At 34.1% G+C, this 144179-nt stretch overlaps 6 protein-coding genes, 1 long non-coding RNA gene and 1 pseudogene across 8 annotated transcripts in view; 3 read left to right on the top strand and 5 right to left on the bottom strand.

The window, feature by feature from the left end:
- Nucleotides 1–4748, bottom strand: part of LOC134260222 (uncharacterized) — an 11701-nt gene extending 6953 nt beyond the window's left edge. The window contains exon 1 of the long non-coding RNA XR_009990492.1: nt 4684–4748. This is a non-coding gene — a long non-coding RNA (uncharacterized LOC134260222). The remainder of the gene's footprint in view (nt 1–4683) is intronic.
- On the bottom strand, nt 2255–3723 carry LOC134260212 (uncharacterized protein KIAA1958 homolog). The gene is made up of 2 exons (XM_062742797.1): nt 3039–3723; nt 2255–2910 (listed from the first exon to the last, which is right to left on the bottom strand). The coding sequence occupies exons 1-2, from the start codon at nt 3721–3723 to the stop codon at nt 2627–2629; spliced, it is 969 nt and encodes a 322-aa protein (XP_062598781.1). The 3' UTR covers nt 2255–2626.
- Nucleotides 4749–14791: 10043 nt separating the features above from the next.
- Nucleotides 14792–20919, bottom strand: LOC134260216 (uncharacterized). Its single transcript, XM_062742799.1, has 9 exons — nt 20816–20919; nt 19087–19196; nt 16830–16887; nt 16537–16569; nt 16149–16255; nt 15983–16040; nt 15596–15871; nt 15147–15312; nt 14792–15063 (listed from the first exon to the last, which is right to left on the bottom strand). Exons 1-9 carry the CDS (start codon nt 20868–20870, stop codon nt 14883–14885), a joined length of 1044 nt encoding a protein of 347 aa, XP_062598783.1. The 5' UTR covers nt 20871–20919; the 3' UTR covers nt 14792–14882.
- Nucleotides 20920–40120: 19201 nt separating this feature from the next.
- On the top strand, nt 40121–53194 carry LOC134260219 (vacuolar protein sorting-associated protein 52 homolog). 2 transcript variants are annotated; one of them, XM_062742803.1, is made up of 20 exons: nt 40121–40289; nt 40447–40516; nt 42004–42056; nt 42776–42851; nt 43466–43533; nt 43712–43825; nt 44895–44956; nt 45168–45318; nt 45402–45502; nt 45615–45747; nt 46284–46341; nt 48251–48384; nt 48698–48853; nt 48951–49069; nt 49310–49433; nt 49595–49798; nt 49941–49967; nt 51236–51413; nt 52553–52671; nt 52802–53194. In XM_062742803.1, exons 1-20 carry the CDS (start codon nt 40266–40268, stop codon nt 52946–52948), a joined length of 2118 nt encoding a protein of 705 aa, XP_062598787.1. In that variant the 5' UTR covers nt 40121–40265; the 3' UTR covers nt 52949–53194. The 2 variants fall into 2 exon arrangements, with proteins under 2 accessions (XP_062598787.1, XP_062598788.1); XM_062742804.1 differs by lacking the exon at nt 49941–49967.
- Nucleotides 53195–71575: 18381 nt separating this feature from the next.
- On the bottom strand, nt 71576–128564 carry LOC134260218 (uncharacterized). Its single transcript, XM_062742802.1, has 40 exons — nt 128518–128564; nt 126601–126731; nt 123904–123961; nt 123215–123283; nt 122830–122969; nt 120999–121206; nt 114946–115035; nt 112804–112848; nt 112423–112534; nt 112156–112336; nt 111756–111816; nt 111531–111573; nt 110852–110980; nt 110431–110486; nt 110177–110326; nt 109278–109463; nt 109043–109162; nt 108372–108441; nt 101427–101495; nt 100365–100561; nt 98197–98413; nt 97784–97945; nt 96439–96574; nt 96103–96221; nt 94912–95003; nt 94424–94583; nt 94123–94253; nt 90164–90262; nt 89810–90076; nt 79956–80168; nt 78803–78977; nt 78376–78534; nt 78116–78253; nt 76429–76637; nt 76064–76225; nt 75665–75854; nt 74977–75414; nt 74573–74716; nt 72592–72812; nt 71576–72414 (listed from the first exon to the last, which is right to left on the bottom strand). Exons 1-40 carry the CDS (start codon nt 128524–128526, stop codon nt 72259–72261), a joined length of 5712 nt encoding a protein of 1903 aa, XP_062598786.1. The 5' UTR covers nt 128527–128564; the 3' UTR covers nt 71576–72258.
- LOC134260215 (uncharacterized) lies at nt 116711–120888 on the top strand (annotated as a pseudogene).
- Nucleotides 128565–128692: 128 nt separating the features above from the next.
- Nucleotides 128693–136043, top strand: LOC134260213 (RNA-binding region-containing protein 3-like). Its single transcript, XM_062742798.1, has 14 exons — nt 128693–128842; nt 129725–129772; nt 129906–130012; nt 130155–130250; nt 131759–131870; nt 132113–132181; nt 132999–133111; nt 133226–133455; nt 133542–133645; nt 134135–134240; nt 134540–134634; nt 135163–135221; nt 135345–135477; nt 135811–136043. The coding sequence occupies exons 1-14, from the start codon at nt 128705–128707 to the stop codon at nt 135865–135867; spliced, it is 1467 nt and encodes a 488-aa protein (XP_062598782.1). The 5' UTR covers nt 128693–128704; the 3' UTR covers nt 135868–136043.
- Nucleotides 136044–139919: 3876 nt separating this feature from the next.
- On the bottom strand, nt 139920–144032 carry LOC134260217 (cell division cycle protein 27 homolog; the record flags this gene model as incomplete). Its single annotated transcript, XM_062742800.1, has 7 exons — nt 139920–140352; nt 140942–141098; nt 142926–143000; nt 143129–143257; nt 143370–143487; nt 143576–143703; nt 143952–144032. Coding segments are annotated over 7 exons (774 nt in total), but the record flags the coding sequence as incomplete, so codon positions are not given.
- Between the last annotated feature and the right edge of the window lie 147 nt (nt 144033–144179).

Here is a 144179-nt window from a genome sequence, read left to right as displayed (position 1 = left end):
ACTTCCGTTTGCGACCGGAAGTGCTGACGAAGAAAAATAAAGATCGTTGTTCAGATTGGAGTTCGATGTTCTATTACCTCAGTGAGTTTCACTTTCATATCTTCAGCCGTTCTCGAGAAAACTGCTGGACAAATTGCCTTTAAAAAAAAACAAAAATCCCCAAAAATCGCGAACGAAAGTAAATTTAGAAAAAATGAAAAACACGTCTGGAGATATTCTCGTGATGCATCATCCCTGTAAAAATCTTTTAAATCCGTCCACGCACAGCTGAGATATCGCTCTAACTATGAAAAAAAGAAAAATAATAATAACTAGATGCGTTCTTGTTGCTAGGGCAACAAGCAGGTCTTCCGCCCGACTTTTCGTTAGAAATCTCTGCTCCGTCAGGCCATGAAATAGATTTCAGAATGTATTTTTATCGTTTACTTTCATTGACCGCAGTCTCTCAACATAGATCGTGATTATTACAGTTATTCCACAAAATATCTCAAAATATAGCTTTTAAAAATCGACAAAATCTTCCATACATTATAAAAAAGAAAGAAAAGTCATATGCAACTGAAAAAAGACAGAAACAAAGAAAAAATTTTTGCAACGCCCCCAGCGGGATTCGAACCCCCGACAGTGAGACAAAGTTTGGATCGATCATATCTTTGCAATAAATGCACGCATGAAAATGTTGAAAACATATTTAGAGTTCTTAAAAAATACTCTATCAACCCTGTGATTTCCAAAGAAAAATAGTGAAAAACAAAAAAGTTGAAAATTTGGACTTTTTGAATTCGCTTCCGTTTGCGACCGGAAGTCAAAACGACGAAAAATGAAGGTCGATCAACACATCTACAATCGATGTTCTATCACCTCAGCAAGTTTCAGTTTCATATCTTTTGCCGTTCTCGAGAATTTTTTGCGACAAAATTCCATTTAAAAAATACAAATTTCCCCAAAAATCGCGAACGGAGAAAAATTTCAAAAAAGTGAGGGACACCCCTGGAGATATTGACAAGATGCATCATCCCTGAAAAAAAAAGTTGAAATTTGTCCACGCACAGCTGAGATATGACCTGTACTATGAAAAGTGGAATAATAATAATAAAAAACAGAAGGAAAACAATAAGGTCTTCCGAAGGAAGTCGGAAGACCTTAATAATAATAATAATAAAAAACAGACGAATAACAATAAGGTCTTCCGAAGGAAGTCGGAAGACCTTAATAATAAGAAACAGTAGAATCACTAGAAGGTCTTCCGTGAAGACGGAAGACCTTAATAATCTTTACCATCAGAATCAGTAGAAGGTCTTCCGTTGGAAACGGAAGACCTTAAATATTTAACACAAACTTTTCACCTGCAGACTTAGAAAAAAGTCATTAACATCATTACAGTCTTTTCAATATAATCTAACTCATAGATTTTTATTACATAATAAACTCCCTTTTCAAATAAAAATTCAAACTTCACCACAATGTTTATTTTGTAAAAAAAAAGAAGATACTTTAGAACACAAATTTTATTACTGTACTTGTGTTGCAACTTTTTGGAACCATTTTATAACATGGTGGGATGATCTACATATATTCAATGTAGAAAATCCTTCTTGTCAAAATGTTATTTTAGGTCTATATGAGAGAAAATGTGAATGTTTGAATTACTGCATTTTGCTTGCAAAGTCATATTTTTACATTTGCCAGTGTCTTTTTTATATGACAATACTAAAAAAAATGAAATTCAATTTTCGATGACATGCAGTCGGTCACATGATCAGAATTTCTTGCGTATGGAAAACAAACTGCACGAGATATTTGGAAAGTCTTGACTGTGACGTCATATGACGTCGTATTTATCCGTTATGTTGCATTCAATAATATACAATTAATCACTCTTTATGAGGTCAACATGGTGAAATGATGACCCGAGACCTGACCCACGAGGTGAACTGACCTGACCGAGGCCAACGGCCGAGGTCAGGTCAGGTCATCGAGTGGGTCAGGTCAAGGGGCATCATTTCACCATGCTGACCTCATAAAGGGTGATCAATTGTTTTATTATACCGACAATAATGATAATGAAAAATTTGAACACATGAAACATTTTATTTCAACAGTTTCAACAGAATAATGCATATTCTGAAATATCAATTTTAGCAACAATAACTTCAAATTTGATTGTTCAATTGAAATGCGAAAAACACATCTTACAACTGTTAACGATTACAAAAGTCCAATAAAGAACTTTACATTATCTTTACGACTTTACTTTTGTTGTTCCTTTCCTACATAATAGTGAATATGCACTTGTCCGACATTTCTAAATACTGGACCACAAGAGTTTTGAGGCATTTTGTCAACTTTAACATTCTCTTTTTCTTCTGGAACAAACAAATCTGAACTATTTTCATCAACCAGGACTTCAGAAAGCAATTTTTCGGTACTGACAGTCTCAAATTCACAGTTATTTAAATCCAAGAGCTGAGTTTCTGAAGTATCGGTACTAGAATGTGTTGGAACAACTGGGTTTTCTAGCCCTAGCTTTGGTGATGGATAAACCACAGATGATAAAACATCAAACATTTCTTGCTTTTTGGATTCACTTACACATCTTGAATAGCTTTTTATCGAGGTTTCCGACTTATGTCCACTTACAGACATGTCTAGCTTCTATCCCACGCTGATCCAAACTAGTAATACACGTGGCACGTATGCAGTGGTTTGTATACAGAGTTGAGAGTTCAGCTTTCATAGAAATTGTTTTCATAAAATTTCCCAAAGTGTTATGACCTACTGGAGAATTATCATACCAAACAGCATCCGAATCTTTGATATGGCGCTTCGGTCTCTGCCAAAAACTTTCACAATTTGGATTCAGCTTTGCAAGGTATTTCTCCAGGCTAGACACAGGGCACTTCTCATCACCTACATGAACATATTAACATGAAAAAATTGTAAAGCAGTTGAATTCAGGAAGATTATGATCTAAAATTAGTTAATACTGAAGTTTACATGAATTTTATTTTAAATGATTGTAATTGAAGTATTATTACCTGGTATTTCATATATTCTTGCTGAAGATGCATCATAGTCATTAACATCACTTCCTCTGTGATTTTTGGTTTCATACTGAGCGACATTTAGATAATATCTCCTTCCTTGGCCATCTGTCCTCAAAACAAAATCAGTTTTCTTCATACTTCTCAAATTTTCCCTTCCTCTTCTACATGTGTAGAACATCACATCAAGAAAAACTTTATACTGCAACCCCTGCGGACTCTTTCCGGTTAGGACGCCGCTGCTATACAATGTTGCCATGTCAGCATCGCTGATAACTTCCTTGTGCTGAGTGGTTCCCTTTCCAGTTCGTTTGATGTTTGTCAAAACTGCCTTGAACATTTCGTTTGATAGACGAAAATCTGGGTCATTAATAATGTCATAGTTAATTTTTTGGAAAAATCTCTGCAAACCAAACCTGATGCTGATCATGGAAGATCTACTATACAATTCACCATCTTTTCTTCTGAGTTCAGCGTAAAAGTTGATCAGAATTTCAGCAATTTCACCTTTTGTTTTTTGCAGTACGTTGTCCACTATCAGTCCCTTTTCAGTGCAGTATGTAATGAAAATTCGTTTCGCTGAATCTATACATTGTTTTGTGTTAGAACTATCGCGGTTCTCTAGGATCGCTTGTAGTTCCTCACTACTCAAAGTTGCAAATCTTGATTCACCAGCCATCGTCTTCGTAAACAGACGACAAATCACACATGGGAAATGACGTAGTACACAATGTTATAGTCTATATCTTATTTCTAACGAATAACGTAAAGTTAATGAGTTATAGTCTTTATCTAAAAACAGTAAAGTAAACATGGTAAACGTGAAGAAATAACGAAGCGGTAATATGTTCCGCCATTTTTTTTTTAATGCACAGGTCAGGTTCTGCGGTCAATAATATTAATGACCGGACAATACCTCATACTCCTGCAACAATCAAGTCATAAATGGTCATGTGACACAAGAATGGGTCATAAGCTAATTTTATTGTTTCCTCATCAACCAATCAGATTCTTTCATTCTAATTGGAGGTATAATAACAAAGTCTAAATGGACATTTTATCTTTGTAATGTGAATAGAAATAAAAATATAAATATAAGAAATAAGATATCATTTTTAGAGTGTCAGTGGGATATGACATGAAGTCGGTACGTGATCAAATCTACTATAACGCCCTTCGGTGTCAGTATCTAATTTGGATGTCATTAGAAAAGTACCAGAGTTTCACAACTTTTTAAATATGTTGAAAAAGAAATTACTGCTTTAAAAAGAAGTGTATTGCTCAAATAGTAATTCAGATAATTTTAATGAAATCTGGCAACCAATATCAGATATATTATAATCATTATATTGGAATTTATTATATTTTTTTATATACTATGCTATTCAATGAAGTGTTAAAATCAAAATGTAATTTCACCTGTAATAGATTTCTTTGTAAAAACTATGACAGTAAATTTGTATAAAATTATGTAGATAGTAAGCTCCACAAAAATTTTTAATAATTTATAGAACAGACATTGTCCTAAAAGATGTCCTAAAAGATGTAGATAGCTGTTATTGTCTAAAGTTGAATTTGTTGCATGCTTTTCTATTTTATAATTTTGTATATGAAAAAAGAGCCTAAAAAAGGTATTTACCAACACAAGCTTCATTATCACAGCAATGATAATCTCTGTACGGGTGACAATGTCCAGCCTGTAAATGGTATTTAATAAAATAGATAATCAACACAACCTCGTGTTTTGATGAATTCCAAAGCTTACATTAGTGTTGTAGTAAGTTGGAACTGTTTTAGAGAAATCAGACATCACAAAACAAAGAAATAAAATATTGGTGTCTAAACAATTATGATATTGGTCTTTACCTTTGCAATCAAAATAATGTAATAGCAAATTACCGAAAAATTAAAAATATCAAAAAACAATGTAATAAAAACCTGCGTATTTTGGGACAAAATCTTGAATAAACTGAATTTGCTGTTTAAATAAAAAAAAAATTAAATATTTGATTCAATATATGATCAACTGAATAAAAAACATATGGAGACAAACCAAAAATTCATAAACAATACAAAACAGGAAAATAGCAAACACGGACCTCCAAAACATCAGAAGTGGGATCGGGTGACATGGAGGAGTGAGCATCCCCTGCCGACCGGTCATATCCAACGTGTGGTCCTTGTCATAACCGGGAAATCACGGGAAAATCCGTAGTCAATTTATTGTGTAAAAAATGACGTAACAATTTGGTACGAAAAACGTCAGTCAGCATTTGACTCAATGATAAAATGTATTAGCTGACAAGGTCATTGTATCGACTATAGAACTTATGCATTGATTACTTTAAAAACGAGACTGCCGATATTCTTGTCTCATCAACTTGTTTGTCAATACTTAACCTCGATTTAGAAATTGTTCATACGTAAAGCATGCTCTTGCATATCGAATTAATTGAGATATATACAATCAGTATGCAGGTGAAGAAGGTATATTGCTGCATAAGGGAAAGGTGATGTTTGAAAAGATAGTCATCACGTTTATCAAAGAGCTTGGTGAATAATTTCTCAAATGAGGCAAACTATAGACAAACGATGTGATGAAACAGGAATATTAAAAGTATTATTTAAACTCGTCATTTTGCAAGTTTTTTGTCGATGTAATGAATTCTGTCTCAAGATCTATACCTGTACAAATTTATATTACAACTATATGCGTTTTGCTATTGACAAATGTACATGTACAAAATCATACTGGTGATACTATAAAAGTCCGAATATTATGCGTTCATAATAGAGCTACTCTTTCTTGTATTTTGACAGCGGCTCATATCGGTCTGATGTTCTTAAGGGTCCACGTTTTCTCTGACCCCAATTTATATCCTTTAATTGAAGTTTAAATACTCTTCGCTTTCACCATATTTCATAAATTTTGGTTTTAGTCCATTATATTAGTGAGGGATTAATTAAATTAGATTTTCATAATGAATTTTATATCAAATGATTTATGTAGATTTAACACATTTCGGATTAATTTCATTTTTTTCCCACTACTTTTATATTAGAGGATGTTTCTAAAATTGTCCAAAAGCTAACTAGTGACCAATCCAATTACATCAAATTATCCGGAATACACCTTTAAATGATTATTACGTCTTGTGGAGGTAGCCCCTGGTGTGGAACTAAATTTGACAAACTTCACACTGGATGGTGTTCTTGAAATCACAGACGTGGTGTTGACAAGACGGGCAGTTAATTAGAGGAACATGATGATGGTCACTGTGAGAGGCGCTTGCTAAAATCAAATTAAAAGTTGATCGTTATACATCATTTCAAATAGACAAAATAATTTTAGTTAATGTTGATGGGGTTGATCATCAACCGGTTGTCATCTTTCTTTTAACCATATACTAGTAGTTGATTATATAAGTATGCCTGTGGAATTGGATACAAGTAGTACAAACCATCCATATGGTGGCAATGACAACGCCAACAGCGTAATTTCCAGTCCACAGTGTAGCAGTTTGGAGGTGGTATGACTATTGTCAATATATATAGACTTATATGCTGATATGAGCATCGGTGAAATGTAAGATAACAAACAATATTCAAGCTCAAAAGTCCAATACAAATATGAAATAGGAGCAGAGCAAACACGGACCTCCAAAACATAAGAAGTGGTGGAATCAGGTGTTGTGGATGAGTAAGCATTCCCTGCTTACAGGACACACCGCCGTGTGCTCCCTGTCATGTTCGGAAAGCAACAATAGTATGAAATACGTCAGTCAGCATTTGACTCAATGATAAATTCTATTTTCTGACAAGGTCATTGTATCGACCAAAGAACTTACGAAATAATGACTTTAGCAGGATGGCTGATATTCTTATTTTATCAACTTGTTTCTCAATGATTTACCTCGTTTTAAAAATTGCATATACGTACATGTACATGTACATTGCGTATCAAAACATCTTAGAAATATAAACTCTGTATGCATGCAGGTGATGAAGATGTATTGCTACATGAGTAAGGGAAGTTGATAATTGAAAAGTTAAAGTCATCACGTTTATCATAGAGCTTGGGATAGATAAGCATTAACGTCTTTTTCAAGTAATATATCCAAATATGACCTTTTATCTCCATTAAAAGAATATATTTCTTATAAAGATATAAATAAAATGATCAAATTTTAAAGCTAATATATCTAATTTTCGAGTTGAAAACCACACCAATTGTTTTCTTCTTTTCACGCATAAATTCTGCTTAAAATAAATACAAATCTAAATCTACTAAAAATGGGGCGCAATTTGTGCCGGTTGGAATTCAAATGGATTGTTGGAAGAACTGGTCTCCAAAGACGACATGTATATTGTCAGTCAGAAACTTAAGCATCTTTTTAAAAATGTTTTTTCAATGCTAATTTAAACAAAATTAATAATTGTTTTTTTTTAAGAAATATTCTTGACAAGCCGGTTATAAGATCAAGTGAAGAGAGAGAAAAACATAATAACAGAAATCATTATGTTTGAAAGATAACCACAAACAAGTTACACTAATATATATTTGTATAAATATACTGAGACTACCAATAAAGATACAAACTTAACTTTTTTTTCTTTTCAAAGACTTCATTTTGGTGAAATGGACTTTGTAAGCAAGATACAAGATCAGTATGATCTACATGAAGACACAAAGGGAAACTTAAGACCAAATGGTAATACTCATGTTATCAATCATTCATTTTGGTAGTTCATGAGTCCCTCTAACTTCAAAGCCTACATCTTGGTACCGGTAATTATCAGCTTTAATTTTGTTAAATCTATATCTTGGTTGATGCCTGCCCAGAAAATGACAAGTGCTAGTTCATTGAATTGATAATACATTTATGTTTTACATTTAGGGAATTATCAGTTAATTAAATATCACTTTACGTTAAACATTTAGTATGAAATGTTTATTATTTGAAGAAAAAAACAGGAAGATAGAACACGAAGATATATACAACATTGAATGTAATCCACTTTCTTTATCAACTGTAGACTGGTGAACATAATGAATTATCCAAAATACCACTCTGATTTATTGACCCGAGGGAAAGCACATTGATTGAGCACAAAGTATGAGAAAGATCATTTTAGATAATAAATCGGATGGTCTTTTATTTTATTCTGTTTTTCTCCAATGAATTGTAATGTGTAAAAGAATTCATTACTTTAATAAAGAAATTGTTATTTAGTTAATTCCTTTTCTAAATGAGAATAATGGTAATTGTAATGGTATAAATTCTAATAGTTTGTATTAAAATCACAATATTTGGGAAATCATATGGCTGCATGAAATTTAAAAGATAAAAAAGTCATGTGCATTTGTATTACACTTGGCCTCGCTAAAACGTCAAATTTTAAAGTAATTGAAAGTCCATATTTGGATCTCTCCAAAATTTAAGGGCTGTTCAATAAATAATGTCGGGTGCTCAGAAAGAAGCACATTTAATTTTCAATGATATATTGCAATTTTACTTATATATCTTTTAATTCAAACACATGTCCGTAAAATTTTTTATCAATTTCTGATTGTTTTTATGAATAATATCATTTTTGTTTTACCCTTATTTAAAATGGCAGAATGATTTCCTTTATTGTTTTTTCCTTCTGAAAGGTTTTTTTTTCAAGTTTGGAAATAAAACAAATCAAAAGGTCAAAGATCTGGCAAATATTGTTGAGACTGAAAAAACAAAAACTTTCTGTTTATCCCGAAAACCCTTTTTCACTTTCTTTGTCAACTGTAGAAATTCAATGTAGTGGATTCCTGATTCTGATTCCTCTAATAAACCGTTTGATTTTTTGCAAAAAAATTGCTTTCTAGGCAAATATTAAACTGTCTCAATACGAATTTGAACACAATACCACCAATATTTAAGAAAATTGCATATTAATCTATCTTTGTGCTCTTATACCTTTGCTCTTTTCAATCAGTTTTTATCAAGTACATCATAAAATTTTGTTTTGATGGTTTTAAGCAATAGATTCATGTTCCAAATGTTTGAATATATAAAACATGGATAATTAATTACTTTATTTTAAAATAATTGTTAATTTAATTACACACTGTAATTTTATGATTTTTCAAAATATATGGTAATTGTAAAGCTTTTTTACTGTCAAACGTTTCTTAAAAACAGTGTAATATAGCTTATGTCAAAATTTGCTTGTGTGTATACATCAAATTGTTTGTTGAAATTTGGCAAAAAATAAAAACATAATTTTTGTTACCAAATATTGTTTTACAAAAGTGTTGTTATTTCCATTATATAATTTTTATCATTAAAATCCAATATTTCATTTGTCTATAAAAATTTGAATTAAGTCAGTTTGTTTCATGATCGGTTGCTGTAAATGTCACATATTTCAGTAATATTTCTTTGCTTTTTAACAAGTTTTACAGCAAATTTAATGTAGCTTTATTTTCAACGAGTTTACTGATTCTTTACCATTTATTTATAATGCATCAACTTGTTTGTATTAAAATTGATGAAAAGTGGTCACATAAGAGACTGTATAAACCGGGAAAATAGGTTGGCGCGATTCTCTCACATTAATGGCCCTAACTGTCATGAAATTGAAAAAAATGAACAGCACAAAGTCATGTGCACTTTTTAAATTACATAATGCATTCTGTTGAAGCAAGGCCGAACATGAATAAAAAAAAGTGGTAAAAATTAAATAGATTTCACGAAAGATATATTCTGGGCCGTGTTGAAAAAGCAGGTATTTACATTGGTTTGTATTGTGAGACTCATTTTGAAATTATAAATTGTGATTTGATTCTATAAGTTAAAATCTACATGGTATTTGAGATATCGGAATCTGTAATTTATACCTATAATTCCCTTTATAACGAGTAAATTCTTCAAGGTTATGTGTCAAATTTAAATATTTTGAACTTTTCAACAATGAAACTGAATTTTCAATCCAATACTGGATCATTAATTTCATAAAAATTCTTACATACAAAGATGTATTCTGGGTTCCAGTTGATGTTCTAACCAGCCTTTATTTTTATTCGTCGCTTAAATATTAACAGTCGTGAAGGAGAAACTTCAGAAGTACTGAAGAACAACATATTCAGAAAGTGGTGTCAATCAGATTGGATACTTTAAAACTCCAAGAATTAAACAAATACGCATTTCAACATTTTGTATTTTTCAAATATTTCTTTGAAACTTTAGAAAACCTAAAATTACTAAATTCTACTAAAATTTATAACATCAAAAATACATCATTAAATAAACATTCATCCTCTACGACAATTCAAAGTGAAAGGCTTTTGATTTCATAGACAGCTGCATTACATTTGAAAATAGAACTCATAAATTCATTAACATTGTCTTTGGTCATTTGTAAAATTACTTCAAAACAATTGGATTGTAAACATCTACACAAGTACTCTGACTTTAGCATGAAAAAGAAGCTTCAGTTTCCGATTGACAATTTCTATGTAATTTTTGTAGAATAGGTCTTCCATTGATTATTTCCTTGGATACCTTTTGCGGCCAAAATTTTATCATACTTATTCTGTATTTATTAGCCGAGCTTATTGCTCAAAGAGCAATTGCCGGCTTATGTGATCCTGTTCAAGGCAGGATGTTAACCCAATAGTCGCCATTTTAAAAACTTGCAAAAATATAGTTCTTACTCTCAACCGCTTTTGAGATAATACAAACGCTAAATAAAGCAACAAAAATAAAACGAAGTTTTATCTATATAAAATAAATATATAAATGACTTTGAAAACTTCATAAGTCAAAGATCATAGTTCAATCGAGTAAGGATTTTTGATAATCAGTGTTACCGTAGTTCTCTACACATACGAGGTAAAGCAGGAGAGGGAACCAGACTGGCCTGTTTGTAATGGGTAAATTCTTGAAAAACTCACTGTCAGTGTCAAATCATTTATATTGATTTTAAAATATTTTTTTCATTTAAACGTGATTCATGTAAAAATTCAATTCTTCAAACCCAAACTTTGATTTTTAAAAAAGGTTACATAAGAAGAGAACATATGCCGTGGCCTTTATCTCGACATTACCATATAAAGACGACGCATTAATATTAAGCACTTTTATTTATATGCTGGCTCGCTATCTCCCAGTGAACTTGAAATAAAAGATTCGATGTATCGTGACGTTGTTGATTGACGATTTCATACCACATGTAATTGTTAAATCATCTTTAAAATAGCGTTTGTTTGCCCTCTTCCGACTCAGTGTAAAATTACTGGGTTTGTAGGTCGGTGAAAAATATTTTTATTCCAGAAACTTTCATTCCATCAACAAAATTGAAAGTTTCTGAAAAAATTAAAAAGAAAAAAAATCATGTCCTGGAATATAAATGTAAGTTTTGAGGAGGGTCAATAGTTAGTCAGTTGGGAGAGAGCAGCCATACATATTTAAACAATGTTAAAGATGGCATAGGGCTTTTATCCATGCTTGTTTACTGGGTTTTTTTTCAGTTAAACTTGTCCAATATAGGGGATGTGTTCTCCTCCATGGCTCCCAATCCCACATCTGAATTTTTTTATCCGTGTTTGCTCTTCTCTTGTATGTATTGGTTAATTGTATTTTGAACGGAATTCTGCTCGTAATCTTCAAATTTTATTTGATTGGCCTTTCTATAATGACAGTCCTTTCTTGTTCATCTTGCATCGCAAGTGATGTTTACTTCTTATAAATCACAAATCATAATGTATATCACTATAAAATTATGGACTTCAGTGTAGGTCGATATGTGGTTATAAGGACTCATGGCAAGTGATATTGACCGAAGACACAGAAAGTGATAGCGACAGAGCCTGTGAGGTAGCTGTCAATTGCCATGAGTCCTTATAACCACATATTGACCGTTCACTGAAGTCCATAATAGTTATATTATATAATCACTCAAATTGAATGCAGTGACACAGTCCTAACTTAACGGACTTGGTTGTCATTACGTCACACTGGTTAAATTCACGCTTCTTATATTATGACGTCACGTACTACGTAACTTTAGTGCAAACGAACGGCGTGTCGTGCGATATCATTTTCCGCGGACACGCTTTCGCGTCGATATCACAAAAGGAGGAATATCACATGAAGTACTTTCAGCCGATGAAAACTACGAAAATAATCTTCTTATATAATATATGCTTATATTAATTTAAATTGATGGTAAACTTTAATATTTGACATCACAGTAATTTTGAGTCATATGGGTAATATCGCCTTATACATAAATCGGCTACTTAAAACTCAGCGCAGATTATAACTCCAGTTTTAACATGCATTTTTTAGATGTACGGAATATATCACAGAATGCATTACATCACTACAATAGAGAATAAAGATTTACGAATCAGAATTTATCAAAAAATTTATTAGGAATTGATAGTGTCGTTTAAGGTTATAGAAAACATTTGTTTGTAGCATCATAATTCTATGCATATTAATAAACAACTTACTTAATGAGATTCCAGCCGAGGAAAACAATGTTAATATTACTAGGATCATTCTGCAGAAAACAGTATCACTTGTATAGCTCATGTTATATAATGGTCATGGTCGTAACTTATAGAGATAAAAGGATTACGTCAGACAGTGCACGAATTACTATATGCAAATACTTCTGTACTGAAGGTCATTGAGCGGTAAGGAATATTTTCTTGCCAACAGTTACTGTGACACTGGACCTCTGCTAAATATGGTATCAACCGAAAGACTGATTTTCACTAACCATGGCCATCAAAAACTCTTGATCAGCTTCATCAAATATGGGGATTTATTTTGCTAAAATTGTGATTGGAGTTGATCAACATCATTCGATCAATCAGCAATTGCTTTTCTGCGTTCGGGATAAACTCTTGATGCTTTAATTTTGGAAATGAAAAATGCAAGTGACCAACGATTTATTAGAAGGATATGGAGACAACGAACAGTATGCAACCTCAAAGTCCATAAAACAATACAAAACAGGAGAAAAGCAAACACAGATCTCCGAAACATCAGGGGTGGGATCAGGTGCCATGGAGGAGTGAGCATCCCCTGCTGATCGGTCACACCCGCCGTGCGCTCCTTGTGATGATCAGGAAATAACGGGAAAATCCGTCGTCAATTCAATGTATAAATAATAGACTAACAATAAGTATGAAAAACGTCAGTCAACATTTGACTCAATGATAAATTATATTTGCTGACAAAATCATTGTATCGACCATAGAACTAACGAAATGATGACTTTAAACGAGTTTGCTGATATTCTTGCTTTATCAACTTGCTTGTCAATAATTTACCTCGTTTTAGAAATTGTTCATACATAGAGCATGCTCTTACATAGCGAATCAACTGAGAGATATAAACTCCATGTGCAGATGTTGAAGGTATATTGCTGCATAAGTAAAGCAAAGTTTAAGTCATCACTCTTATCATAAAGGTTGGTAAATAGATTACAATTAACGTCTTTTTTTGGTAAAATATCCAAATATAACACGAATGTGTCTGATTGTGTGGTATCATTTATCTCAAGCTTAACGGAATCAACTGAGATATATGTACATTTATGAGAAGAAGGTATATTGCTGCAGAAGTAAGGAAAGTTGCCGATTGACGTTAAAATAAAATAAAGTTCATATTTGATTTTTTTTTTATTTGAGTTAAAGAAAGTATTATCATGATTTTCCTACAACGGAAAAATGTGTTTCACTGAGGATTTGTTCAAAAGAAGCCAAAATCATTGAATTGGAAACTATTTCTTCTAGACTTTATTTTCATGTGTTTCTGATGATTTTATATAAAACATTAGCAGCTAATAAATGATAAAATATAAAACTTATGTAATAAAACAGAAGTTTTGTTTCTGAAAGAAAATGCTTTATCTCTAAATTGTCGACTATCTCTAGGAACGAAGAATCGCTTTTGATTGTGAGGGCCAGCCGCAGAAAAAACATTCCACTTATATGGGTAAACCTTAACAAACCTGCATGAAAATAGAGACTTATCCAAACTCCGATGTCCTATTTGATAAAGTATGGAATGGATGGGGAGTAAACCCTTTCAGCTTTTTTACGACTAAATTTTATTTTCCATTATTTTCCCTATCATGACAAGAACGACCGTTTTGAATGCATTGTAGCTACAAATTACTACCTTATTTTTGCCATGTCCAATACTCAGTACTTTCCAGTGATCTAGATCCAACAAATTCATCAAGGAAAACTTTAACTGTTTAAGACCAAAAAATTTATGAAAACCTCATGCTCTCACCAGGACCACGGTTAAGATTCTTTTTGGGCGAAATACCTCAAGTTTACCTTAACACCCTTGTTAATTCCTCGGCATGTAAATTACAAATACACGACTACATGCACAAACGCATCATGTTTTCGAAACCAAATTCTTCGCTTTAAATTGTTGTAACCTTGTTAGCAAATAAGACATCACTCTGCGTTGGCTGATTTCTTACACAACAATCGTTAAGCCTTTGTTTTTATTCTTTTTTTGACTACGCAATCTCTACCTGATCAATACATAAGGCTCACGAAGAGTGTGACCAGTCAACAGGCTTATTTCTCCTTGGTTCCTGATCTTACCCTTGGAATTTCCACGTTTATAGAATATCCACTTAGTGGTAGTTGTGTAATATTAAACCTCGTGTAAACAAATAATAGTACGGATACCTTTTTCAGCAGTTCTTTTTATTGTTTACGGTAAGCCTGGTTAATGTAGATAACATTGTTAATTCAGTTGATTATTTTTTTATGTGGAGAACCAGACAGACCATCTTACATCCCGGTCAATGATAATAATTTTATCTCCTGGTATATAAGGTGGTAGAGCCTGGCAGTAGTCCCTGATTACATTCATCGGATGTACAGCAGAAGTGACAGGAGTAGGCACCATTAACCAGGACTTTACCGAACTGTGTACAGTGGTCCTGGTCCGAGGTCTGAGATAACCACTGAGTTCTGCAGACAGTCTCATTCACGCACCTGTTTAAAACGGTACAATGCGACACCCTTAATAGAGTACAGCATTATTTTGACATATTTACAAGAACACGGAATGTACTGACCTTTTAAAAACTTTTTCATTTCCGGATCCGTCGTGTATCATGTCCGTCATGCAGAAATCATTTCCTACCTCACACTGTGCCGTAGGTCCGATGTATATACTACGAATGTCACATGGTATCCCATTGCCATAATCGCCACAAACTTTACATGTTCTTTGACGAACACCTGGTTAACATTGATAAGATACATATTTCTGTGAATTTTATAACTATATGACGTCTGTAAGAGTAAATAATGGCACAGTCCGCGTAATTTTTGAACGGCCCTCGTACTTGAATCATGTTCTGCTTTATTATATATGCTAAAAGGATAATTAATTAAGTTTCATCATTATTTTCATTAGCTTGCCTCGTTTTAAAAATTGTTTGAACGCAAAGTATGCTCCTTCACCGAAATAACTGGAGGACATGCAAATCATATATAACTTCTGTATTCAAAAAAAAATTACTTTGAGAAGAGCTAGAAGTTGAGGATATTGTGGTACTGGGGGAGACATGAGTTGAAATGACTCCATTGGTCGACATCATAGGTTTTTCACTTGTTGGTGAGCTCACATGAAGTGTATTCGATGAGGTAGAATCTATTTCCTTCAGTGTGCTGGAGACTGTAGATATCGATCTTGGTGTTGTCGTACGTGATACGGATGAGGAAGATGAGGTTTGCTTCGTTGAAGGTGCCTTTGTTGAATTATGTGTTGTTGTATGGCATTTCGAAAACGCGTGTTCTGTAATGATGGTAACTTTTTTTGTTTTTGAGAGAGTATAAAGTGGTGATGTTTATGACTGGCATTTAGAACATAATCTTATATTACCTAATATCTCAAATTATCTCTCACCGATACAAGTATCATCTCTGCAGCATTTCTCGTGTGCACCAACATGACACTTGCCAGACTGTAAGATGATTTGATGACCCCTTTAATTGTACCCCATATTATCGTGTTTTTTTTTTTTGCACTGTGACACATTATTTAAATCAGACGTATAAAAAAGTAAACATACCTGTATATAGCAGGTGCCTTCTTGCACACAGTTATGTAAATGAACCTTACATTCAATACATTTTACTTTATGACATTTACCTCCATGGCAAACAGGGCAATTCACGACTGAGAAAAAAAGATGAAATAGATTACAACTGAAATCATTAAATAGTAATGGCAAGAAAAAAGTTTTAATTTTTACTACACAATTTTTTTTTTAAAGTGTGTGAGGAAATCATTTTTGATCTACCCGAACAGGAAAATAGAAAAAAAAAAGAGGAGAGAGGCGGGAGAAAGAGAAGAAAAGAGAAATAATACTTTTTGGATGGAACATAAAATAACCATTCATTCTATGATCAGTGTTTCTTAACTCTACATTTTAAAAAGTGATCAAATTTAATGCTCACACGTTTTTGAATACAGATCTCCAAATGCTTCAGCTGAAAAAATAGCATGTCATTTTGCACAATTTAAGAATTATTATTCTATATTTAAATATTCAAATTATGGTGATTATTTCACATTTATAAAATAATAAATTGAGAAGTATTTGTATATTTAACTTCACGATGTGTTGTTTTCTAGTAACCATGTACGAGTATATGTAACCTTCATAAGAAAGGCATGTTTGAAACACTAACTCTTTCAATCCATATTTTTATATTAACAGATAAATTAAGGATATAAATATGCATAGGACCTATGCAGTTTTCGTGCTCGCAGCATTTTGAATCGCCGTGGTGGTGGTGACATGAAGTCTGTGAAAAGAAATAGTAAAATCATGAAGTCTAAAAAAAATTATACACAAACCTAATAATAAGTTGTTTATTATTAAGTGTAAATTTTTTTTAGTAAAATGAATGCCAGTTAAATATGGGTATTTTAGTTATAGTATATAAAATTTATGTTATATAATCAATATATTTAAATAATGGCTGGTAAACCATTGCAAATAATTATATAATTTGCTTGTAGATAAAACGTTTCAAAACTTGACAACTAGATTTCTTAACTGGTACTGTTTAGTAATTAAAGTTTAAGAAGAAAAACGTGATACCTGAACATAAAACTTCTTAGACGCCTTAACAGCATTGAAGAAATAAAGATTATTTAACGAGGCCGAGTCTGATTCGAGTGAAAATGTGATTTAACGACATTAATTAGGAAAAAATGCTGAAATGGCTATAACGACGTCACCATGTGTCGGATTTGGTAAGCAATGCATGACGTTGAAGAGTGACGAGTGACTCGCTTGTATATTCAAGACGTCCATGAATAATATACTAAAAACTGATGCAGAACATCCAAAGAAACAGACTAGAAATCTAAACATTGTTTTTTTTACCGAAAAAAAAATTTTGTGGCGATAATTCATCTGCACTAATATTTATTCATACCGTAATATGGCAATTTTAGAGGTTATTTGGCTTTGAAAAAATAAACTTAGAAATTAATTCATAGATCAACTTAGATGGTGAACCTTTCTGAATTTTGACAATTTGGTGACTTTTACAATAACTTTCATTCACTTGAAAAAGAAATCTCTAGGACAGAAATACATAAAATATGGGGGGAAATGTGATAATTTGGCTTTTCCAACAAATTCCCATAGGTCCAATTGTAAAATTTGACAACTTTTGCGATGACCCGCGAAGAAATCGGGATGGTAAACATTCGATTTTTTAATCTTAAAACAATAAATATAACAGTAAAAATTAATCATCAAAAAATTATCAAAATCTCTAGGGCAGAAATAATTAGACTCGACCTCGTTAAGTTTTTTTTAAAAATCTGAAACTTGATATTAAAGAGTATTTTTAAAATCATTTCTTAATTGCGTTATATACTGAGTTTCAGCTTCAAAAGTTCTCATGACATTGTAGAAATCCTTTGAAGAATACTAGACAGTATGTAAATCTGAACACAGATATACTTCCCAACTGACATGAGCTTTGTAGAATAGGTAAAGGCAACTACTGTGAATTTACTGATCAACGAATGATGTCGTTTTGTTTGCATTAGTTTTCTTCATCCCGTTTTGAGAAGAGTCCATATCATAATGTGCAATTGTACCAGATATTTTAAAATATTTTTTTTTACAAAACTGAGAAAGAATTCTGGAGTAACAGTTATCATACAAATGAGGGCCAATAAAATGATCCTCTTACCTACTGTGAATACTTTCCAAGCCTAATGTTGATGCATAAGAGAACAATCACAAAGGATATTGTCTTACATGTTTATATTAAAGAAAAATCCATGATACTGAGCTAGCCTAACTTACATTGTAGAATACAAAATTGATTTCTCAATTTAAAAAAAAAACTAGTTGGCCTTTAAAAAAGGAGGGATATTGTTAGGGATTCAGAAATTTGGGGAAATGATATGGAGTCAGAAATCTTGGGATATTAATTCGGATTCATAAATCTTGGGACATTGATTAGGACACAGGAATCTTGCGTCATGATTAGGACTAAGAAATCTTGGGACATTGATTAGGAATCAGAAATCTAGGGAAATTGAAGAGGACTCAGAAATCTTGCAACAATGATTAGGACTCAGAAATCTTAGGAAATTGATTAGGATTCAGAAATCTTGGGACATTGGTTAGGACTCAGAAATCTTAAGACATCGATTGTGATCAGTTAGGACTCAGAAATCTTAAGACATCGATTAGGACTCAGAAATCGTAGGAAATTGAGCGGGACTCAGAAATCTTGCGAGATAATTAGGACTCAGAAATCTTGGGAAATTGATCGGGACTCAGAAACCTTGCGACATGATTAGGACTCAGAAATCTTAGGAAATTGAGCGGGACTCAGAAATCTTTGGAAATTGGTTAGGACTCAAAAATCTAAGGAAATTGATCAGGACTCAGAAATGTTGGGAAATGGATTGGAACTTCGGAATAAAAATGGTGAAAAACTCGTGGGTATTCACAAATGCTGGAGACTTACCTCACATTTTACTAGAGTAGGAAATTGATTTGGGTGAAGATGATACAAACATGCTCCATCACATACTGTAGTGTGGCAGGTATCACCTGCACAATGAGGGCATCTTATACCTAAACATTCCCAATTAAGAAGGTCAACCACAAATATCAATCTAATATTAAAGTTTAAATTATGTATTAATAAAATGACTACGAAGATTGGAATTGAATATAGGTACTAGTATACATTTATACAAAAGTTCTTTCGATGAACTCAATGGTAACTAAAATATAAACATATTCATTTCATTTTCAACAGCTAATGTTGTTCTTAATTTATTGAATTGAAGTCAAAATTCTATCACTTTTTGAAACTTGCTTTCACACAGAATCTTCACGTACATGTAATTTCTCGAACACTCAAAGGAAAATGAGAACAAAACATTATACAATGTGTTAATGAAACGGAAAATTCGATAACGGAAATCAACAAATTCCTCCAAAATCATTCAACCATTTTTTCCAGTTTAACTTATTTTTTTAATCACGGTATATTACAGCCACACGTCTCTTTCACTTCATTTTTAATGGCAATTCAATTTGAAAAAAAAATCCGTACATTTTAGTTTTAAAATTTGATAATTTTTGTTTATTATACTTTCATGTTAAATACTAAAATCTGATTGGTTTAGATCACAGCAGTTAACAATTTATCCATTACCGACTATCACTCGATTACGCAACACACGTTAAATTAACACAACGGTAATGCCAATTTTACGTTTTCGTGGAAAAATATATATACTGCGGATGGTTCACCGTAGGGGCTTCATCAAAACGTCAAGTTTGCGCGTTTGAAAGAACCGGAATTAACTTGACGTCAATAAAATCTTGCGTCCGATAAAGCTTACTTGAAAACAACAAACGACAGACGATACATGCTTGCCTCCACCCCCAAATTTGAGTGTAGGAAACATGCTTGCGAGCCAGAAATAACTTAAATTTTATATGATAAAATGACTCTAAGATTGGAATTATCATAACAAACATTTATACAAAAAATTTTTCGATGAACTCGATGGTAACTAAAATATAAATATATTCATTTTATTTTTAACAGCTAATGTTGTATTGAAGCGCGGTTTTAACACAGTGTGAAACTTGCTTTCCCTTCTCTTCACGAAGAATGTTCTCAAACACTCAACTATGAGAACAAAACATTATACACTATGTTAAGGAGGCTGAGGGGTCAACAAATTAACCACCAGATTTAACTTATTTTTTTAATCACGGTATATTAAGCCGTCAACTATCATTTGGCAAAGAAAAAAATCATACATTTTAGTTTTAAAATTTGATCATTTTTGTATATCATATATGGAGCTCCTCTCCTACAGGAGATCGAAATATCTTAAAAGGCTGCAACCCCCAGCCCCTTTAAAGAAGGACGGGCGCAAAAAGACAGAGGCAGATGGAAGAAAATGTAATGAACTTTTACAGAAAATTCAATATTTTAAAAGATGGATAGGAATTTATTTTGCACGTAAGACAGATTTTCATTTATACATTCACTCATGCTTTGCACTCTAGAAAATGTCAAGCAATCCTTTCTAGTTATTGATTTAATAACAAAACAATAAATTTCCTCTGTTTATCATACCTATATAAAATTCTTCAAATTTAAATTGACACTAATATAGACGTAAAGTGTGAAAATTACATGACACATAAATTAAAAAAAAATTACTTACAATTTGATAAAGTTGAATGTGTTATAAAAATTAATATGATATGCAGCCTGTACATGGTTGTATTTTCTCTTATCAAGGAACGAGGCGATAGCACTTCTCTACCGCCTATGTAAGGTCAAAGTTAGGAGAATAAGAATAACGATCTGTGTCACTAATCTTTACTTAGTAAAGGGTCATTCTTCCCCAATTTTTTCCCATTGCATCGGTAATAATCCTTACAGGATTATTTTGAAAATGATCTTTTCTTTCAAAAACGATAATATGTTTGAAATGAGGAACATAATATATTATGATTAGAAATCACAGTAAAAATACGTTGATTCTCTTAAGTAAAACTGTTATATACTATAGGAAAATATTTGTTGCTTATTATAGGGGTAAAGTGTAGAATTAATTCATGTGTTATTCACATGGTTTACATTTTGAGGTAAACTAATAGATGAGGTCATGTGATCCAGTCTAAAAGCAAAGCCCACACAATAAATGTGAAACACGTTAGCCATTACATGACCTAATTATAGGCTATATTTGTAAAGGATGTGATTTTTATTAACCATAGAATTCAAGATAGTTGATAAAATATCTGTAGCATCAACTTTTATGTCAATAACTTGCCTAGGTTTGAAATGTGGTCATTTGCTCTTGAGCATTGAATTAACTGGGATTTATTGCATTACAACATAAATATGATAAAATAACAAATAACCATGTCTTTGGATGGATTTTTCTGAAATTAAGATATCTAGTAGAGGTTGAGTAGACCGAACTCTCCTTGGTAGATTGGCATGTGTTGGAAATATTAAAGACTAATATTGATTATGAAGACTTTCATTCTAAGAAAATGAATTCTGAACATAATTTGCAGATGTAAAAAAAAAATTCCCTTAAATAAAGTTATTCTTGTCTTCTTAAATATAGTGACTTGTCTTCTGGAACTATAAAATTTTGTTCATGTAGTCTTTTTAATCATTTAGTGACATCTTAGGATAAGGAATACTATAGAAGTGTGCTATTTTTTATACATATAAAGTCACTTAGTACTTCCATTTACTTCAATTGTTATATAAATCAAGTGTAAAATTTTTTTCTCTCATTTACGATATGGTGGATAACTTCCAATGTCATATACATTTGTAGTATTTTTATCTAAGCCAAGGTAAAGGGATATAATAGATTTAAAAATTGTATGAATTGATAACTAATTTATTGTGATTTATAATTGGTTGAGAATACCGGTATCAATTTTTTTTTTTACAAAACATCTTTTTAAGCTTCAGTGAACTTTGAACAAATAGTACATTGAGATACACAAAATATGTTGCACGAAAACGTCTCAGTCTTCAGCTTCGTTTTGAGACATTCAGGTAAATTTTTTTTTGAATAACAGTTCCTCGTTTAAGAGAGAATATCCACACTATCTATGAGAGCTTCAGTCTTTTCCCTTCCTAACTCTTATATAAAATTCTCTTTTTTCTCATTTTTTTAAAATTAATTTATAATTTTTTCTCCGTTTTTTTTATTCAAAGAACATTCAACATTGTTTTAGTTTCTGATTAACATTACCTATGTAGTTTTTGAAGATCAATTTATTTAACGTAAAAATTGCATTCCGTCATTAGCTGACCCATTTTCATTCACATGAAGCAGAATATATAAGAAATTTTCAACATGAGAAGAAAGTCTCTCTTTGACATTCAAGTCGAAATGTAAATGCTTTGTTGCTTATGATACATTAATAATAGTTATTTTCATTGATAGTCGACGAACTTGGAATAATAGACACCACAGAGTCTGACATATCTGTTTCATGTTTGGATATTTTAATTGAAAACGATTTAGTGGTAATGCAACAACTAAGCTTTATGATAAACGCGGTGACTTCAACTTCCCTTATTTATGCAGCAATATACCTATATCATCTGCATACAGGGTTTATATCCCTCAGTTTATTAGGTACGTAAGAGCATGCTCTACTTATGAATAATTTGAATTTCTAAAACTAATTTATAATTTATTGACAAATAAGTTGAAGTAATAAAAGTATCAAAAGTATTGTTTACAATCATCATCAATCCTATGGTCGATACAAAGACCGTGTTAGCAAATTTAATTAAACATTTAGTCAAATGCTGACTGACATTTTGCATACTGTTATACCTTTATTTGCACACTGGATCGTGGACGGATATTTCCATTTTCCTGATCATGACAAGGAGAACACGGAGGATTTTACCGATAGGCAGGGGTTGCACACAATGATGTAATCTTCTGACAAATATGTTGATTAAACGAGAATATCAACAATTCTCATTTTCAGTCAATGATACTATTGATGCAGTGACAAAGTAATCAAACACAATAGTATCATTTGAAACATATGTTGTCTGACGTTTCTCATACTAATTGTCGGCGTTTTTTCTTTAGTTCAGTCATCATGATTGCAAACGGCGTGTGTAACCAGTCGAAAGGGGATGCTTACTTCTTCATGGAACCTGATCTAACTTCTGATGTTAAGGTGTTTGCTCTACTTCCGATTTGTATTGCTTTAATAGACTTTTGCACTTTAATAGACTTTTGCACTTTAATAGACTTTTCCTTACCTCTCCCACGTTCTGTTGGTTCTGTGAGATCGAGGGCTGACCGATTCGAAAAAGTAAGAGAAAGGTCTATAACCCCCTTCGCACCTTCACACCCTATACCCTAAAAATACCGGCAATAGTGGTCTAATTTTATGCTTGTAAGAATGAACTGAGAGATTGCTTTCACTTTTCCTTGTCAGATTTATTTTCTATATATTTTCTGTAAAGAACGAACAGTATTCAATCTCAAACGTCCATTTAGCTATACAAATCAGGAACAGAGCAAAACATACCTCCCAAACATCAGGTGGGGTCACGTGTCATGGAGGAGTGAGCATCTCCTACCAAAAAAAGGCTTTCTGAAAATTTAGTAACACATATTTTCAGATCTTACAAATAAAAACATACTTTATTAAAATAACTTTAAAGAAAAGCTATATATAACAATGATAGTTAAACTAACACGAAGTAAAGAATAAAATCATACAGTCATTGAATGATAACAAAAAATGCAATTTCTCTTTATTGAGAAAGTCTATTTTTTCTTTCTTGTCAGCAATTCACCAAAAAATCGTCCATTCTGATTCTGACCTCCCTGCCCCTGACCCTCTGCCATCATAAATGGCATTAACAAGTTATTGAAACCAACGTCCATAGTTTCCGGATTAGCACAACAACCCGTGCCTCGGCCGTCATGGCAACACTTCTGACGGCCATAACAATGGCTGTCATGGCTACAAGCGCCATGACAATCAAACATTAAAGCAAATGCTGTCGGGCAGGTGCCCGGTTTATTTCCTGGGAACGGTGTTGTTGGTGTAAAATTAAACAGATTGTCCCAGAAAGATTTCGTTGGTGGGTAAGTAGGAATAGTAGTGAGGTCATTTGGGAAAATAGTTGTTCCAATACTCTTCAATTGCCGTGGATCTATAGGTGATGGGGTTACGCGTTGTTGTTTGCCTTTGTAGTCTGGCCACTTGCCGAAGCGGTGAGAATCTTTGGGGACTGGCTTTTGCTGGATATGGACATTTCTTGGCGGCTCGATGTTGACCGTTGTTCTGTTAGTTTTTCCTTTAAAAATTGATAAATTTCATTAATCAGCAATCTAATCAGCAATCATAAAAATGGTTCACAAATATGAATACATATGACAATCATGGAAAGAACAAAATATGTTATAGAATATAATACCAAGTGAATTGTAAATTCATTTACTCTTTTCACATAAAAATATAAAAATTGAAATGATACTTATATATTTTGCTGTAAAAGGTTATTGAAAAAAATAAAGTTATTCTTATATGTGAAGGTTATTTTAACACTTCATGCAAAACTTGACTAATTCTGTGTTAGTACCATCACCTGTGATATACAACAAGACAAATAATTTACATTTGTTACTTCATTGCTGTTTTTGAGACTTTCTGTTAGTTGTTCTATTTTTTAGCTATTTTCTCTCATTATATTTCAATTCATTTTATGAAGTTAAAACTGTATTTTTACTTTTATAATTTGCATTCCAAGCAGGGACTTTGAGGATAATGAAGCTCTACTAATTATCTAAAAGCTGTACTACATTTTTATAATTGGGGAACAAGACAAGAGGGTTGTAGTGTAAAACAAAGAACGGTTACATTGGGAAAACCACACTGATTTTCTAGAAGACTCTGCTACCTCCCTAGGGACAACGATTGGAGCGTCAGGGTCTACTACTATACAGATTACCTACAAGGTAGGAATTATCAGGCGGCGTGCCTCCCAGGTAGGCAGCCAGGATGTCGAAAATGATGATTTGTTGTTCCTTGGAAGTCGTGGAAAGAATTTCTTGTTTGATATTGTCTAAGGAGATTGGGCTTGTTGAGTTGCTATAGAGGTACTGTAATATCTTGACAAGTATGTGTCTGTTAGATGGCTCCACTGAATGGATAAGAGAATTGTTCTGAGTTAGAAGTAGTTGATTCTCTTCAGTTGTCAATTCGCGGGAGGGATTCACACTTCTGCTTTTTGTTGCCGTCTTTTCTCTGACTAATTTTGGGAATTTCATTATCTTTTGGGGGCCTGGGGTTCTTCTGGAGCTACTTTTTTTAGTGTTCTTGAAAATGAATTTAATCTTTTTAATTTTCTTTCTTTTAGGTTGCGGAGAGGGGGAACCTAATTTATTCTTGATTTCATTTATTTTCTTGTTCTTTATTGATACCTTGTCATTTTTTATTTTAGTACTTTGCGTTTTAATGATGGGCAACTTTCTTATTTTGTTTTTATTCCTTCTAGGGGAGATTACTTTTAACCTTGAATTGAATGATACTGTATTATTTCTAGCTTTCATTTTGTTTACTGACTTTACACTAAATTTGTTATTTGAAAGCGAGGGTGATATTGCCGGGTGTTTAATTATTCGAGATTTTTTTCGGTCAATCACTGTTCTACTTTGATCATCTGTTGTATTCTTTAATGAATATGCTTTTGTCTCTCTGGTAACAGGTAATACTTTGTCACTTGGTTTGGATTTTTCAACTTTATTTTTGTTAGAGAATCTGTTCCTTTTATTATTCAAGATTTTCTTTGAAGTTTGTTTATCTGACATACGCTTTAGGGAATCTCTTTGCATTTTCTTGGTGTCAGGGAATACTTTGTCATTAGAATTTGATTTTGTGACTAGATTATTTTTTATTGAGAACGTGTTTGCTTCATTAGATACCAGTGATTTTGAAGTATGTTTTTCATTTGTTGTTCTTATGTTTGAAAAAGATAATTTTGTCTTCTTTAGGCTTTGTTTTTTCGCTTCTTTGCTAGAAAACATCACTCCAGTTTTACTTTTCAATCCAGTGTTCTGTTTATTTTCAATACGGGGTATAAAGGTACTCGGATTTCCCTGGTCTTTTTTCTTCGCTTTGCTAGAAAACATCACTCCGATTTTACTTTTAAACTTGGCGCTTTGTTTATTTTCAATACGAGGTTTAAATGTACTCAGCCTTCTCTGGTCTTTGTTCTCTTTGCTAGAAAATATCACTCCAATTTTACTTTTTAACTTGGTGTTTTGTTTCTTTTCAGTACGGGGTTTAACTGTCGTCCACTTTTCCTGACCTTTTGTCTTCGCTCTCCCAGAAATCATCACTCCAATTTTTCCTTTTAACATGGTGTTTCCTTTATTTTCAATACGAGGTGTAAATGTACTCAGCTTTCCCTGGCCTTTGTTCTTCGCTTTACTGGAAAGCATCACTCCACTTTTACTTTTCATTCTAGTGTTCTGTTTACTTTCAATACGGGGTTTAACTGTAGTAATTTTTCCCTGATCTTTTTTCTCCGCTTTGCTAGAAATCATCACTCCGATTTTACTTTTTAATTTGGTGTTTTGTTTATTTTCAGTAACAGGTTTAACTGTAGTCTGCTTCCCCTTGTCTCGTATTTTCAACGGTTGGTTTTTCATAGTTATGGATGGTTCTCTAACTGCAATTTTTGTTTTTCTTTGTTCCGAAGGATTTTTCTTCGTTGAAAATTGAGGTGTGCGTACGTTTCCTTTTTCCTTTGCACTAAACGTTGATTTGCTGAGTCTTGTTTTCATCCCCGAAAACGTTGTAGATTGTTTCAAAATCTTTGGTAATTTTAATTGTCTAATTTGTGAATTTCTCTCAAGACTAATTTTCCTTGAAAGGGTGACATTTTGGTTTCCATTTGTTATCGTCTTTTTATCCATTTTATTGGAAGAGCCCCTCTGCAAATTTTTGTTTCCATTTTGAACGTTAACTTTCTCAATTTCTCGACTAGTAAGTAGTGACTTTTTCTTCATAGTTGATACTTTAGTTTGCTTTTTAATTATGTGATCTGATAATATTTTATTTCTTGTCGATGTAGAAATGTTCTTGTATTTTTTAACATTTTCTTTCTTTGCTTTACGTATGGCCGGAGATTGCTTCTGCTTTCCAACATGTTTAGACACCTCGATATCCCCTCTAATTGTCTTGACTTTAGTTTGTACATTCTCTACAGTTGTTGGGGGTGATTTTTTAAACTGGTTTGTCATTTTCTTTGTTGTTGTATCATTAGAATTCTGTTTCTTGGTACTTTCTGTGGAAGTTTTCTTTGGAAGATGAAATGTTGGCATTGATTTCTGATTTGATAAATAATTGCTTATCTCACGCCTTTTCCCAAAGGTTGGAATAGACATTTTGTATTTACGCAACATTTTTGTTTTGCTTTGTTTTTTCGTACTCTGAATTTCATGTTCTTTACTCGTCGTTGTCGTCTGGCTTTTTGCACTGACACCGATATTTGATGAAGAGGTTTTGAAGAGTTCCTTCTGCGTGTCATTATTTATTAGTTCTTGTTTTTTGTCCAGTTTGGTTTTCTGTTTTCCTTGTTCTTTTTTGTCTACACTCTTTATAGCTAGGACACTCACCTTCTCCATAGGTTGAAGCTGCTTTAAATCTTTGAGTTTGTTTATTTGTTCTCCACTTGTCGCATTTTGTCTCGTTTCTTTTGGAAATGTCTCAGTCTCTTTGTGCTCTCGTTTTTCTTTTTCGGCTACCTCAATCAAATTTATGAGGTATTTCATTTGCTCAAATTTCTGCAGCAATGACGTGGATGGCTTCTTTGCCTCTTCGATGATTTCTAATGGTGATTTTGAAGACTGAATTTCCACAGCCTTTTCTGAATTTAAAACTGTTTCATTGAAATTGACTTGAGTCGTAATGGTCTTTACATCTTGAGTTGCCTCAATTGCCTTATTTTTCTGCATCTGAAATTGTGTTGGCATTTTTCCTTCTTTAATTTTTAGGTTCGATTTTAAAACCAGATTTTCGGTGCCCTTTGCTACTTTTGATTTTGACACTTTTCTCTCTGTATTTAAATGGCTCGTGTTGGTTATGGGTTTTTGCTGGGGCGGTACGTTGTCCTTTCTTTTGACATATTTGATTTTTTTAACCAAAGTCTTCTTTATTATCACTGGGCCTCTCTCATGTTTGATAATGACCTTCTTCTGGTTTTCTTTCTCCGGTCTTTCTACATTCACCTGATTATTGGGTTGATTTTTGATCGAGATCTTAGATTGGTCTATATATTCGAATTTCTTCACCTGTCCTTCATGATTTCTTAAACCATTTTTGTACAAAAATACTTTATTTTTGTGTCTATTTGGAGTGTTCTTATTCCCTGGTACCACCAGAAACTGGCTTTCATTTTTCTTACCAATCTTTTTCATCCTATTTATGCGTCTGTCTACTTGTCTACTAGGAGTAATTTTATCTGACATTTTATCACTTTTTCCAACAGAAGATTTGCCCCTGCTCGAAATTTTTATTATTGCCGGTGATTTATTTACATTTCGTGTTGTTAATTTAGGTAAGAATGTCTTGTCAATTGTGTCTTGTACACGACTTGCGTTATTTTGGAGTGGTTCTGTATAGTATGCATAATCAAAGTTAGTGTCATAATTTCCAATAAAATTTTCATTCATCGTGTCCATGTTATTCCCATTATATAACACAGTTTTTTCAGTATTTTGCTGACTACTCATAATGTTCATAAGATTTTCGATTGTCTTTTGATTTGGTATCGTCTCCTGTGCCGTAATTAAGGCATCGTTTAATCCTGATTGAACTCCGGACACAGCATTAACCAGGTTAAAATTACTTGATGGCAGTTCATATGAATTTGTCCTACCAAACATATTCATGTCTGTCATTGAATTTACATTTTGCAATAGATCTGGGGGTTTTAGGGTAGTTTGTTCTTTTTGAAGGATTCCTGGCTCGGATCCTGTATTAAACATGTTCTGAAAATCAGATTGGAATATTTTTTTGTTTACGAGGGACTGTACATTATTACCTTTGTGAAACTGTGCTTTAATCAATTCTGACTTATCCATTTGAGTTTTTGATGACTCGGCTATCTGTGGAGTTAGGACTTGTCGGGGAAACTGTCCAGGTAGGTTGGTTTTAACACTGTTTCTTCTGTTTACTACCTCTTGATTAAATGAAGGATGAACATTCGACATTTCCCCAGTTATGCCATATTGAACTGAATTGCTTGAAGCATGCTGTTGGACCGGTTTGACTTTTGGATACTTGTTAGGAGGAGGTAATGGAATATGTAGTTTAGATGCATCTATTTTTTCAACGTCCATTGTATGAATATTAATTGATGCTTGATGATTAAAGGGGTTCATTGGAATACTAGATTGTTTCAAATTGGGTTTCCGGTGAGGAGTTGTTGCTACTCCAATGGCTTGATAATTTGGTAACATTGCTTCCTGTCTATCATTTTTGCGGATTATACTGGATCTTGGCCCTTTCTTTGTCATCACATTTACTTTAGGATTTCTTCGAGGAACATCGTAAATACTTTTATTTTCTTCAGCATAAATTTGTTTGTGCTTAGTATTCACATATTTCTCTTTCCTACCTTTCTGTTTAAAGTTGCTCGTGTTTTCAAATGTTGGTGGCAAAGTGGGTAAAACATTTTTATCTATTGTAACCATTCCAGCCTTCATATTTTTAAGTTCACCAAAAACATTCACAGGATTAATAGGTACTTTTTCAGAACTGAAGTTGGGTAATCCAGAAAATCGCTTCGAAGCTTCATTTACCATTTTATCATGTAGGATTTTGTTTCTCTTTCTGGCTTCAATCGGGTTTGTTTGAAAAGAGTGTTTCTTTTTAGATCTTGTTCTGATCGGTTTTCCATCTAAGGTGTAAATAGTTTCTGTTTGAATGGTGTCAATATGTTGAAATGCTGGAGACGGACCAGAGCTGAAATTAATCTGACGGTTACTCTTTTTATTCAGCAAATTTTCCTCCACAGATTTTGCACGTTGTGTTTGAAAGTTAAAAAGATCATTGGATTGAAAATGACCGGTGTCCCCTAAGGCCAAAAAAATATCCGGCGTTGTTGTAGGCAGCGCGGGCATAACTCGTGCTTCAATGGGCGTCCTTGTTTCCGTTGGATACAAATAATTTTCATTGTTCTTTGCGTCATTTGGGAAAACAAATTGGGCACTTAAAAGATCTAAGTCTAATGGAATAGGAGGAGCTGTAATAACCTCTGGCAAAGGAAGCACGTTGTCCAAACTCTCCGGTACTGAAGAGCTTTTCACGTTTAATTGCATTCTTTCTATTCCGTCTTTAGGAGGCAGGTAATTGTCCTTATTTGAAGGAATATTTTGAGATGCAAATAAAACAGGTGGTTTATACTGGAAAGGGTTTTGGTTTTGAATATTTAATTTCTTTTCAAAATCTGAACGATACTGGCTTCGCAGTTGATTCATTGTTGTTTTTTCTAATCTTTGAGCATAATCGCTTTGTGCTTCTCTTTCCATTTTTGATAATCTAATGACCTGCATATTCGTCGGTGTACTTGATCCGCTTGCCAACTCTTGAATGAATTCACTGGATGGAAGCCTACTTCGGCTTCTGTCTGTTGTCTTTGTGGTTTGCTTTCTTGTACTTTGAATGCCTGGCATTTTTGAGTCAGTCTTACCAATCATGGTCTTTTTCCCGGTGCTTGAAGTTTTACGATCAGAAACATATTTTGAATCATCTGGTTTAGACTCATTAGCATTTAGAATTTTTTGTCTTGCAGTTGCTAAAGGCTGCGTAAGGGTAGTAAAGTGTTCAATAAGTTTTACAAAACTACGGACCAAATCAGCATCCATCATCACCACATTATTCCTTCCAGTTAACTTATTCTGACTACTACTCAAAGCATTAACCTGATTTGCAAGCAATTCAGTTTCCTTAAGCTTTGCTGCTTTAATGTCATCTTTATTTACATACTGAGACAATACGGGTTTTGTTCCAAAAATCTCATTATTTTTGGTCAACATATTTGAGGATGACATTTGCTTTATAACGGAATCGGATTTTGAATTTTTACCTAGAATTTCTGTGTTTGCTATCAAATTACTTTGATTGACTTTCTTAGATTTGATTGGCTGTGACTTCATGGGACTTTTCATTTCACTTGAGTCTAAAGTATTAATCATTTCAGTGTGGACTTTTTTATTTTGCTTAATGATATTAGATAGAGATTTCTTTAAATCTTTTTTATCTGAAATTTTAGTATTAACGACTGTGTCAGTCTTTGTTGAAACTGAGGCCTTACCTGTTATCATATTGTGGATGAGGTTCTCGGCTCTAGAGGCTTCTATATTAATCTTTGTTGATTCTCCCTTTCCAGTCTTTATTTGAACACCTTCAACTTGAGCTTTGGAATGAACCTCCATTGTCCGCTTTGTATGAGCTTCTGTTTCTTTTTTTGGAGGCAGCGTTGTCGTTTTTTTACGCATTGTGGTTGTTGGTGCCCTGGTGGTGGGCTTTGGAGTTGATGTAGGTTTTCTTGTTGTCGTTGGAGTTGGTTTTGGTGTTGTCGTCGTCGGTTTTGGTGTTGTCGTCGTCGGTTTTGGTGTTGTCGTCGTAGGTTTTGGTGTTGTCGTCGTAGGCTTTGGTGTTGACGTCGTAGGTTTTGGTGTTGTCGTCGTCGGTTTTGGTGTTGACGTCGTAGGTTTTGGTGTTGTTGTTGTTGTTGGTTTGGGTGTCGTTGTGGTAGTGCTTGTGGTTTTAGGCTTTGGTGTTGTTTTAGCAGAAACCACAGGTGTGGTTTTCTTTGTTTTTGACTTTTCACTTACTTTGGTATTTTCTTCATTGCCAGCACCTTTCTTTCCTGTTTTTTCTGGAACAAGTTTAGTATCTTTAGAGTTTATTTCTTTAACAGTTTTTTCTTTGCTTACTTTGGTCTCCTTTGTGTTAGTACTAGTTTTATCAGATTTTAAAGATTTTGTTTCAGTTATTTTAGCTTCAGTTTTAGTTACGACTTTATCAGTTTTGACTTCTAGTATCTTTTCTTTTTTGTTTTCTATTTGTATGTCCCCCCTTACTGGCTTATCTGAAACAGGTTTACTAGTTATTGTATCTATTGCTTTAGATGTAAAGGATTTGTTTATTTTTTCTATTGTTTTCGTGACATCTAAGGGAGAATCTAACAAATTGTCTCCAATTATTTCGGAATTTATGTCATTGGGGTAAGGGGCGGGGTCACCTGAAACAAATGATTGGCATAAATAAAATGAAACTGACAAAACAAGATCCTCAAGATGCAATGCAAAAATAAGCATTTCTGAATATATATTTCTAAATCATGCAAACTTGTTTATGAAAGCAGTAAATATGTAAGTTTTCTTATCGAGATTTGCTTCTTTTTTCATGAATAAGAGCATATTGTTCAATGACTGTAACTGTGAATAATGCTTCGAAGCTCCTATCAAAAGGGATAAGCGTAGAAATTTCCTTTCAAATACAGGTTTTTAAGTTTATGCTCAAGCTAAATTGGAAAATCAAATGACACCAGCAGCAGTAAACAAGTTGCAGTCATGAGATACAGTTAATAGATTATTTAAGTTTAAATTCAATACACTTACCCCAACCTGCAACATTAGGTGGTGTCTTTGTAGATGAATCCTGTTTTTTCTTATTTTGCTTCACAGTTAAAGTTGATTGTGTTGTCCATGTAGGTTTGATAGATCCGACTTGTACCCATCGTTCGTTTGTGGGTGGTTTTATTGTTGTCATAAGGTTATCAATTCTTATCCATTTCTGCTTTTTAGAGGGTGAAGATCCTTCATTTGATGGAGCAATATAATTATCATTATAGCCTTGTCCTGGTTGATACTGATATGGCTGGTTGGCTGTAGCATTTGATTGTTGTTGATAATTTTGCTGTATAGGTGGGTTGTATGGGGGGCCGCCTTGCTGGTCTTGAAATGGTGGTTGACCTTGTGCTGGTGGAGGGCCTTGTCCCTGTGGATATGGTGGAGGTTGACCGTACTGAGGCGGGGGTGCCTGTCCAGCAGGTTGGTATTGGGCATTTTGTCCTTGAAGTGGAGGCTGGTATTGATTTGAGCCTTGTCCTTGAGGCGGTGGTTGATACTGATTATTTGGAGCTTGTCCTTGTGGTGGAGGTTGATATTGGGTATTTGAACCCTGGGGTGGTGGTTGGTACTGACCATTTGGAGCTTTTCCTGGTGGCGGAGCTTGATACTGGGTATTTTGACCCTGGGGTGGAGGTTGATACTGGGTATTTGGAGGCTGTCCTGGTGGTGGAGGTTGATACTGGGTATTTGGAGGTTGTCCTGGTGGTGGAGGTTGATACTGGGTATTTGGAGCTTGCCCTGGTGGCGGAGGTTGATATTGGTCATTTGGGCCTTGGCCTGCAGCAGGTGGTTGATACTGTGTATTTTGTCCCTGATAATTATAATTCTGATATGAGGTTTGATTTCCTGAATAAGCATTTTGTTGATTGGTTTCCCCTTGTGGAGGACCGTAGTTGTTTTGATATCCTTGATTAGGTGGATAATAGGGTGGTGTTGTGTACTGATATCCTGCCTGATTTTGTGGATAGCCTTGGTTGTATTGGCCTTGGTTTTGATATCCTTGGTCGTAATATGGAGTAGTCGTTCCATAGCCCTGATAGTTTCCTTGATAAGGTGGATTGTTACCTTGATACTGAGCATTATTTCCCTGATATTGTGAATTACTTCCCTGGTAGTTTCCTTGATACTGGCCTTGGTAGTATGGGTCGTAATTGTAATTGTTGGTTGTCTGATAATATTGATATCCATATGTAGTAGTCCGGTAATAATTGTTTTGGTAGTTATTCCTGTTAGGTTGTCTGTATGGAGCTTGAGTGGGTGGGTAGGTTGGCGGGGGTGCCGTTGTTGTAGAGTAAACATACAATGGGTCCTGATTCCCCATATAACTTCCATCACTAGCAATTTTAGACAAATCCGTATACTGTACTCCATTTCCTGAAACATACTCCTTTTTCGGAGTCGGGGCTGGTTCTTTATATTGATTTTTCATGCGTGAATTTCCAAAACGATTAAATCTATTAAATCGGTTGAATGTTGAAGTTTTGGTATTTTTCTGATTTATCGGTATACTCTTCACCTGTTTCATTGTGGGTTTTGGGGAGGTAGCGCGCATTCGAGCTAATCGAGCTTGTCTTGCTTGCTCGCGTTTGAAATTAAACTGCACGCCCCCTACCGCATCTGGGCTAGGAGTGGGAACAGGCGTTGTCATTGGAAATGGTCTTTTTGGCGGGAATCCGGAGTTTCCTGTCTGGAGCAATGCATTTCTGTTAAATGCCTGTGACATAAACTGATTAGATTGAATTTTCCTTTGAAATGACGGCGGTACACTGCTTTTTCGTTGCTGAATGGATGGAAATACTCCTTGTGGTTGGATCTGATATGAATTCCTTACGTTCCATGTCTTTGTTTGGAGGGGCTTTGGTTTAGTTACGAGGGACGGCGCTACCCCTGCATTGGAACCTCCGGAAAAACTAAATACTTTGGACTTTTTAGCACCTAAACTAATCTGTTTTTGAAAGCTAGGAGGGGGTTGTGCTGTGAAAACTCTTGTTGTGTTGAGGGGGGCGTGTAATGTTTCCACGAAAGGAGGTGATAATATCTGTAAAGGATAAAAAGTAAAGTAAATATCTAATATAATAATGCATCGATTTTTGTGTCACATTTGTTAATATTACAAGAGGAAGTAAAATAAAAATATTATTTCCGTTTATCGTTAACATGCCGTAACTAGATAAACAAAATAAAAGACAAACGCAGCAAATAACATCCAATTGAATGTGATTTGACACTCATGACGACAGGGTTAGTTGTGGTTTTTAAGGTGATTACAAAAGCTTCATTGGTGTATTATTTATAGGTAAGCCTCCTCCATTCCAATAAATCACCAATTTTAGAACTTAAATAGTTCAACACTAAAATTATGAGTTTTGTTTCTACAATTGACAGTAGTGAAAAGTTTTCAGGCGGAATACAGAAAAAACGATGCACAAGAAAAGTGAATGAAACTAAGATTATGTAAAAAAAAAATGTTATTTTATGTACAAATGTAGATTATTATGCACAATACATTTTCATTCATGCTTAAAACAGATATACTCCATTGAATTCTTAAAAAGACACTACAGTCCCTGGGGGTTATTTGATTGTTTTAACTTGTTTTTGTAGAGAAAGATATTGATGGCAAAACAACTACATAAATTTTATGATAAAGGTGATCACTTCAAGTTTTCTCTAATTAAATTCTCCTTGTAAGTAGCATTATATCATAACCACATTCATATGTGTTTATATCTCTTATTTAATTCGATGTGCAAGATCATTTTCTTCGCACAAACAATTTTAAGAAGGAACAGACAACTGCCAAATAGATTAGTGATACAAGGCTTTCTACAGTCTCATTTAAATCATCATTACCCACATATTGTTAACACAGTACATGGTATTGATAGAAAATACAAGCTGTCGTTAAGTGAAAAGTTAAAAAGCGTCTTTAATTCAAATTGTAAGGTCATTTTTTTTTCAAACTGAGTGTTATAAAAGCTCTACAGATTTGCAGACTTTATTAAAGCTAAAGTGTTGGGGTACATGGTGGGCGTGGCCAGTCGGAAGGGGAAGCTAACTCTCCATGGCACCTGATCCCTTCTTTGATTTCATTTTCAGAGGTTCGTGTTTTTCACAGATGGATTTTTTGTAATATGATTACTGTGTGAAAGATCGCTATTATAACATTTCATGCATCTGATTATTCTAATACTAATAGTCTTTATCAATCATTATCCAGTTGAAAAAGAAATGTTTACAATGTCCCGATGTTGAACTGTACAAAAATTGTGAAGATTTTATACGTATCTTGTCCATTGTCAATCATCGGTGGCTAGTATTGTAACTAAAAATTGGAGTGATTGATTGACGATTGACACGCCTTCTATAATAAATTAGCGCGATTCATTCGGAATTCCTTGGAATGATTAAATGTTGTTTTACGACACTATTGTCGTAGAAACAACGTATGTCTTTTGTCGGACATAAAAACGACACTTTCGGCGAGAGGTTTAGTAATTACTTAGATAACTTAGTAACGACATGAACACATGACACAACAAGCGTATTAGCAAAATACGTTTTAACATATACGTAGGGAGATTTACGTTCCATATCGGTATTTATTAGTTTCCAAATTTCAAATTCACAGTTTCAAAACTTGAATCGTCGTCTAAAAATTTTCTCAAAATTGAACTTTTGTGGTCTGTATCTAGATTGTAAAAAAATGTATTCTAAAGTGAAAGCACTTAACCAGAATTAAACAGAAATTCTACTTTTAAAAATCAATCTAGCTTTCATTCTATCCTTACTTTAATTCTTTAAAAAGATGAGAGAATTATACATGTACATACACATCTACACATGTACATTGAGTTACTTTTAAAGTATGAGAGTTTTTTAAAATTAATTTACATGTATTTTTAATTAATTATTTTTTAAGGTTATTTTTCTGCATAGCTTGTATGAAATGAATTTGGTTATTTTTGAAAAAAAAAAACCGTTAACGTGTATCTTTTGTCTCCAAAAATGATATTTGATTTTGCTAAGCACAACTGTTGAACAACAGCAAGGAGATACCATTAAGGAAGCTTGAAATGCGGCACACTGTGTTAGAGTGCATTTATAGGACCCTGTCCCCAGACTTCATTAGAATAAATGCACTGTATATAACACCGTTTTTACCTAATTGAAGTCATCAAAAAGACCTAAACAAACTAATGTGGATACTTCGTTTGAATGTGTTTTCCCCAAAATAGGTAAATAGCAGTGATTTCTGTTCAGTTGTGCTTCATTGTCTTGAAATAAACTTAATATGTACATCTTTATAGGATTTTTTATTTAAAACATTTATAATCAGTATTTAAATTTACATGAATTTAATCAATGTAATGTCCAGATTATTCATCTATGTACTAGTATCTAGAAATGGTCTTGTGGAATTCTGTTTCATAATTCTCTACTCTTCTTGACATCAAAGACCCATCCAAACCACACTTACTCCACTTTCAAAAACGAAAGATAGCGAGGACGTAGAAATTGATGTACACTTTCTTTAAGAAACTGAAAACATTGTATACAAAATTAAATAGCACCTTCTTGCAAAGGGAAAAATTGTTGGATGTTCTGAATTCAACAAGTATAGTGCTTTCAGGGACTATGTTTGATCATTCGACAACGGATTATACTCAGAAAGTCCTTGATTATTCGATGAGTTGAACTCGTGATGTTTCCACTGGCCGAAGGCCATTGCAATAAACATTTTAACAGTTGCTGGAGGGGATCGCAGAGTATGAATAGAGAAGAATGTGTGATTTTTTGCACGGCTGCACATAACGCTGACAGAATTGTGACTGATTGTTCTAAGCGCCTCTGATAGAGTAGGCTATAGTTATGGACATACGTGAGTTCGGAACAATAGAATGGTTCATTTTCATCTTAACGAAATGCTGAAGTGGCCGTCAGTGACTGGAGCAGGCTACCACACAGGAAGGTTGGGAGCCATTATAGTGCCTAGTATAGAACGTGTACTGAGTGAAGTAATGACGTATACTAGTATCCAACAAAAAATCGACAAGCTTGTCGCTCAAAATAAGTTTTCATGATTGAAATAAGTAATGTAATGGATCATTGTTTAACTGTTTTTAAAAAGAAATTTCAGCAATACATTAAACAATTTTGTATTTCAAAGTAAACTAAACACACACACACCCTCTCACAAATGTGTTAATGTCCGAGAACAAGCAAAATGATAAATTCCGTAATTCTATTATACATGCATGTAAATAGAATTACGAAATCATTTCTAACGAGGGGACATTGCGTCAATTTAACTTTAAAATTTAGCTAAGATAAAAAAAAATTAAAAGAAAAAACAAAACTTGACAGCTTCCGGGGGCTCGTTCTTTAGACTCCTAACTTGATTTTAACACCACCACCCTCTTTTCAAGAATCCTTGATACACCACTGACATTATAAAATTATTAGGTAGTGATTACTTCGTTATGTAATGGGACATTAATTGATATCAAGCCACTTGTAAGTTCACAAGTAGTAATTCGATACATAGGCGTCGGAAGTTTTTTTTGGGGGGGGGGGGGACTGAAAGTAGGGGGGGGGGGCTAAACCAACAAAAAAAAGTAAACACCAATTAAGCCCCACTCCAGGTTCCGACGCCTATGCGATATATGTAATCCCGGAACTCGGCATTACGTTTCCGTACAGCAAAGAAAATGTGATGTATTGTCGGGAAATTCAATAAATCTCTTAATTTTTAGTGGCTGTCACCTATATTGTAGGTAAATGGAAAAACGTTGGCAACTGCCGAAATCGTCCAAAAGGTCTATTTATATGTCATGGACAATTGACCTGCATCACGATCTCCGGGGTCAGAATATTGGTCCAATTTCACTAAAACATTACTTACATGTATCTATGCGCGGAACTAGTCAGAGTTTGGATGCCCAGGTTAAATTTTGAATTATAAGTAAAACATAATCTTGGACACCCATCCAGCCCGCAAAAATATGATATTATCAATAGGAAAGTCTTTCTTGTCATATTTAAAAAAAATAATTTTTAATTTTTTTAATTGACCTCGAAGAAAAAAATTCCAGCATGGATTCGTCCATGATATTAATGTTTAGAGGTTGTTATCAAAATTAATTTGTTTTAGTTATTTAAGTACATGATTACTTTATTTTAATTAAAAATTTTGTCAAATAAATACATGCAAAAGCAAGATTTGAGGATAAAGTGACATGCGTCTTCACATAATTTTCAAAATATGACAAAAAAATATTTGGTTCATTTCTAAATATAATTTATAAGTATGTGTAATATACAGTATACATTGGCATAAACAATTTAATATGATTAAATATATTTCAAATTTTAAATCATTGAAATTATCTTTTTCATTTAATAAAAACTTACCGCCACTAGAAATAATACTGGAATTAAGAGATCCATGATAATTTTACGTAATCTGTCCATCACAATCATAATGTTCTGTGAGATGCTGCTGAAAATTCCACTATTCCGTCACACTACATTTTAACATGATAGCTTATTCCAAGAGCCGAACCTTTTTAATTCGAAAAAAAAAATTAGAAAGATTTTTAATGCGCTTATTCGAAAAGAGATATCCAAAGTGCGGATTGTTGCGCCGTAAAATTTATGTCTCGGCTGGAAGTGGCAAACAGTGGACGGATCTGGCATAGCCTACAAGTATTTTATATTGTTCTGTCAGTTTTTTTCGCGCGTGACAGGTTGTCGTCTGCTGGTCCATGTATGTGTCACTGACCAATTCATCGCTGTTCAGTTTCCTCATTGTGCAACACTGGACACTACATTTGCTTCTAACAAATTGGCTGTCATGGGAAATCAGTGATGATTAATTATCAACAAACACAATAATAGTTTTATGTCGGTATGCATCGGTCTTAATTCTTAATCTTAATTTAGATTATATGACATTTGTTTATTTTGATCAAACTTTAAAAAAAAGATCATTTGCTATTTTGTTGTTTTTTTTTTAATTTCTAACGGGCGCATTACATTGAAAAGAGAAAAAAAGTAATTTTAAAAGAAAAATGAAAACTTTTGAAAATTAAAAAAAAATCAGAATAGAAAAACAGTTTTGAAAATTAATAGTCAAAAATGGGCCTTAGAGAAAGAAAAAGCTATCAAATTTAAAATAGCAGAATGTTACAATAAGCTCAGATTTGTGTGATAATTATCTAACCATCGCTTTGTAGATTTTTCAATGTTGAAAAATGTTTTTTCTTAAGAGTCCGAATCAACAAGAGAACGAGTTACCAAGATACGGTAAAGATCCTTTTCCGGAAATAGAGTACAAAACCAAAATAATGATTTTTCTCACACTGTACATTTGAGTTGACGTGTAAATGTTGATGTGAAAGGTTTTATTTTAATCCAGCCATTGGTTTTTTTTTCTGAACACACTCAGATGACCGACAAGGGAGACCCTGCGGTGAGGCAGACGAATCATGATATAATCCAAATTTCCTCAGTTGCTTTCTGTTTGTTTAATATTGATAGTTTTGGTATTTTTCTTTACATTCCACTCGGAAATTATGAACTTTCAAACCTACTAGTATTTAATATTTTCTATGCATTTTCAATCGTAGGGGGATATCAATTTGAATTTAGGAGAACTAGATTTGACATCAGAAGACTTTTGGCTGGATGAAGTGGATGGTAAGAATTTTTTATTGATATCTTGTAACAAGAATTATTCTTGATAGCAAACATTATTTACATATTTTTAAGAAATAAAGAGAGAAAATAGAATCTGAAATCGTATGTTAGTTGCATTTGGATTAATGTGCAAAGTCTGAATTTTCTCTTCACCGAGGCATTGCTTTAAGAGGGTGCGTCGATTTACCCAAATGGACCCAAATGGAACCCAAATGGAAACTCAGATGGACCCAAATGGAAATCAAAAGGAATATAAAATATATATATTATGTCATTGTCGTATTCTCAAGTTTTTACTTATTTAAAACATAGAAAATAATGAAATTAAAACAAAAAGAGAATATTTTAATATCATTAATTTCTTTAATTGTATTTTTAAAAATGCGATTTAATTCTATTTGTAATAACTATTGAACATACTTGAATACAAAAATGAAGTATTTGATAGTTTCTATGGCAGTAGGAACGGATGGAGGGGGGGGGAGGAGGCCATGCCCCTACCCCCAAATAATTTTGCCGGTGTATAGGATACTATGAAAACTTCATGTTTCAAAATACAATATTAGAGATTAATAATAAAAAAAATCATTTGTAACTGTAAGTTCATTTATTTTCATCATTTTGAATAAGTATTAAAATACGATATTTAATATTCCATTTGATTTCCATTTGGGTCCATTTGTGTTTCCATTTGGGTTCCATTTGGGTCCATTTGGGTAAATCGACGCGCCGCTTTAAGAGTTCGCAGCGTAGAGTGGCTCACTGCATTTGGTATAATTAGAGCTTATAATCAATAACATTCTTATTCCGGTCCATGCAAGTAAATTGTACTTTCATGTTCAGAGTATAGTCATGACGTACGATGTAATAAAAATACACAGGGACATATTCAAGGTTCTAAAATTGTGGCCTATCATAAATTCATATTTTGGTGAGATCTCTGTTAGGGAGATGTTTTGCTGCTTTTAGTCTTTTAATCAAATTTTCTAACCTGCCAGTATAGTTATACAATACAGTAGTGTGAATTATAGGCTAATGAGAGAAAGCCAACAGATTGGTATACACTGGAAGCTAATTTTTTCTTCTGTTTGCATTAATAATTAGCTAGTCAAAACCCATACCTTTTCTGTTAAAGTTGCAAGAACTTGTAACCAATCCTTTTTATAAATTATGCAATAAAATATGTTCAGAACCCAAATCATTTAATGAAAACCTGAGATGCTATCAATGCTCAAGTCCTCTCCTAACAATGCCTCATCACAGAGCTGCTGCATTTCAGTTGTTGAGTTTTTTTTTTTTTTTTAATCTGCTTTTCTTCAGTTCAATTATGGCATAATTGTTTCTTCAGTTAAAAAAAAACACATCCCAAACACATCTCTTACGTTTTATCATTGCCTTATTTTTATTTTAATAATAAATATAAAAAACATTATTATAATTTAAAAGAGGACAAATAAAAGTTAACAAAGAGCAATTGAACATTTCAGAGCATATTCAGAAGAACTTGGAAGATGAGGTTGTACAGGATGCACTTAAAAAGGTAAATGTTTATGTGTCTTTCTAACAATAAGCTCTAAACAACAATTTCCTACAAAGTGCACATAGATTCTCAATTAACATTTTCTAGATAAGCAGACAAATGATCTCAAATACACATAGTTTAATATTGAGTTTTCAGTAGGTCCAAATTAACTAGAGTTATTTCCCGTAGGTCGCCATATTGGAGGTCAACATGCTCATGTTCCTTCATTATTCAACCAACTTTAAGTTTTTATACTGGCAATTGTGGGGTAAGAAACAGAGCCTCCTATATTTTATAATTTTTATTCCATATAGATTCCCCCCCCCCTCCCCAAATATTTCTGACACATTCTCTAAAATTTGGTAAGACAAAAAGAAATACTTACCAGATGACCACAAAGATGGTAACCAAGGGAAATAACTCGGAGAGAAAATATTTCATATAAAAACGATCTATTCCATTTTGAACAAGCTACATTGGATTGTATGTAACATTCATTATACATTATGAAGTATCCCTTAAACACCTAAATACAGGCCAGTCGTACCATTAACTCTAAGTAAGTCTGGTCTCAAGCCTTGGAATAGTTTCTGAAAACATTAGTATTTTTTTAAATGCTTGTGAAGAAAGAACAGTAAAGACAAGCAGAGTTTAAGTGTATTATTTGAGGAATGTAAAAGCAAGTGTGTAAAAATAAATCTTTCAATATTTGACTTGTCTGAATTTTTGTATTTTAGGGTACAGATTTGAGAACTTATGCTAAAGAAGTGGAAAGAGAGCTGTTGGATGTCGAAAATGCCTCAATACAAGATTGTATCCTTTAACTGGACATATCAAGATAAGAATCAAATTCATTAATTACACGTCTCCATTTTTCTTAGCTGCCAAAATTTTATATCTCAGGACCTTCACAAATCCTCATAAACAGTAGGGCCAAGCTTAAAAAATTCTTTGTTTGCAGTTGCCGACCTATAATTTTTAGTCAGGGTAGGTAGGTAGGCAATTTTTTTTTTTTTTTTTGGGAAAAAAGAATTGTTTCCAGATCTTTGATAGATAACATAAAATAAAGTTTTTCATAGGCCTACTTTCCATGAAAAAGCTGCACTCTTGGTATAAACTAATGATTGATAAAGACAAAAATTGAAAATGAAGCAGTTTTTAATATCCTGAAAAATTGGAGAAAAAAAATAATATTACAAAATGGCTAAAAAAAAAGTTTGGGTCGGGTGCATTTTCAGTGGGTCGGTCGGCAACTGCAAACAAACAATATTTTATTTTAGGCCTAGATAAACCAAACCCTGTGTGCATTTTAGCTTTCAAAAAGAAGTATATTTATATTTGAAGCACGTATTTAAGTTAGAAGAGAAAGGAGATAAATGTTAACAATAGTATAAGACAGTTACCATTTGTTCTTTAACTGTATGAAGATATTAAGGAGAGTGGAAACATTGCTAGTTTACACAAACAGATAGCAGCCTGTGACACCATACTAGAGGTAAATCATTTCTTAAAACATGATAAAACAATTCCCTTTTAATATGCAATTAAAACAACAATAATATTACAGTCAGCAAAATAAAGATGTGCATAAATATTGTTTAATTGATGGGAAACTTATCAATGAGGATAAATTTATACAACTTAACTGTCCCACTTTCTGATTTGGTGTACAGAGAATGGAGGAGATGCTGAATGGATTTCAGGGCGACCTGAGCAGCATCAGCAGTGAGATCCAAACTCTCCAGGAGCAGTCCGTCAGTATGAATATCAAGCTCAAAAACAGACAGGTGAGATCAAGCTCAAAAACAGACAGGTGAGATCAAGCTCAAAAACAGACAGGTAAGATCAAGCTCATAAACAGATTGGTGAGATCAAGCTCAAAAACACACAAGTAAGATCAAGCTCATAAACAGATTGGTGAGATAAGCTCAAAAACAGTCAGGTGAGATCAAGCTCAAAAACACACAAGTAAGATCAAGCTCATAAACAGATTGGTGAGATCAAGCTCAAAAACACACAAGTAAGATCAAGCTCATAAACAGATTGGTGAGAACAAGCTCAAAAACAGTCAGATGAGAACAAGCTCAAAAACAGACAGGTGAGATCAAGCTAAAAAACAGAAAGGTAACATAAAGCTCAAAAACAGACATGTGATATCAAGCTCAAAACCAGACAGGTGAGATCAAGCTCAAAAACAGACAGGTAACATCAAGCTCATAAACAGGCAGATTCTATCAAAATTAAAACACATGGGTAAAATCAAGGTAAAGTCAAGTCCCAAAATCAGACAGGTACTTTAACAAATCAAAACAGACAAGTGACACCAAGCTGAAAACGTTAAGTACATTGATATTTGTTTGTCTGTCTGTAATTTATGTCCAATGACATATGTCTTCTTTAGTTTATGTACATTGATATCTGTTTGTCTGTCTGTAATTTATGTACATTGATATCTGTTTGTCTGTCTGTAATTTATGTACATTGATATCTGATTGTCTGTCTGTAATTTATGTACATTGATATCTGTTTGTCTGTCTGTAATTTATGTACATTGATATCTGTTTGTCTGTCTGTAATTTATGTACATTGATATCTGTTTGTCTGTCTGTAATTTATGTACATTGATATCTGATTGTCTGTCTGTAATTTATGTACATTGATATCTGTTTGTCTGTCTGTAATTTATGTACATTGATATCTGTTTGTCTGTCTGTAATTTATGTACATTGATATCTGTTTGTCTGTCTGTAATTTATGTACATTGATATCTGTTTGTCTGTCTGTAATTTATGTACATTGATATCTGTTTGTCTCTCTGTAATTTATGTACACTGATGTCTGTTTGTCTGTCTGTAGGCTGTACGAGGAGAGCTGAGTCAATATGTGGATGAAATGGTAATCCCTGAGCAGATGATCAAGTAAGATGATTTTATTTAACATGCAATTTGAATATTATATTTTTATACATGTATGTAATCTCTTTAATATGAGTAAAAATAGGTCCTTCATTTTTTTTATTAAAGAAAACTTTATATCTACATGAAGACTACTTCACCTAAACTTGAACAGTTTTATAATGTGAATTTTAATGTTTACATGTATAAACAAGTTGTTGAATCCTGTCTTTAGCCACATACTGGACACGCCTGTGACAGAGAGAGAATTTCTGGAGCAGCTTCATGAACTCAATCATAAGATCAACTTTGTCAAGGAACAGTCCTTCAAGGATGCCAGGTCTTGTCATGATGTGAAAGATATCCTGGAAAAACTCAAGATTAAGGTAGGTCCTGGAATTATAATACAATCTATCTAATCAGTAAAAAAAATCTAATTTGATCAGTAAATACTGAATTTTTTTTAAAGGCAATTTCCAAAATCAGGGAGTTTTTGATGCAGAAGATTTACTCATTTAGAAAACCTATGAGTAATTACCAAGTTCCCCAAAATGCCATGCTGAAATTCAGGTTTGTTTCCTTTTACTTTAAATTTTGTAAATTTTTGAGGTTTTTAGTTCAGTCAGATAGTAATCTTGGTAATATCAATCCACTGATTTATTGTTTTAACAATTCTTTGTAGATTTTTCAATGAATTCCTAATGGCCAATGAGAGACATGTTGCTAGGGAGATTCGAGATGAGTACCTGGATACCATGTCTAAAATCTACTACTCTTACTTCAAAGGCTACCTCAGTCGCCTGATGAAACTGCAGGTAGATATCTTAATCTGAAATCTACAGGTAGATATCTTAATCTGAAATCTGCAGTAGTAGATATCTTAATCTCTTGATGAAACTGCAGGTAGATATCTTAATCTCTTGGTGAAACTACAGATAGATATCTTAATCTCATGAGATATCTTAATCTCAGTACATGTACTACCTTAAAATGCTTAGAATATGTCTGTAAATTACTTGAATAAGATTTTTTTTTTTTAAATGTAAATTTAATAAAAAGAAAAAGGTAAATAACTATGAAAATGTAAATTTGATAAAAAGAAATGGAAAAGAAACTATTTATGTTTTAACATCCATACATTTGAATGTGATGGAATATGCTCTATAAACTTGATATGAATATATTTGCATATTTATGTACAATTTCATTTTGATAATCCATCCAGTAATTGAATTGAAATCTGAAAGGATTTGCAATCTATAAGTAAAGCAGACCTAAAGTAAGAAGAAGAATTCCTTGTGAATTGTTCATTTTGTTCGGTGTATTATTTTTTATCCTGTCTGATCTTCAGTTTGAGGAAGTGGCTGACAAAGACGACTTAATGGGAGTAGAAGACACGGCCAAAAGGAGTATCCTTTGATTTAAAGGTTTATAATAATTAAACCAAGCATGCTTATTCACCATGGCCAGGTACCTCTGCTGATAAAGCCTAAAGTGCCTTTATCGGAAATCTGGGGACTGGGGGTTCCAATCTTTTTCTGATCTGTATTTTTATGCCCACCTTCGAAGAAGGAATGGCATATTAATTTGTGCTGTCTGTTGATCGATCAGTCTGCTGGTCCTCTTAGTTTCACTTTATTTTCTTTACAACCGTTGCACATACTAAAATGAAATTTGGTATACGAATTCATCAGATGAATATCTAGTTAAAGTATTGTTTTGGGTATGATCACGTCATTTTTGACAGAGTTATGCCCCTTAGACTTGGAAAATTTCCAGTTATTTTCCATTTCTATTCATTTTCTTGGCAGAGGTTGCACATACTGAAATGAAAGGATCACTTCATTATATATAGGGATCTGACCTATAGGACTGGCTTGGTTTTTTTCTGTACAAAAAGCTTGCTGAATTCCGTTCCCATTAATGACATTAGGCTAAATACATATAACAATTTGTTTCTCCTAATGCTTTATTTCAGTGAGTAGAGGTAGGAGTAACCCTTTCATTGATTTTCTGAGTTTGTTATCTCCTTATGTAATAATTGATATTTTGTCTTTACTTCTCACTGTGCATAATGGTAATGTCTACTGTGTCTGACATTCTATTCTTTATGCCTAGGGTATTTATCCGATTATATTGGCCTAAATGAAATCCGAGGGAGTACAGTTATTGATATATGTAGCTAAAATCAATGTGATTAAATTCTAAGGAATATATACAATTGAAATTCATCGCAGCTCAATGCTGCAAAGAATACTTGTATCAAGTAACACAGAGTGAGTTATTCTTGTCCTCGGAGAAAGTGTGCTTATACTGAGGTTTGTTCCGCCTGACTGACAACTGTACATTGGATTGTTACGATTTGATATCTCTATAGTGTTTCAAATATCAAGAATGGGCATATATAAAGGATAGATAATTGAAAGAAAATACACAAGTCGATAAAAAAATTTTAAATAAAAAGTCTTTGAAAAGGTGAAATTTAAAACTGTAAAAGTGTGGTGCCAGGTGGATTCGATCCCCCGACTTTAAAAAGAAAGTGTCCACAGTGTAAAAATCAGTGCATATATCAACTGAGCTAGTCTGACTATAAGAATGAAACATATAAATTTAAAGCAGATAATCAAGATCAGGTTTCCTTATTTTTTGTGAATTTCGATCCAAGGGAAGGGGTGCCCCTGAAAACATCCTATCTTAAATTATTCTTTACATCCTAATCTATCAAAATATCAAAATTTTATTTAGGGGCAGGCCTGCCCTGAAGGACTTGTAGGCCAAAATTCATGCAAAAATCAACGGTTTAATGGACAAAATGGTGTTTCGGCCAACTTTGGAGGTTTATTGTAAAGTTGTAAATAATAAATTTTAGGTTTAAAATACAAATTTGAAAAATTTAGACATATATACGGTAGTAAACAACAAATAAAGATTAATATTTAAATGTCACTTTTTCCGGGAAATTGTTCTCACCTATAGGTCAAGTCTTTTGTCATAGTGAATACATCCTTTAGTACAGGTATACAGAATTATCAGATAAAAATCTAGGTCAAGTTCTGTTTTGGGTACATTGCACCATTTTTGACAGATTTATACTCTTTTGACTTGGATAAATTCCTATTTGGAGAAGGGGGGCATAAATGTTTTACAAAGATCTCTTGTCCCATTATGTTTTGCTGATTATCTAAGAAATGGGGTAAAAAAAACATCTTGCTTTAAAAAAGTGACATGTAATCAGAATTAAACTACCTGGTAATTGCTTATACTAGACAAAAAAGAGCATTCAAAGCAATATTCTAGATTTTCTTAACATATAAACAGGTTTCTTTAGCTCCAAGCCGTCCCTGAAGAATCGGTCGACGGTTTTCACCCTCGGCAACAGAGGGGAGGTTTTAACAGCAAGACTGGAGGACCCCATTATTGTTCCTCACGCCCAGCAAAAGTCAGACACAAAGGTACGTGTCACACCCAACAAAAGTCAGACACAAAGGTACAGGTCTACTGTTATAAAATGTTATAGGATAAAAACATTGTTTTACATCATGTTACAAACTTCACATACAGTTGGATAAAAGTAGGAATGTCAATTTCATTGTATTAAAGGGAGACAACTTTTGAATTATTTGTATTGAACTGTTGGTAAAGTCATTGTAAACAGTTTGCTGATTTGTTGTCAACTTTTAAAGGACATTTCTTTTGAGATAAGTTTTTTCTCAGAGTTTATGACATCTTGATACTGTATCTGTGCTATTATGATTCTTTTTGCAGTTTAATTTTGAGAGTTTGTTTCGGAGCTTACACTACGCGCTGATGGACAACTGTTGTAGAGAGTACCTGTTCCTGGTAGATTTTTATATGGCCTCAGGAACAGCCGCCCTGGACTTATTTAATGCCATCATGGCCAAAACCTTACAAACATATCTGGTATGTTTGGCTGTATATGTTAAACATATTTAAATAATTGTGTATTACATTGTATTTACATCTATGTACTATAAACTGTCTTTTCTTCTTTATCCAGAAATCGATGGAGGACTACGTGGCCGAATGCTACGATTCTATCGCCATTTTTCTTTCCATACACATAGTTCACAGATTTAGAAGTATCATGCACAAGAGAGGGGTGCCTGCTCTAGACAGGTAGGCAAAAAGTCGTTAATGGTGTATATTTAGATTTACCAGAATGCTTGTCATAGCCCTACAAATTATGATTAAACATATATGTACAGTTAAATCAGTAAACAATACATGTACCATCTCATTAATGTGATGTAATCTTTATTCAAATCCCTGGAGCAAATTTAAATGTGAAAATATTTTTATCTCAGATTTATACAATATTTTTGACATAACACTAACAAACTTTATTCAACTCTGTAGGTATTGGGATACCCTCCTAGGTGTCATGTGGCCCAGATTTGAGACCGTTTTACATCTTAACATTCAGAGTGTGAGGGATGTTGATCCCCAAAAATTTGGGCACATTGACAACAGACCACATTATGTAAGTGTAACATTGACAACAGGCCACATTATGTAAGTGTAACACATAGACAACAGACCGCATTATGTAATTGTAGTCACAGATAATACACCATGAAAAGATTGAAATTAAACCCCAGCTAAATGATTACTTTATCAGCATTAAGACCCTTTCACCTGTAGATCACCAGGAGGTATGCGGAGTTTTCGGCGGCCATTGTGGGGATCAATCAGTCATTCCCAGATGAGCGAGTCCATAACCTGCTGGAACAGCTGCAGACAGAGGTGGAAAACTTCATTTTAAAGATGGCCGCCGAGTTCCCCCTCAGGAAGGAACAGCTTATCTTCCTCATCAATAACTACGACATGATGTTAGGTGTGCTCATGGTAAGGTCGAACAAAGAAAAAGGAAACTTGGAATTTGATGTTTTATTTAACTAATCTATGGACACTGAAGTTTGAATGAAGAAATGCTACGTTATTGGTTCTCTGAATGAGATTATTGATTTAACAATGATTTATGATTTAGCATGCATCTGCTACTAAGTTTAGACAGGTAATTTTCATATTTACTCCTATAATCTGACAACAAACATATTGTTTACCCAGAAATAATGCTTGCTTCTACATGCATATCATTATTTATATAATCACAAGCATTTTCATTTATTTTTTATTTAAAAAATAAAACAGCAAAATCAAAAGCTCAACTTATTTTAAAGTACAATTTTGATTGATTTAAATTTCTGTATACTTTACAGCTAGTTTTCTTTCTTTCCATTATAATAATTCTTAAACTTTATTATAAAACAGCGAATATTTGTGTAATTCTTCCATGCGTAAACTAGTTCCATTCATATGTGCTTTAATCAACAAATGCAATCCTTGAAACCAAATACACTCTCCAACATTAAAAGCACTGTACTCTTCAAATGAAAAAAAAGTATTAAAATTACATGTAATTGGTCATACAGTATACACAGATATTGTCTTTTTTATGAAAGAGGTAAAGTCATGAATTTTGTATCTTGGCATTTTTTGTCCTTTTTCTTCCAAGTACATGTATGTGCCAGACTCCAAGGTGAAATTTTTTGCTTATATTCTTTTCTTTTTTCCATCTTTCTTGTGGGTACTCAATAGGGGTATACAAACACACACAAGGCTATAGGGAATGAGCTGATTCAACTGAATTATATTCATTTAATATTTTTCCAAATTATGCCTACTACATGTACAGAAAATCATTTCATGTGTCTGTAAAATGCAAATGCTGATGTCAGTGATAAAACATACTGACATCAAGTTCATAAGATGTTTGAGAGAATGATTTTAAAAAATCTAAGTATCCAAAGGTTAAAAAAGGAATTAACAGACTATAAATATAAGAAAGATAATTAAAATGAATATTTAAAATATGTCATGAATACGTGGCCTTTGCATATAAATTGTCATCTCAGAAAATTAATTCAGACTCAATTTGTGTATATACCATGTTTGATTAATGACACAATTAACACAAAGCAAAACAACAAAACAAAATCATTATTCAATGCTCTAATTCTGAAAAAATATTTTAAAAGATTTTATATCCATAGTGCTCATGTCAGCTATGTGGCCCATGGGGCTCTTGTTAAATAAAAACTTGCTTTTTATTCAAAGTTATACACAGCATCTAGTTTACATCTCAATAGAAAGTACAATCATATATATGCATAATTTTATAGTTTTGGCATGTTTACTGTTGTTAGAAATGCTGGTAATTTTTACAGTATGATAATAAAAAATGGATTTCATCCGGCCTGAATATCTATAATTGTTTAACAGGAGCGAACAGCAGAAGAATCCAAGGAGTCGGAGAGTTTTAAGGAACTGTTGACGGCGCGAACTCAGGAGTTTATAGAGGAAGTGTTGTCCCCTCACTTTGGTGGAATGATTTCATTTGTCAAGGATTGTGAGAGTATCATTGAGAGAGCTGGTGTAGAGGCACTCAGGCCTGACGAGAGTACGTATCTGATAAACCTTAGCTAGTTTCTAGTATAATCATCAACTTCTTGGACTAGTTATCTCCCTTTGCAAAAGATGTTTATCACAGCAATTAATGCTACGCTTTACAAAATGAAGTACAACCAGTCAATTGCTTTCTGTGTGGTAGTGATGAAACAAGTACGATAATTTCATGAGTGTTCAAAATTTACAAATTTCTACAGCCCTCCTTAAAGGTGCCTGGACACAGAATTGAAGTTAACATTTTCTCAAATTTTCAGATTTATATCATGACATATCTGTTGCTGTAGCATTTCACACAAAAATATAATAAAACTCTTTGAATTTTCTGCATTAAAATATTTTTCAGAAGTACACAACAAAATTTCTTTTAAGTTTTTAGGGTAAAGTTTATTTTGTGAAAGTGTAAGGATGTGTCAATCAAACACATCCTGAAATTCATAGTTTCAATAATTTCCTGATAAAATAAGTTTGTTTTTATATATCCATGTGAAATGCTACAGTGACATATTAGGATATTAAACTGAAAATTTGAGAAGGTAATAACTTAAAATCTGTGTACAGACACCTTTAAACTCATTGATTTCATGGTAGATTGATAAATTATCTTTTCCTTGAATATATTATTCCTGTTATACTTATGCAGCTAAATTGAGGGAGCAACCATTACTGTTCTACAAGGGCACAAGTTTGGATTTTTATTTATGATGTACTTATATGGCTTAACTTAGTAATTGATGTTAAAATTCTTTTAACTTTTTGTCCTCCCTGTCTGTGTACAGTATGGTGTTAGGATGCATATCAACTTATTTAGCTTTCAACATACTTTGTAAGAAATATAACAGTTATACATAACTGTATAATGTAAATATTGTAAGTTGCTGCTTTTAAGCATGAAGTGCCATAGCTTTTCAAATAATTGTTTTTATCCAAAATGGTGTATGAAAGTGAATTTTCAGCTGTATTTAAAATTCCAATCATAAAGCAGTGTTTGAGTATAATGACATAGATAGAGTAATATTTATTTTCCCCATCAAAGAATGTATTCACAGGAACCATTTTTTTCTAGTTATTAAATAGTCTCATACATTGTTTCTGAAAACAAGAGAAATACAGCTGAGATCCTTGACATTGCAGGGAGAGTACAGTCCATTGTACGCGGATTTAACAGTGACTGGAAAAGAGCTCTAGAACTGATCAATGGAGATGTAATGAGGGCATTTACTAACTTCAAAAACGGCACCCAGATTTTACAGGTAATAAAATGACTCTTTAAAAAAAAAAAGAACAAGAATGACCACCCACCTGGAATTGGCCGCCTGTTAGTACCAGGTTCCTGCAATTCTTCTAAATAATATATGCTAAGTTTTTTGTTTTCTATTTCAGGGAGCTTTAACTCAGTTGATTCAATATTACCACAGATTCCAAAAAGTGCTAGGACAGGGACCATACAAAAATATGCAAATTAGGAATGAACTCATAAATATTCATCATGTAATGGTAGAAGTCAAAAAATATAAACCAACTTTTTAAGAGCTTAAATTTAAAAAAAAAATTGTGATTGAGGATGTATATGTTTTACAGTGTAGTACTGCATGGTTACATTGTATACATGTATGTGCTGAAAACATAATGGAATTACATAGTATAATATATATGCATGTTTGGGTAATGTCTTCTCAGTGTAATATTTATTTTTATTTTTAAAAAAAATTCAAGTACATAACAATTGCCTCTAAAATACATATTACTTGAAAAATAAAGGAGCAGTGAAAAATGTGTGGGCTTTTCTTGTTTTATTTTTAAATCTCTAAGATAATTAGAGCTGTTACAGTAGTTAAATATGCCAAAAGAAGTACTTTTTCTTGGACTGCAGGCTTGACTGTCTGTCAGGGGAAAATTAGGTCAAGATTCATAATTTGAACTCTAAAAATTAGATAAAATTGAAACAATAATGTTGTTATTGAATTTTCTTAAAAAGACCAAGGTCATTGAACATTACAATAAAATTTATTTAAAATAAGTCTAACTATATCAACTCTTTGACTGAAATGAAATTTAATATGCTGCTGATAAATTAGGTGTTTCGACTTGAAATATTGTATCTGAAAGTTTAAAAATTATATTAACTTTTAGCAAAGTAATACTGGAGTCATCTGTTTTTGTCAGAAATGTAAAAAAAATTCCATCTCTTTGAATTTGTCCAACCTTGCTTCAAACTGAAAGGATTGTCAGACTCATTTTAGCTCACCTCAACTAATTATACAGGAAAAGAATTTCTTAACATTTTCAGGGCCATGTTCACCATCTTCAGATACCATTTAGATTAAATTAGGGCTCATAATATGCCCTACAGTTTTTTTTTAAATTATGAAGTGTATAGAGATAATGAACAGTATTCAAGCTAAAAAAAATCCATTATCCAATACAAATCAGGAGCAGAGCAAACACAAGACCTCTGAAACATCAGAGGTGGGATCATAAATGTCATGAAGGAATTAGCATGCCTTGCTTACTACTTCGACCATGTGCTCCTTGTCATGATCGGGAAATAATGGAAATATCCATGGACAATTGTAAATAATGGCTTAATTTGTATGAAAAACTTCAGTCAGCATTTGACTTGATGATAGATTATATTTGCTGACAAGGTCATTATATCGACCACAAAACTTTCAAAATGATGACTTTAAACAAGACTGCTTATATACTTGTTTCGTCAACTTGTTTGTCAATAACTTACCTCAATTGAAAATTGTTCATATGAGAGCATGCTGTTGCGTATCAACTGAGAAATATTAATTCTGTATGCAGGTGATAAGGGTATATTGCTGCATAAGTCAGGGAAGTTGGTTATTTAAAAGTAAAGTCATCATGTTTATCATAAAAGCTTTGTTGTTAGATTACCATTAATGTTTTATTTCTAGTAAAGTATCCAAATATATAACAGACTGTGGTATTTTTATGCCCTCCTTCAATGAAGGGAGGGCATATTAATTGCTTTGCTGCTGTCTGTCAGTCCATCATCAGTTTCCATTCATTTTCTTCCCAGAGGTTGCACATGTTGATATTAAATTTGGTCTACAGATTTATCATAAGAATATCTAGGTCAAGTTCTATTATGGGTATGTTCGGGGCATTTTGGACAGAGTTACACCCCTTGGACTTAGAAAAAATCCATTAATTTGCAGTTTCCATTCATTTTCTTTGCAGAGGTTGCACATACTGAGATGAAATTTAGGATACAGATTTTTCATAAGATTATCTACTGTTTTGGGTATGATCAGGCCATTTTTGACAGAGTTATGTCCCTGGGACTTGGGAAAAATTCCAATTATTTGGGGGAGGGGGCATAAGTGTTTTACAAACATCTCTTGTTTATTCCAAGCTCACTGAGATAAATCATAAGAATGGAAATGTCTCTGTTAACTGATAATGCTTTGCCTATATTTCTAAATATCGAGTTGAAGGCTACAGCAAGTGTTTCCTTCTTTTCACATTAAAGATTTCAAACAAATCTTGGTTCATATGATTAATACAAAATTAAGTATGTTAATAAGGAGTGGCAAATCTGTACCCATGGGAATTCCAATAAATTTTTGGATAACCTGGACTCCTAAAAACACATAAATAAAAAATATTTTTTCAAGTCTTCTGTAGAACAGCATACAGGGCACGGGTGAGTGTTGTGTCCCATGGATCTCGTGTTTCCCTAAAGCAAGCCATATCAAAGAGAAAAAATGTAGCTTGTTCAACTGAAATGATTTTAAACTACAGCCGTCCTCACAAGAAAGAAAACAAAGATTAAAGAGTGTTGTAGAGACATTGTCAAAAATAACCACCATTTGTCATTCAAATCAAAATGTTGTCAGCCAAAGCATTAGAACAAACAGAAATGTCTAATTGACAATGTAAGTGCTAGATGACTTGTTTTAAAGTGGCTGTTAAACAGACTTGTTAAAGTTAAGGCGCTACGCCTCTCCATTTAGGTTATGTAACAGGGGCGGGAACAGTACAAGGAATGTCCTTAGGTATAAATAATTAGGGCATCAGAATCGCAATCAAATTATCCGAGTAAAATCTTGTCCAAAAAGGGGGGTATTCTACTATTTATTGTTGGGAGAGGGGAGTCATATAAAAAATAGTGGTCTATAATTAAATAATTTTCTTGGGTTCTTTGGGATTTGTGCTATTAAGAATTCCAATTGAACTGAACTTGATTTGTGTTGATTTAAAATTTTGTAACAAGATATTCAATCTGAATTTACTTTAATTTGATAATCAACTTCTTCAACTGTATATTGGCCTACATCATTTCATGTAGCTGAGTAATATTGAAGAAATAGGCAAAGCATGTGTTTCCTAGTAACTAGCTCTTTGAAGATGAGGCTATTTGAATTGAAAATATTAAAATTTTAAAACAAATCCATGTTAAAATAATTATTTTTGGAACAGGAATTTTCATTTTCAAAAAGTCAATAAATTTAAATCATATTTCTGTAAAATAATGTAATGAAAAAAAATAAATAAATAAATGCCATAAAGTTTTATAATTCTTGAAGCAGTATGTTACGATCATGATAAACGTTTAAATCTGTCGAGGTCCACTCATGAGGTCAAATATTAAATTTGACCTCATGTTATGATGTACTGTGAAGTACTAATAAGGCACATGTGAACAAATATGAAAGCCCTTCTGTTCTGATTCAAAAGTGTCCAACATTGTTACACCCTCCTTTAAAGAAGGGAGGGCAATCATAATACTTTGCTGCTGTCTGTCTGTCCACCATCAGTTTAGCTGACATTTTCTTCACAGAGATTGCACATATTGAAATGAAATCTGGCATACAGATTAATCATAAAAATATCTAGGTCTCAAGTTCTGTTTTGGGTACGATCGGACCATTTTTGACAGAATTATGCCCCTTGGACTGAGAAAAATTCCAATTATTTGCAGTTTTCGTTCATTTTCTTTGCAGAGGTTGCATATATTGAAAGGAAATTTTGTATACAGATTAATCAGAAGAGTGTCTACGTGGTAGGTCAAGTTTTGTTTTGGGTGCGATCGGACCATTTTTGACAAACTTATGCCCCTTGGACTTGGAGAAAAATTCCAATTATATGCAGTTTCCATTCATTTTCTTTGCAGAGGTTAAATACATTGAAATGAAATTTGGCATACAGATTAATCAGAAAAATTATTAAGGTCAAGTTCTGTTTTGGATAGGATCGTACCATTTTTGACAGATTTATGCCCCTTGGACTTAGAAAAATTCCAATAATGTGCAGTATCTGTTCATTATTTTTGCAGAGAGTGCACATATTGAAATGAAATTTGGTATACAGATTAATCATAAAAATATCTAAGTCTCAAGTTCTGTTTTGGGTACGATTGGACCATTTTGGACAGAGATATGCCCCCTTGGACTTATAAAAATTCCAATTATTTGCAGTTTCCCTTCATTTTCTTTGCAGAGGTTGTACATATTAAAATGAAATTTGGTTTATAGATTTATGATAAAAATATCTAGGTCAAGTTTTGTTCTGGGTACAATCGAGCCATTTTGGACAGAGTTATGTCCCTTGGACTTAGAAAAATTCCAGTTGTTTGGGGGAGGGGTGGGGGGCATAAGTGTTTTACAAACATCTCTTGTTAACATTTTTTAAAGGAATGAAACATAGGGAGATAACGAACAGTATTCAAGATCAAATGTCCATAAAACAAAACAAAATAGGAACAGAGCAAACGACCTCCAAAACATCAAAGTTGGGATCAGGTGCCATGGAGGAGTGAGCAACCCCTGACGTGTGGTCCTTGTCATGATCGGGAAAATCCATCGTCAATTCAGTGTATAAATATGGACTAACAATAAGTATGAAAAACGTCAGTCAGCATTTGACTCAATGATAAATTGTATTTACTGTCAAGGTCATTGTATCAACGATAGAACTTAGAATGATGACTTAAAACGAGACTGCTGATATTCTTGTTTCATCAACTTGTTTGTCAATAATATACCTCGTTTTAGAAATTGTTCATATGAGAGCATGCTCTTGCATATCGAATCAACTGAGATATGTAATCTCCGTATGCAGGTGATGAAGGTATATTGCTGCATATCAATATTAAGGGAAGTTAACGATATATAGAAAAGTAATAGTCATCACGTTTATCATAGAGCTTGGTTGTTAGATTACCATTCAAGTCTATGCCGCCCGCGTGGCGCAGTGGTTATAGAGCGTCTGATCTATAGTCTGGAAGAAGTCAATCCTTATGTCGCAGGTTCGAATCCCAATCGCATCATCTCGGGTCTTTCTGTCAGAGGTCACAAAAACAACCACGAATATTGTGTAGTAACATCACAGGATATTAAAAGTTTATACATTTCCTGGTTATATAAATATAGAATTATAGAAAGATTTAAAAGTTTCTTCTGTTGTATAATTTAGGTAATATCTTTACATTCAATAAAGTTAAACTCCATGCTCCACAGATAAAAAGTCTTCCAACATTTATTGCAAAGTTTGTGAAAAGGGGGGGGGTTGTCATGGCGTCAACGTAATACATTCGAGGTCGTTTTTCCGCAAGTCGGAAAGGCCCGAGAAGTTGCGATTGGTTCGAATCCAACTGTGGGACGTTGAGACCAGTCATCCGGATGAGACCGTATAAACCGAGGTCCCGTGTCGCAGTAGGTGCTTGCACGAAAAAGATCCCTCACTGCTCAATGACCCTGAGTGCCGAGTACAGGACAAAATTTGTAGCTCTACATTGGCAAGTGGTGGTGTAACGTTGAATATTGACCCGAGTTGAAAATTGACCCGGGGGTCATTTTTCAACGTTGAATATTGAACCGGGGTCATTTTTCAACGTTGAATATTGAGACCAAAAGTCGTTGAATTTATACCCGGGGTCATTTTTCAACAGCTTGATATTTCTTTTTCTTACACCTGATGACGTCAACAAGTTGAAGTGGTTATAGAGCGTCTGATCTATAGTCTGGAATTGACCCTGTTGAATATTGACCCCACCTCAAAGTTTGAACATTTATTTAGCTGGGAAGTTGTTTTATGGGATTTATCAGTATCACTTTATTTATATTTCGGTTTCAATTTTTTTCCGTTTTCAAGAATAATAGAAATAAACATACAGTATCACCCCGTGTATACATGTACATTTTGAACAGTGCACGATTTCAGTTATCTTCAAGCATGACAACATTATTTTTGACAATACTTTCCAAAATCCATGGCATCCATAAATAACTACAAAACAACGAATAGGGCTTAAAACAAAAATCTTAAAAATCTGCAGTCTAGAAAGTAGCCCTATATATATTGATCAGGTGGGTGGAACATCCGATCTGGTCAAATTCAGTATAAAAATAACAAAATTTATAGCCTAAAAATTAGAATGAAACACATAGACGAAAATGATTCCAATGATAGGTTATATTCGTGAAAAGAGCAATATAGCGACCATAGCATGTAAGTAATGCTGAGTTTAAATAATTTGTTGAAATCCCTGTAACAATTTACTTATTTGTCAGTAGACTCTCTCAGCTTGAAAATTGATCGCTTTCGGACCATAAACTTGAGAATGAGATTATTCTTATTCTAAAACATTCTTATTCTATGGAATGTGATTCCTATTGAATAACTTGTTATTTCTATTCCATTATTTGTAATTTGTATTCGATAAATTGCTATTCCAATTACAGGAAATTTGACAATATGATTCATATATCATAAAATTTACATATTTTTTTTTTCTCGAAAACACGCGTTTCCAATTCGATGTCATTAATATTTAAAACAATCGGTTGCTAGTTGCTAATTTTGTGATTTCTATTCGATAATTTTATTTTTTTTATTCGATAATTATTTGGTTTATATGCAATAAAGTTGTTGTTCGAAAACATAATAGCATCCACTTCTATTCAAAAAAATACGATTCCTATTCGATAAACTTTTCATCTTATTTACATAATTTTATCTCTTTGATCTCCTATGCGATGTTTTTTTTTTTAATTCTTTTTCAATAATTGCCATGATTGCAACCTGGGAAATATGACAAATTAAACTAGAATTGGTTGTAAACTCAATTAAATAGGAATGTAAAGTTTCACATTTTTATCAAATATAAATCATTTTATCACATAGATTGACAAAACAAAATTTGAAAATTTTGGGAATAAGGCACATGTTTTCTCTCTTCAAGACTTAGAGACTAGGGATCAGCATAAATTAAGCTGTTGCTGTTTAATATAATGTGTTTCGTTTTATACATTGATGGAGTAATTATAGAGGATTTAGCTATTCAGAATGCTAATTTAATTATTTGATTATGTCTCCGACTCGTATCAATTTCTGACAAAGATATCCAATTTGTAGATCCCAATTCAAGACTTCAAGGCATTGTTACGTCTCATCAATTACGGAACATTAAAAAATATTAATACAAGTTGTAGTAATTTTTTTTAGAAACATCAAGTCATACTCTGTATTATCTTTAAATGAGATATCAATACTATTTCTATTTTTACAAAAAATTATCTCCATTTTAACACTTGTTCTATGAGAAAACTAGGGGGGGGATGTCACTCACTTTAATGAAATTTTCTAAAAGGACTCCTGCAATATAGCATATGATCACAAGAAAAAAAACATGAAGTCAATATGCATTTCAGATTCTATGAATAGTAACTCAAGTCTTTATGCTGTTATATACTTAATCATGTCATCAAGTCAGAGAGCTTAGAATAAAAGGTGATATCACCTATTTGAATAAGTGCTATCACATATTTGAATAAGTGGTATTACCTATTCGTAAAGGTGTTATAACCTATTTGAGTTTCTTACAACAGTCAATAATGAATGCTCCCTTTAATATGTAGATTACCACTGGAACCAAGAAAATTCGGACTACCCAGTTTTCATGCGTTTTCTACGATTTTCTTGTTGTTAACATGATATATAAGTGAAATAAATTAATTTGTAAGCAAAAAAAAACTACAGGTGTTCGACGGGAAAAGGTGATATCACCCATTCGAATAAGCGATATCACCTTTTCGAATTGGTGATATCACAAATTCAAATCAAGTAGGTGATATTATATAAATATTACATGTAGTTGAGTGTAACATTGAAAAAGTTCACCCCAAGAAAACCGATGTCGCAGCCGAGGTTGACAATGGTTTTCGAGGGGTGAAAATTTTCAATGTTACTCTCAACTACATACAATATTTATTATATTATACTGAATGTTTTATACAAATACATATTACAGTGAATCGTGCGCGCATAAATTCCGCGCAGTTGCTATTTTTTGTAATACCACCCGTCGTCAAGCAATGTGACTGTTGCTACGCAGGAGGGCGTGACTTCATTATTCAGCGGGTAGTAGGGTTTTTTATCAAATGTTTCTCGACGAATCAGATTCAAGTAATTTACATGAAAGTATAATATCATCTATTGGAACAGGTGATATCACTTATTCAAATAGGGGATATTACTTTTTGCAGTAAATACCAAAACAGGGCCTCATGTCTATGAATTAAATCACAGTAGTGAAAACCCAATCATAAATATGTGTTTTTATGCTGTTGAATTTTGAACCGGTTTCATGATCAAAATTCCACGACCCGGCTCAGTTTTCAACGGATTAGGGTCTATATTCAACACCTTTAGTCTCAGTATTCAACGTTGAAAAATGACCCCCGGGTCAATTTTCAACCCGGGTCAAAATTCAACGTTACAGTGGCGTCTCCATGTTAGTGAAAAATTCTCGAGAGGGACGTTTAACAACATATTGTCAATCAAGTAAATTATATTTTCCTATTTTCGAATACATCAGTATTCAAATAAATATATGTAATTTTGTGTAGATATTGTATACCGTTACATGTACTGTGAACGAATTCTGTCACGAGTAATATTTATGATTGAACGGTTATGGATTGAAATTTTTATTCTTAGCAAATGAATTTATTTCTAGATTCGATATTTTCTTGTTTCTTCGATGAAATACAAAATTTACTCACGCCAGACAAGCTTTTTAGGAAAGATAATACTTGACTTAAATAAATGTTTAAAGCTCGGGAAAACGGACGCATTGGTAAGACTTTATTTAAAGTGCAATGGAGCCTTTATATTGGGTGAAAAGCAAAAATAAGTGCATGGAGGATAATAGATTACTAAGGGGGTCACGATACAAAATTCGAGCAAAACATTTTCGTCGCTTAATTACCTTTCCGTGAAGTCATACACGACATCTTATTTGTAAATAACTTTTTGAAAAGATTAATTGGTTTTTAATAGTCAAAACAAAGTTATTTATTTTCCAGCTCTTTGTACGTGGGCCTATCAAAACGGGAGGTCAAAGAATGCAGAATGTTTTACAAATATTCATTCTTCACACCATCAATTACTTCAAATGTGGTTTCAATAAACGCCACATGATCTACATGTACATGTCACCTTGAAACGAATAAATAAGGAAAGACTTGTTTTCAGTTGGAGAAATTAAAATTTAAGGTTGTCGCATCAAAACGTTTAAATGTTTCAGACCAAGATGTTAAGCAGTTTCAGTCAAGATAGCCGTCAAATGGTATATTTTCAGAAAAAGGAGTATTAACTCAAAAATGGAAAACAACAAAAAGAGTAAAGCTCTATTTTGATAATAAAACAAGATGTGTTTGTGAAACACCATGCGCCCGGTGGCAATAAAGTTCCAAAAACTATTTCTAGCATATAGGTCACAGTCAAGGTCATTGGCCTTGGTGTCATTTGAAAGAGCTTAATTAATGTTGCTTGCATACCAAATATGAGGTCTCAATCTTTCATGGTTCAAAAGTTATGGCCAAATTTCGAAAAAGCTACTTTTAGCTTATAGGTCACAGTCAAGGTCATAAGATCAATGACCTTGGTGTCAATATTGAAAGAGCTTAATTAGTGGAGTAAGCATGCCAATTATGAAATCTTTATCTTCCATGGTTCAAAAGTTATGACAAAAGTTCGAAAAAGCTATTTTTAGCATACAGGTCACAGTCAGTGTCACAAGGTCATTGACCTTGATGTCATTTGAAAGAACTTATCTAGTGGAGTATGCATACCTAATATGAAGTCTCTATCTCTCATGATTCAAAAGTTATGGCGAAGGTTAAAGTTGACAACAGACAGACAGGACAAAAACTATATACGCCTCGGATCTATCGACCCAGGCGCATAAATATAGTATTTTAATGAATAAATATTTATTGTTTCTCTTGGATAAATAAAGAGAAATCAAATACAACAGCAAAATAAGGAATATTTTGAAAGACTTAAGACGAGGGTTAGCTACTTCGATAACTACCCCGAGGTTTGCTTTGTGGGATGCATCCTGGTGGTTTCCGGTATATCACTGAAATCTGTCGTTCGACTTCTTTCCCCACGGCGGAAGTTGTTTGAAAAGATTTTTTTGCAAATCCCACAGCACGTGTTACGCACCTGACGTAGAAATATGACGTAAATAATTGGGTTGACGCCATGGTTCAAAAGCAAAGCAAAGCTAGAGACAGTATTCATCATAATGTAATCTTTCGTTTTCATCTGAAACAGTCCGTGATGGTAAAGCGAGAGGATAATCCATGACGTCACAAACGGTGCCATGCATAGCACCTGCACCAAAAGGACAAGCGTCACCACAAACGACAATTGTGACGTCATTCTGGCAAAATTTTGAGTGTCATTTCTCCACATATTCCATACGAATATAAAATGCAAGATAGTAATAGTAAAAAACATGACAGAAAATTTGAGCGCCATAACACTTGGCTCTACATACTGCAGAAAATTTCCTGGAATGCTCCCATGTGAAATTTGGAAAGTGAAAACGCCATACCCGATGTTGATGATGAATGCAACCAACCAAGCTACGAATGAATAGTGAATGATCTTCCTAGGTTCAAACTTACCCTGGTATCTAAACGGGTAAACCAGGAGGATGAACCGAACTATAGCCAAAAGTACGTTATGTGCACATGAACTGTCCAATGTGAACGCCGATATAATAATTGCAATGTCAAACACTATCCCCTCTACGTCATACCACAATAGACAGCAGTAGATCAGGCGGACAATAATGGCCAAGAAATCGGCGACAGACAGACACCCAATAACGGCAAACATGGGTGTATGTAACTTCTCTTTCTTCAGAACTGACATGAAAATGATTGCGTTACCCGTCATACCCAGTAGAGTGACCAATAGACCGGTAACCAGGTATACGTCACGGTAACGGTACATACCCGACAACGCGAAAACGACGTCATGCGATGGATCGTCGGGGGGCTGGCTGGAATTATTCATATCTGCCCAGAAATGTAAGAGGGAATGGGAAAAGTTGGTGCTTGGCAGAACTGTAAGATGTTTTCTTGGATTCTAACAAACACTGTTAACGGACAGGACATTTTGTAGTTAAGACACAACACTTCCGTTTGATGTTCAATTGAAAGAACAAGAAAACAAGGTGACTGGTCTATTTCTGAACTTCTAAGATTGTTCTGCGGTGTTCACTTTCAGATGTAAAAACATTTGTCGTGTTTTGAACGTTTGATGACTGAATTTCCTACACACTTTTGACATTTATTGTTATCAATAGATCCAAAGAGGCAATATGTAAAAACATAATTTTCACACTTTTCCTTTACGGCCTGAGTTGAATATTGTCCGATTACATTTCAATAAGTAGTGACTGTAAATTCCAAAGACATTACATGTTTGTTGGAGAGTTATAAATGTTTTTCAACGCTTTTGTAGATCTTAACTGCCCAAATTCTATTTTAAGCAAAATAAATAATGGATTACTTTATAACGGTGAGGATGTAGATTTTATACACCTGTCATTAATTGTCGGCCCTGGGGAAACATCGGCTGGTTTTTGATTGGTCCGGGCGCAGCTTAAAAGGACTAAAATATTTTACAATCCTACCTTTAAATATTTGTGCAATTTGTTTTTATTTTTTCGGAGAAAAATAAAAAAAATCAACTTTTGATCCCGAGATATTACTTAAGGTTTACTGTTGTTGGTGATGACAGAAACTTTTTTAATTTCATGTATTGATTTACCCTATTTGAGAACAAGGTGAAGACGAGTAGAAGGTCTATACTCTCAGCCGAACTCTTTTTTTCTTATACACTGTACATAGCTGTCTGTAGCAAATTGAAAGTGGAACCCAATTTTCAATGCCTATAATATGTATACGTATATCTTTAAATGCAAAACATGCATTTGTGTGCGTAACCCCCGAACCCTCCCCCGCCTGTACCGATACTTATGCTGCACCCAAATATATGTATTATTTTGCATAACTACTATGACGTTGAAAACCTTCCATAAATTTTAGTTGACAAAAAATGTATGCAAACTGAAAAATTTAAGTACAGTAAATCATTTAAGAGAGAAAGAATTTTCAAAGTATAGAAAAATCAAAATCGCTCTCTTTCACATCCTGGAGTGACCCTATTACCGAAAAGTTATCCAAAAGGTTCAATTATATATCATACCTAAGATTTGGAAGAATATTGACCAAGTCGTACATATTTTTTCAAAGTGCGTTAATATGGTCGATATTAACGCGCACTTTGAAAAGAAATATTATTTTTTTCAAAGTGCGTTGATTTGGTCCCAAATTTAACCAAATTTTTTTCAAAGTGCGTAATTTTTCAAAGTGCGTTGTAACACTGCTCTCTCTCTCTCTCTCTCTCTCTCTCTCTCTCTCTCTCTCTCTCTAACAATTCACCATACCTCCACGTACAAAGAAATTGCTTTAAGATTTAATGTACTAAAAACAACATTGTAAGAAAAGTTATAAATATTAAGAATTTTGGTTTACAACAATAAATCATTATGTAAAACCACCGGCTATGAATTCTTCAGCTGGGGTTAAGCAAATAAGTGCACCGTGTAATATGCACTTTGTGGTGCTCAGTAATGCTTTAAAGGGTTGATCTCTTGTGTGTCCTGCTCATAAAAAACACAAGCAATCAAAAATGAAATTCAGAAATCGAAAGTTAGTACCTTCTCCTTTTTTTTTTTTTTTTTGGAAAAACGCATACTTGACAGATTGTGTTTCCCCCCAAAAGTTTTCATTAGTTTAATTTATCTCTCTAGAACTGCAAGCTACCTGATATACTCTATTGCATAACGATATTATACATAGATATTACATTAATTTATACCGTTATTACAATCAAATGCATTTTATAATAAGTTTAAAATGTTACATTAAATATTACTTTATGATACCGAGTATTTCATAGAGTATAGAAAAAATTCATATATTTCACATTATAACTCTATATATAATTTTTTTTTAGATTTTACTTTGTAAAATAAAATAAATTATAATATTATATACTAAGTATAGAGGCGTATTCACAAACTTAAAAGTGGGGGGTGAGGGGCTCAAATCCCAAAATTCTTTGACAAGCAAAAAAAAAGGGGGGCATCAGACGGTTTGAGGGGGCAACAGCTTATAGTACCTAAGTTTTTTGTAGTATTCTATATGTCTCCAACCCTCCAACCAACCCCCACCCCCAGTTCCAAATGCCATTCATGTGTTATATAAAGAAAGAAATATTAAGATGCAAGGGTGAATACAGGATATGTAATACGGGGGTGGGGGGTTGATAACATCGTTCAAGCAGGGGGTCAGGTGGCCGCCTTTAGGCCCCCAGTGGGTATACCAAAGAATGGAATGAAATAATATTAGTCATGTCACACTTTGAATGGTGGGAGCCTAGGGGCGAAGCCCCTGGAAGCTCCTGAGTTTTCGTGTAATTTAATAGTAAAACCAGAAGCAAAAATAGTGGTATTGGTTAGATATGTATCAAAGTATGGCATTAATAATATTAATCACATCATACTTTAAAAAAAATTAAGGGTGTGCGGCTGTGCGCCCCTCATGCCCCCTTAAATCCGCTAGCCTAAGTGATATCAATTAAGCCCCTGTCTAAGCTGAATGAGAGGATTTCAAATAGTGTTTAATTTTGTTAGATAATAGATGCTGAGTGAAACAGAAACGTCTAAACTTAAATTTATGACCCGCACTTAGACCCTATCCCAAACTGGCCAACACAAGAAGTCTTGACAGATTTAATTACTATATTACATTACTATATTATACAACTATTACTTCAACAGAAATGCTTACTCAGTTGTTGTTGAAAATAAAATACATTTGCCATAAAATGAGGTTTAATATTATTTCAACATAGCTGTGATTTTGTTCTACATAAAGTGGGGGGGGGGGCACAGATATACTCTTGCCCCCCTAAGATCTGAAAGTGGGGGGGGGGGGTTAGTGCCCCCGCTGCCCCCTCCCCCCCTGTGACTACGCCTATGAAGTATATACAAGAAAATATGTTGTTCAAAATAGAAAACATGTATTTCCTTCCAAAATGAAATACGTATAAATGTTTTGCAATTGTGACGTATTTATAGCATTACAACAAAAATCACAACCGCGACACCATCCAATCCCTACCCAGTTTTACCTAAACTGTGTACTTTTAGAGCATAAATATAACATCTAATGCATATATAAATATAAATATGTTAATGTCTGAAATGTCCTTAGTATTTCAATCTGGCCAGAACCCAGGAAGGGATGTCTTCCATTAAACTCTTCTTTCAGCTGTGGTTTGGAAATTTTAAAATGACATCGTTCATCATCATTGATCCTGTTTAAAAGGCAATGTTGCTGGGAGACAACAGAAATTGACACGATGTTTTACAAAAAGAGCTACAACTAAGACCAAAATTGAATATTTAAAAATTTATAAATTACATTAAATAGAAAATTGTATTTACATTTTTAAATGGAATGTAGAGGGATAATTTTAAATCATCAAATTGAAACAGAATTATGAATTGTCATGCTTATAAGTTTACAATCACCTAATATTTTTGGTCTTAGTCGTAAGTTCTTTTGTTCAAGTTCATTTTATTCACCCAAACCAAGATTGTACATTGTAAAATGGGGTCCCAGGGTCATTAATCAACAGCGAGGATAAATTCCATTCATCCTAAGGATTGTCATGTGTCTTCTCTGATCGATCTATTTTACTTCTCTTAGTCTGCATATTTGAGTTAAAAGATATGTTGTCATTAATAATAAATTACATTTGAACTGCGTAAATTTACGTTTGCAATTAATTTTGATAATGATTATTTGCTTCATTTTAAAAGAAACCAGTAAAACTTGCCAGTAAAGAAAAGTAAAAAAAGAAAAAAAAAATAGCAAAATCTATTGAAGAAACAGTTCTGATGTCTACAAAGACAAGTTTTCACGTAGCAAGGTGTTCCAGTGGGTTTGAATATAAGGAGAGTTAGAAGATTGAAGTGGTTGATCGAGATATGTTGGGACTACAAGAATGCTGATGCCGTGAGCAACTGCCAGATTTTAATCGTGAACGACGTCGTTTATACTAGTACACTGAACTTGTCTCCTCACAACAGCTGGCAGAGTTCTAGCAAAGAAAATGAATCTACAAAAATATTGGTCTTCTTAAAAACATCATCTTCTGATATTGATGAACACACTGAGGGTTATCGTTTTCTTCCCTGTTATTTAGACACCCTTATTAGCCCTTGTATGGTGATAAATGGTGGCAATGTTCCTCGATCAAAGCAAACATTCTGCAGGGACGTAGCAACGGGGGGGAGGGCTGCCCCCCGCACTTTTTTTGCCAACAATACTTTTACTATTGAAAATGTTCACTGAAAGGCTGGTTGCCCCCCCCTACTTTATACTAAAGTAAAGTAATATGAAGGAAATATAGTATTGTAAGCTTTCGAAATCAATGCTAAGTGTCTGTTCTGAGCATAGGGGCTTGTCTTCCGGATTGTTAAATGTAAAATAAATTTTAAAAATTTTGAATCTTCTTTAAATACACTTAAAAGTTGTTAAAATAAAGATCCTGACACTTTCAGGCAAGAAAAACCACGTTTAAAAAAGACGTACCACACCTATATACATAAACTCTATATATATGCTTCAAAGTTTATTCTTTTTGAACTCATCTTTATGCGATCTGGGGCCTATATTGTTTTTGTCCTGTCTGTTTATCTGTTTGTCTGTTGTCAACTTTAACCTTCGCAATAACTTTTGAACTATGAGAGATATAGACTTCATATTTGGTATGCATCCTGCACTAATTAAGTTCTTTCAAATGACACCAAGGTCATGAAAACAAGATTTACTGATTCAGAAATTGATTTTATGTCTAACCATTGTATACAGTGAACAAAAAGAACATAATTCATTATTACTACATAAAATTAACAATTTAAAGTATAAATTAAAAATAATATTCAATGCCATACATTTTAAATTAATATAACCAAAAAAAAAAAACAAGAGGCCCAGGGGCCACATCGCTCACCTGAGCAATTTGCTAGGAAAAAGCACATATCAGATCAGAACTGAAAGTTTACTGAGTTTGGAGGGGGACTTGAATTTACCTCCCAGGGGGTCATGGTTTGAACAAACTAGAATCTACACTACCTGAGGATGATTCCATATAAATATCACTAAGCATGGATTTGAAGTACTTGAAAAGAGGATTTTAAAACGTTTCCCTATATATTCCTATGTAAAACTTTGATCGGCCATTTTGGCCCCAACCTACCCCCAGGGGTCATGATTTGAACAAACTTGAATCTACACTACCTGAGGATAATTTCACATGGGTTTCATCTTTCCTGTTTCATTGGTTCTTGAGAAGAAGATTTTTACAGATTTTTCCTACATATTCCTATGTAAAATTTTGATCAGCCATATTGGCCCCACCCTACCCCCAGGGGTCATGATTTGAACAAACTTGAATCTACACTACCTGAGGATAATTTCACTTGGGTTTCATCTTTCCTGTTTCATTGGTTCTTGAGAAGAAGATTTTTAAAGATTTTTCCTATATATTCCTATGTAAAACTTTGATCGTCCATTTTGGCCCCAAGCTACCCCCGGGGGTCATGATTTGAACAAATTTGAATCTACACTACCTGAGGATGATTCCACATGAGTTTCATCTTTCCTGGCCCAGTGGTTCTTGAGAAGAAGATTTTGAAAAATGCCATGAATTTTTCTCTAATTCATAATTATCTCCCCTTGGAAAAGGGCGTGGCCCTTCATTTAAAAAACTTGAATCCCCTTTACCCAAGGATACTTTGTAGCAAGTTTCATTGAAATTGGCCCAGTGGTTCTTGAGAAGAAGATGAAAATGTGAAAAGTTTACAACAACGATAACGACAACGATGACAGACATTACGGACAAATTTTGATCAGAAAAGCTCACTTGAACCTTTGGCTCAGGTGAGCTAAAAAACAAAATGAAGAGATGTTTTAAGTCAAACTATCACAGCAGTATGTATTCACGTAAATATTTCTCTTTTTGTATGGAAAATTATGGAATAATCAAAATGCTACACGTATATATATCATAAAATGTATTTGATTGGTGCAACTTTAAAGCTGAATATGAAATGATAACAGATTCTATTTGACCATCTGAATATGAGTATTTAAAGTAAATTACATTCTAGTAAATAAAACAAGAGGCCCATGGGCCACATCGCTCACCTGAGCACTGTGGCTAGGAAAAAGTAGAAATTGGTTTATTATTGAAAAGTTGAAATCCAAAAGTAAACCTTTGAACTGTTATGGTTTTGCTATCCTTGAGAAGATGATTTTTAAAGAATTTTCCTATATATTTCTATGTAAATCTTTGGTCGGCCATTGTGGCCCTGCCCTACTCCCAGGGGTCATGATTTGAACAAACTTGAATCTACACTACCTGAGGATGCTTCCATATAAATATGATCAATTATGGCTTTCTTATTCTTGAGAAGAAGATTTTTAAAGAATTTTCCTATATATTTCTATGTAAAACTTTGGTCGGCCATTGTGGCCCAGCCCTACCCCCGGGGGTCATGATTTGAACAAACTTGAATCTACACTACCTGAGGATGCTTCCATATAAATATGATCAATAATGGCTTTCTTATTCTTAAGAAGAAGATTTTTAAAGAATTTTCCTATATATTTCTATGTAAAACTTTGGTCGGCCATTGTGGCCCCGCCCTACTCCCGGGGGTCATGATTTGAACAAACTTGAATCTACACTACCTGCGGATGCTTCTATATAAATATGATCAATTATGGCATTGTTATTCTTGAGAAGAAGATTTTTAAGAATTTTCCTATATACTTCTATGTAAAACTTTGGTCGGCCATTGTGGCCCCGCCCTACTCCAGGGGGTCATGATTTGAACAAACTTGAATCACAACTACCTGAGGATGCTTCCATATAAAATGATCAGTCATGGCTTTGATATTCTTGAGAAGAAGATTTTTAAAGAATTTTCCTATATATTTCTACGTAAAACTTTGGTCGGCCATTGTGGCCCCACCCTACCCCCCGGGGTCATGATTTGAACAAACTTGAATCACAACTACCTAAGGATGCCTCCATATAAATATGATCAATCATGGCTTTGTTATTCTTGAGAAGAAGATTTTTAAAAAAATTTCCTATATATTTCTATGTAAAACTTTGGTCAGCCATTGTGGCCCCGCCCTACCCCCGGGGGTCATGATTTGAACAAACTTGAATTTACACTACCTGAGGATGCTTTCCCATAAGTTTCATCTTTCCTGGCACAGTGGTTCTTGAGAAGAAGATTTTTAAAACATACCACCAAATTTTCATTAATTCCCAATTATCTCCCCTTGAATGAGGGCATGACCCTTCATTTGAACAAACTTGAATCCCCTTTACCTAAGGATGCTTTGTGGCAAGTTTGGTTGAAATCGGCCCAGCGGTTCTTGAGAAGAAGTCGAAAATGTGAAAAGTTTACAGACAGACAGACAGCTAGACAGACGGACAGCTAGACAGACAGACGCCGGACAAAATGTGATTAGAAAAGCTCACTTGAGCCTTCGGCTCAGATGAGCTAATAAAACTCAGAGTGTAAAAGATTGTAAAAATACATATATATATAATATTTAAAATACAGAGAAAAAGTTTGTAAAAATATAAATGAAACAGTAACTATATAAAACATAAAATAATAAACATATAAATTATTTCAATAAAGTGACAACTAAGTGTGACATAATCAAACAAATGTATTATTTCAAACTTTTCATTTAATATTTGAACCTTCTTGATAAACTTACACTTCAGTTCACCAGAAAGCTTTCACATTAAGTTGAAACAAGAGCCACAATGCTCACCTTAGTCACTTTGGAACTGCCATTTTTCATTAGCAAATATTTCTCCCATTTTTATAGCCCCATCTTACAACCAGGGGCCATGATTAAAACAAATGTGCATATACACTATCTAAGAATGCTACCATATGAATTTAAGAAATTATGTAATATAATAAAGTATTCTTTTAAGATGAAGATTTTTAAGAATCAAAAAACCTAAATCTCAACTACATGTACCTGAGGGTGCTTCCATATTACATGTCTAAACATGACTTTATCTATTTGAGAAGATTTGCAAAGTTCTTCATATGAGTTGTCTAGGGACACTTTAGCTTGTCGATCTTTGAGTAGTTGCACCCTAGCTACTACTAGCTCACTTGTGCCTTAGGCTCACATGAGCTGACAAGGGACACTGTAGCCTGTATTTATTTTAGTAGTTGCATCCCCAGCCTCTGCCACCTTACTTGAGCCTTAGGCTCACATGAATTGACAAGGGACACTGTAGCCTGCATTTTTTTTGAATGGTGGCATCTCCAGCTACATCACTTGAGCCTTAGGCTCCATTACAAAGAACACTAAAGCCTGTTAATTTTTAAGTAATGGCATCCCTAGCTTTTTTCTCAGTGCATTGGGAATATAGGGATTAGAGTTACAATGGCCATGCCTGTTAGGAATATCTGATTCACGGTACACATGCAGTTGAACATGGGAGCGCACTTCCACATCTATTTCATTCCAAACCTGAAATGTTTAAAAAAAAAAATAAATTTGCATGGAAGGGAGAGTTTGGTACATAGATAGGAATCTTGTCACATGTTTTTATAGTTTTACCTATGTTGATGACAAAATCTATAACTTTCATTACTATATTACTATACTCAGAATTTAAATGAGGTCTGACTCTATCCTATAATTTACCTCTTCTCCCAGAACCTTGACAAACTGTTTGGCCACCTTGGCCTCGGGGATCCAGACATTGCCTCGGGCCAGTACAGCGTAGTCCTTGTACTTCCCAAGAAACATAACTCTGACTTTGTCTGCCAGAAGCGGGAACTGATCCGGTGAATTCTCATCCACAATGACCGACATTAAATCACTGAAGCCTTGGTTTCTCTCCTTGTATGTACACATCAGATAACCTGTGAAAAGGAAACTTGTGTAATCCTAGTCTCTAAAATCAACCTTCATATGTTACAGTTTTGATCTAATAAGTTTTCATTGAAATTAAAAACCTATTTATCAGCATCTGATTAATGAGAAGCCAGTTTTATTTGCAATGTAGGCATTGGCAGTTAAAAGTATGGAGTAGCAATTAATGAAAAAACTAGTGATATATCTTTATAATTTAATTTTGTTTGTATTCTAGTCTCTCATTGGTTGATTTCCTACAAGGAACGCAAATTATTCCTTAATAACCTGGTTTGGTATGGGAACACACCCCCTTGACAACTAGCTGAATCATCTGTATCCATACAATCCCCTCATTTCCAGTCCTTGGGATTCATGAGAAATTCCAGATTTAATAAATGTACCTTTAACTTTAAACAGTAGATCGATCTTACCTCGTGTAAAAAAAACATCATGGCTGCTAGATCTGTGCATCAGTTATTACCTCCCCTTGTTTCATATCACTTCCATTACTAGGGATGTATTATTGAGCGGCAAATTTGAACTCATAAAAAGCAACACAATTTTACACCCACAGTTGTTTAATTATTTTAAAATTAAATTATAAGGAATGACTCTAATTCTTGGCCAAATTATTCAATTATAACCTGGTAAAAAGCAACACAATTTTACATCCTGTCTGTCTGTCTGTCACAGTTTATGCGATAGTAATGCGTCCGATGTCTGTCTGTCTGTCTGTATTTTTCAAAACGCTTACAATTTTACTGATTTCAATATTACTTGGCACACAAGTAGACTACACTAAGATACATAGAATAGTGCATCGGTTTTTGATTTTGATGCACAGTGTTGCCATGGTTACTAAAAATAGAATTTTCTGTGAAATTCCTTTAAAACGCTACTCCTTCTACAGTTCTGGTCTGATTTCAATATAACTTGGCATAAAAGTAGACTACACTAAGATACATAGAATAGTGCATCGGTTTTTGATTCTGGTGAACGGTGTTGCCATGGTTACTAAAAGTAGAATTCTCTTTTAAATTCCTTTAAAACATTACTCCTTCTACAGTTTTGGTTTAATTATTTAGACTAAAAGATACATAGAATAGTGCATCGGTTTTTGATTTCGATGAACGGTGTTGCCATGGTTGCTAAAAATAGAATTTTCTGTGAAATTCCTCTAAAACGCTACTCTTCTACAGTTTTGTCATTTCAATATAACTTGGCACACAAGTTACACTAATACATAGAATAGTTAGGTTTTTGATCAGTTTATGCTTTTTTATAATCCGCATAAAATAGTGCAATGGTTTTTGATAAGCTAGAGCTACAGTTTTATAAATAAAGCGTAAACTGACCCAAACCAGGTTATAATCGAATAATTTGGCCAAGAATTAGAGTCATTCCTTAAATAAATGTTGAGAGCAGCATTTTAATTTCTAATAGAGTAAAATATTTCAAATGCCTTTCTCTCTAACTTGTAAGCAAAGTCAAAGACAGTTTGATTAAATCTCTGCCAGGTACATATGTGTATTTATAAAAGTCCATGGAGGGAATACAGACACTGTAGACATTAGCCTATAATCTCTGTACCAGATACACACCTAGCAAAGCCCACATGTAGGAAATATGTAACATGCACTATCTTAGCAGCATACAAGTTTAAAAAGTCCTCATGATGGGAGCATGTAGCATGTAGTGGTTAGCAAATTCCAAGTCCACATAAATAGAGTTTGCTTTATGCAGTAGTTAGCCCATACTGGGTACTTACCTATAAAAGCCCACATCGAGGGGGTATGCAGCATGCAGTAGTTAGCCCGTAAGTTCTGAACTGATTCCATTACATCCTTGATCGCATCTTCTCTCATTTTTATTAAGTCAACATCCAGTTTTCTGAGCTCTTCTAGGTAATCAACTGTCGTGAAAGAAGACAATAAAGTGAAAAACTATTTATAGCATGAAATGGCCCTCTTGGAGAATTCATGGATCATTTGATCTCTGAAGTAGTTTAAATGTCCCAATTTTAGATAATCATTTATGTCCCTTTGCAATATAAATCCTTGTTTGATATTGATATTTATCAAGTATCTTTTATTCTGCTTGTTTTTCCGTTAATTAAAACATTAATTTTGTTTTTAACTAGAAATAACACCATTACTAAGACAATAAACTGACCTTTTGTGGCAAAGTCGATATACTGTTTGTTGGCCACCGCAGCTCTGGCCTTACTGTTGCTATGGTAGGCGATGATTTGACATATCAGTAACCTTGACAACTGAACCACATCTAGGTCAGGGTCAATCAAGGTCAATATAACAGGCAATGAAATATGCCTCTGCACCACCTTCTCCACTTTTCTTGGTTTTGGTGGAACATCAAAATCAACATCGATGTCCTCATCACTCTCTGTTCCATCGTCACTATCGTCAAAGGAATCATCGACATCATCACCCGCTTGCTGTTTTGTTGTGCACAGACTATCACTATCAGACCCTGGTGCTGTCTGTGTAGAATCTGGTCCTCCTGAAACTGGTGCCCTCTCCAAACTCTCAGTTTCCTTGACAACCAGTAAATCCTTCTCCTCACATGGGGTCATACAACACTTCAGTTGCTCTGTAAACAAAACTCTTATGACCAATAAAATTTGTAAGAGCTTATTTGTAATTACTAGACCAATTTTCATTTTTCATTTTTTTGAGGTACAATGAAAACCATGAATACAGTATGTGTGACAAATACTCCATCTGTACTCAAGTAATGAATCAGAAAATTTACATCTGCCATTTTACATCAAACTTTTAACAATTTGAAATATTGATCTCTCAAAATACTTGGGTCTGACTAACTACTAAAGAATACCAACCATTAGCACAGGTATAGACTTTTTTCACTGCCTCCTTGGCCATCTCAATCCAGCCCTCTGGTGGCAGTCCATCATTTCTGTCCATTTCTGCTAAATCTCTGGTCTGGATCAGCCAAAACTCAATAAAAGCCATGCAGCCCAGAAAACTGGATAAAGAAGGCCTAGCTTGATTGGAGAAAATCTGGATCATCTGACAAACAAAAAAATAGAGTAGGTGTGAAATAGTTAAACTAGGGGATATGTACTAAATGCATTATAAATCTATGATCTATGGATTAAATTTGATGTTTATGTTCAACATTTTAACAACATATGCTAAGATACTTGTTAGTTATACAATTTATGTATATGTTACTATTGTTAAGAAATGATATGTTGTACAGTCATATAATTCCTAACCTTAGTCAGATGTTGTAGCTTTGAATTTGTCAGTTGACAGGGATCATCCACCCCACATCCTGACTGAGTCACTGGATCCACCACCACGGCGGCCCTCCCTTCCTGTTGCCACTGTTCTACAGCTTTTCTGGCAGCATTCACTTTTTTGGTTTGATTTTTGTTCTTTGAAAAAAATAAATTAAAATATGATATAGACAGACAGAGTGATATGACTGCAAAATGTTCATGTGTCTCCATAGCAGTACAATGTAAACTACATGTAAACTACCTTTGTACAAAATTTGAAAACATTACATGTACCTTGAAAAAGTTGTTTATTATCGCAAAAATTTTATAAACTTAATAAAAGTTAAAGTGTGACATACTCTGATAATATCTAGCTCCGCCTGAGCCCAAACTTCCATCGCCTGATCCATTTTCTCGTCATATTTCTTCGTCATGCTGTCGTCAATCGTGAGTCCCTCTCGCGGATCAAACACTTTGGTCAGGGGAATATCTTTTTTATTACCAATTTCAGAGTAGAGGCGTTTTATAAGGTCTGTGTATGCAGATTCTTCACTCACCACTTCCTTGTCTATAATAATAATAACATTATATCTACAGAGGTCACTGGTGAGACAGTAGCTCTACTGATTCAGAAAACATTCTTTGCAATACCAATATACTTCATTTTAAAAATAAGACACACAGCATGTAAAAATAATTTCAGGTGGATCATTTTTAGAATAAAAAAAAATCCTTTTTCAAGAAATAATGGAAGAGCTCTGTTTACAGAATTATTCAAAAACAAATGCAAGGAATTATGTATCATGAACTATGTTAATTTACATTTAAACAATTTTTTATTCTTATCTTTCATAACAAGAGAGATACCAGTGATTTTGACATTACACAGGCTTCAGTTAAATACTAGTATATAGGTATCAGTCATAACTTGTCAAACTTATCATCAAAATTTAAATTAGCAATCTGTAAAATCATATACTTTTATGGGGTCATTATTTCATGGTTGGAGGAAAATTAAAATATCGGTCATTGGGAATTTGATTTAGGATAAAGAAGTTTAAACTTTATTTACAAGGGGTGATTAAAAAGTTCGCGAACTAATTGAATAACTTCCATAAAAGAAACAATATTTAGTTTCAATGTTGATTGTATTTTAAATTAATCCTCTCCAATTTTAATGCACATCAACCACCGTTCTGCGCATGCGCGAATCATGTGATATTGGTGGTCACGTGACCCCCTTGGTAGCGTTCTGTCACAAAAGTTGAAAGATTTTTCTGAGTTTTATATTTCTTTCCATGTGAGATAATTTTTGTGACAAGAACAGTTCATTTGTCAGAAATGGTCACATCTCAGCAACAGAATGGGTGGATAAGAATATCCCTTCCAAAAATAAGCATGGCGACCATTAAAACACAAATCTTCTGTCTCAGGAGAGACCTTTATTCAAGGTGGATAGAGAATATGTGCCTCCTTTTTATCATATCTTATATGTTTAAAATCTAAATTAAACGATATTTTAGGTATTTAAATAATGATATTATTGTTCAAATATTCAGCTGTTTTTCAAAGTGTAAATTGGAGGTCCTTGATAGCAAATTGCTTAATTAAAAACAGATATCTTTTCAAACTTGCTTTCACTGGGCATTAGTGGGCAAGATGACAAGTATCATTTTCAACCATCTGCCTTCCTTCACTAAAACAATTAATCCAATCATTGATTGAATTTATAGGAAGTAACTGGTCTTAATAAATTGTGTACAAATTTTTATATGCTACGGCAAAGGACTTTCTAAGATATGTAATAAATTGTACAGTCGTTTGTTGAACGAGTTCGACTGAGACAACCATTTTTCGTCACAAGTGATCTACATGGTGACGTCATTTTCACATTGTGACATCACAAACAAGGAGGAAAACTTTATTCAGCATATGCTATTCATTGAACTTGTGTATGACTATCTGTGTATCGAATTTCATTCTAATCTGAATTCTGGTTTTGTAGATATAGAGATAGTTCGCGAACATTTTGATCACCCCTCGTACCTTTATTTCCATGTAAAATCAGATCAATCAATCCATGAGTGATATTAGAGTTGATTTCTCTGAGAATTCTTGACGCCCCTCTCCGCGTACATTCTGTTACCATGGCAAGCCAGAATTTTCTCAGACCCTCTTCTCCATCTGTTTTTGAGAAAGAATGTTAAATCACTTAAAAATAATTAAAATATTATATCAGTGGATCCATAACCACAGACAGATAATTAGACAAATACATCAGTTGTGTAGAAATACATGTAACACACCTATGAGAGTTTTGATAGTGTCCGCTGGCAGTGAGAGGACATATCCGATCATGGTGTTGAGATTTGGCAGTTTATGCTTCATCCTGTCTTCAGGTGAGCTGAGGAATTTACTGACAGCCTCGGTAAGTCTGGCTTCCAGTAAAAAGTCTTGAACACAGGCTGTAACAACAAAGTAAACCTTTAAAGTTATCCTAGAAATATTTACAGTAATATCTCACTTCAAACCATGAATATGTTTTAAACAGTTTAATAATTATAAATTTTACACACATACATGGCACTAGGAGAATGTTTAACTTTAAACAAATTCAGAATATTATCACAATCAATAATCTTAAAAAAAAAAAAATCTTGTAGTACACTGTACATCTTCTGTTTTCAATATTATTTGACCTTAATGAATATGATGAAAACAAAATGATCTGACCTTGACAAGTTTGTAGGAAGCAGAAGATCATCTTCAGCTGCTGATCACTGGACTTCGTGTCGGTCAGTCCTCCCACCATTGACCCCAAAACCATGAACATGACATCCATCTGCTGAAAGTCGTAACCCAGGGGGTCAAGGGTACAGAAATATCCCAGTGACGGCTTCAGCAATACCTGTCATAAAAAGAACACATGACAATCACGCTGTGTCGGGTATCACGTGACTTTGTAAAAACTAAAGGTTAAAACCGGACCGGATAGAATGTTTATGAGAAAGGTCTATTAGAGAACCTGTGACCAAACTCAAAATATGCTGCAATTTTTTCATAACCAATTATCCACAGAACTTTATGAAATCAACTTGAAACTTTCTAAAATGATCTTGAATCAAGAAAATAACACATCCTTTTAGTACAGAGCAATATTTGAAACATTTTTTTTATCATTTTTAATGATTTTACACTAAGAATTCATAAACCTGATAAGAGATTTTACACTTTGTCTATCACTGACCTTCAACTTGCCAAAATAGCCATGGGTCAAGGTATTTATATCCCCTTGACTCATGTGTTATCTTTTTTTTTTAAATATAGACTTTCAATATTATACTTTGTACTATTATAAACTGTACATCGTGGTACATATTTTGTAACTTTAAACTTGATTCAATGACCTTGGATCAAGGTCATGACACACCCTTGTTACATTAAAAAATATTTAGGTGAAATATAAAATTAAAATAAAGCATAATAAAGTTGTGAACCAGACATAAATTTTACATCCTTTCAACAGGGACATATAAACAATATGATCCTCCTCCTCCCAAGTACAAGTTTAATATCATGAAATAGCTCCTATTCAGCAAAACACAAGAAAATAAAATTCATGAGTGGATTGTTGATCTAGTATTTATAATAATTTTTATTTCTGCAATGTTAAATCAAAGCTTGTAATTTATTTTGCCTGTGAGGCTTCAAGCTAAATTACACGAAAAAAAATTCCTTGCATATAAACATGCATTTAGGAATCCACATTACTCTTACCTTAACTCTCTCCCAATGCTGTCTGGTGCAGTACAAAGGGAGCCAAGCGTTGATTGGTTCTCTTGACTGGCTGACAGTGGTGACAACTAGTGGCTGGGTGAGATCTTACCTTAACTCTCTCCCAATGCTGTCTGGTGCAGTACAAAGGGAGCCAAGCGTTGATTGGTTCCCTAGACTGGCCGACAGTGGTTACACCTAGTGGCTGGGTGAAATCAAACCCTCCGTGAGCTTTAAGTTGACCTGAACAGTTAATCTTGTACTCGAGGGCATCCAACATGGCACTCCTACTCACTAATGTTCCACTAATAGAGTGAAGTTCCACCTGTACAGTAACCACATAAAATGGCAGTGTTATACAGAAACATACTCATAGACATGACAGATATTACCTACAACAATCATTATTAATAGACTGCTTTCCTATGACTTATTTTGACTCAGTGTTATTCCCCTTAGCCACCATCTTCTAGGGCAAAGCAGTGAATTTTCCTTTTTGAGCGACCAATTTTAAACATGCATGCAAGAAATAAATGGGGGAAAATATTTACAATCTTAAAATTATGAATTATAAATAAAGGCTTTAATTAACAAACGTAAATACATAAGAAAAATAGTTATCTTTACCTCAGTAACCAGTGTAACAAATTGAACTTGGTTGAATAACGAAGGGATCTGGGAATATTGACCTAAAACATGGCAGACAAGGGGAATAACTCTAATTGCTTAAATTACCTTAATGGAGAACACTCTATACCCTTAATAGTTATACAGTCAATTTTTTATGAAGCGAAACAGTTGGACAGAAGCGAAACAGTTGGACAGAAGCTGTTTTATGGGTGTACTTTTAGTATTTCAGAGCATAACTTTAAACAAGAGGCCCAGGGGCTGCAGCGCTCAATTGAGCACATCGGCTAGGAAAAAGCGGTTCATACTTCATGTAAGAAGTCACGAAATGAGATGAAATGGGTTGGTGGGTGGGGCAATTGTCCAAGACAGTGCTTCTGGTAGAGTCAGCGGCATTTAGCGGCATTTCTCCAAGACAGACCTTCTGGTAGAGTCAGCGGCATTTGTCCAATACAGACCTTCTGGTAGAGTCAGCGGCATTTAGCGGCATTTGTCCAAGACAGACCTTCTGGTAGAGTCAGCGGCATTTAGCGGCATTTGTCCAAGACAGACCCTCTGGTAGAGTCAGCGGCATTTAGCGGCATTTGTCCAAGACAGACCCTCTGGTAGAGTCAGCGGCATTTGTCCAAGACACACCCTCTGGTAGATTCAGCGGCATTTAGCGGCATTTGTCCAAGACAGACCCTCTGGTAGAGTCAGCGGCATTTAGCGGCATTTGTCCAACACAGACCCTCTGGTAGAGTCAGCGGCATTTAGCGGCATTTGTCCAAGACAGACCCTCTGGTAGAGTCAGCGGCATTTAGCGGCATTTGTCCAAGACAGACCCTCTGGTAGAGTCAGCGGCATTTAGCGGCATTTGTCCAAGACAGACCCTCTGGTAGAGTCAGCGGCATTTAGCGGCATTTGTCCAAGACAGACCTTCTGTTCTTTTTCCATGGATTTACTGATATACAGTAATTAATGGAGAGATGGTTTACAATTTTATGTATGAAAGATACTTAAATAGTATAATAATATTTGCTTTTCCTTAATGACAGGGACTTTCTCAATTAGTAATATATATATATATATTTTTTTTCATTTGATTTGGTGGTATTTCCAGTATTATTAAAAAAATATTACCCCAGTAATTAAATATCAGTTTAAATTGTACAAAGAGCTCTTTGTACTTTGGTAGTATATTTGAAATAATTCAATTAACAGCTTTATCTTGGTCAACACTAGCCATAAGTATCATGCTAATTATCAATTTGCAGTTAATGATATCTTGCAGTCAGATACAGACAAAATTACCACCATTATAACAAAACAGAAGATGATTAGGGAAAAGGTGTCAAACATCTGGCTTCATGCATTTGATATTGCTCGATTATCTGATTATTACTTATAAATTAAAAGTACAACATGTATAACATATTAATTATTAAGTTATATTTATGAAAATATGTCAAATAAAATACAAATGTACTAAATAAAGAAAATAGTGTAATTACTCCATAAATTACAGTAACAGAAGAAGCTTTACTTTGAGAATGCTTCAATATTATCTCATTATAAGTAGGTGTGTCTTAATTTATTCAACAAATAAACTCTCTGAGCAATAAATAAAATCTACAAAACTATTGGTCAATCAGTGTAATTTTATCTACAACAATACCCAAATAAAAGTCGTGATAAAGGTTCAATTATCTCATACTTCACATCATCGCCAATCTTCTTCAACCAATGACCCTTGTTTAAAATTTCTACGTATTACAGCAATTACTGTCTTTTCAGTCAACACTATCATATACAACTGTCGACTTTGCAGGATTTAAAACTAGACTGGTACCCTGACATTGGTAAACAGGCGCAAGCGCCCTGAAAATAATTCCTAGCGGCAGCGACTGGAATCAAGGGCAGAGAACCAGTGCTAGATTTAAAACGAAAGTAGAATGGTAGATGAATACCGATCTCGATGAGAATTAAGAAAAAGAAAAAAATCGAGGCAGGGTATAAATTCTAGGTGGGCAGGGATGAGAATCTAGAAATATATTTATTATGGCCAATATTCAGTAAAAGATATAAAATTCAGATAGGTTAAAATTCTGTAATCATGCAGTTTATTCCGTAAAAGATATAAAATGCAGCTTATTCCGTAAAAAAAGATAAGTATGCAGCTAATTCCATAAAAGATATAAAACTGGGATAGGTTAACATTTTGTACTCATGCAGCTTATTCCGTAAAAGATGTAAAATACAGCTCATTCTGTAAAAAAAGATCAAAAATGCAGCTTATTCCATAAAAGATATAAAACTGGGATAGGTTAGCAATTTGTAATTATGCAGCTTATTCCGTAAAAGATTTTTTAAAAATGCAGCTTATTCCGTAAAAGATATTAAAATGGGATACATTTTATTATCATGCAGCTTATTCCGTAAAAGATTTAAAATGCAGCTTATTCCGTGAAAGATATAAAACTGGAATAAGTGAACATTTTAAAATCAAACAGCTTATTCCATAAAAGATATAAAATGCAGCTTATTCCGTGAAAGATATAAAACTGGGATAGGTTAACATTTTTTAAATCATGCAGTTTATTTCGTAAAAGAAATAAAACTGGGATAGGTTAGCAATTTGTAATCATGCAGCTTATTCCGTAAAAGATTTTTAAAAAAATGCAGCTTATTCCGTAAAAGATATAAAACTGGGATAGGTTAAAGTCATATGCGCTATATGAACGCCGAACTTTGTGTGAAACAAAATGATGAATGATTTAAAACACATGAAGTGTAATGAAAAATAATAGTTTCCACAAAATTATACTATAGATGTCGTTGTAATAACAAAACAATTAAACAATATCTAGGGATCAAGAACTCGGTCTATTCATGAATATTGAAGAAGGAAGTGCGTAAAAAGTAGGCCTATATATAGAAACACGTGTCCACGGGAAATCACAGACAACGAGGTATGTTGCATTTTGACAACAATTATTAATATAAGGTTAATATGCGTCATAACAGAGAAGATGGTTGATACTGAATACATTAAAAGATAAGTACCATTAAGTTAGACGCTTGCCATCCACGTCAAAAGTGAGTAGTATATCAAACGACCTACCTTGTTTTCTTTACGCCACGTGTGTTTATCAATCTAAAAGTAGCGACGGCGTCACGTGATGGATTTATTTTAAAATAGCTATTTTTCTTTCCTCGCAGGATAATAAAAAATTATAATTTGATAACTTTGTAACGCGTTTAATTTGAATGGTGTAATTTACAGTGTTTTCGTAACTTTTATTGATAAACAAATTATATCAATTTCCAATCGTATTTCAACTGGCGCAAGTTATAGCGTGTATACTTTTAACATTTTGTACTCATGCAGCTTATTCCGCAAAAGATGTAAAATACAGCTCATTCCGTAAAAAAGATAAAAAAATGCAGCTTATTCCATAAAAGATATAAAACTGGGATAGGTTAGCAATTTGTAATCATGCAGCTTATTCCGTAAAAGATTTTTTAAAAATGCAGCTTATTCCGTAAAAGATATTAAAATGGGATACATTTTATTATCATGCAGCTTATTCCGTAAAAGATTTAAAATGCAGCTTATTCCGTGACAGATATAAAACTGGAATAAGTGAACATTTTAAAATCAAACAGCTTATTCCATAAAAGATATAAAATGCAGCTTATTCCGTGAAAGATATAAAACTGGGATAGGTTAACGTTTTATAAATCATGCAGTTTATTTCGTAAAAGATATAAAACTGGGATAGGTTAACAATTTGTAATCATGCAGCTTATTCCGTAAAAGATTTTTTAAAAATGCAGCTTATTCCGTAAAAGATATTAAAATGGGATACATTTTATTATCATGCAGCTTATTCCTTAAAAGATTTAAAATGCAGCTTGCAGCTTATTACATAAAAGATATAAGACTGGGATAGGTTAGCAATTTGTAATTATGCAGCTTATTCCGTAAAAGATTTTTTTAAAATGCAGCTTATTCCGTAAAAGATATTAAAATGGGATACATTTTATTATCATGCAGCTTATTCTGTATAAGATTTAAAATGCAGCTTATTCCGTGAAAGATATAAAACTGGAATAACTGAACATTTTAAAATCAAACAGCTTATTCCATAAAAGATATAAAATGCAGCTTATTCCGTGAAAGATATAAAACTGGGATAGGTTAACGTTTTATAAATCATGCAGTTTATTTCGTAAAAGATATAAAACTGGGATATGTTTGCAATTTGTAATCATGCAGCTTATTCCGTAACAGATATTAAAATGGGATACATTTTATTATCATGCAGCTTATTCCGTAAAAGATTAAAAATGCAGCTTATTCCGTGAAAGATATAAAACTGGAATAAGTGAACATTTTAAAATCATACAGCTTATTCCATAAAAGATATAAAATGCAGCTTATTCCGTGAAAGATATAAAACTGGGATAGGTTAACGTTTTATAAATCATGCAGTTTATTTTGTAAAAGATATAAAACTGGGATAGGTTAGCAATTTATAATCATGCAGCTTATTCCGTAAAAGATTTTTTAAAAATGCAGCTTATTCCGTAAAAGATATTAAAATGGGATACATTTTATTATCATGCAGCTTATTCCGTAAAAGATTAAAAATGCAACTTATTCCGTAAAAGATATAAAACTGGAATAAGTGAACATTTTAAAATCATACAGCTTATTCCATAAAAGATATAAAATGCAGCTTATTCCGTGAAAGATATAAAACTGGGATAGGTTAACGTTTTATAAATCATGCAGTTTATTTTGTAAAAGATATAAAACTGGGATAGGTTAGCAATTTATAATCATGCAGCTTATTCCGTAAAAGATTTTTTTAAAATGCAGCTTATTCCGTAAAAGATATTAAAATGGGATACATTTCATAATCATGCAGCTTATTCCGTAAAAGATTTAAAATGCATTTAAATTCTAACATATTTAATCATTCATGAAATTTCCAGAGTTATAGCCCTCAATCACGTTCATATCAATATTCGGGAAATTGAAACAGTATCTATTTGGTTTTTCATTTATACGGCAAGCAAAAATTTCCGGTAGTGATTATATACAATTTATTTCACAAGAAGCGCTTCATACCGCTTTACACAACTTACTAGGCTAAGTGTATTAATTCAATTTTCAATCAAAACTCACAAGAATGACTTTTAACAATATTGGTGTATACTATCTTTTAATTTTACTTCTCCAAGCAGATGAGCATGACCTACAATCATTCTCATAGGGAATGCTGCTGACTCTACCAGAGCAGAGGGTCTGTGTTGGACAAATGCCGAGATTTAATATGTATTAAATTCTAACATTTAATCATCCAGTGTTATAGCCCTCAAATCACGTTCTTATGAACTTCGGGGAATCGAAACAGTATGGTATTTGGTTTTTTCATTTATACAGCAATCAAACATATCCGGTAGTGATAATAGACATTTTTTTCACATGAAACGCTTATTTGTTTTTGTCAAACATTAAAAAAACAAACATATTTGCTTGAGAAACTCTATAACTATGCCTCTAGGAACTGAATAATATTTATTTTTTTTCCATTTCTGGTTTGATGGTATATCCAGTATTCAAAAAATATTACCCCGGTAAATTTTAAATATCAGTTTAAATTGTAGGCCTACAAATAATGTTTTGTACTTTGGTAGTATCTTTAAAAATAATAAAATTAACAGCTTTATCTTGGTCAGCACTAGCCATAAGCATCATGCTGATTAGCAATTTACAGTTATTGATATCTTGCAGTCAGATACAGACAAAATTACCACCATTATAACAAAACAGAAGATGATTAGGGAAAAGGTGTCAAACATCTGGCTTCATGCATTTAATATTGCTCGATTATCTAATTATTATTAATAAATTAGAAGTACCCCATGTATAACATATTAATTATTAAGTTATACTTATAAAAAGTTGCAAAATAAAATACCAATTAAAGAAAATAATGTGTTTACTCCATCAATTACAGCAACATGCAGAAGAAGCTTTACTTTACAATTATAAGTAGCCTTGTTTAATTTTTTCAACAAATATGAAGATCTGTCTTGGAAAAATGCTGCTGACTTTATCAGAACGTCTGTGTTGGACAAATGCCGCTAAATGCCGCTGACTCTACCAGAGGGTCTGTGCTGGCCAAATGCCGCTAAATGCTGCTGACTCTACCAGAGGGGTCTGTCTTGGACAAATGCCGCTGACTCTACCAGAGGGTCTCTCTTGGACAAATGCCGCTGACTCTACCAGAAGGTCTGTCTTGGACAAATGCTGCTAAATGCCGCTGACTCTACCAGAAGGTCTGTCTTGGACAAATGCCGCTAAATGCCGCTGACTCTACCAGAAGGTCTGTCTTGGACAAATGCCGCTAAATGCCGCTGACTCTGCCAGAAGGTCTCTCTTGGACAAATGCCGCTAAATGCCGCTGACTCTACCAGAGGGTGTGTGTTTGACAAATGCCGCTAAATGCCGCTGACTCTACCAGAGGGTCTCTCTTGGACAAATGCCGCTAAATGCCGCTGACTCTACCAGAGGGTGTGTGTTTGACAAATGCCGCTAAATGCCGCTGACTCTACCAGAGGGTCTGTCTTGGACAAATGCCGCTAAATGCCGCTGACTCTACCAGAGGGTCTGTCTTGGACAAATGCCGCTAAATGCCGCTGACTCTACCAGAGGGTCTGTCTTGGACAAATGCCGCTAAATGCCGCTGACTCTACCAGAGGGTCTGTGTTGGACAAATGCCGCTAAATGCCGCTGACTCTGCCAGAAGGTCTCTCTTGGACAAATGCCGCTAAATGCTGCTGACTCTACCAGAGGGTCTGTCTTGGACAAATGCCGCTAAATGCCGCTGACTCTACCAGAGGGTCTGTGCTGGCCAATTGCCGCTAAATGCCGCTGACTCTACCAGAAGGTCTGTCTTGGACAAATGCTGCTAAATGCCGCTGACTCTACCAGAAGGTCTGTCTTGGACAAATGCCGCTAAATGCCGCTGACTCTGCCAGAAGGTCTCTCTTGGACAAATGCCGCTAAATGCCGCTGACTCTGCCAGAGGGTGTGTCTTGGACAAATGCCGCTAAATGCCGCTGACTCTACCAGAGAGTCTGTCTTGGACAAATGCCGCTAAATGCCGCTGACTCTACCAGAGGGTCTGTCTTGGACAAATGCCGCTAAATGCCGCTGACTCTACCAGAGGGTCTGTCTTGGACAAATGCCGCTGACTCTACCAGAGGGTCTGTGTTGGACAAATGCCGCTAAATGCCGCTGACTCTGCCAGAAGGTCTCTCTTGGACAAATGCCGCTAAATGCCGCTGACTCTACCAGAGGGTCTGTCTTGGACAAATGCCGCTAAATGCCGCTGACTCTACCAGAGGGTCTGTCTTGGACAAATGCCGCTAAATGCCGCTGACTCTACCAGAGGGTCTGTCTTGGACAAATGCCGCTAAATGCCGCTGACTCTGCCAGAAGGTCTCTCTTGGACAAATGCCGCTAAATGCCGCTGACTCTGCCAGAGGGTGTGTCTTGGACAAATGCCGCTAAATGCCGCTGACTCTGCCAGAGGGTCTGTCTTGTAGAAATGCCGCTAAATGCCGCTGACTCTACCAGAAGGTCTGTGTTGGACAAATGCCGCTAAATGCCGCTGACTCTACCAGAGGGTCTGTGCTGGCCAAATGCCGCTAAATGCTGCTGACTCTACCAGAGGGTCTGTCTTGGACAAATGCCGCTAAATGCCGCTGACTCTACCAGAGGGCCTGTGCTGGACAAATGCCGCTAAATGCCGCTGACTCTACCAGAGGGTCTGTCTTGGACAAATGCCGCTAAATGCCGCTGACTCTACCAGAGGGTCTGTCTTGGACAAATGCCGCTAAATGCCGCTGACTCTACCAGAGGGCCTGTGCTGGACAAAGCCGCTGAGTTTATCAGAGAGTCTGCCTTGGACAAATGCTGCTAAATGCAGCTGACTCTACCAGTGAGTCTGTGCTGGACAAATGTGATGGTATGATGTTGTTTGCCGTGATTTTCGTGACAACTTACATGAAGGAATAGCCGGAAAAAGCACATAACAGATCAGAACTGAAAGTTTACTGAGGTTGGGGTGGGGTCTTGAATTTTAACCCCCCAGGGGATCATGATTTGAACAAACTTAAATCTACACTACCTGAGGATGATTCCATATAAATATTACTAATCATGGCTTTGAAGTACTTGAAAAGAAGATTTTAAAAGGTTTCCCTATATATTCCAAAGTAAAACTTTGGTTGGCCATTTTGACCCAACCCTAGCCCAGGGGGTCATGAATTAAAAAACATTGAATCTACACTACCTGAGGATAATTTCCCATGAGTTTCATCTTTCCTATCTCAATGGTTCTTGAGAAGAAGATTTTTAAAGATTTTTCCTATATATTTCTATGTAAAATTTTGATCGGCCATATTGGCCCCACCCTACCCCCGGGGGTCATGATTTGAACAAACTTGAATCTACACTACTTGAGGATGATTCCACATGAGTTTCATCTTTCCTGGACCAGTGGTTCTTGAGAAGAAGATTTTTACAGATTTTTCTTATATATTCCTATATAAAACTTTGATCGGCCATTTTGGCCCCACCCTACCCCCCGGGGTCATGATTTGAACAAACTTGAGTCTACACTACCTGAGGATGATTCCACATGAGTTTCATCTTTCCTGGACCAATGGTTCTTGAGAAGATTTTTTAAAAATTCCATTAATTTTTCTCTAATTCATAATTATCATAAGGGTGTGATCCTTCATTTGAACAAACTTGAATCCCCTTTACCCAAGGATACTTTGTACCAAGTTTGGTTGACATTGGCTCAGTGGTTCTTGAGAAGAAGATGAAAATGTGAAAAGTTTACGACGACAACAACAACGACGACAACGACAGACAACGGACAAATTTTGATCAGAAAAGCTCACTTGAGCCTTCGGCTCAGGTGAGCTAAAAAGAAGTCAAGATTGTTTTTCTTTTAGTTACTTATCATAAGTAGTTATGTACATTCTGCATGTAAATTAAAGTTAATATAATAAGAAAATTTTATTTTCATTGAAAGTATTGCAATACATATCGCAATACAGTTAAAATTCTTGCAATATATCGCAATATGAAATCTCTGGCCAATATCCAGCCCTAATATGAGGTATAATAATTTGTGTTGTTTCCCTTTAAATGACAATGAAAGCGTGAATCATTTAAAGGGAGACAAGACAGATTTTTCATGTCTAAAAAAAAAAGGAATTTCTTAAAAAAATCAATATAAACAATAAATAAGTTGCTTGTGAACTTGCAAGTGTTGGGGCATCAAGCACATGCTCTTGTCTGCGAACAGCCAGACCAAATCCAATGGCGTCGTCCTTGTCTGAGTCCAGTAACACATCCCGGATATTGTTCAGAGACAGGGAGCACAAAAAGAACTCTTTGGCTGCACTAGACATTTGTTCTATCTCCTGACGGTTCAGTACCAGCTCGTCAAGCTGAGCTTGAGCAGTCTGTAGATTGGGCATGTTCTTTGCCACTCGCTTGTCGAGAATCCTCTGTCTTCTAGATTTTGAAAACTGAAGAAAAATTACAAGTACAACTTAGTGGAATACACTTGTCAGATGGGTACTTTGTCACATTTGAGAGAGGAGAAATAAATATACCTTTGCCTGATATCTCATGTCGTGAGCTCGAGCCAACATTTGCACAGATTGAGTGTTACCGCGAGCATACTCAGCCAGTACGGTTCTCATATGATCAATCTATAAGTCAAATACAAACATAACTAACAATATCCATACAATTCTATTCAAGAGTATGTATTCACCTTGCAAAGAGAATTTTAACAGCTTGTAATTTGGCATTTTTTTTGGCTAAATGTAAACAGGTAATTAAAATAAACAATTCTGAACATGCTGATGGTTGGTGTCTCTTGGTAGATTGCACTTTATTGCATGAAGCATGGAAGTATTGGAAGAGATACCTGAGAGATTCATAACAAGAGGCCCATGGGCCACATCGCTCACCTGAGAAGCTTTGACCATTCCGTTCTTTACCAGATTTCCCCTTGTAATACATATTGTGACTCCAGCCTACCCAAATGATCATAATTTAAACAATTTGAAATCTACACTACCATAGGATTCTTTAATTGATTCAACATTGTAAAACTTTGATTCCCCATTGTGGCCCTGTCCTACCCCAGGGGTCATGATTAGAACAATTTAGAATCTACACTACCCCAGGATGCTTCCACATAAGTGTCAGCTTTTCTGGCCCAGTGGTTCTTGAGAAGAAGATTTTCAAAGATTTTTCCTATATATTACTATGTAAAACTTTGATTCTCCATTGTGACCCCGTCCAACCCCCGGGGGTCATGATTTTAATAATTTAGAATCTACACTACCCCAGGATGCTTCCACATAAGTTTCAGCTTTTCTGGCCCAGTGGTTCTTGAGTAGAAGATTTTTAAAGATTTTCCCTATATATTTCTATGTAAAACTTTGATTCCCCATTGTGGCCCCGCCCTACCCCCAGGGGTCATGATTTTAATAATTTAAAATCTACACTTCTCCAGGATGCTTCCACATATCTTTCAGCTTTTCTGGCCCAGTGGTTCTTGAGAAGAAGATTTTTAAAGATTTTTCCTATATATTTCTATGTAAAACTTTGATTCCCCATTGTGGCCCCCCGCCCTACCCCCGGGGGTCATGATTTTATCAAATTAAAATCTACACTACCCCAGGATGCTTCCACATAAGTTTTAGCTTTTCTGGCCCAGTGGTTCTTGAGAAGAAGATTTTTAAAGATTTTTCCTATATATTTCTATGTAAAACTTTGATTCCCGATTGTGGCCCCGCCCTATCCCCGGGGGTCATGATTTTAACAATTTAGAATCTACACTACCCCAGGATGCTTCCACATAACTTTCAGCTTTTCTGGACCAGTGGTTCTTGAGAAGAAGATTTTTTAATGACCCCACCCAATTTTTGTCATTTCTTGATTATCTCCCCTTGTGAGGGGACTTGGCCCTTCATTTTAACAATTTAAATTCCCCTTCACCCAAGGATGCTTTGTACCAAGTTTGGTCAAAATTAGCCCATTGGTTCTTGAGAAGAAGTCGAAAATGTGAAAAGTTTACAGACGGACAGCTAGACAGACGGACCGACGGACAAAATGTGATCAGAAAAGCTCACTTGAGCCTTCGGCTCAGGTTAGCTAAAAAGGGCTCCTTATTAAGGTCTTCCGTTTCCAATGGAAGACCTTCTACTGATTCTGTTGATAAAGATTATTATTCTTTTTAAGGTCTTCCGTTTCCAACGGAAGACCTTCTACTGATTCTGTTGGTAAAGATTATTATTCTTTTTTTTTTTTCTTCAACTTCCTAGACGCCAACTTTGAAGCCTCATATCTCACTCATTTCTCAATTGATTTTGCTCAAATTTTCAGAGGTACTAGAAGTTACTAAACTCTATCAGAATACTGTCTAAAATTTCAAAAAGTCACTTCCGGTTTTGAGTTATTTCCCTTTTAATGAAAATTTATAGGCTTTCGTTTCCAGATAAAGGCTCAGAGATGGCTAAAGTTGGAGCAGAAAGTCTACTGATTTTAGATAATAGAAGGATTGAAGTTGTGCACATCGGTTTTTGTTCTTCGATTTCTCTATTCAAAATGGCGCTATATAGGGGTCAAAAATTAGAACGCTTAAAAGAGCAAAAAATTACTCATATTTTGCTTTTTATCTTCTAAACTAAAAATATTTAGTTAAAATATATAGAACATAATTTGTGCAGAATTAGAAGATCTTTCAAATGATATCTCTGAAAAAGGGCTGACCCCTAAATTAAGGGATTTAGAGGGGCCAAAAGTTTTTTCCAGATATCTCAAAAAAGTATTGAGAATTTGTTATACATCAAAGAAGCAAAGTTGTTGAAAATCTCTGGTAAAATCTACTGATGTCATCAAAATACGTCCTGTGACGTCACTTCCGGCCATACCGGAAGTAGTTTGAAACTGCATATTTTTGCCGTTTTTGACGTTTTGGGGAAATATTTGTCACTGGAAGCATAAAACTTAATTTTCTGTCCGTCAACGTCACTTCCGGTCAAACAGGAAGTAGCAAAAATGGCCTACTTTTGCAATTTTTAACATAGATTTGGAAGATTTAAATCACTAGAGACGTCATTTCTCTTTTGTTTTAAAATAAAAGTTACTTTCGGTCAAACAGGACGGAAGACCTACTCGTTGCTTTGCAACGAGCTCGGCTCTAGTTTTTCTTCTGCTTCCTAGACGCCAACTTTGAGGCCTCATATCTCACTCATTTCTCAACGGATTTCGCTCAAATTTTCAGACATTATAGACGTTTATAAACTCTATCAGAACGCTGACTAAAATTTCAAAAAGTCACTTCCGGTTTTGAGTTATTTCCCTTTAAACAAAAATTTATAGGCTTTCGTTTCCAGACAAAGGCTCAGAGACGGCTAAAGCTGGAGCAGAAATTCTTCTGATTTTAGATATAAGAAGGATTGAAGTTGTGCACATCGGTTTTTGTTTTTCGATTTCTCTATTCAAAATGGCGCTATATAGGGGTAAAAAATTAGAACGCTTAAAAGAACCAAAAATTACTCATATTTTGCTTTTTATCTTCTAAACTAAAAATATTTTCTTAAATCATATAGAACATAATTTGTTTAGAATTAGAAGATCTTGCAAATGATATGTCGGAAAAAGGGCTGACCCCTAAATTAAGGGATCTAGAGGGGCCAAAAGTTTTTCCCAGATATCTCAAAAAGTATTGAGAATTTGTTATACATTAAAAAAGCAAAGTTGTTGAAAATGTCAAGCCTAATCTAATGGACTCGTCAGAATACATCCAGCGTCGTCACTTCCGGCCAAACCGGAAGTAGTCGTAAAACGCGTATTTTTGCCGTTTTTGACAAGTTTTTGGGTAACATATGTCTTTAAAGCTTAAAAACTAATTTCCGTGCGTCGTCGTCACTTCCGGTTTGAGCGGAAGTAGCAAAAAATGGCTCATTTTTGCATTAATGAACATTACTTTAGAGGATTTAAAGCATTTTAGAGCATTATTTCTCATTTTTGTTAAAAATGAAAGCTACTTCCCGTCAAACAGGGCGGAAGACCTACTCGTTGCTTTGCAACAAGCTTTGCTCTAGTTTTTAACAATCTTTGTCTGAACATTAAACCTTTAACATGCATTACATAACTACTAATCCTACATGCAATGCATACACACATTCAGTTTACTGTAAATCACTTTTTATTCGTGTGAACTTTATTTTCGCATAATTATGCGAGACAATGTGCTCGCGAAAATTTAATTCTCGCAATAATAGTATTCCTCAAGATTTTATAGAGCAGTAACCACGATTCGTGAAAATTTTGTGTCGCTAATCAATTATCAATGACTATCTCGCGAAAATAAGGTGTTGCAAAAATTAAGTGATCTACAGTATATGCAGGTAGACATTCTGTTTTATTATATAATGTATAACCAAATTAACATGATTAAATTGTCAGAACTATAGTCATTCCAGACTCTTACCTCAGTACAAAATAAAATTGATCATTATGAAATAGAATGTCTTGTGTTCACTGATCTCACCTTGGTTTTTATATCGTCAAGGTGAGCTTTCATGACCTCCCTCACTTCTTTGTCAAACTCACGCTTGAAGAGAGGAACTCGCGATACCTTCTCCTGTAACTTGTCCACTCGACCTGTCATGTTCTCTTTCACTGAAAATATTCAATTCAATGTGGAATCACTAGGCACATGCTTATCTTAGTCACTCATCTTTTTTCTTCTTTTTCTAGTAATTTTTTATAAGCATCTTGTAGGTCTTTTTTTTAATTGATAACACTGTACTAAACATGCAGTAAATAAAACGAGATAAAGTAAGACTGACCATTGCCATCACTGACCGCTTGGCCTATCACTGCCGACAGAACATCACAGTTCCTCTGTAGTATCTTCACACTCCACATGACTTTCTCCTGAGCATCTATAATCTGTCTCTTTGTCATGGTCACTTCACATGGAACCAAAACTTTCTCCACCTGTTCATTCTGTGGCAGATATAAATGAAACCAATTGTTTTAATTCATTGGCTTCTGTGCTACAAAATAGAAGAACTATAAACCTTTTGTTGTTCATGTCTTTGTATTTCGATTACAATTGTGTGTGATAAACAGGTGTGTTGAAGTCAGTCAATATATCAAATCTCAGAAGCTTCAGTTAATATATCACGTCTCAGTAGCTCAAAGGTTAGAGCACTGGTACAGTACACCAGAAGCCCTGGGTTTGAGTACCAGTGATGACTTGGTTTTTTCACCACCTGTTACCCAACATCAAAATTTTACATTTTGCTGATCTATAGACATATCTTATAAATACCTCTACCACTGTCATCTCTACATTTATTGTAAGGTCAGTTGTACTGGGATCATACACAAAAATCCATAGATCCACCCCAAGCTCTCTCTTCCCTAAAAATAACTCAAGGGTATGAAAACTTCACATACAAAAATATACCAAAAACGGCAACTAAATTGCTGCTATAGTATACTTGAACATGTGTTTATGTATAGGTATTTTTTTATGAGCCTGAATCGATAGATTTGGGGTGTACATTGTTTTTGTCCTTCCTGTCTGTTTGTCTTTCTGTTTGTCCGTCTGTTTGTCTGTTTATATGTTTGTCTGTTTGTATGTCTGTTGTCAACTTTAACCTTCGCCATAACTTTTGAACCATAGGAGATAGAGACGTCATATTTGGCATGCATACTCCGAGAATTAAGTTCTTCCAAATAATGCCAACGTCAATGACCTTGTGACCTTGTGGAACCATAGGAGATAGAGATATCATATTTAGTATGCATACTCTACTAATTAAGTTCTTTCAATTGCCAACAAGGTCAATGACCTTGTGACCTTGACTGTGAACTATATGCTAAAAATATCTTTTTCGAACTTTCGCCATTATTTTTTAACCATAGAAGATAGAGACTTCATATTTGGTATGCATACTCCACTAATTAAGTTCTTTCAAATGCCAACAAGGTCAATGACCTTGTGAAATTGACTGTGACCTATATGCTAAAAAAATAGCTTTTTCAAACTTTCGACATTGTTTTTGAACCATAAGAGATAGAGACTTCATATTTGGTATGCATACTCCACCAATTAAATTCTTTCAAATGACACCAAGGACAATTCTCATGTGACCTTGACTGTGACCTATATGCTAAAAAAATTGCTTTTTCGAACTTTGTTGCCGCTGGGCGCATTGTGTTTCACAAACACATCTTGTTATTGCTTATTTTTGTTGCTATTTTATTAGCATACACATTTTGTGGCCTCTACATCGGTTTCAATGCCAATATCAGATGACATTGTCCAATGAAGTGTTGTATAGAAATATTCTTATCATTCTAGCTAAACTTTATCGCTGAATTAATTTTGAATGATATCCATTACACATACATGCATTCAGACTTCAAAGCTATATAAACAACAAAATGCACTTAAATTTTAGATCTTCGTAAAAGAAAACAATAACTAAATAAATATTCATAAACTTAGCCGTACCTGAGGTTTCATCCTTAATTATCTCCCCTAAATATGTGGCTGTGTTTTTTGTTGTTCCACTCTCCAAAATCTGATTGGTTCCTGGGATTGAGACATTAATTCTCATTGGTGCAGTGGCACTGCAAATATTAATGATAATTTGAAATTTTAAGCAGGCAGTGTGTAATCTGCATTTAGAAAGAAATGATATCAAATTATGATAAATATCTTTAGTTGATAATTCTAGTATATTCTTTAATTGCATATAGAGATTTGATAATTAAACTACAAAACAAATGTATAAGATATATAATAAGAAAGCAGCATACCTGATTGACTGTAACAACTTAGACTTACTTGCTGAGAACAAAATCAAACAGCTCCTGAAGTTTGTCCCTGAGGACCATCGGTCCGTCGTTCGGTTCACAGTATCGGAACATCCCCTCCCCTGATCCTTGCTCCGTCAACCTCTTCAGGAAATTATAGTGATGTTCTGAAAATAAGACACAAGATTAGGCCTCGCAGTTCTGCCATGGGGAATAAAATAATGTTCAATATGTGACAATGCATTTAAATCTGTTTAAATCTGGAGTATGTTCCAATCTTTTATTCTTTTATAATATGAGTATGTCAGATACAATATAGAGCAAACCAACAAGTCCAGTCTAATTCATTTCCATATTCAGCATAAAACGAGGCCCATGGGCCATATCGCTCACCTGAGCACTGTGGCTAGGAAAAAAGCAAAAAATTAATACAGCAGTGAAAAGTTTAATGCATAAGTAGACTTGACCTACCCCTAAAACAGGGGGGGGGGGGGGGGGTAGGATTTGAAATACTTTGAATCTACACTTACTAAGAATGCTTTAATATTTCTTTGACATACTATGGCTTTCATTCCTAGCTACAAGTATGAACTTTCATTTTGGCCTCACCCTACCCCGGGGGTCATGATTTTAACAAACTTGAATCTACACTACCTGGGGATGCTCCCATTTAAATATGACTAATCATGGCTTTGTTGTTCTTGAAAAGAAGATTTTTAAAGATTTTTTTTTCTTTTCCCTATATAATCCTATGTAAAACTTTGATCATCCATTGTGGCCCCACCCTAACCCCGGGGGTCATGATTTGAAAAAAAAATTGAATCTGCACTATCTGAGGATGATTTCATATAAATATGACCAATCATGGCTTTGTTGTTCTTCAGAAGAAGATTTTTAAAGATTTTCCCTATACATTCCTATGTAAAATTTTGATCGTCTATTGTGGTCCCACCCTAACCCCCGGGGGTCATGATTTTAACACACTTTAATCTACACTACCTATGGATGCTTCCAATTAGTTTCATATTTCCAGATCCAGTGGTTCTTGAAAAGAAGATTTTTCAAACATGCCACCAAATTTTTACTATTTCTTAATTATCTCCCCTTGAAAGAGGGTGGGGCCCTTCATTTGAACATACTTGAATTCCCTTCACCCAAGAATGCTTTGTGGGAATTTTGGTTGAAATTGGCTCATTGGTTCTCAAGAAGAAGTAGAAAATGTTAAAAGTTTACAGACAGATGGACAGCTATACAGACGGACTACAGACAAAATGTGATCAGAAAAGGTCACTTGAGCTTTCAGCTCAGGTGAGCTAAAAACATCGCAATTCACTCTCTGGTGCAAAATGGGCACAATATATGAATAGACAAATCACGTTTAGAAAATCCCACTGTGTGGATGGTAAATGGAGTGGTCAGGTCCTTCAGACTGCCCATTAGACTACTGAACCATTCCTCTCGCACATCATTGTTTCCGTAGAGACTGGAGTCCATTCCATCTGTCAGAAACACAATCACGCTCCTGTCTACCTCCCTCTCTGTTAAATCAGATTTAAGTAAACAACAATCTGCTATTATTGCATACATACTTTTTTTTAATTTGATCATGCATTATGGTCAACAAGAGTTGATCTATCATGGAATTGCTGTTCTTCAAAACAATTTTTCTCTTTATCAGCAGTATCTTGAATGATGATGAAAAAAAATGATAAGTGGAATTGCTAATAGTAAGAGTCATCAATACTAGTTTCTTTTTTCACTATTTTTCACAATAAGAATTTGTCAGTACCTGTTTTTTCTTGAATTTTCTTCATCTCTGATCCTAAGTGACTAAATGCCCTGGAGAAGCAGGTTCCCCCTAATGCCTTAATCGCCTCAATCTTGTGTAGGTAGTTTGATATGTCAAAGTCCACAGTGGAGGCCTTGTCGTTAAACAGAAATAAATCTGTAATGATGCTGGGGTGTTGTAATGCATTTCCCAGTATATCTGTCAGGGCAGCTTTCACCTAAAATCAAAATAATATAACTGCCTTCAGAGACTAACAACAGCACTGGACTTATAAGATACTGACATGAAAACAAAACAAAACTGCTGATTGTTTAACAATCATCTCCCTATTCTATTCGTTAAATTTATCATCATAAGTCAAGCAAAATTAAAATCTATTATTTATGATCATCAAAGCTTCCATTTTCCAATTTCTAGATAGTGAGAAACCCAATTTAAAATCATTATACATGCAAAATTGAACCAATTATTCACCAATGCATATCAATATGTAGATTGTTGCCTCTGTCATGAACATTAAACAAGAGGCCTATGGGCCAAGGTGCTCAAATAAGAACTTTGGCCAAGCTGTTCTTCAACAGATTTTCCCCCTTACATTACCTACTGTGGCCCAACCCTATGTCTGGGGATCATGATTTTGAAATTCATAATTTAGGATCAACACTACCACAGACTGCTTCCACATAAGTTTCAGCTTTTATGGCCCAGTGGTTCTTGAGAAGAATATTTTCGTAGATTTTTCTTACATTATTTCAGTGTAAAACTTGGATTCCTTCTTATGGCCCCACCCTTCCCTGGGGGTCCTAATTTGAACAATTTAGAATCATTCTACACTATTCCATGATGTTTCCACTAAGTTTCTTTCAACTTTTCTAGCCCACCAGAGGTTCTTGAGAAGGCTTTTAAAGATTTTTCCTATATATTCCAGTGTCAATCTTGGACTCCCTATTGTATAGCCCAGCCCATCCCCCGTGGTCATGATCTGGACAATTCAAAATCTACACTACCCCAGGATGTTCCCACATATGTCAACTGGCCTAGTGGTTTTTGAGAAGAAAATTTTTTAATAACTTCACCCTATTTTTGTCTTCTCTTGATTATCTCCCCTTGGAAAGGGGCTTGGCCCTTTATTTTAACAATTTCAACTCCCCTTTATCCAGGTATGTTTTATACCAAGTTTTGTTAAAATTGGAGCAGTAGTTCTTGATAGGAAGTTGAAAACTGAACAGTTTACAGAAGGACAGACAGACGGACAATTGGTGATCAGGTGAGCTAAAAACACAGATGGATTCTAGCTAAGCTAAAGTATTGCAATTAAAAAATATATTGCAAACAAAAGTTGGTCTACTTTGTAATATTATACTATACATGTGTTACTGGATGAGATGACATGAATGTTATATCCTTACCTGTGTTACTGGACTCCCTGACATGGACTTACTGATATCAGTGGACTTCCTGACATGGACTTACTGATATCAGTGGACTTCCTGACATGGACTTACTGATATCAGTGGACTTCCTGACATGGACTTACTGATATCAGTGGACTCCCTGACATGGACTTACTGATATCAGTGGACTCCCTGACATGGACTTACTGATATCAGTGGACTTCCTGACATGGACTTACTGATATCAGTGGACTTCCTGACATGGACTTACTGATATCAGTGGACTTCCTGACATGGACTTACTGATATCAGTGGACTCCCTGACATGGACTTACTGATATCAGTGGACTCCCTGACATGGACTTACTGATATCAGTGGACTTCCTGACATGGAACCAGACATCAGCTAGGATCAACAGGTGGGTCACACCTGTTCTGACCTCTTATACCTGTCTGATGGGACTTCCTGACATGGAACCACTGACATCAGCTAGGATAACAGGTGGGTCACACCTGTTCTGATCTCTTACCTGTGTGATTGGACTCCCTGACATAGACTACTGACATCAGCTAGGATCAACAGGTGGGTCACACTGATTCTGACCTCTTATACCTGTGTGATGGGACTCCCTGACATAGAACTGACATAAGCTAGGATCAACAGGTGGGTCACACCTGTTCTGATCTCTTACCTGTGTGATTGGACTCCCTGACATGGAACTACTGACATCAGCTAGGATCAACAGGTGGGTCACACTGGTTCTGACCTCTTACCTGTGTGATTGGACTCCCTGACATGGAACCACTGACATCAGCTAGGATCAACAGGTGGGTCACACCCGTTCTGATCTCCTCCTTCTGGGAGTCAGGCAGCTGTATAGCAATCTTAGCCAACTGTTCTTGAACAACACAGCTCTTCTTATCTGGGTCCTTATCCAAACTTTCATCCTCATGATTTTTGTTTTGTTGATCTGCACAATTTTATTAAATGTGTAGTCATTCAAGTGGAGCTTAATTAATTAATTCAAAACAAGCATAAATATTTCATAACTTCTGGAGCAGACTGAATTTTCCTACATTATTGTGGATCATAATTTTTATTTAAGAATTTTTTTATGTGAGTTATTGCAGTGTAAGTACCATAGACTCATCAAATAGGCATATTTTTAAGAAATGAGTTATCCATCATGTTTGAGTTTCATTGGGATATGACATGAAGTCGGTCACATGATCAAATTCTATAATGCCCTTTGGGTGTTATTATGAGGTGCATGCATGCACATTATTTACTTTTAACATTAATCATAAAAGCAGCAAAAATACACTCAGTATTTGAATTGTGTCTATTTCTATGTGTGAACATGCATTGTGCGCATGTGTGAAAATTACATTCAAATCAATTTCATACTTGGTTAGGCCATTCCAAGTTTTTTCTCTGTTTAGCGTCCACCCATCTTTCAAAAACCTACCTAACTATTCGCAAAAAACACACAAACCAAAACATAAAACACAGGCTTAAAAGTCATAAAAATGACCCCTTCAAATGATTTGATCTAACTAAATTGCATTAATAGAAGAAATATCTATTCTTAAGCAAAAACAAGGGATTAAATGCATAAAATACACCCAATATAACTTACTGTACATAATTATTTGGAGAAATTGACAAAATTGAAAAATTTCGACAATATTAATCAATTTCAGGGCTTCTGATGTTGTATGTTTTTTCTTACCTGGGGTGTCAAAAACCAAGGCGCACGCGGACGCTAAACATGGATAAAACTTGGAATGGCCTTAAGTAAAAACACAACAAATGTAAATATTATGAATTTTTACCAGAGTAAACTCCCCTCTCTGATTCAATGAAGTCTATTAAAACTTGTGCTTGAAGCTTCTCCATTTCTGCTTGTCTGTTCTGGAAAATGTAAAATAAAATGAATTCATATTTACTCTCTGAAAGAAATAAAATTAATCCTGTTGTAAAATGAAAAATTGAATACATAACTGAATTTTGACTGATTTTCAGTACATACATACGGTTGTGACTGTTTCAGTTAGATGTACTTAACTGTTCTCTTTGTCTATGTGCAATGTGTGGATGATGTCCAAAGTAAATCACGACGATAACGCAACGTTTGTTTGTCGTCTAGTTTCATCACCTTACAAAGTTACACCCTGTCTTGACACCGTTTATTTTCCGAGTGAGAGCAGTCGACAGAGGTTCGCTTCACGTTGCCAAGGCCGGTAAAATAATGTCAACAAATATTAATCTCTCCGATTCACAAAACAATAAAAAATGGATTAACTGATGCTCTCAATATATAGTAAAGCTATGAATACATTGCAGCAGTGTTTCATCACCATTGATATTTAATGAAAATCAGTGTTTGATTCATTGCTACATTATTGCATCACCGAAATTTTTAAAGCAAGAATGTCGATCCCGATTGTTATTATTAATATTCTTTAAGGAGATGAAGGACCTTTAGCTGAAAAAATAACTGTCATTTAATTTTTCTCATATTTTGTATATATCTTATTTAGTATGTCCCACATACTATAAAGCAGACATATCAATAGGTTTCTAGACTTATTTCTGAGATATTGAGTGACAAATAAATACCCCACAGTGTCTGAGCGGAGTTTTTATTCTCCGTGTTTCTGGGTCCATTACTCGGTCGATAATTGAAATTTTTCACCATAGATAAAAAATATACCAGCGGAAATGTGTCTTTTAAAATATTTTAGAGTATAATAGGGTTATTAATAACACCACATTTTACTTTTTTAGGACAACTTAAACCATAAAAAAATTAATTTGCAAAAAATCCTATCATTCAATATTTGAAAATTTACGTCGAAGTTCAAGGTCGTCATTGTATTGATTAACTGTAAAAATATCGAAAGCTGAGCTCAATATTGCTCGATTAAACGAGTATGAATGAGAAAAACGTGTCATGTTTACATTTCTCGAGTATGGGAAAACCCAACTATGACGTCACACATTCCTGAAATAAGCGAAATAAGACAAACCCACAGAACTTTTCCGTCAACAACCATGTAAAAATATTTTTTGCGTTCTGAAATTTACAAAATACCCTACCATGTACATATTATGGCCCGTTTTTATGATTTTATACTACCCGTTATTACTGTGTATGATCTTACTGAATAAGAGATCCACTTTTTTAGGGAAACGGCAGAGTGGATTAATCTATTCCGTAATGTTGATAATATTTGCAAGAAATTTTGAATGTTTTCAGATATTTTTTTTACTAGTTGGTGAACGCAAACAAACAGTCAAAAAAATCATACAAGTACTGTGGTTTCAATCTCGTTTTGTATGAGATTAAATTGAGTCACGTGACCATACATCCTTCATCCCCTTAATAGAGACGATACTATAATCCGATTTAAAATTCTTTTTTTTTTTCTTTAAATGCACGTAAAATAACATTAATACAATTCCTTGGACATAATTTTTATTTTAGCTTTCTTATTTCTCAATGATGTTAAATTGTTGATGTTGAACTCCCTCAACTTTGTATTATTTTAATAAATTGCTAAAATAGTGCTTTTTTCTGTTTTATATAATCTGGCTAAATAATATGATAAATTTACATTAAATACTACAAGTTTCATGATAAATGTTATGTAAAGTTTGGAACTCTCCTAAAACTTTTGAATATTTTTGATGACCTATCCATTTAATGAATTTTAATTAATTCACTACTTTATCCTACATAAGTAATTCAGCAAATTTTTATTAGGTACCTATGTTTAATTATTTCCACCATATTCCAATTTAATTATTTGCTGATCATTTGTTAATGGCACTAGATAAATTTATTAAAATAACATTCAATCTACCACAAATTAATTAAAAATTAATCACTTTTAAAAAGCCTAAAGTTTGCAGGGGTTCCACTTGAAACCTATTACATGTACGTGTAATCAAATATTGATACAGCTAATGACATTGATATTTAATCAATCAGAAACATGAAAATTTTTATAATAATTCATGTATCATAATGATAAATGTTCAGGTTTAAATAATAAATTTAAACAGATTTAAATTTAGATTTAAATGAATAAATATCTTTTTATCAAGAAGGAAATTATCAGTACTGTTAATGTAAACTAATCCAAATTAATCTTGAAACAAACACATGGGACACAAATGGTTAAATATTTTTTTTTTTAAAAAGGGGGGGGGATTAATAAATAATTTTTTCAAAAAGTTACTTGGGTTAAAAATTTCACTCATTTTTTAACAAGAGGCCCAGGGCCACATCGCTCACCTGAGCACATCTGCTAGGAAAAAGCAAATATCAGATCATAACTGAAAGTTTATTGAGGTGGGTGGGGGGAGGGGGCTTGAATTTTAATACTATTTGAGAATGCCTTCATACACTACCTGAGGATGATTTCACAAGAGTTTCATCTTTCCTGTCTCAATGGTTCTTGAGAAAAAGATTTTCCTATATATTCCCATGTAAAACACTGATCTGCCATTTTGGCCCCACCTTACCCCAGCGAGGGGGTCATGATTTGAGCAAACTTAAATCTACACTACCTGAGGATGCTTCCTGGCCAAGTGGTTCTTGAGAAGAAGATTTTTAAAGATTTTTCCTTTATACTCCTATGTAAAACTTCAATCGGCCATTTTGGCCCCACCCTACCCCCTGGGGTCATGATTTGAACAAATCTGAATATACATTACCTGAGGATGATTCCACATGAGTGACATCTTTCCTGGCCCTGTGGTTCTTGAGAAGAAGATTTTTAAAGATTTTTCCTTATATACTCCTATGTAAAACTTTAATCGGCCATTTTGGCCCCACCCTACTCCTGGGGGTCATGATTTGAACAAACTTGAATCTACTCTACCTGAGGATGATTCCACGTGAGTTTCATCTTTCCTGGCCAAGTGGTTCTTGAGAAGAGGAATTTTAAAGATTTTTCCTATATACTCCTATGTAAAACTTCAATCGGCCATTTTGGCCCCATCCTACCCCTAGGGGTCATGATTTGAATAAATTTGAATCTACACTACCTGAGGATGATTCCACATGAGTTTCATCTTTCCTGGCCCAGTGGTTCTTGAGAAGAAGATTTTTTAAAAATGCCATTAATTTTTCTCTAATTCATAATTATCTCCCCTTGGAAAAGGGCATGGCCCTTCATTTGAAGAAACTTAAATCCCCTTTACCCAAGGATACTTTGTAGCAAGTTTGGTTGAAATTGGCCCAGTGGTTCTTGAGAAGAAGATGAAAATGTGAAAAGTTTACGACGACACCGACAACGACAACGGACAAATTTTGATCAGAAAAGCTCACTTGAGCCTTTGGCTCAGGTGAGCTAAAAATATTTAAGCAACTACTAATACTTTGTTAGAAACCCACAGATTATCTCGTCTTTACTTGATGAGTAAAGATGAGATCACCAGTGGGTTATATCTGACGATGCTACTAATACAACTTCAGAAGATTACTGCATGATTATGCTAGCTGCTGATGACTGCATGAACAAGCTGGACTCATTAATACTGTAGCGAACAGTAGATTGGGATCTTATATTGCCTTGCCAGAGAGCTTTTTTTTAGCAATGCAATAATTATAATCAATGACAAGCCTGTATAACCCTTGGATTGGTGACCACTTTAACGTTACAAAATTGGTGGCTGCCTGGTGACTTTACTGCTTGGCAGTCTGCTTCAGGAAGTCTTTGAGTAAGGACTAATATTGGTATCCATTTACAGACTTGGTGTTGCCACATCTGAAGAGATTTTGAATTGCTTCAGGAAGCTCTGATATACTAGGATTTTGTGTTCATGAACTGACTTACTGTTTGGGAACTGCATTAGTTGCTGTAACTGAAGAGACCCATACCCTCAGAGAAGACTCATGCTACGCTTCCCTGAGAGGGCAGGGGAAGTGTAACCAACAGTTTACCGAGTATATTAGGAAAATTACACCTGCCTAGCTCGAGAGCTATAGCTTAAATTTAGTGATGCGGTAGGGTCTTAAATCCTCTACATAAGGCAAGTTAAGCAACGGTGAGTCTGTTTCACACTTGGATGGGCAACCTCTAAATGTTACAATACTGTTGATCTGTATCATAAATGCAGGAATTTTATGTCATATTACAATTTAAATTTGTATCGGTATAATAAAACAGTTAAAGTATATCATTGTCTTTTGGTATTTGCACCCGTTAATGCATGAAAATAATGATTAGTTAATCTGTAAAGGAATAACTTTTTAAAAAGGTGATCTTTACAATTTAAATTTGTATTGGTATAATAAAACAGTTATAGTATATCATTGAGGGAGTTAGCAAGATTCCAATGCCCCTCGACCAGGACTATTTTGGGAAATAGTCCAGGTCTTGGGGAACTGGAATCTTGCTAAATCCCTCAATGATATATATTTTAACTGTATAATAACACCAACTTAACTTTTAAATGTGTATTCTAAACTATAAGCTGCCATAGTATAAGATACCATGATATCACAATTATGTACAAACAAGAATAAACTGATTTATAGAAATAATAATTTATTACAGTTTTTGCAAGCATTTCAATAGTGTGTCCCTGATTTTTGTTCGAACTATTTCTTCTCCATTACAAATAATATGGGTCGAATCTCCTTCCACTTGTATTAATGTGTCGTCATTAGGCTGCAACAAAAGAAGAAAGCAAAGTGTATCATGAAAAGATGCATGTCCACAATCCTTTAAACCTTATTCAAAATTCATAATAAAAAAGAAATATCACTTGAACATATTACAACATACATGTATATGCATGATGAATTTTATACAGTAAAACTCGTTTAGTACGAACAGGGATATAGCGAATTCACGGATATAGCGAAGTTTTTCTATGTCCCCGGCAAAATTCTTAACAAATCTTTGTAAAATTTTACGGTTATAACGAACTCTGATATAACGAATTTACGGATATAGCGAACTGATTTTGAGTCCCGTTGAGGTTAAATATAGTGAAATTTACATCCTTTATAATGAACTCTCAAAGATTTTTAAAAAATTGATAAATTAAACTCTTTTTCTGTTTAGCATATGTATATGAAATCCAATTCATAATATAACCTTAGTTATCGAAAATATGTTTTTTGATATTTGCTTTCCTAACATATTTAGTAGTAATACCTGAAGGAAAACATGCATATTGCGAATTCGCTACAATGGTTATACGAATTTGTTATACGGATATAACGAATTACGGATATAGCTAATTAAATTCACAGGTCCCTAGGACTTCGCTATAACCGAGTTTTACTGTACATGTACATGTACAATTTGATATGATTTATAAAATGTCAACATTCACTTTTCAAAATAAAATTGTAAACATTGTCAAAACAAGGAACAATTCCTCAGAAAGAAAGAGATACACGTACATGTATAAAACACAAGTTCATAGTAAAATCAAGTAAAGTGCAACTAAAATATTTTGTTTGAAGAGACAAAATTCCTCCTCTTGGGTCCTACTAAGTAAGAATTATTTTCTCATCTTCTGAAACTTTCTAGATATTTCTATTATAATGAAAGAAAAAGTGAGCTAGCTCACATACCCCACGCTCCCCCCAAACTTGACAGTGAAACACATAATGAAAGGCACAGTGCACTTTAAATACATAGTATAGATCAAAAAGGGCAATAATTGCAAAAAATCTTCACATCAAAATGTCTTGCATATGAGGACATTTAAATGTGGAATGAAATTTCTAGATAAATAATGGAATCAAAATTTCTTGGCATCATACAAATCCAAACATTAATTTGAAGTAATGGGGGGGGGGGTTGAGAAATTTTCTTGAATAATGGGCAAAACTCTTTTGGATAAAAGAAATTATGTACAACAGTTTAAGAGGAGTGGTGCTGACAAACTGTTCATCTCTATATTCAAAATATGGCCAAAAAGTCTAAGTTGGAAAGTGTGGAAATTCACGGAAAAATAAAGGAATCGGAATTTCCTGGTAATATGCACATCTAAACATTGTGTCCTAAATACCTGCAAAGTTTGACGAAATTCTGTGCAGCGGTTTATGAGGAGTTGCGCTGACAAACTGTTCATCTCTATATTCAAGGTATGGCCAAATGCCTAAGTTAAAAAGTGCGGAAATTCTCGGAAGAAATAATGGAATCGGAATTTCCTGGTAATATGCACATCTACACATTGTGTCCTAAATACCTGCAAAGTTTGACGAAATTCTGTGCAGCGGTTTATGAGGAGTTGCGCTGACAAACTGTTCATCTCTATATTCAAGGTATGGCCAAATGCCTAAGTTAAAAAGTGCGGAAATTCCCGGAAAAAATAATGGAATCGGAATTTCCTGGTAATATGCACATCTACACATTGTGTCCTAAATACCTGCAAAGTTTGACGAAATTCTGTGCAGCCGTTTATGAGGAGTTGCGCTGACAAAGTAAAGAGGACTGACTGACTGACTGACGGGTCAAAAACATTATACCTCCCGCAACTAGTTGCGTGGGGTATAATTATAGGATGGTAAACTTTTAAAAACTGTTTTTCAAACAGAGAAAATAAACACAATGTCTGTAAATTTATTCACAGCTACTTTGCTCATTTATCACATCATTCAAATTTAGTGAAGAAAGAGCTTGTTATAGATAAAACCTCTTGATTTGAAATGAGCTTGTGTTCATGAATTTGTTATCAAAGCAAGATACATTGTCTTACTACTAGTAGATTTCTCTTTGTCATTTAAAATTGAATTTAAATCTAACAATTAAGGCTTACTAAATCAATGATGGATCCATCCTCAGTGTCTTCTACTTTAATGTCAGTTATCCCTTGCTGAAAATTGTCAAAAAAATATATAAAATTTATTAATAGATTTTTTTAGGCTTCTCAATTTACAAACAAGAGTCCCATTGACCAAAATGCTCACCTAAGAGTGGCTGACACACCATGAATGAATTCAGAGATAGGGTATTCAAAGATTAAGGAAGTTCCCCATATTGTAGTCTTCAGCAGATCAAAGTGGTTCAATAATTTTAATGAAGGGTATATTGAGTATTAATGTAAACTTTGTAAGTAGGAAGTTTTAATGTGTGTTTTGTCATTTTTGGCCAAGTGTGCTTGGGAAGTATTTTTTATGGATGTCAACCAAAATTTTTTTTTATTTGTTCATCATCTCACTTGGTTTTCCATTTGAATGCTCTTAGACTATATATTAACACAGAGATCATTGTGCCAAATTTTGTTGAAATTAGCTTCATAATGTTGCTGGAGAAAAAAAATTGTGAATATTTAGAGACAGAAAACAGCCTGTACAAATGACACTGCTGGCACACACTTGCTGATCAGAAATGCTAACTTAAGGCTTTTGGCTCAGGCATTGTAAGATTTTAAAATTTCATGGAATTTCAAAACTGATAAATTGTCTTTGGATTACCCGTGTAAGTGCATCAACAAAAGTCTGAACATTCAGACTGCCCCAGATATATGACTTCTGTCGAATCAAACTGCCGTCTGCTCGTCGCTTCTTTCCAGACAAATGTCCTTCTGGCAACATCTTTAGTGAAATTCAGAAATAAATCATTAGTTTCACTCATCAGAAGTTGTGATAATTTGCTAAACAGCAACACATACAAGATTTTGAACATACATGTAAATATGAGAGCAAGTACCTCCAGTGTGTATTTGTTGTCCTTGATATTTAGGGCAGCGGTAACCATGGATACCATACAGCCTGGTTTCACTTCCACTGGACCGATATTCTTTGCCAGCTGAGGAGTGATTTCTACAGTTTCAAACTGTCTTTTTATGGGTAGTGTTAAAATCTCTCCTCTTTTACAAGTAAGTGGTTGTGGGTCCTAGAGAGAAAAAACCTGTATGTTTACAACACCATTGTCCTACCATAGCCAAATAAAAATATATCAAAATCTCTGGGTTATGCCTCTACTCAAAGAAAATCAACCAAAAATAATAGAAACGCTGACTCATTCTATGGCTGATCATTAAACATTCATAAATTAACTGTACATCTACAGACATGATGGAAAATATCTACATGTAATAGGTGAAATTTTCATAAATTCTGAAGGTGAATTGATGATATGTATTATTAAACAGTAATTCAAAAAAAAGTCTACAATCACATCACATATATTTCAATGAGCCTGAATATTGACAATTCTCAAAGACCAGTCTAAGAGCCAAAATTGGGTCAACTGTGAACTTAATTTAAACAATATTTTATTCACTGATGGTATCGTAAATAGGATTGGGCAGCAGGCGCAGCCTATTTTAGCCCTCTCAGGGTCAACTGTGAAACTAAAATTATAAAACTAGAACACTTAAAAAATTAGCTCAAGACATTATCTAAGCTTAGAAAAACAAGGAAGGCTGGAAGTTTTTTATGCTTAGTTCTAGAATCACTGACAGAAAGATGAATTGAAAGATTTAACACTGAACAATTTCGGAAAAAAGGAATAATTCAAACATTAAGAATTTAGTCTAATAAATTTAAATGCCCTGTATGTAATACATATATAAGATACAGTATGACCTACATCTATTTGCTTACATAATCAATGACGAGGTCTGTTTTGTGGGTCAGGTTAGCCGGCGGGTGCACATAGGACTCAGACACCACAAGATGTCCCGGCTTTAGATCTCTCATCAACTTGTTCGCTTGTGAAAAATTCAGGCTTGTATCAATTGGACAGTAACAAACCTACAAACGCAAAAACTATGAAAAGAAATGCACTGATGAATGAAATTTTCTGGAAGTGTAAGAAGAGTCAAAATAAAATATATCTTGTGGACAGCATACTGTACCTTCATCTGAAGTGGTTGGAAAGGTGCTAAAGCTTCTATGTAAGGGAAATCAGGCTCTGCAATAGAAAATTAATAGCTTCCCTCAAATTAAAAAGAACTTCTGAGTTAAAGGCACTTGTACAAAATATACAAATAATATTCTCTACAATAATAAAAAATATACATGTATCTAGCTAAGCTTGATCTTTAAATTGAAATCACTCCATAACAGACTTTCTGATCTATGAGGCGGTCAGCCAGATTCAATCACCGGTGGCCAGATAGCTCAGTCAGTAGAGCACCTGACCAGTTGAACTGAATGAAGATTTTTAACAGTATTGTACTGTTATAATAAATTCAAGATGTAATAGTATTGTGTTAATGCAAGGTTTAATGATGTGATCAAAGTTTTTTGGTACTTAACAAGATTTTAACAACATACCAGTGAAGAGTATTGTGTTGCTGGAGGATTTGCCCCAGAGCTCCATAAAGTGTACAACATCTCCCATTCTCAGTGATGGATGGCCAGCAAATACAATGCATGGAGACTTAAAATCATTCTGTAGTCCATCTGTTAAACACACATAAACAACACTGATACAAAAAGTTAAAAAGATCAGTTTAGTAAACATTTTTAAGATACTGTACATTTGTGGAAGACATATACAAGCTGTGTTAAATCACATTTTACTTGCAGGATTTTTATTATTATAAAATTAAATACAGTGGAGCCTCGTTTACCCGGATGCTTTGGTTCCTAATTAATTTGTCCGGATATGTGAAGCGTCCAGATATCTGAATTACCAGTTAAACAAGACAAAATAACGTTTGAAATATTCCGTTCCGATGAAAAATCGTACGGATCGATACTGAAGCATCTGGATATCTGGTGTTCTGATATCTGAAGGTCCACTGTACATAAAGAAAGATAACTTTTTATTTATATGTCATGTTCTACAGTTTCTGTATTACTTCTTATTCATTGTTTTACATTTATATTGATTTTATAGAGAAATGCATGAACCCCTGGTAATCTATTACATTTTCTGTAAACATCTGTACATGCATGTACACTGTACATAAATAAACAATCAATGCTCTTTCTTCATTTGATGACATACCATGTATATTTGTGTAATGTCTCAGTCTTCCTATTGATACAAGCTGAAAGTAAACAATGTTCTTTGATTCACATGCCATTTAAAATACAAAACTTTTCATACATGTATTTTAAATACAGGTACATACATGTATCTGTTTGTCTGTATCAAATTACACACATCTAACAAACTTCAGTTTTATACATGTAGTTATAAAAATAAAACAAATTTCATGAAATCCCTTACCTCGGCATGAGGAAATGGGGGCTCTGGAAGATATACTTTGTTTTGTTTGGATGTTGATAGCCTAGTGAAGATCATCATCAATGTAAAAGTTCAACAATATTACATGTGCAACTAGAATATCATTAACAGGAACATTTCTACTAGATCCTTTGTCAACCCTATAAAAATGCATCTTCACATACATGTATGTTAATTTAAACATCTACAGCAAAAAGATTTCTTTCTTAATTATTTTGCAAGCTAAATTAAAAAAAAATGTGTAAAGCAAAAATTCCATGTAACACACTGACTTATTTGTTCATACCAAAACCCAGTTTATCTACACTGTAAGCTACTAAAAATTTTATCTTTTAAATATCTGTAAACTATTATTATATGATAAATAAGCAAACTGATATACCATTCTGCGTAGATATTGGAGTATGCTAATGAACTGTCTGACACAGGAGACAGGAAGTACAGAGGAATTGTGGTTAATCCACAGCTATCAAGATGGCCGCTTAAACATTCAAAAAGGTCAAAGGTCATTCCTGATGGGTAACAAGGCACAAGGACATTACCCCCGTTCTTTATTGTCACCACTGAAATAAAAAGATCTAACTGCAAATTCAAAATCTTACTTCGAAATCTTGACTCTGCATGATGCCAAGTGTGGATTTTTGGTTACCTGTGTTGACACAGAATTCACCAATCATCTGATCAGGGTTATAACCTGGGGTTTTTGTCATAGAACTAAGAATAATTAGGTCACTCTGTCTTAATGGGTCTGTGTCCATGGGCTGGAAAAGAGAGAAGCAAAAGGTTGTAGTGTTCTCTTAACTAAACAACGTCTGATACTGCTGTAACCTGTCTAATATTAGTACTCAGTGAAATGTTTTGTTTTCATATATTCATATAAAGCACATTCAGAGAGCTCTTATTCAAATCTACACTTACAAAAAAATGTACTTGTTTAAAAATCAATTTAAGCCAAATTTCATACATGTCAAATTGAATACATTTACAGTAACTTATTATTCTAATCACAGTAGCATTGGATTATACTTACTTTGGGGTGGGTGGTCAAAGTTGATGTTCCAGAAATGTAACAGATCTACAGAGATAAAAAGATTTTTGAAATGTACATGTACATATACTGCATATGTTTCAAAAATTTGATATACTAGTATGTAATGCTAGCTTTTTGTGAACACTTGACAATGCTGACAAGCCACTTTCTGTTAAAAACAGTCAAACACAGTTATCTCAAATGCAATGGGACTGTAAAAAATCTGAGCAATCAAAAGATACCAAATATAAAGGGTAAAATACATCAAAATATAATTTGCAACAACTCCCAAATAAGTACCGGGTATGACAAATCCATCGAATTTGAGATAAAGTTTGAGATACTGAAGTTTGCCTGTATGTAGTTAATTCACTCTCAATGCTTTAGGCTTTCCTTTTGTTTGGCAATTCATATACAGTCAAACCTGTTTTAAGAGGCCACCTTTGGGAAGTCTGGAAACTGGCCACTTAAGACAGGTGGCCTCTTATTCCAGTTTGCCCTCGAAATAGCGAGTCGGTCAATAAATAATCAACATTAAGCACTACACTTAAATTAATTAATCAGAAAATTAAATAGGTAAATGTTTTTTAGGTGTATATATATTAATTCATGCTAAAAAAAAAGAATTAAATAATTCCAAATTGTTACTTGATTTGTGCATGTTTCTGTTCCTACATATCAGTTAAACATCATGCATGATTTTTTACATTGAGATATTAAGTAAACTCTTTTAATAAGCATTTGAAGAAAAACATGTGCTTTACTATAATCTCTTTTTTATTTAAAAAAAAATAACACACATTTAAATAAAAATGTCTAGAAATTTATTTAAGTAAGTTCAAGTAATGTTCAGCAGTGTAACCCCCCCCCCCAATTCAATAAATCGGCAATTACCTTACTTGCTGGAGTTTTTAAAGTCTGGTTTTTGTTTTATATAAAGCTGTCAGAATTTCTATGTAATATAGATAGAAACACAAATAAGATTAACCAGTTGACCACAAAGGTGTATTTACGCAGTTGAAAACCATTCTACAGCTCAGGTGTCCTGTGCACTAGAGCGTAACTAATCCCTATCGATCGTCTTTCGATAGTGAAATTCACGAGATAATCATGCACTTTGTTTTCACAAGAGTAGCAATTAGGGTTTCTACATGGAATCAAAATTTAAAAGGTGTGAAAATATCGATAGCCCTGTATTAGGTCACATACTCTCAGAAAACATTCAAGGTAATGATGAATTAATATCGAAAAGTACAAAATCTAGTAGAAATATTAGCTTTAAGATTGAATTTCTTTAGCTCTGGAAAAATATTTATTGTAATTCAATTCTTTTAAACTTTCATCTTAAATTTTTTCATTAACACAAAGTTCAGAGTATCTACAAGTAATTTGTTTAATTGCTTTAATAGGTCAAATTGACCATCGAGCATATAATTACCCAAGCAAATGTGTTAAAAAGACGCGATAGAATTGCAACAAGTGACGAAATGGCCGCTTATTTCAGAGTCCATAAGACTGTGGGTGATGATTTGAGTGGCCGCTGGCCGCGTTACACAGGTGGCCATTTATTCCAGTTAAAATATATAGTAAAAGTCGTCGGGGGGAACTGAAAGTGGCCGCTGACCGCGAGTGGCCGTTGATTACGGGTGGCCGCTAAGACAAGTTTGACTGTAGTTTATTTATGTTCTGATAAGTAAGGTTTTGGTAACCAATGGTTACACAGAGTTGTTCAATTACAACATGAAATGCTACAATTCACCTTTTGGTATGGGGACTTGATTTACCTTTTGGTACGGAGACTTGATTCACCTTTTGGTATGGGGACTAGATTTACCTTTTGGTACGGAGACTTGATTTACCTTTTGGTATGGGGACTAGATTTACCTTTTGGTACGGAGACTTGATTTACCTTTTGGTATGGGGACTAGATTTACCTTTTGGTACGGAGACTTGATTTACCTTTTGGTATGGGGACTAGATTTACCTTTTGGTACGGAGACTTGATTCACCTTTTGGTATGGAGACTAGATTTACCTTTTGGTACGGAGACTTGATTCACCTTTTGGTATGGGGATATGGGGACTAGATTTACCTTTTGGTACGGAGACTTGATTTACCTTTTGGTATGGGGACTAGATTTACCTTTTGGTACGGAGACTTGATTGTCCAGTTACAACTGCCAATGCTGTACCCAGAACTACAGGCTGTGATAGTCAAAGCTCCAAATATGTTCTGCAAAAAAAAACACCACTTACAAATTTTATCACTGACCTGAATTTTGAACTATTTAATCTGGCTTTTAAGAAATATTATACAATTATTGCTGTTTTTTGAGATTAATACAATGATTTAGCCACCTGGGGAGTACAATATTCACTGAGCCAAGAGGGCGAGGTGAATATTGTACTTTGAAGGTGGCTAAATCATTGTATTGACTGAAAAAATTGTTTTATTATATGATTCAATGATTAAATGATACAACTCATTACTTGTTGGCATTTCTTGAAGTCCTAACCAATTACAAAAAGAGAAGCAGAGTTACAATGTAAATAAACCTCACCTGTTGTATTAATTTAAAATGTTTAAAATCTACTTAAGTTGCCAGGAATGAAAAAAAAAAATGTCAGGCTCTTTTCTGTGATAGATTTTGAAAGGAAGTAGGATTATCAGTGATAACTGACAGCTTAAACAGTAAAAATGACTTGTAAGTTGTTTGTTTAGAAAAGGTATCAGAGGGAGGGGTGTCCTGGCACCCCCACTTACCACCCCACTTACCACCCCACCCCAAATTATATATTCACCGAATGTTATGTTTACATGAGTAAAAGTAGGTAGCAGGTGTAATAGCTTACCAAACCTATTTGTATCAATTTGGAATTTCCCCGATCTATTTTTAGATCATTGTGGAGAAACACAATATGTAATGACATTAACAACAATATTAATAAAAATCCAAAGTCATTCTGGAAATTACTCAATAAATTAGATAAAATCAATACTGGACAAATTTCATCTCATGATGTTCACCCTGAGGAATTTTATCAGTTTTTTAAAAAACTCAACAAAGCTGACAACAATCACAATAATTTTCATAAAAGTATAATAGATAAATTTCATGTCTTGAAAGAAAAACTACATCATAACCATTTCCTTGAACCAGATTTTACTATCACTGAAATAAGAAGTACCCTTAAATCCCTGAAAAATGGAAAGAGTTCTTCCATGGATATGATATCAAATGAACTGTTAAAAAGTGGGGGATCTGTAATGCTGAAACCTCTTGAAAAATTATTTAACTTTATACTTAATTCTGGTGTATTCCCAAAAAGTTGGAATGAGAGCTATTTAGTATTACTGTATAAGTCGGGTAATATGCTTGATCCTAACAACTACCAAGGTATATCAATTACTTCAAATCTAGGAAAACTTTTCAACAGAATAATCCATACTAGGCTACTTGAATTTGTAAACTCTACATCACTGATAAGTGAAAATCAAATTGGTTTCAAGGAAAACTGTAGAACATCAGACCATTTGTTCTCAATAAAAACAATAATTGATCACTACAAAAACAAAAAGGTCTATGCTGCTTTTATTGATCTTAGAAAGGCATTTGACACTGTATGGAGATTAGGTTTATTCTATAAACTTCTTGAATATAATATTTCCCAAAAAATGTTCAATATTTTATTTTCCATGTATAGTAATACAATGAGTAGAATCAAATTTTCTGATGGATTAAGTGATGTATTCAATTCTGAATGTGGTGTCAAACAAGGGGATGTCTTAAGTCCCACACTTTTTAATGTTTTTATTGATGGTATTGTCCATGACTTAAAAAATGGAAAATGTGATCCTGTGCAAGTAAACAAAATTCATGTAAATTGCCTGTTATATGCTGATGATATTGTAATATTCTCAGAAAGCAAAAGCGGTTTACAAACCAGTCTTGATATTCTCAGTAACTATTGCTCAAATTAGAAACTTCAAGTTAATGTAGATAAATCTAAAGTTATGATATTTAACTCAAATAGCAAGCCTCAAGGAAATGAATTTAGTTTTAATGGTAATGCAATACAAATTGTACCAAGATACTGTTATTTAGGTATTATGATGAAATGTAATAGGAAGTTTAATTTAGCAACAGCTGTGCTTATTGAAAAGGCTAGAAAAGCATGTTTTAAAATGAAAAGAATTATTGGATTTGATAACCCATGTAAACTTTTAGAAAAACTCTTTGATGCTATTGTACTTCCAGTTCTTCTCTATTGTTGTGAAATATGGGGAGTGGATCTCTCATCCAAAGATATTTCAAATATTGAAAATTTTCACTTAAAATTTATTAAAGACATCCTTGGAGTGCACTGCAAAACATCCAATGCTGGTTGTTTAGCGGAACTTAAAAGACTACCACTTTGGTCCAAAATTTCCCTCTCTAGTATCAAATATTGGAATCACCTGAAAACTTCTGATTCTTTGGCCTTTAAACTTTACCAATCCACAAGTAACTGTAATTCTTGGACTAAGAAATTATTTTCTATTCTAGATAATCTTGGATTCTCAAACATTACAAAATATACAGGTTCCATCCAACACCTTTTACCAAACATTAAACAAAGAATCATTGATCAGTGCACTCAGGAGCAAACGTCAAAAATCTTTGGTTCAGAAAAACTTGATTTCTTCAAGAAAGTATACTCAGGAAAAAGAAGTCCTTATGTTGATTTACTCAAAAAAAGATCTGAGAGATCCTCTCTTAGTAGAATTAGACTAAGCGCACATAAACTTGCAATAGAAAGTGGTAGATATATTTCCACATCAAGAAATGAAAAATATTGTAATGTTTGTAATACTGGTGTGATTGAGGATGAAATACATTTTCTTTTTCAATGTAATTCTTACTCTAAGCTAAGAAACACATTCTTTAGTAATATTTATAACATAACAAAGAAAAATAATAATTTTAGCAATGAGAAATATATGTTACAATTATATGTAAACAACTAGAAACGAACTCGTTGCGAGCAACGAGAGGTCTTCCGTCCGTTTCAGGAAAAGAACCTAAAATCGAGCTGAAAAAGTGATAAAAAAAATTTGGTCACAAAGGGGATTGAACCCAGGTCGCCAGCGTGAAAATCCAACGCGCTTTTTCCTCTTTATTCCCAACACGCTTAAATTATGCGTTTGAGTCCACTGCTCTAAATGTCCTTGAATATACTTCTTCAACAATACACCTGTCGAAGAATCACGAAAGACGGCCACGATTTATAATTTCGCGCCAAGCGCCACAAGTTAATCTGCGCGCCTTTTCTTTGGAATGTTTCATTAAATAGGGGTGATAGTTTCAATAGAATAATGAAAAAGGAACGTTCTTTAAGCCTAAATTTTGAGGTTTAGAAAATATATTCAACAGATTGTACATATTCTATATCTTATATAGGTAAGTAACACAAAAGAAGTGAAATGGTAATCATTTTAAACTTTTTATTAATTACCAGTTTATCCCGTAAGTGAACTTACCCGATTCTCTACACCTTCATCGAAAGGTAGAAAAGGTTCGATGAAAGACATGTCTCGCCCTTCGACGGTCAAGGAATCAGATTTCATTTATGTTCAATGTTCAACTTTAAATATCTTTGAGAAAAGAATGTTAATATAAACTCCATTAGACGATCTTATTTAAAAAAAAGGTTTTCTTATTTCTGTCTTTTGTATTATTTTAATATGACTCAAGTGTGCATGGGAAACACAGTGGTTACGTTTGTGAAAAACGAATAAATTCTGAATACTGCTCTAAATATAGTTATGTATACAGTACACCTGCAACAGTACACCTGTCTAAGAATCATAAAAGGCGGGCCACTATTCATAATCTGGCGACAAACACCATGAGTAAACATTCTTGCTTATCTTTTGGACTGATCTATCAAATAGGTGTAATAGCTTCAATGATATTAAATATTAATTTAAACAACTTCTTATCGCCTTTATTTTATTTCGACGTTAAGAAAGTAAATTTAACACATTGCACACACATTTCTAGCCCAATTACACTAAAGCAGTAAAACGGAAATTAAGTTTTATAATTGTCACGAAATTGCAGCGTACTAATTGGAGAAAGTCCACGTTGATTTTTTACTTTTCATATATCATTTAGTCAAACGCTCAGCTGCCTCCATAAACACCTACTTGCGAAATGGCGGAGGTGACAGAGACAGTCGCCATCTTGGGTCCGCTTCAGATTTTCAAATATTAATATCTATAGTTCAGATTAACCAATATTAAAACAACTTATATGGTAAGCATCAATAGAAGTGTCTCTATTAATATTCCAAAAATAAATGAAAAATATTGAAAAACAAAAAAAGTTGAAAATTTGGACTTTTTGATTTGGCTTCCGGTGGCGACAGGAAGTTCTGACGACGAACGAAAAGTTGCGTCCTGGAAAGTATTGATCATCATCTATAAACTCTGAAAGTTTCACATTGATATCTTTTACCGTTTTTGAGTTTAATTGTGGACAAAATGTCATTTTAAAATCAGGAAAATGGTCCAGAACTTGGCACCAGAGAGGAATTTCCAAAAACTGTCTTGGAACTTTCAAGAGTATCTTACAACACATCTTTCCTGAAAATTTCATGTAATTCTATCCAGTAGTTGTCGAGAAATCGTGTCAGAAAAATAATAATAATAACTAGAAACGATCTCGTTGCGAGCAACGAGAGGTCTTCCGTCCGCTTCACGAAAAAAAAAAACCTTGTAAAATCGAACTGAAAAGTGATTCAAAATTTTGGTCACAAGGAGGATTGAATCCAGGTCGCCAATGTGAATGGGCTTTTTTCTCTTTTACCCACAACGCGCAAACCATTAAGCCACTGGGAGTACTGCTCTACATATACTTGTGTATACTTTTGCAACAGTACACCTGTCTACGAATCAGAAAAGGCGGGGCACTTTTCATAATTTTGCGCCAAACGCCACGAGTAAATATTTGGCCTTTTCTTTGGACTGATCTATTAAATAGGTTTTTAGCTTCAATGAAATTAAAAAAAATAAAACGTTCTTATCGCCTTTACTTTATTTCAACTTTAAGAAAGTATATTTAACACATTGTACACATAACATATCGTACCCAACCCAGTTACACTAAAGCAGTGAAACGGAAATTTAGTTTTAAGATTGACACTGAATTGCAACGTACTACTACGTGAAAGTCCACGTAGTTTTTCACATTTCATGTATCCTTATGTCAGAATGGTTTAATCAAACGCTCAGCTGCCCCCATAAACCCCTATTCGCGAAATGGCGGAGTTGACAGAGACAGCCGCCATCTTGGGCTCGCTTCAGATTTTCAAATATTAATATCTAGAGTTCAGATTAACCAATATTAAAACAATTAATATAGTAAGCATCAACAGAAGTGTCTTTATTAATATTCCAAAAATAAATGAAAAATATTGAAAAACAAAGAAAGTTGAAAATTTGGACTTTTTTAATTGGCTTCCGGTAGCGACAGGAAGTACTGACGACGAACGAAAAGTTGCGTCCTGGAAAGTATTGATCATCATCTATAAACTCTGAAAGTTTCACATTGATATCTTTTACCGTTTTTGAGTTTAATTGTGGACAAAATGTCGTTTTAAAATCAGGAAAATGGTCCAAAACTTGGCACCACAGAGGAATTTCCAAAAATTGTCTTGGAACTTTCAAGAGTATCTTAAAACACATCTTTCCTGAACATTTCATTTAATTCTATCCAGTCGTTGTCGAGAAATCGTGTCAGAAAAATAATAATAATAATAATAATAATAAGAAACAGTACAATAACTATAAGGTCTTCCGTGAAGACGGAAGACCTTAATAATAATAAGAAACAGAGCAATAACTATAAGGTCTTCCGTGAAGACGGAAGACCTTAATAATATACAAAAAGTCTTGAAAGTTACTGTTAAATTTATCAGAGACTGTTTTGAACTTAGAAGTCAATTACTTGACAATTTTTGAAAAATATGTAAACATTTAATGATGTTCAGTGGGCCTTTGCCAATTATTGTAATTGTGTTTGTGCCAATAAAGTATTTGTATTTGTATTTGTATTTATTGAGTGACTTACCCTTTTTTCATTGTACCCCACTGTCTGTACCGTTGACAGACAGGTCTGTACATTATGTCTGGTGTAACATTGAGTGACTCACCCTTTTCTCATTGTACCCCACAATCTGTACTTTGGACAGACAGGTCTGTATATCGTGTCTGGTGTAGCACTCCCGCCATGCTGTGGGTCGTATTGCCTCCCTGAGAGGGGCGGGGAGAGAGGACAGAATTCCCTCAGATTTCCACTTTGAACACTTCTTATTTTGGGGATTCCTTTCTACATAGGTGACCAGTTCCTCCATATACTGCCTGAAAATAGGTGTAAAGAAAAGCCTGTTAGAGTGTATGATTTGCAAAACACAGCACACAATCTTGATTTCCCACATTGAATAAAGTGCCCCGCCACAGCATGATACGCCCGTCAAATATTGTTCAATAATCATAAATTGGTTAGGATGCAAGAAAATCAGGTAGCCTTGATTAACAGATTGACACAGATTTCAATTATCTATTTTCCATTTCTTATTATACATCTCTAAGAGACTTACAGTGTAGGGATTGATTATAACAAATAATACTAGTGAGACATGACTGCAATTTGTCGCAAATATGTAAAATTTGAAATATAATGTTTTTTTTTCAATTAACACATGTATAATTAGTTTTAATCATATTGTACAATACTAATTTAGTTTTAATCATGGCATTATCATGCATACACTAAAACATCAATTTGTTTTAATTAATAACACCAATTGAAAGATCTTTATCTGGATTAGCTATCAAGAACTCTTAATTAACACAACTATGAGGCCATTTCTTTTTACCCAACTCCCAAGAGATAAATTAAGATAACTAGATTAAGATAAACCAGATCTAGAGATGCTCTTAGCTCCTGACAATAAACTCATTAATTTCTCTCTAATTTGACATGCAAATTTCTGCTATCAAAATTCTTCTTGACCAGTGCTTGATAATTAAGCCCATGGGACAAACTGAATTCCTCTCAAAGCATAAACATTTGTTACAGATTGCTGTAAAGTATATAATGAAAAAATAAGTTTTTACTTAATTTAACGTTTTTTAAAAAGCTAGGATACAACAATATTTTTACATTTTTTAGGATTATGAAATTTAGAATTTAATAGACATAGTATTTTTTAAAAAATTCATTTTAATTATAGGTCACAGTGACCTTGAAATAGGCCGCGACACACCTTCTACTTTAGATGTATACTTTTGCCAAGTTTGAAAGCTCTAGGTCTAATAGTTTTCTAGTTATGAGCCGGACAGGATTTTTCCATATTTGGCTATAGCATCTTTATTAAAGGTCAGAGCGACCTACTTTTTGTGCGCGACACACAGTCTACCCAAGAAGTATGAGTTGACAAAGTTTGATAATCCTAGGCCTAATAGTATTCAAGTTATGAGCCGGACAGGAATGGACAGACGGACAGACGGACGGACGGACGGACATGAAGCCTATAACATAATACGTCCGGTCTTAAGACGGGCGTATAAAAACTATTAGTATTTTACACTTTTCATTTTCAATTCAGTTTGATTTAATAGTTTTTCTATAGAGATTCGACAGACTAATCAAAATTCCTATTTACAATTATTTAACTATGGAACATTTTTTGTGCTTCCATGAAAATTTTGAAAATGAATTTTTGTAAAAATAAAGGTGTATAATTACATATTTCTTTTATCCATTTTTAACTAGCTGTTATTTCATACATTTTACACGGTAGTCTTATTGATGATTCAAACAACATAGTTTGAATAATTATCATTATACAACTATCGTTTTGTTGATTTTGATCAACACCTAAACATTAACTGGCTTATTCTTATAACCCATCAATACCTTTTCTGATAACAGAAAACATTAATACCACATGTATCTAATAAGAAATGACTCAATACTACCTTCCTATTTGTAGAGTGGGTTCTGTACAATAAATCGTTCCTTTGAATCCTGAATATTCTGTTATATATGGTAATGCCAACATTGTATTATGATTGGACAAAAGAATAGCATCCACTTCTGAAAGGGTTGTCATACCCAGCTGTAAAATTGAGTAAAACAAGCATCACTGAAAGTTTACACTTAACTCACATCAGATTTATTAATATGTCATAACAGGCAGTAAAACCAAGTAAACATCCATCACTGAGATTTTACACTTAAAAGTGGATAAAACAACAAATGAGAATTAAAATTAATTTGAAATTTCACATTAATCTTCTCTTTTCTATAGCTAATAATATGTATCACAGTGTTAAAATTGATTTTCCCCCAGCTGTGTCTTACCTCTGGGGAGCAGAATTCCAGTGACCCATCTACAAATACAGACCCTGCCACTTCTCGAAGTTCATCTCCCTGGTAAAAAAAAAAATCATTAGATCCTCAATCAGTTGTAAACCTATTTTTTTTATGTTATCACTCTAAAGAATTATTTATTAGTCTTTGTTATTTCATTTAAGATTTTTGAATATGGTGATTATTTAATATTTATATTACAGATACCAATTTCTCCTCTCAAGCACCTGCTAAAAATATTGATAACGATGAAAGTATTGCTCTTCATGAACAACCTACCATACTACACTGTATTTATTTTTGGAGGAATGAAAGTTTCTTGGCAGAGTGGGTACAAAAAGTCAGAGCTGGATTCAAGGATGAATTCAAGAATGGATTAAAAAAAATAAATTAAACTTGATGATATATAAATCATCAAGTCTTTTGCAAATTTAAAGGATAACACAGTGTTTTCATTTTTCTTAGGAACCAAGAATTTAATGGAAAAAAAATTCTTTCAAATAAAAAATTAACACTGGAATTTAACACCTTCATTTTATTTAAAAATAATATTGTATACTTTGTGTGTAGAGATGAATTAAAAGCCTCTTTTTACTAAACAAAAGCATGCTTAAACTATAATAAAAAAAAACCCAAACAAAACATGTAAATAAATTAAAAACATGAAAAATAATGCTCACCAATATTTTGTCTTTTTCTTTGTCACTGTGAATCCATTTTTTATAAGTATTATCAGATCTGGAAAAGACTTTTTTATTTACTATTTGTAATTCATAAATTAAATACAAAATACACCCTCTTTATATCATCACTGGGTCATTGTTAATTGTATGTGTTGCTGTCATAACAGAATAAGATATACATTTATTAAATGTGTTTCCAACTCACTGTAAAAGGAGCCAAAAGTGCAGGGCTGATGCATAGTAAAAGTTGTCAGCCCTGCCAAAGATCTAGCAACTAGCTTGAGAAATAAATTTGTTTTTAACAATTTTGTGACTGGAAACAAGTTACCATAACTTTGATCCCAAATCGGAAGAATAACAAATTCTTATTCTTGGCTTCTTAAACTTTGCTACTGATACTATTTATTGATATGAAAGTTATTTATCAAATTTGTGATTTCAACATGTCCAAACAGGCATCAATACATGCATCTTGGGCAATTGTGTGCACAATTATTTCAAACACTGGCAAATATAAAATGTGTTCCCCACTTAACTCTGTAAATGATATCAAAATAGCGAGCGCAGCGAGCATCGTGAAGTGACACTCGCGAAAGGAGCTCAATAGACTAACGTGTAAGAACAGAGGGAATTCGGAAAGAAATCTGTACATACGTCAGGCAAATTTCTCTGTGAAACATGCTCAGAATTCCTTTACTACCCAATGTCCTTTGCGCAAATAAATAAATAAATAATAACATAAAGCAAATAAAGTGCCGCGCCACAGCATGATACGCCCGTCAAAAAAATTACAATTTTCTTGAACAGTTTAGGTGCAAGAAAATCACATCAACCTTGATTCTAAGATTTCGATGATTTGTCATTTATCCATCCCCTGTGATGTAGGCATCAATTATAATAAATATTACATCACTGATAGATTTCTGTGCTGGTTGTGTTAGACCTTGTCAAATGCCCATCATCAAATTAGTCTTAACAACTTAATCTATACCAAATTAATTTTGAAAAAAAAGGCTGGCCATCAAATGACATATGTTATAAACTGACCAGCAGTTCTTCTGTCTAATCCCCAAAGGGCTGCTTAATCAGAGCGACTGAGATAGCTACCCTTCCTACATTGAACTCATTAATTAATCTTTAACTGGATGCTTGTCTACTCATTACTACCAAGAGATGAATGGGTCTGCACTATAATTTTTTTTTTAAACATATAAAATACTCTCAGATTTTTTTTTTTTTGGTTGAGATTAAATGTCCGACAGATTTTAGTATGTAATTCATATGGACATGCTGATTCAACCCCACCCCATAAAATTAGTTTTTAAATTAATAATATTACATAATATCAGATTAGTCTATTATGCAATATCAAATTAGTTTTAATTACTTTTCATCAAATTCATTTCAAAACTTAAGCTAGTCAACAAGAGCTATTTTTAATCAAACAGGCTTACCCATTTGCCCAATTCTCATGGGATATAGATAACGCCAATGCTCTGTCAATAGCTCCTCGCACTCAAAACCCATTAATTTCTCTCTAATTTGACATGCAATTTTCTGTTATCAAAATTCTTCTTGACCAGTGCTTGATAATTACACTCATGGGAGACATGGGATTTCTCTAACATACATTATATTTGTTTTAGATTGCTGTCAAGTATATGCTTAAAAAAAATAAGTATTTTCTTGATTTAACACTTTTTTAATAAGAACAGTGCAATACTCTTACATTATTTGGGATGTGTAAAGGAATAGTAAAAAGACACATTTTTTTTTTTAAAATCCACTTAAATTAAAGGTCACAGTGACCTTGAAATAGGTCGCGACACACCTTCTACCTAAGATGCATAAACTGGCCAAGTTTGATGATTGTAGGTCTTATGGTTTTCTAGTTATGGGCCGGAAAGGATTTTTCCATATTTGGCTATAACTTAATTAAAGGTCAGAGCGACCTACTTTTTGTGTGCGACACACCTTCTACCCAAGATGCATCAGATGACAAAGTTTGGTAATCCTAGGCCTAGTAGTATTAAAGTTATGAGCCGGAAACGAAAAAGCTAACAGACAGACGGACAGACGGACGGACACGAAGCCTATAACATAATACGTCCCGTCTTAAGACGGGCATATAAAAAGGCTATCAGTTTGTAGAAATCTTTCAAAGAAACAAAAAATAACTCTGCAATGTTTTTCGACCAAAATTGCACTAGGTCTATAGTTTCAACTAGACGCCTGGCCATCTCCCTAAGCTGCTACGAGCTCCTTGACATCTTGTGAAGTCACAACTAGTTGAGATGTCTCGTGCGTCTTGATGTTTGAAGTGGCGGAGCAATTTTTCAAGTGTTTTTGATGGTACAACTGCGCTAGCCCCCAACAGTCACACCGTAAAACATATTAATTAGTCTATACACAGGTCTAGCTATCCTGCTATAGTCTATAGTATAGTGGGGTAGACATCCCTCTATAGCGGGGCTGATGTCATATGTAGGCTTTTTATGTCATCATAATTACAAGATTAGGAGGTGCAGTGCACCTATGAGCTTTAAATATTTGAGTCAACAGCTCTTAATTAAATTTTTCAGAAAGGAAACATTGATTTTTGTAAGTTTAAAATAAGAACAAAATTGAATATCTATACAAACAGTTATTCTTTGATGAAAAATGTTGCCATTTGTTCCCCCAGTAAAAACATACTTGTTTGGAGCCACAGATAATGGCAGAAACTTCAGAATCTGAGCAATGTCTAACCCACAGTCCAGCATCAAAGTGACTCCTTTGAAGTAAAGGACGAAGCATGGTTTGCTTGGGTTTCCTGACAGACAAGACTACAATTAAAATAAATACACAGCAATGTAACATTTTGCAAAACTTTTGAATGGTTAACAAAATTAGACTGGCCATAACCAGATCAGCAGGTCTATTTTGTAGACTATTTTCCACTTTTATTTCCAGATATCAGTTGTCAGATAGATAAGGAGTAAAATCATGCAAAGCATCCCATGTGATATTATTATAGCGAGCGCAGCGAGCTCAATAGACTAACGTGTATGAACAGAGGAAATTCGGATTGAAATCTGTACATACGTCAGCCAAATTTCTCTGTGCAACATTCCCAGAATTCCTGCACTACCCAATGTCCTTTGCGCGAATAAATCAAAAATAGTAAAAAAATTAAAGCCAATAAAGGAACATTGTTTCTTACCGATATCTTAACGAAATGATTTTGCCTTACCTTATTCAAACCAGAAGTGTTCAAGTCTCTGTCGAGACTGTAGCTCTACTGGTTTGTACTTATCAAAAACCATTGCACTATTTTATGTATCTTGGTGTAGTCTACTTGTGTGCCAACTTATTTTGAAATCAAACTAAAACTGTAGAAGGAGTAGCGTTTTAAAGGAATTTCACAGAAAATTCTATTTTTAGTAACTATGGTAACACCTATCATCGAAACCAAAACCCGATGCACTATTCTATGTATCTTAGTGTAGTCTACTTGTGTGCCAATTATATTGAAATCGGACCAAAACTGTAGAAGGAGTAGCGTTTTAAAGGAATTTCACAGAAAATTCCATTTTTAGTAACCATGGCAACACCGTTCATTGAAATCAAAAACCGATGCACTATTCTATGTATCTTAGAATAGTCTACTTTTGTGACAAGTTATATTGAAATCAGACCAAAATTGAGGAAGGAGTAGCGTTTTAAAGGAATTTCACAGAAAATTCTATTTTTAGTAACCATGGCAACACCGTTCATCGAAATCAAAAACTGATGCACTTTTCTATGTATCTTAGTGTAGTCTACTTGTGTGCCAAGTTATATTGAAATCAGACCAAAATTGTAGAAGGAGTAGCGTTTTAAAGGAATTTCACAGAAAATTCTATTTTTAGTAACCATGGCAACACCATTCATCGAAATCAAAAACCGATGCACTATTCTATGTATCTTAGTGTAGTATACTTGTGTGCCAAGTAATATTGAAATCAGACTAAAATTGTAGGAGGGGTAGCGTTTTAAAAATTGTTTACAGACAGACGGACAGACAGACAGACAGACAGACAGACAGACGGACGGACGCCGGACGCATTACTATCGCATAAGCTCTTCTGGTCTCTGACCAGTAGAGCTAAAAAATACCCCCATGCCACAACACCGGCCTTCACCTTGCCCTTCGGAAATGATACAAATGACGTCACCGGAAACTTACGAATTTTGACGAAGTTATGTCGGTTGCTTCCGTGAGACTCGGAAAACATGTTGCGGTGCATAGCAACATGGTGGCTAAAACATAGCAACAACTTACTTGAAAAGAACGATTTAATGCAATCTCTTTTCCATAAAACTAGCGTTTGCGTCCTAAGTCAACAGAACTTTTTATCTGACGTCATACTTTCGTCACTTTAACGGTTCAGGTATTTCCGATTTTGTCGGAAACTTCCGAGAAGTTTGGAATCTCGTTCCCGATGCTTGGGAAATGATTTCTTTTTATTGTTTTGTTTTATTCTTTTTGCTTTCTTTTTCTTGAATGATAGACAGTACATGTGTAGGTTTATGATAGTAAATAAACTGCGCTCGCCCCAACGGTCACACCGTAAAACATATTATTATTACCAATTTCATTTTATGGGGGTTTTTTTCTTGGTAAATCTCGCCTGTCTTCTTCACATGGGCGCAGCCATATTGAATTTGAATCACAATCTTTTGAATGTTTTATTTTTCTATACCTATCCGCTTTTAGCTTTTAAGCGTATGAGTGATCCAGAATTTAGTGTACTTTCATTTTCCATTGAATGAAAACATGGGTACAACATCAGAGCCAAGTTGTACTCTTTACGTGCGGCATTTGCCGTCTGAACTTAACAACAACGACAAAGAGGATTTACTTGTGCATTTTGGTGCTACTAAAGTGAAAGTTATGGGAATAAAAGGACCCATGGTAAACATATACGAGAATTACTAGGTCCAGCACAATCTCTTGATTAAGCTATATAGCTTTATTAAGCTATTCAAAATAGATTGATAAAGCTATTTATTTGCAATTTTTCACAAAAACGTTTTTTGAAAGAAATAAACAAAAAGTCGCAAATATTTGACTATTCATATATGTAGTATGGACCACAGGGGCTTGCTCCTGGCGTGTTAAAAATATTAAAAAAACAAAAACATAAACGATATACTATAAACTTCGTTTATGTTTTTTTTTTTTTTAAATATTTTTTACACGCCAGGAGCAAGCCCCTGTGTATGGACTATCAAAAATACAACCTAATTCATAGAAAGATTTAACATTGCTGCTGTTGAATACTTTTAAGCAAAATATGAATTTCCATTGTTTGAGTAACTGTGTGTGCGGTGAGGCGTGGGTAAGTATGATTGCTTCTCATTGTGCTGAACTGTTACTAATCAATTATCCTGTTGGACATAATTGGCCTCCTTTATAATTTCATTCAAGAAATAACTGTGGTCACTCATCAATAGCCCCAAAACTTTTAAAAATTTGAGTACAAAGTCTCTCAAGGAGACGCAATTTGGTGAGTGATTTTTACATGCATTGTATTCAGAAGAATACAAAGTTTAAATTTTCCACTGCAACAAGGTGCGACTTTTTGCACATGTTGAAAAAATAACACATTTGACAAAAAAGTCTGAGAAAATAGCTTAATCAAGCTATTCTGAATAGCTTAATAAAGCTATATAGCTAAATCAAGCTGTATAGCTTAATAAGAGATTGTGCCGGACCTGATTACTAAAGAACATCTGAAAGACTGGGTGTATGCTTCATTCATTTAGTATATAGATTCTTTTTATTTTTTTTCAGAAACATACTGCATTTGCTACTTTTTCTGACCATGACTCTGCTAAAAAGGTATTTAGTAAACTTAACTTTTAAAAAATCAACAAGCATAGATTTTGAAGTGACCAAGAGTCACTTACTGCATGACTAAGTATCTTATATTGGCAATTATGTATGTCCTTTGTCTGATTCTTGTAATTAACAGGCATTGAACCAGCTTCATCAGCTAGAAGTATGTGGATGTAAACTCATTGTAGAATTTGCCAAAAGTACACAGAGAAAGAATTTTCCTTCACTGCTCGAAAATAAGAGGTTATTCTTGCAGAGTTATAGTCAGTAAATATATCATAAAATGATCAATGCATCAGGAACTATTGTATAAAATGTTAAAAATATCAGAAAATGCCATGTAAGATGTTTACAGCATCAGTTTAAAAATTGCTTAATTAAACAGAAAACCACCAGCAGAAAGCAGTGACAATCTTCATGAGACAGAAGATGATAAACCTGAGGAGTATCTGCCAACAGAAAATACTTTTAAAACCTGGAGGTAGATATGCTTTTCTACAAAACCTAATATAAGATTTAATATAAAATATGTTTGTTTAGTCACCAGACTGACCCAATATTTAATCGCCAACCCATTTTTTGTCGTAAAAATCCAGAGGTCACTGGCTGATCAGTTTAACTTTAACATGCATCTTAATTATACAAGCATTCAAAACTAAAATCCAAAGTACAGACAGAAAATGGCAAGTTCAATATCTACATCAACTTGTTCATAGCAGTTTCATTATCATTGTGTGGTAGTTGTAAGGCATTTTATTAATCTAGCTTCTGTTGATATGGTGTGAAGGTCTATGTGTATTCTTTTGTTATAATCTTTATATTTGACCTTTGACTCTAATTTCAATAACTTCCTTAGTATTCCACTTTTCACTTTCAGCAAGTGAAAAAAAAATAAACTTAGGCCAACAATAAAAATTGATATTTTTTTTATGAACACCAACTGCAAAATAATCCGTACCCAATCATTTTTTCAGCACTTTTTTTCTAAGTTTCCAGAGAAATTGTTTTATTTTAAAAATAATTAAAAGGTATACAAGTTCTTTAGACTGGGCCATCCTTAAAAAATTGTTTGTTTGGAATTGCCGCCTGAAGGGTTTCAGACACTGGAGGGAGGGAAGAAAATTTTTGTTTGTTAAATTGAAGATTAACAGTAAACAGTAAATACATTTTCTGACTTTTAAAGAAAGCATCTACCATCAACAAAAAACCTAATTTTACATAGATCTGGCACTATATTTCAGTGTTTTGTATGGTGCATGTGATAAATGTAATGGGCAAAAAAATTGATTAAATAAAAAAAAATCTTCTTACTTTTGGTCAATAAATTTTTTTCAGGAGGGGGCATTTCAATGAGGCGGGAGGCAGTTCCAAACAAACTATAATTTTATATTGGCCCTGCTCTTTGATTGAAAATTTTTATCGCAATTCACTTGTATATATAGCTATCCAGTGTGTAGTGAAAACATTAATTAATAAATTTCCAAGTCTGTGATTTTTATGACAGTTCAATTTGGTCAATACTGTAAACAAAAAAAAACTACTGTAAATCACGTTTTATTCGCGAGAACTTAATTTTCGCGTAATTACGCGAGACAATGAGCTCGCGAATATTTAATTCTCGCGTTTAAAAGTATTCCTTACGATTATATAGAGTTAAAACAACAATTCGTGAAAATTATGTCTCGCTAATAAAGCGTCAATGACTATCTCGCAAAATTAAGGTGTCGCGAAAATTTAGTGCTCTACAGTACCTACCTTGAAAAATGTGGGTCGGAGTACATCTAGCAAAAATAATTTGAATGATAGCTTTACATTCTTCATTTTGTTTAAATTATGAATAAATCCTAAACTCATGTGTGGACTAAGGGCAATTTACATGTACATATACTCTGCTACTTCAAAGAAAAGTCTGCAACTTTTAAAGAAGGGTGCCATTTTTTCTTAATGATGAATGAATCACAGAATGGTGCCTTCTCCATTTCTTTTCAGGATGGAATATCCCAGGAACCCTAAGCTGCATTACTTGTATCCTCCCCCAACTGTGGCCATAGTAACCAATATAGCCAATGCTCTGGCTTCATATCCAAAATTCTATGTCCAGGTAAGTCCTTCAGTAAATGAGAGAGGAGACAAACATAATCTGTAAATTATGTGTTAAGCTCATTTTGTGAACATAAGTAACTGTGAAGATTCTGGCATATATAGATATTCATTTGTAGTGTAATACACTCAATTTCAGCTTACACCCATGAAAGATACTAGGCATTGGGGACTTAGATTTGTACCTAATACAAGTAGAAATGTATATATTTTATCTAAGCAATGTCTATAATTTTGCTTCAGGTGCTCCATCTAATGAACAAAATGAACCTGCCTGCCCCGTTTGGACCTGTTACCTCCACACCTCCTATAGTGAGTATAACCACAGGCACCTGAATTTTTACCAATAAGTCGCTAAATTAGCAGAATATTGAAAAATTTTACCCCCTCTATATATACTGTATACAGGGAAATTTTCGCCCCCGTTTTATTTTCGACCCTTTCGCCCTCTTCCTGATTGGGCAAATTTAAAACGGTGCGAATTCAAATTACACATCATAATTTCTAAAACAAAACTAAGACTGGGCGAATTTAAAACGGGGTAAAATAGTTCACAAGTGCAAAAAGGCGAAAATAGCACTGGGCGATAATAACCCTGTATACAGTAAATACACAAGGTGTGCAACACCATTTTGACCCCCTGCTTCAATTTAACGCATAAATCGGATATATTGCCTACCGGTGTGCGTGTAGCGTTGGGTTCAAATATGATAATTCTCACTAAACATCTCTTCCTAAAGTTAAAATCTATTAATGTGTTCATAATGCTATCAAGTAAAACTTCAGCAAACTTTGGATTTCATATTTGCAATTATATATAGAGGGGGTAGAATTTTTCAATATTTGGCTAATTTAGTGACTTATTAGTAAAAATTCAGGTGCATGTGGTATAACCTAACTTTACACACATCATTGAAAGCATACTACAAGGGCAGTCGACCTTGATAATTCTCTAGTTTTAGTCATACGTAACAGTAAATAACGGATCACTTGAGGATGATCTCCCTTGTCCAGAATAACTTTCAATTTCCTAGAAAATTATATCATTAAACTATACACATTCTTTTTCTCTTACTGGCCACTCAAGCGAATATTAATTAATTGTTATAATGACTTGATTTGCCCACAGCCTGGTGATAAAGAAGATACTCTGATGTTAGGAAAAGATCAGCTAGAATCTGAGGAAATGGAAGTTATAAGTGAGGAGGAATCAGAGATCGAAAGTGAAAGTGAAAATAATGGGTAAAGTCATCAGTGGAAGCAATGATTCAATGTACTTATGTCTTACAAATTTGAAACAATTTAATATAAGCTTTGATCTATTTGATTAATATGAATTTTTTTTTTTCTGAATAGAAATGTTAAAGAAAAAATTGCTGTCAAGAGACCTTTGAAAAGAAAATCCAGATTACCTAAGAAGAAATTGAAGTTAGCTCCCCTAGTGGCCCCCTCAGAAACCCCACCTGTCAGACCGACTCAGGTGATACATGCTCAGGAGGTGTTTGAGCAGCCTATCTCACAGGTCCAGTCTAAGAAAATAGAACTGAAGCTGCCAGAGGCAGTCCTACCCAGAGAAGAAGATAAAGGTTGGCATTTCTTTTATTGGACAACAATTTTGTTTTAAATGAAATAATCAAATGCAGTTTACAGTCATGTGCTCGTACATTTTTAGTTGTAGAGCCCCCCGATTTGTTGTCAGTGGTGGAATCAGCTAACCAGACTGGAGGGGAGGAAGGCGGTGAAAGTGGATTTGGGAAAATTCAACCGGTAGAAAAGGTAAAATAGTCTTATAAAGGGAGACTTACTAATCAATAGATCATGTGATTGAAAGTTATTATTCTGTTCCTTGCAAGCATATTTTATACAGTTTACATTATTATGTTTTAGTTAAAAAAAATGGAAATCGACCCTTCTTTTGCAAAGTTGTGTATTACTGTAAAAGCACAAATATTCGTGGGGGATTAAATTTTGTTTATTTCGTTGTTAACAATATTCAACGAAATTAAATCCCACACAAAATTTTATATGACTATATATTGAATAGGGTTACTTTCAAAACAACGAAATTAAATGCCCACGAAACTATTTTTGATGACAAAACGACGAAATTTTATGCCAACGAAAATTTGTGCTTCTACAGTAATTTGCTACTGATTTTATTGACTGGTGCAAAAAAGAAGGCTGAGGTTGATACATGTAATTCTCCCAATTCATTATAATTATGCTTGGCAGCACAGTATGAACTTTGAACTGTATCTTTTCTAGCCTCCACCAGAAGAAGAGTTGAGGGAATCAGACCTACCATATACTGTAGATCCTGAGTTGTTCCTGTCTCTGGATGAAATCAAAAAGGGCAGAATATCTCAGTCAGGTAAATACACAGTGGGCCTTGTGATGTTCCATATTACCTGAGGCCTGTTCAACAGAGAGAGCGCTCGCGAACATTTCTGTTAGAAGTACATGTATAAGGAATTTATGTGAGCACTTGCAAACGTTTACTCTTTTGAACAGGTCTCTGGTAAACCATCGTCTTTTGTTGGACACATTTAGCAAATGCTTAGTCAGTCTGTAAAAACAATATATAGGACACTGGAACAGTTTGATTTTTTTTCTATTTTACTGCATTTCATATGGGATATTAATGAAACATTTCATTTCCATTTATTTTAGAAATGAAGAATTTTTCAGTTTTTAAAAAGTATGAAGCTGGTGAGGTGGCTGGCCGCCTATATATCAAGAATCTTGCTAAAAATACCACAGAACAGGTAAAACTGCACATTTATACATGTTTGTAGATGTTTAAATGTTTTTCAATAAAATTAGAATTAACTTTTGGTGTACATTGACTAAAAATTGGTTTATGTTGATTGTTGAAGCTTATCATAAATTTGTGGTTTAGTATTTGTAAAAATGTGAAGCTGCTAGAACATGATGATAGAAATTTTATTTGAAACTTGTAAGTGATTATAGTAATCCTATGAGTTTCAATCTGTATTCAGAATTGCTATGTTTCATCACAACATTCTGTCCTCAGTCATTCAGGTAATACAAAAAAAAAACTGATTAATAAAAAATACAAATATATATGTTTAGAAAATGAATTCTTTGAAGTTTTGAACATTATTTTACGAGAATCATAGTAAGATACTAGTATCTTAGACATTGATGGAGGTGAAACATCACTCTGGTTAGCAATTGTATATACATGTTGTTTGTTTGTCAATGATCGTATCTCATGTATTCTGGAGTTTGGCTTCATGTAAACTATTAAACATGTTCCTTTTTTTGAACAGGACCTTGTCAATTTATTTGGAGGCTTCGTGAATTGGAGTGATGAGTTAGAAAAAAACATGTAGGTTTTCATTCATTTATAAGAGAACTTTTTTCTTTTTTTTCTTTGGGAAGAACTTTAGAAGCTCTTTAGAAGAAATAAGGGTAATTAGGTTTATACAAATAATCTCTAATTTTTGTACAGATTTGATATACGTTTAATGAAGGAAGGCCGAATGAAAGGACAGGCTTTTGTCACCTTCGCCAATGAAAAGTCAGCTCACAAAGCCCTCAAGGAAACAAACGGCTTTGTCTTGAATTCCAAACCCATGGCAGTGGTAAGTCCACCTTGCTGACTGAGATTTGGAAATCATATTTTAGCTCATCTGAGCTCAAAGAGTGACCTGACTGCTGTAAGCTTTCGGCTTTTTTATATATTCAAATATTTCAGATACTAAGTGGCTTAGAATCATTAACTTTAAACAGTTGATGCATCTTTAGTTCTTGGAGTGTATTAACCATAAAGATCACCATAATCAACTTTTGAATTCATTGGTATATCTAAATATCTCAGATACTAAGTGTATTAGAACAGAAATGACAACATAGTAAAGAGTAATTCTAGCCCTTGTGCCTCTTGTTACATTGATTATTTAAATTTTTTATTTTAGCAATTTGCAAGATCAGCAAAGGCAAAGGAACCCAATGAGAAACCTTCAAAGAAATGATGTCAGAGAAAAGTCAAGGAAAAGGCTTTCAAAGCTCAGGGGCATTGGAAGAAAAACACAATGAAATCACAAATGAAAAACATTGAGATTAAGTTAGCAGTAAGAATGGCAACTGGACTGTGATAAACATGTAAAATTACTGCAAAGCGACAAATTGTGAACAGGACAGCTCAGATCTAATGTGTTCAGAAAATTTAAAAATGTACTACTTAACTCTTCTTGAATGTGGTGCTACATTTAGTAACCAAAATATGAAATAACATCTAATAGCTACTAGAAGCTGAAAGAGATTATTTCTGGAGTCATGAAACCCACCAGTACATTTTGCAAATTTTTTTTTGTAAACATGAAATAGATTATTCCTTTTCAATGTTCAATACAACTGGAATAAAATTTATGTAAAATGTAACACGACTGTATGTATTTCATATCCTTTGTCAACTCAGTATTGGGCAAAACATTTTTACATACTTCATGAATACATGATTATGGTCAGTGTTTGTCTCTGCAACTTTCACATCCTCATCTTTTTTCTGTCACACTTTGCCTTAAACTTGAGTTTCAAAGGAACTTTTAATGTAGGGCCCCGCAATGATTTATGGGTGCTCTATAGTAATCACTCTGTCTGTCTGTCCGTCCTCAAATTTTCTGTTTTTTTCTAATAACTTTTTTTAGGTCACCTGAGTAAACTCAGGTGACCTATTGCTATCCGTTTTCGTCCGTCGTCGTGCGTCGTCCGTCGTGTGTTAACATTTGAATATTTTCAGCTTCTTCTCTCCAACCACTGAACCAATTTCAACCAAATTTGGCACAAAGCATCTATGGGTGAAGGGGAACAAAAATTTCGAATTTCATGATCGCTGCCCCCCTGGGGCCTGAGGGGTGGGGCCAAAATCACTAAAATTAATCCAATCTTTAAAAATCTTCTTCTTTACTCCTGGACATCAAGCAGTCAAACTGTTTGCATGATTGTAATCAGCATTGAGTCCTCTACCAAAATTGTGAAATTCATGGCCCTGGGGTCAGGGGTTCTAGTGCTAGGGCGGGGCTAAATAAGTATATAGTGAAAATGCATTATTTCTTTGAAAATCTTCTTCTCTGCTCCTGGGTATTAAATAGACCAACTAAGTGCATAGTTATGATGAGCAAGAGTGCCTCTATCAAAATTGTGAATTTTATGGCCCCAGGGTCAGGGGTTCTGGTGTTAGGGTGGGGCTCTATTGATTATATATAGTGAAAATACATGATTTCTTTGAAAATCTTCTTCTCTGGCCCTTGGTATTAAATAAACTAACTAAGTGCATAGTTATGATGAGCAAGAGTGCTTTTACCAAAATTGTGAATTTTGTGGCCCCAGGGTCAAGGGTTCTGGTGTTGGGGGGGGGGGGGCTCTATTGATTATATAGTGAAAATACATGAATTCTTTGAAAATCTTCTTCTCTGCTCCTAGGTATTAAATAAACTAACTAAGTGCATAGTTATGATGAGCAAGAGTGCCTCAACCAAAATTGTGAATTTTATGGCCCCAGGGTCAAGGGTTCAGGTGTTGGGGGGGGGGATTCTATTGATTATATAGTGAAAATACATGAATTCTTTGAAAATCTTCATCTCTGCTCCTAGGTATTAGATAAACTAGCTGCCTCTTCTAAAATTATGAATTATATGGCCCCAGGGTCAGGGGTTCTGGTGTTAGGGCAGGGCTCTATTGATTATATAGTGAAAATACATTAAATCTTTGAAAATTTTCTTCTCTTTCTCTTCGTATGAAGCAGATGAACTACCTAAATAGTTATGATGAGCAAGGGCCCTAATCTTGCAGAATTGTGAATTCAAGGCCCCAGGGTCAGGGAGGGGGGGGGGTCTACTTATATACTGAAAATGAATTAATTATTTGAAATCTGCTCTTTTGTATTTATAAAACATTTATTTATTTTTTGATAGGCAATTTTAAGTGTGCCTTTTTAAAATTTGTGCAATGTGTGGACCTAGGGTCAGGGGTTTATGTCACAGTGTTAGGGGCACTACTGATTATTGCTGAATATTACAGATTAGTTGGAATGAAATTTTGTTCCCTACCCTGCGTATGGATATTCAGTAACCAAGCTAAGCAACTGCTAAGTGTATTGTTATGATGATCAATGGTGCCTCTTTCAAAATTGTGAATGCCATATAGCATCTGTCTTAAAACATGAATCAAATTCAATAACTGGAAAGTTGTTGCATAATGCTCAGGTGACCTATAAGGCCCGTGGGCCTCTTGTTATGGTTGCCCAATCAAGTTCAAATTTGGTATGATAGTTCAGTAGGCAGAAATACATATTTTGATGCTAAGTTTGGTTCTCTATGTCTTCTGGTTTGGAGCTGGGGTGGTGGGGTAGATTCCTTAACTATAGATAAGAATGAATGGGCAAAGAGAGATACTAGTCACTGCTGAGAATGTTACCATTGTAAACTGGGAAGGCTGTGCAATTTGTCCTTTGGGATTAATTAACCTTCCATATGAAGAAAATCCTAAGCATTATCTTTATCTGTCACACTGAGATTAATTACTGTACCGCCTCTGTCTGCAAATGAACTTTGTTTTGAAGTTAAGGTCAATTTTGAATGATGTGTACATTCTCTGAAAAATGGATTTAAAATAATGTTCATACTTTATTTTGGTTATAAAAATACTGCACACAATGATTTATAGCTAAAAAGGATATCTTAATATATATATCTTGATTTTAAAATTCAAAAAAATTATCATAAATCATTGTGTACAGTATTTTTATAACCAAAATAAAGTATGAACATTATTTTAAATCCATTTTTCAGAGAATGTACACATCATTCAAAATTGACCTTACCTTCAAAACAAAGAAATATATTAAGATATCCTTTTTAGCTCTACTGGTCAGAGACCAGAAGAGCTTATGCAATAGAAATGCATCTGTCTGTCTGTCTGTAAACAATTTTTCAAAATGCTACTCCTCCTACAGTTTTGGTCCGATTTCAATATAACTTGGCACACAAGTAGACTACACTAAGATACTTAATTCTGTGCATTGGTTTTTGATTTCGATGAACAGTGTTGCCATGGTTACTAAAAATAGAAATTTCTGTGAAATTCTTTCAAAATGCTACTCCTACAGTTCTGGTCCGATTTCAATATAACATGGCACACAAGTAGACTACACTAAGATACATAATTCTGTGCATCGGTTTTTATTTTGATGAGTGGCAAGGATCAGTTTTCTATTCATTGCTGTTTTAAATTTTCAAGTCCCAACTGCTAATTCTTCTTCCTTTGTTTCAAGTATAAACCAGTAGAGCTACAGTCTCGACAGAGACATCCGGTTTATTATTACTACCACTACACTGTATTTTATTTTTTTAATTATTTTTTTTTTTTTTTTTGCTGCCTTAATGCTGTTAATTTTAACAGGTAATCAGATAATAACCCCATTCTGTCAGTGCTGAAAAAAGTTCTTATTGTAAATTTAGAAGAAAGGGATGAGAGAGCAGTACAATTAATCCCCTGGAATTAATTATCTTGCTTGCTGCAGAAAATTGAGGCTTATCTTATCTGTCACCTGAAGATTAATGAACACCTTTGTCTGCAAATGATGTTTGTTTTGAAGTTGAGGTCAACCCTGGGTGATATTTGCATTCACTGAAGGCTTGCATTTTATAAAACACCTGCTTCATTCTTTTTTAAATACTCATTTAATTAATTTTTTTAATAAGACATGAGGTTTTTCCTGTATTATGTAAAAACAAAGTTACCATTTACAGGTTTTTGCACATTCAGGAATTATCTTGAAATTTTAAAATACATGTGTACAGTTGTTACTTATAATCTTCATATATTTTTTCTTTAAAAATGTAATCAAGTAATAAAACTCTCATTCAATGAGATGCACCCTTATATTTCTATCCCTCAGTGGGGTCCTTGCTGACTGGTCAATTTTCTATTTTTTATTAATTTTTTCCCTCAAAATTTAACATTAAGATGTATTGGTTAAAATCAAAACTTTCTCCATATTCCATTACAAAAAGTCTAAATGTACTTTACATTCATAAATTTATTGTCCGGTGTATTCCTCAAACTGACATGATAAATCACATGATTTTTATAGAATACTTGTGTCCTTACACAAGTATACTTTTATCACTAAAACACAATACATAATTGCCTACATGGCACACATAAAATAGCTAATTAAACGTGCAACATCAGATCAGCATCACAGAACGTTTGGCATGGAACACGAATTATAATAGCCACAATCTAATGTCAATCTCCATCCCTCCTCATCTAAAACCTATCTGAAGTGACAATAAAATGCTTGTATCACATCGTCTTGTCTATAAATATAAGCACACTCTTTCAGACTAATGTTATTACTAGGGATTATCATAAGCTCTCTGTATCGCTCTCTGTGGCATGTAACTGAAATTCTCCCGAGGCCTCATCCACATGTTCCTCCATTGGTAATAAGACTGTAATGAAAAATTAATCCATAATAAACATGTTTTTGACATGAAGGTGTACAAATTTGTTATTCGGTGTGAAAAAGTCTGAAAAAAACTTGCTGCAAAGGTACCTTTGTGTAATATAGTTATCAAAGTATAGGTAAGCTTAGAGAGTCGGTTTATTTGAGACTGACCTCATAAAAATATACAGATAATATTTGTGTATGTTTGTTTGAGACTGACCTGAATCATCTAAAGAACGATTGCACAAAAAATAGCAGTAGCTCCACCTTATTTCAGTTTCGGAAAAAGACATAATAATATACTACACACCAGACTTCGACATAACTGTGCATTAAATATTGATCTTTATAGGTGTAACATTACATCAAGTCCATCATGTTCTTGTGGAAAAGTAGAAGACATTCACCATTTTTGACATGAAAGTGTACAAATTTGTTATTCGGTGTGAAAAAGTCAGAAAAAAACTTGCTGCAAAGGTATCTTTGTGTAATATAGTTATCAAAGTATAGGGAAGCTTAGAGAGTAAGTGTATTTGAGACTGACCTCATCAAGATATACAGATAATATTGTTATATGTTTCTTTAAGACTGACCTGAATCATCTATTTGGGAGGATGCCTCGTCTTCGTCTGTGGCGTATCGTTTATCAATGGCCTCCTTGATTTGGTTATTTATTCCCTTGGGATCCAGCTCCATAGCCCAGGAAAAGTTCATCAGGGCCAGGTGGGTGTTTCCCAGCTTTTTGTGAACCTAGGAAATACACGTACATGTAGTTATAATCCATTCATTTTTACAGGACTGTTGTACACTGAAACATCATAATGTTAATACTCTGGACAGATTACCAATGTGATATTTTAAATAGAGAAATAGAAAATATAGATATGGAAAATAAATCTTTTAAAATGTCAGGATTTGGCTCACTCAATAATACTGGATAATATTTGGTTTATATAACAAGAGGCCCACGGGCCTTATAGGTCACCTGAGTATTGTGTAACAACTTTCAAACAATTAAATTTGGTTCGTGTTTTAAATTCACTATTCACAATTTTGAAAGAGGCACCATTGCTTATCATAATTAAAAATACTCTACTTACTCAATACCCAGAGGTACATGTAGATCAGAGTTACAAAGAGAAAATGTTCTTCCACTTTATAACCATTTGTGCACCTCACCCCAAAAGAACCACTGACCCTGGGGCCACATATTTCAAAATTTTGCAAATTTTATCATAAAATGGTTGATTAATACAAAAGAGCAGGTTTCAAAGCAGTCCCCCCCCGGGGCATAAAAATAACCATTTTGCTAGATGCCCCTTTCTTCATCATAAATATATAAATACCCGGTACTTGGATCATTGGCATAAAATTCACAATTTTGGAAAAGGCACTCTTGCTTATCATAACTATGTGCTTAGTTAGTTTATTTAATACCCAGAAGCAGAGAAGAAGATTTTCAAAGAATAAATGCATTTCTACTATATAATCAATAGAGCCCTGCGCTAACACCAGAACCCCTGACCCTGGGGCCAAAAATTTTACAATTTCCTATAAGGCACTCTTGCTCATCATAACTATGTGCTTAGTTAGTTTATTTAATACCCAGAAGCAGAGAAGAAGATTTTCAAAGAATAAATGCATTTTCACTATATAAACTATAGAGCCCCGCCCTAACACCAGAACCCCTGACCCTGGGGCCATAAAATTCACAAATCTGGAGGAGGCACTCTTGCTCATCATAACTATGTACTTAGTTAATTTATTTAATACCCAGAAGCAGAGAAGAAGATTTTCAAAGAATAAATGCATTTTCACTATATTATGTATAAAGGCCCGCCCTAACACCAGAACCCCTGACCCTGAGGCCATAAAATTCACAAATTTAAAAGAGGCACTCTTGCTCATCATAACTATGTACTTAGATAGTTTATTTAATACCCAGGAGCAGAGAAGATTTTCAAAGAATAAATGCATTTTCACTATATAATCTATAGAGCCCCGCCCTAGCACTAGATGCCCTGACCCTGGGGCCATGAATTTCACAATTTTGGTAGAGGACTCAATGCTCATTACATTCATGCTAACAGTTTGCCTGCTTAATGTCCAGAAGTAAAGAAGAAGATTTTTAAAGATTGCAATAATTTTAAAGGTTTTGGCCCCACCCATCAGGCCCCAGGGGGGCAGGGACCATGAAATTCACAGTTTTTGTTCCCCTTCACCCATAGATGCTGTATACCAAATTTGGTTGAAATTAGTTCAGTGGTTTCAGAGAAGAAGCTGAAAATGTTCAAATGTTAACACACGATGCACGACACACGACGTACGACGACGGACGAAAACGGATAGCAATAGGTCACTGAGTTACTCAGGTGACCTAATAAAATGTTGATTTTATAAAGTTTTTAGTGTCTACAATTTAGCTTAAAACTGCACTTGTGGCATTATTTAAGTATTTCATTATCAATCTCTGAATAAACTTGATTGATTTTTGGAGGGAAATGAAACAAAAGTCAACAAAATTAAACCGAATAACATGATACGGTAGAATGAATTGAGAGTTTCACCAAATGTTACCTTTCCAATCAGGAAGTACACAAGAGATTCTTTGGGGACGATCTGTTTTAAATGCTCTAGTTCAGTCAAGGCCTCCTAAATAAAACAGAGAGGATTAAAACCACAGCTAAAATCTTCAGGGCAATTCTATCTGACACACACTAACATAATAACAGAAGATAAACTGTATCCATGGTTTTTTGGCAATATACATGTACCTGTACCTTATGTTTATCACTGGAGAATAGGATTGAAGCTCTGTGGAATCTACATAGGGGATTTTTAGGTTCTATAGAGATAGCATTGTTCAGTGTTATTAATGCCTTTTCTGATTTCTGCTGTGCATGTTGAACCTGCAAATTTTGTGACATTTTGGTCAAATTCAATAAGTAAATTTCTACAGGTGTATACATAATCAGTCCAAACTTTAAGATAAAACTCTCCAGGATACTGTGATGGACTTACCACCCCTATATGACACAGCAGGGCTGGACTTTTCGGGTTAATACTCAGAGCCTTTCTAAAGTGAACCTCGGCCAGACTAAATTTCTCCTGCTTCTGGTAAATCATCCCCACACCATACCTGTAGATCAGAAACACAAGTATACATAAAGCACATGTAAATTACCATGTTGTGGTGGTGATTTGGTATTTATTAAATAAGTACTTACCATGCGTTATAATGCCTGGGATCTACCCGAATAGCGTTCCTAAAACATGACATAGCTTTGTCCAACTCCTCAGTAAAAACATATTCATGACCTAGAAGTGTGTAGGCATAAGCAAACCCACTGTCAATCTGAAAATAAGAATTATATTTCAAAACTGATTGAACTAACAAAACACAATTCCTCAATCAAAGAAATCCCTGTGGGTGAAGTATGCACGAAACTTGACCAAATCGGAAATAAATATACTCCAAAACAGTACTATTATACATGTATATGGATAGATACGTGTGAACAATGAAAGTGATGCAGTTGCATCAGAAGAATGATTACCATATGTAAACTATAAATTAGCTTTTTTTAATTCTATTTTCTTTACCTGTATGGCTCGTTGGAAAAACTTGATTGCAGTGTCATGTTCTTTTTGTAAACTAAAACAGTTTCCAGTTACACACCAGGCCTGGAACATATTTAGACATCAAAATTTATAATTAAAACTAATATACTATATTTACTATGTATTTAAACATCAAAATTTATAATTAAATCTAGAAGAATTACACACTTAGTTTGGACTTTCAGTAAGGCATGGCATTCTCGACGTTGC

The sequence above is a fragment of the Saccostrea cucullata genome, unplaced genomic scaffold (assembly GCF_032062105.1).
Source record: "Saccostrea cucullata isolate Sc308-1 unplaced genomic scaffold, CSIRO_AGI_Scuc_v1 ctg915, whole genome shotgun sequence".
Classification (NCBI taxonomy): domain Eukaryota; kingdom Metazoa; phylum Mollusca; class Bivalvia; order Ostreida; family Ostreidae; genus Saccostrea; species Saccostrea cuccullata.
This window is presented reverse-complemented; position numbering and strand designations above follow the sequence as displayed.

What these genes read in the sequence shown, in the direction of transcription:
- LOC134260218 (XM_062742802.1), bottom strand. An exon ending in TAGAGATGACAGTGGTAGAG is followed by an intron (nt 94,584 to 94,911) that starts GTATTTATAAGA and finishes TATCTGCCACAG; the next exon opens with AATGAACAGGTGGAGAAAGT. An exon ending in AGCATTGGGAGAGAGTTAAG is followed by an intron (nt 78,978 to 79,955) that starts GTAAGATCTCAC and finishes TTTTTATGACAG; the next exon opens with GTATTGCTGAAGCCGTCACT.
- LOC134260216 (XM_062742799.1), bottom strand. Translation starts at nt 20,870, where the DNA reads ATGTACAGGCTGCATATCATATTAATTTTTATAACACATTCAACTTTA. An exon ending in ACATTCAACTTTATCAAATT is followed by an intron (nt 19,197 to 20,815) that starts GTAAGTAATTTT and finishes GGGAATGTTTAG; the next exon opens with GTATAAGATGCCCTCATTGT. An exon ending in AACTTCTAGCTCTTCTCAAA is followed by an intron (nt 15,313 to 15,595) that starts GTAATTTTTTTT and finishes AATGTTAACCAG; the next exon opens with GTGTTCGTCAAAGAACATGT.
- LOC134260212 (XM_062742797.1), bottom strand. Translation starts at nt 3,723, where the DNA reads ATGGCTGGTGAATCAAGATTTGCAACTTTGAGTAGTGAGGAACTACAA. An exon ending in AAGAATATATGAAATACCAG is followed by an intron (nt 2,911 to 3,038) that starts GTAATAATACTT and finishes ATGTTCATGTAG; the next exon opens with GTGATGAGAAGTGCCCTGTG.
- LOC134260219 (XM_062742803.1), top strand. Translation starts at nt 40,266, where the DNA reads ATGACCGACAAGGGAGACCCTGCG. An exon ending in AAACCTTACAAACATATCTG is followed by an intron (nt 48,854 to 48,950) that starts GTATGTTTGGCT and finishes TTCTTTATCCAG; the next exon opens with AAATCGATGGAGGACTACGT. An exon ending in ACGGCACCCAGATTTTACAG is followed by an intron (nt 52,672 to 52,801) that starts GTAATAAAATGA and finishes TTTCTATTTCAG; the next exon opens with GGAGCTTTAACTCAGTTGAT.
- LOC134260213 (XM_062742798.1), top strand. Translation starts at nt 128,705, where the DNA reads ATGGGTACAACATCAGAGCCAAGTTGTACTCTTTACGTGCGGCATTTG. An exon ending in TTACCTCCACACCTCCTATA is followed by an intron (nt 132,182 to 132,998) that starts GTGAGTATAACC and finishes ATTTGCCCACAG; the next exon opens with CCTGGTGATAAAGAAGATAC. An exon ending in CTAAAAATACCACAGAACAG is followed by an intron (nt 134,635 to 135,162) that starts GTAAAACTGCAC and finishes TTTTTTGAACAG; the next exon opens with GACCTTGTCAATTTATTTGG.